Genomic DNA, 123677 nt, shown 5'->3' with positions numbered 1-123677 from the left:
GCCCAGTGTTCCCCACTGTCAGGTAGGGCCATGAACCCCACCCCTTCAGAGTCTGCTGAGCCAGGACGGGGTGTGGAGAGTTCAGTACAAACTGTAAAGTGCTGTGCCCCATTATATGATGACAAAGAGAGCAGACAAACCCAGGCTGGCCAGGGGATGCTGGACATCCAGCCATTTGGATCACGGCCTCTCGCTCCCCTAACATCCCTTCCTCACCTCCCCCTTGCCCCTGTCCCCACTGTCCCCACTGTCCCCAGGGGAGGCAGATCCACCCCTAGATTTACTAGGGCATGTTAAGAACATGGTTTGAAGCCATCTCTGAGGTCACAAGGTCATGGCAGTTTCCCATCGATCTATTTGGCCCTCCCTTGGCTGGAGCCCTTTGCCCTGCCAGCCCCCAGGGCCATATCAAACTTCAGCAGACTCCCCCCACCTCGCTGCTCTCGAGCCGGCCCCAGGGAGCCAAAACACAGGGCAGAGCTTCACAACACTGCCCCTGGGTGATTTACCAGCTGGGCTGCCCAACCCCTGACCTCAGGAGGAGAGGTAATGCATCTCCCTGGTTTAGCTGGATCAACTGTGCGGTGAAAAACAGCCCCTTGTGGGCTAGCTAGGACGGCAGAGAAGGACTCCCTCCCCCGGAACCCTGCTGTGACAACCGCTGAGCTGTGTGAACACATGGGCTCGGGACATCTCTGGGCTTGTCCTCTGTCCACCGACATGTCTCAGGCACAAGCCTGCAGGAGCTGGGATTTCTGAATCCAGCTGCCCAGGTTTCAGATGGGGAAACTGAGGCTTAGGGGGCTCCTCAAGGTCACAGAGCAAGGTCAAGGAGGCCTCCGGTTTCCTCACAGGGCACTCTCTCTGCTCAAGTCTTCCACATTCTGTGGGCAAGGGTGGCAGTCATGGTATTTGGGGTGTTGCTGGCACCTCAAAAGGCCAAGCTCGTCTCTCCCAGTGCCTTGGAGCTGGACCACAGTGGACTCCACATGCCACCAAGGTGGAGCTCCCTGCCTTTGACTCCATGTGCGGCAGAAACCAGACCTTCAGGACAGTCTTCTGGCTCGGCTGAGGCATCCCAGCAAGGGCAGAGGCCGGAGGCACGATCTGTGCTCAGACCCCCTCGCTCCCCGGAAAGCACAGCGGCCTTTCTTCAGGAAGGAAGGTTACCCAGAGCTGGGGGCCCTGAGTCCAGATCTTCCTCAGTCCTCGTGTGACCCGCCTGCCCACCCCCGTCCAGCCAGCACAGCAGGGAGAGCAGGCGGTTCTGCAACCTCCCTACTCAAAGCGGCATCCACGGACCAACAGGGGCACCTGGGAACTTGCTAGAAAGGCAGAATCAGGGCCCATTTCCCCAGAACCACCCACCAGAATCTGCATTTTAACAAGGTCCCCAGCCAGTTCACATTCATGTTAAGGTGTGAGAAGCGTTGGAATACAGGACCTCCTGGAGTTAAATAAGGTGTGTGTGTGTGTGTGTGTGTGTGCACGCACACGCATGTACACTTTAAGATCTGTACCCTAAATAAAGAGCCTAGAGACGAACAAAGAAGGAAGGGAGGGAGGGAGTTAGGGAGGGAAGGATACTCTGCCTGTGTCCAAAAAGTATTTGAAGTAACTTCAGAACAGCACGTGGCAACTCACTTAAAGAAAAAGAAACAAAAGAGATCCCACCTGAAAGAAGCGGAGGGAGGCGGGGGCCGGGACAGGGACGGGAGGTGGGTTGGGCCAGACCCCAGTCACTCAGGATCTTGGGCCACTGCAGGATTTTGGACAGGGAGTGACATGTTCCAATTTATGCTTTGGAAAGATGGTCACTTGAAAAGAGCTGCTGCCTTTGCTCTAAATGCTACCCGAGTCGGTGAGGTTTTATACGAGTGATGACGAAGATCGGGGAAGGAGAGAGGGGATGTCTGACACTTGGAAGGAGGCCGCAGTGGTCCCAGTGCCTGGATAGATAACAGAAGACAGAGGACAGGGGAGGGAGGGAGGCTGGGATGGAAAACTAGGGCTGGTGATCGTCGTGCTCTCCACTGGAATGTTTTAAAATTTAGGTGTAAGTTACATACAGTAAACTGCGCAAATCTTCAGTATATGGCTTGATGAATTTTTACTACTGAGTACGCCCACATAACCACTGCTGCAGTCCAGATGTAGAAAAATCCAGCATCCCAGAAGCTCCCTTATGCCCCCCTCCCAGTCATTCTCCCTCCAGGGGTGTATTAGTTACCTGTTGCTGCCTAACTCACAACCACAAACTTAGCAGCTTGAAACAGCATCCGTTTATGATCTTACAGCTTCAGTGAGCTGGGAGTCTGGACACAGCCGGATGGGTCCTCTGCTCAGGGGCGCCCAAGGCTGCAGTCAAGGCGTCAGCAGGGCTCGTTCCTCTCTGGAGCTCAGGGCTGCCTTCCATGATCTCACGGTTGTTGGCAGAGTTCAGTTCCTTGCAGCTGTAGCTCTGTGGTCCCTGTTTTCTTGCTTGCTGTCAGCTGGGGGCTGGTCCTCCCTTGTGGCCTTCTCACAGGCAGTTCACATCACAGAAGCTTGCTTCTTCAAGCCAGCAGGAGAGTCTCTCTTTTTAAGGTTTTCACCTGATTAAGTCCGGCCTACCCTTTGCATGAACTCAAAATCCAACTGATTTGGGACCTTAATTACATCTGCAGAACTCCTTTACCTTTGCCATATTCTTTCAGCTAAAAGCAAATCACTGGGCCCACCCACAGTCAAGGGAAGGGGATTATACAGGGTGTAAACACCGGGCAGTAGGAATTGTGGGGGGATCACCCTAGGGTCTGTCTGCCTCCAATGGTAATGACTATTCTGACCTCTATCACCGTCTATTAGAACTTCCCATAAATGGAGTCACATAGTATCTCTTTGCGTCAGGCTCCTGTCACTCAACACTGTCAATGAGATTTATTCACGTTGTTGCCTGTATCAGTAATTTGTTACTTTTCACTGCTGTGTGGTATTTCATTACACAAATGCACCACGAATGCAACAGCCTCTGTTGATGGATATTTGGGGCGTTCCCCATTTCTGGCTATTAAAATAGAGCTGCTAGCATGTGGGATTCTGGATTGGATTCTAGGACAGTAAAAGGACACTAACGGAAAACCTGGTGAAATCAGATTAAAGTCTGTAGTTTAATAACATTATACCAATGTTACTTTCTTAGTTTTGACAAACATGACATAGTTACATGTAAGAGGTGAATGGAAAGTGGGTGAAGGGGATAGAGGAGCTCTCTGTACTTTTACGTAGATCTAAAATTATTCCAAAATCAAAATTGTATTTAAGGAGCAAATAAATAAAGTTGCTAGCAGACATCTGCTACTGGCCATGGTGGAGTAATGGGTCCACGACTAGCCCTCCCACGTAAACATCCATAAAACTGGACACAATATACAGGGTAGTACAAGACTACAATCCCTGAGAGAAGAGAAACCCGGGAGGTGAGCCCCATAGTCACTAGCTCTCTTCCTGGGGCCAGTTTCCCAACCACAGATCATAGAGCTGGGGTCCAAGCTGAGCACAGCCATCCCACTGAGCTGGGGAGGCAGAGGTCAGAATTTGGAGCTGCTGACGCAGCTGAAATCTGTGGGGCCAGAGAAGAGGGTGCTGCAACAGGGTGGTTTCTAAGCAAGTCATTGGTCCAGGTCTAGGCTGCACACACTGGTGACAGGACTACTTGGGTCTTTCCAGAGAGCAGCTGCTAAGGGGTAGGGAGTGAAACAGAGATACTGAAAGTCAAGCAGTGCTGGAGGACTTTGGAGTTCTGGTCCAGCCAGAGAGGAGAGACCTCATTACATGGGCATCCAGCTTTGATATTAGAAGAGTCTCACCTTAGGAATAAGGTCCATTCCCACTCCCTAGAGTAGCCTACATACTCTAATAATGCCTAAAACCAAGCCCTGACAAGATCACAGGGGAAGAAAAATTTGGAGTTTAAATCCTGCCAGGTTAGAGGGAGTTGAACCTTGGGCTATCCACAGATCTGCTCTAGCAAGGCACAACACCAAGCATGCATAAGTCCAAGGTGATCAGCCAGTAATTAAATAAGAATTTATTTAAGAAATTCTGCTTAATTCTGCTTAAATCCTGCTCCAATAAGAACCAATAGTCTTCCTAAGAAGATAACAGAATCCAGATTCTCTACTATGTATCATTGCAACGTCCAGTATACAATCGAAAATTACTAGAAACACAGGAGTAAAGCTCCTACACACATTCTCGTACATTACTTTCATAGGCACTCGTCTGTTATTACTTAGAAGTGGAATTGCTGGGTCTCCTTGTCGTTTTGCTAAAATCATTCATTCTGCTGCCTGAGATGTTAAGAGGAATGAGCCCAAAAACCAGCCCGTTCCCCAGTCTTCAGACTATTTTAGTGCAGCTACAAGGGGCAATCGATACCCAGCACCTACTGCAACTTTGGGCTCCCCGGCCTGTGGGTTTTCACCAGGAGAAGGCCAGGTGGGGCCTCCAACAGCCTGCATCCCCCTAACACATCTTGTTGTTCCCTTAGCGTGGGCTGGAGCTGGTGCCCTTCAGTGAAGCCCAATCTTTTTTTTATTATTCTAAATCTCTCCTATGTCACCAGAGTTGGGCCAGGGAGAAGGAAAATAAAATCACATGTCATTCATTTGGACAAGCTACCCTTAGAAAAAGAAAACCTGTGATCACTTACCTGTGTCGGGGGAAGAGGGAGAATCTCCCTCTGCCCTTTTCCTTAAGGTTCTTCTGGCTGGCCAAATAATCAACAAGACAGGTTAACAGGAGAAAATAATACCAAGTTTAATAACATGTATACATGGGAGAAAGCAGGGACACTGCGTTTCTCAACACAATAGCAGAAATTCTCGTCTTAAATACCATGTCCAACCAAAGACAAGGAGGATATTGGGGGTGGGGGAGTCAGTTACAGGAGATTATCACTAAAGCACAGTAAACAAGAGTAAGGTTTATTATGCAGTTTTAAGGCCTCACCTTCCACATTGATAAGTCTCTAGAAATGAGGTCATCCCCCCTCTTCCCAATACAGAGAGGGAGATACCTTTACAAATGGAGACTTCGCTTGTAAATGATTGTCTGGTAACTCCTTGCAGGGCCATCCAGAGCATGTGGCCAGAGAGTCAGAACTTCCGATAAGATGGGCTTGTTGGTGCCTTTTCTATTGTAACCTCTATCCTACATTATCTTTATAGCAGTCATGATAATAACTCCTTCCTGAAACAGATCTTTTGTTTTAAATTCTTTAGGCAGTTAGGGAGGGGAAACTCAAATATTCTTCCTGAGTTCTCTGAGTCCTTATTGTCTTCAGCTCGAAATAATCCGCATACCACAGTGGTGCTTCCTGGGGTAGCTTGCCCTGAGCACCATCACCTGCAAGCTCTGCGTGTATCCTTCCACCACCACCCCCCAACAACCCCCCTCCACCCCCTCCACCCCCCCCACCCCCCGTCTCACCCACACTGGATGGTGGCCATTGGAGCCCATCACAGTCAGGATCATCTCAGCAACCAGGGTGACAGGGACCAATGGGAGAGAGTTTGGCTGGGGCACAGGGCGCTCTCCACACAGTAGGCACTGGTGGGCTGTGTACCAAGTGTTGGGCTAGCCCTGGGGGAAACCAGAAGGGACAGAACGAAATAAGATCTGGCCCCAATTCTAAAGGGGAGAACAGCTGGTGCAGAGCAGGCGTTAATAAATATGCATTGAATGAACGAGGCTGGAGAAGCCGCCTCGTTCCCTGCCCCCGTTGCTGGGATGGAGAAGGAGGGAAAGGAAGGCGGTGGAAGGTCCAGGTTCGGTCTAGCCTCAGCCATTCTGTGAACTTCCACTCCACTAGGCTCCACGGATGCCGTGGTGAACAAACTGAGTTTCTACGCCTGTGGAGCCCATGCTCAGGGGGCAGGGGAGCAGATCATAGACCTGGAAACAAACAGGTACGTGTATACAAAGTCAGACGACGATGAGGGCTAGTAAGAAATATGAAGCAGAGCAAAAAGGTAGATGGTCATGGGGAGGCGCTACTTTTTTACATTTCTTTCGTTGGGTCTTTCTCTCTTATAATCACTCCACGGCAGTGAATGCTGAAATTGTCCTCCCCTCCTGCAGCCACTGCACTACTTAGTAATTGAAAATAGCGTTTAAACCATCTACCTGCTTCCATGTTCGAGTCCTGAAGAATGACAATACCTGCTCACAGGCTGCAGGCCACCTTTTGGTTATCTGCACCTCCTGTGAGTTCTACGCATAGGAGCACCATCTGTTGTATTTGCATACATGATTGAATTTTTAAGTTTTTAATTGTGGTAAATACATATAATGTAAAATTTACCATCTTAGCATTTTAAGCATACAGTTCAGTGACATAAAGTACATTCCCATTGTTGTGCAACCATCACGACTGTCCATCTTTTCGTCTTGCTAAACTGAAACTCTGTGCCCATTAAACACTAACTCCCTCTTCCGCCCTCTCCCCTCAGGCTGGGAAGGGGCTATGTTAAACAGGGCAGTGAGGGAAGCCCTTCTGAAGTGCTGACACTTGGGGAGTGACCTGAGCTAGCCCTGCAGATGGGGAGGGGGAGGGGTATTCAAAGCAGCAGGTGCAAAGGCCCTGAGGCAAGAGTAGGGTCATGGGTTCAAGGAGCAGCAAGGAAGCCAGTGTTGCTGGTGGGGGTTGGGGGTAGAGGAGAGATGAGGAGAGAGAAGAGGGAGGAGGGCAGGTAGAGAAGAGAGGTGGGGGGCAGATCATGTAGAGTCTTGTGGGCAGAGAAGAAGAGTTTGGCTTTTGCTCTGAGATGAAAGGCACCAGAGGCTTTTGGACAGAGGTCTGTCACGGTCCCCCGTCCCCTCAATGGCATGGTCTCCAATGGCTGCTGAGTGAAGAGCCTGAGGAGGGGGCTCAGTCTGGAGGGGGCTCAGTCTGGAGGCTGTTAGGAGACTACTGCCCAGGTCCAGAAGATACATGACGGGGGCTTGGGCCGAGGGCGGTAGGGTGGAGGTGGTGGCCACTGTCGGAGTCGGGGCACATTCTGAAAGTGGAGCCACAGGATTAGCTGACGGACTGGACATGGGGGTGGGAGGAAGGGAGGAGCCAAGAGGGTCCAGGTCCCGGGCCTGTTGAATTCTGTGATTCTCGACTTTCTCTTACAGCAAGTACATGTTACTACTGTGATGAGAAAGAAAGAAGATGTATCTTTTACTCAAGTGGGAAAATGCATTCTCTTTGTTGAAAGCGCTCCTGAGTGGAGGGCGTTCTGGGAGGCGCCATCTTGCCCTCGGGGCCCCTCGCAGAGGGTCTATCCACCCTAAGGAACCTGACGCAGGGCGAGTCGGACCCTGCCTCCTGCACGTGGTCGGTCTCTTATCCTTCTTGCTCATTCTCCCCGTTGCATACGCCCTTCCTGTCCTCCAGCCCCTGACCAGGGCCTAGGAAGAGGGCCCAGAACAGGGGGCCAGGGTGGGAGTGAGGATGAGCGGCAGCAAGAAAGCTTTGGTGAGTTGAATGAAATTCTTGCTTTTGGTGAAAAGAGCATCTTTCTCCTCCATCAGCTGGATTCCCTAACCAGACCAGGTTCCCCTCCACAGCCAGGTCCTCCCGGGCGAGGACTGCCTTCCTGGGCGTCTCCCTTCAGCCCTGTCTCTGTTAGCACCAGTGTTTACCATCATGACGTGGAGAACTGGGCCCTTGCCTGGTCTCATGCCTGTGCACAGCCTCGTGTGGGCTCCCTGGCTCTTGCTGTGTCCCCTCCCACCTCTCTGGGCTGCACCCCTCCTCAGAGCCTTTTCACTACTCTTCTGCTGCCCAGACATCTCCTGTCCTTCCCTCTCTGCCCCCCGAGGCTCTCAGTGTCCCGTAGCTCTCCTCCCTGCCCTGCCCCTCAGCAACCCCACCCACAGGGCCTCCTCCCCCAGGCAGTCTTCCTGACCCTCCACCAAGGGGCCCTGCAGGCTCGGGCAGCTTCTCCACAGAGTGGGGGTCATGACTGTAATTAATGATTACCTCTGGGATTTTTTTTTTTTTTTAAGATTTTATTTATTTATTTTTCCCCCCAAAGCCCCAGTAGATAGTTGTGTGTCACAGCTGCACATCCTTCTAGTTGCTGTATGTGGGACGCGGCCTCAGCATGGCCGGAGAAGCAGTGCGTCGGTGCGAGCCCGGGATCCGAACCCGGGTCGCCAGCAGTGGAGCGCGCTCACTCAACCACCAAGCCACAGGGCCGGCCCCTATCTCTGGGATTTTTAATTACCATCTGTCCCCCTGCGAGCTGTGAGCTTCTTGGTCACCTCAGTACTTTCAGCCCCTAGCGGAATGCCAGGCCCATAATTGGGGCTCAAAAAATACTTAAATTAAATGGTATATAAATCATACAGAGATGAGTACATCTGGAAAAGGGCCACACAGGAGCTAGCTTGCAAAATGGGCTTTGAAAGTGGATAAAATGTCAATAAGCAAAGATGAAAAGATGGAAGTTTCCAAGGAGAGAACTCACCATGAACACAGGAATGGTGGTAGGAAAGTGTACATCAACTTCAGTGACTCAAAGCTGCATGCACAGCAAAATAAAATATCTTTAACCTTTCTCTAAAAAAAATACTTATTAAATGAATGACCGTCCAGCTGGCCAGATGGATAATTGGGTGGGTGTGTGGGTGGATGGATGAATGGATGGATGGATGGGTGGATGGATGGGTGGATGGATGGATGGGTGGATGGATGGGTGGATGGATGGATGGATGGATGGATGGATGGATGGATGGATGGATGAATGGATGGATGGATGTATGGGTGGGTGGATGGATGGATGGATGGATGGATGGATGGATGGATGGATGGATGGGTAGGTGGGTGAGTGGATGGATGGATGGATGGGTAGATGGATGGATGGATGGAGGGGTGGATAGATGGATGGGTGGACAATGGGTTAAATCATATCCCCTCCTTTTAAGGAAGCAGAAACAAAGGCCTGGAGAGAAAGGGGGACTGATAAAGACGGCTGCACTGAATTGAGGCTAAGGAAAGCTGTTTTAACTCCAGACCACATCCACTATCTACCCTTGTGTCACCATTGCCTGTCTGCCATGCTCCTCCCTGCTCCCAGGACCCCTGCCTCCTCCCCAGCATCCCCCCTTCCAGCACTTCCTTGCTAACTACTTTTTACCAAACCTGGAGCAGAAGCCCTGGGCATGAGGGTGGCCAGGAGACAGGCCCTTTGTCCCAGCTCAGCCCAGGTGTGGGCTCCCTCCTCCCCACTCCCTCTGCCATCTCTCTCGGTGACTTTTGTCCTTGGATCGTCTGCGTGACCAGAAGAGGTTTCATTCTCTGGCGACTGGGCGGCCATTAGGAAGAGGCAGACACATTACCCTCTCACGGCACAATGGTTGGCTAATTCAGTGATTCTATTTCACCTGAAGACTTTCTTTGCAGCGGAGCCTCCCCTTCAGAGCAGGGCGGGCCCCATCTGTCGGACAGTTTGCCCCAATGTCTCCGGCCATTATGCCTCCACTCGGAGGAGTGCATGGTGCGTGTGCAAGCGAGCGAGCGCGTGTGTCTGTCTGAACTCTCTGCCTCTTGTCTCTTTATCATTCTTCTAGGGCTGAACAGAACTTGCTTCAAAGAGTGATGTCAGATGTGTGCAAAACAGACCAATAAAACCTAATGCACTCACTCCCCTTTGTCCGCACAACTCTCCTACGGAACATTTCCCACTCAGAAAGCCACTTAAAACACATCAGCAGTAACTCCACAAAACAGCCACTTGTTGGCTAATTGTGCTAAGCAGCTGCCACCAGGGCTGGGGGAGGGGGCGAGGGGCTCTCTGGGAGGAGGCCCTCTGCTCCCAGCCCGAGCCCAGCTCCAGGGGGAGGGTGCCCAGCCGGGCATCGCGTCCCTCCCCTGCCTCTGCACCCGGAGACCCCTGCTAGGAGCACTCACAGCGGGCTGGAGAAGAATGCAGGCCTAGGGCCAGCAGGGCAGGATTCTCTCCCAGCTCCCCACCAACTTGCAATGGGAACCAGGGGGTCACTGCCCAGCTCTAGGCCTCAGTTTCCCCGTACATCCCTTGAGCAGTTTGGACTGTGACCTCTAAGGTCTCTTTCAGCTTCCAAAGGCTGCCTGGTGTGGTGCTCCAGGAGCCGTGGACAGACTTAGGTTCAAATCCTGGCTCTGCTACAGACTGGCTGTGTGACCTGTGGCCTCACACTCTCTGAGCATTACTTTCCTTGTGGGGAAAATGGAGAGTTGCAGTGCCTGCCCTCAGCAGGTGCTGCGAGAATTCACAGAGGGTACCTGTGTGGATCTTGGGGTCGGTGAGCTCAGGCCCTCCCCCACCCTCAGGAGTTCACAGTCTGAAGCATGAGGGCTGCTCGGACCATAACAGCGCCCCCAGACCCAGTCTCAGGAATCAGAGCAGGTTAAACTGAGACCCGAAGGATAAGAACCGAGCCAGCACAGGGTATGGGCAGAAGTGGGTGGGATCCCAGTTAGCAGGAACAGTATATGCAAAGGCCCTGAGGCAGGGCTGAATTGGAGGACCAGAAAAGAGCTCAGAGGAAAGGCTGGAGAAGTGGCAGGAACCTGGCCAGAAGGACACTGCAGGCCACAGTAAGGAGCTTAGCTTTATCCTGAGGGCGATAGGAAGCCAGGGAAGGGATGAGAGCAGCAAGGGGTTCTCACTAGATTTCTCTTTTTCAGAGACCCCTCTTGGTTTCCAGCTGAAGAAGGAGTTGGGGGGCGGGGTCAAGAGCAGAAGCAGGGAGCTCTCCCTCCACTGCTCCCACGGCCCAAGCAGGCACCGGCTGGGTGGCCAAAGTGCAAGATCCTCCCTCGGACGGAAAAAGGGAGGGCTGACGTTCCCTGCTCTGGTTCCTGGGGACCCCTCGCTCGCTGGCCCCACTGGTGTGGCCACTGCCCACCCCGGAGAGGCAGGAGTTAAGCACTGCAGCCTTGCAGAAATCAGAGGATTACAGGTTTGCCAGTGGCCTGTCCCTTCTGTCACCCAGACACCGACGCACCCTGATATCTCTGGGCTCAACTGTCATGCCGTGCACTGTATCAGGACTCCATTAGGAAGGCCCGGGCAGTGGCTCACAGCTGACAGACCTGTGGTCCAAGGACGGTTAGTCCTCACCCCCTGCGCCTGCGCTCGAGGACAGCTCTGTCCGCTGATGATGCTGCAGCCTCCTCCTGCCCCTTCTCCAGAGGCGGGGGGGCCATGGGCACGCTGGCACACGTGGGCTCAGGGGTCTGAGCAGCACAAGTTGAAGCCCAGCTCTGCCCTTCCTGCTGCTGGACCTCGGATGCAATGCTGAAACCCTCCCAGCCTTGATTTTCCCATCTGCTCACTGAAGGCAGCGAGGGCACCCTCCCCAGAGGGGCATGGAGAGGTCTCAGCAAGACACAAGGCTTCAGGAAAGCACTCAACAACCTGGAGCCACTGTCACATTCTCTGCTCCCTGAGCCCTGTCTTTCCACACTGCAAGGTGCGGGTTATTTTTATTACCTCATTGTCCGCCTCTGCCCGTTTTCCTTTTGGCCTCATCTTTGGAAGCTCCAAGTCAAAGTGAACCGTCGGGCAAAATAACTTGCTCTTCCCAGGTTTCTGGTGTAATTACCACCCCTTCAACGTTGCTTCTTATGCCTCCTCTATTTATTCTTTATAAACTTTATTTTAAGTGTCTTTTGTGCGTGTGATTTCAGAGGGAAAAAAATCTTGCAAATGAAAATAACTTAATTGCTTTTTCTGATTTTCAAAGTAACACATGCTCATTATGGAAAACACCCAGACAATACAGAGAGGTAGAGAGAAGAGAAACAATGCGATGGTTTTGAAGCGGCCTCAAGTGGCTTGCAGCAGAGTTGGAATAAGAAGGCCCCCTCTTTATAAAACTGGGGTGCTCCCCTTGCCCCCCAGCCTTCACTCGTCCACGTCCTGCCCACCTTTAAACCCAGCTCAAGCTCTTGCTCCCCACAAAGTCTCCCTAGCCCTCTGCAGCCCAGGGCACTCTCTCCTTCCACTGAGCTCAGTGCTTTTCATTTCAACAAACACTCGTTGCGCATCAGTTTTGGGCCAAGACACGTGATCCAGCTGTATGGACTCACCCACTTCTGCCTGCGGTTAACCAGTGTTACATTATTTTATTGCCCTGCATCTAGACCTCTCCTCCCCAGCCTGAACTGTCAGCTCCTTGGGGGCAGATCCACAGCTTCTGTCTCTTTGTAACTCCGTCTGCAGCATCTATTGCTCCCAAGTGGGACTTTCTGGGCACCTGCAGGAAGGGTGGCTGCGTGGATGGCACGTGCTGGACACCAGGCCAACCCTTTTGCACACATGATCTCATCTGATCCTCACATTGACCGTGGGAGGTGGGTGTCGTTATTACTCCCACTTTGCAGATGAGGAAACTGAGTTCAGACAGGGTCGGAAGCTTATCCAAGGAACCACAGCTGTTGAGCTGAGAGCCAGGATTTGAACCTGAGTCTCTGAGGCTGAGGCCTGAGCTCCAAGCTCCAACATGGAGGACTGCCTCTTTGCACAACTCAGTGATACAGGGCAGGTGATAAATGCTCTCAGCAAGGTATGCCCAGCACAGGAAAGACAGTACCATCATCCATAGGGGCCTAGGAAGGCTCCCTGGAGGAGGTGATGCTTGACTGAGTTTTGAAGGATACATAGGAGTCAGCCAGGTGGGAAACAAGCAGAAAGCATTGGGAGAGGAGGGAACAGTCTCTGGGATGGGCCAAAGGTGTGAGTCAGTGGGGGCAGGAGAACCACAGGCCATTCTGAGTGGCGCGGGGTGCACGGGGGGAAAGGTGGGAGGTGAGGTGAGTGGGTGGTCAGCTGGCCGCACCGTGACAGGCCTTGCGCACTCTGCGCAGGCATTTGGACTTGAGCTTTAGGCCAACGGTTCAAAATGAGCTCCTTGGAATTCTATGGGTTCCTCAGAGACTCCCCGGCAACCTGGAGAAAGAAAAACCAAAGGGAGGTGGCCCCGGCGAGGGCCCTGCTCCCAGCCCCACCCGGGTCTCAGACAGGGGAGCTGCGCTGTCATTGGCTGTACGGTTAGATTTCAGTATAAGATTTCACTTGAAAGGTTCTACAGCAAACATGTCTGAAACCGCTCCTGCAGGTTGGGGGACGTTTTCAGCCAGGAGTGACATGACCAGATTTTTATGATTCGTTTGTTCTTCAAAAACCTTGGCTGAGCCCCACCCTCCACCCTCCCTGCCGCAGGCTCTCGGGAGGGTGTGTTCACCAGTTCCTGTCTCAGGATGCTGTGCCCTGGCCTGGGGCCGGGATCCCTGGGTCCTAGTCCCAGCTCTACCTGTAACCTAAACAAGTGCCCCCTCTCTGGGTCCCAGGATTCTGGCCCTCAACCCTGGACTTGATCTGTGCTTATGGCCACAGACTGGGCGTAAACTTACCCCCAGCCAGTTGTCCTAAGGGCAGATGCCCACTCCCGATGGGGCAGAGGCTGGCTAAGGCAGAGCCTCCCAGATTGGACAGAGAGCCGTGATAAGCACAGGAGCCCCCGCCAGTACCAGTACCAGCCCTTCCTCTGTGACAAGCACCCCACACAGAGAGTCTTGCTGAATCTTCACAACCACCCATTTCACAGGTGGAAGAATTGAGGCTCAGCAGTGAGGTCGGCTGCCAAAGACACGGCAGCTAAACAGTGGAGGCAGGACACAAACCCAGGGCCTGTGGCTCTGGAGCCTGTGCTCCCAACCATCCTCGCAGGGGGCTTTCCAGCAGAAGGCAGGGAAGACAGGCCTGCAGTAGCTGTGGACGCCCGCCTGAGGACCTTGAGGCTGTGGTGCTCCTAAGTGCGCTGGCGTGGGCGCCCATCTCCTCAGGTAGGCCAGGAGGCATTTCTAAGGAAGAGGGAGGATGAAGGTTGTGCTGGAGGAAGGGGAAGGAGTGGGTGTTAGTGCTGGAGTGTGGACAGCTCGGAGCTGGGGTCTGGTCCTGCCTGGTTCCCGCCTTCAGACACTCCTGACTTCACTGTGGGGCCCTGGGACCTGCAGGCTGAGACCCACAGGTCCCCGCCCTGGGTCCATCCTGGCCTCTGCAGGAGAATCTGCTGAGCTCGACATCTGGGGCTCCACAGAGAGGCACCTCTGCTGTCCCTCCTTCCTGATTCTGCGCCCTAGCTCTGAGGTGGCCCGATGGATGTCCTTAACTGTAAGCAGTCACTTGCAGTCCCAGGATGTGGGCACTGGAGGCTGCCCAGGATGTCTGTGCTGGGAGATGGGGAGCTCTTCCCTCCTGGCCTCCTGCTCTGCCTCTGGGGGTCCTCTTTCCCTCACAGCACCTCCAACAAGAGCCCCAGTCCCGTCCTCAGCTCCCACCGTAGAGTCGCTCCCACCAGCATCTACGCGTTTTATGGCCTCTCCTGGAGATGGCTGGGCTAGGGGGTCCCAGAGAGGCCTGTGCTCCCCTACATCTCTGCTCCTCACCCCCACCCCCAGAAGACCTCCACATTCCTCTTCCTCTGCTCTGCGGGGCACCCGCTGACATCTCGGGCCCCTGCCGGGACTCTCGTCCAGCCCCAGCACCAGAAGGCTGCTGTGTGGTATGACCCGGTGGTCCGGTAAGTCTGACCCTGCAGCACACTATCGTGCAGTCCTGGTGGTGGACTAAGCTAAGTGGTCACCCACACGGGGCACCACGATCGAGGAGCCGCTCTGCCTCACAGCTGTGCACTCTCCACGGAGCAGGTGGTTGCTGGCGCTTTTATGGAATATCCCCTCCACACAGGCAGTTCATTGATCTTCCCGGTTCACATTTTTCTTTTTAAAGGGAAAAAAGTTCTTGAAACACTTTTTCTAGTGGAATGCTCATTTTGAGTCATGTTCCCCAGATATGCAAGTTTACATAAAGTCAATACTTCTGTTAATAACTGCCCATTTTCATGTATCATGAAAAATATGCACTGTGTTTATGTGGCTAAGGCTCACTTTTGCAGCGCGGTGAGGAGGCTGGGAGAGTGACTTCTGCAGTTTTTCATTAATTCGTTCATTAGGCAAATATGTGTTGAGTTCCCATTGTGTGCCAGGCCCTGTGCTGTGTCCTCAGGATATAACTTTCAAAAAGGCAGATGAAGGCCTTGGCCTCGGGAACTCACAAGCTGGTGGTGGAATTAGCCTCAGGACAGGGCAAGCCGCATGGGGGGGATACGAAGAGGGGTGTGTACCTTACAGCCTCAGGGAGATGAGGAGGGCATCCCTGAGGAGGTTAGGCCTGGCTGAAACCTGGAGGAGAAGGAATGTTAACCATACCAAGAGGCGGGGAAGGGTGTTGTGGGCGGAGGGAAAAGCATGTGCGAAGACTGGGAGGTAAAAGAACACTAGACCTGTCTGGGAAACTGAAGGATCAGTGTGGCTGGAGGGGGAGGCACTCAGCCAGGGGGACAGGAGAGAGGGGGGACAGGAGAGAGATGAGGGACAGGAGAGAGATGAGGCAGAAGATGAAGGTGAGGATCAGGCCTTGCAGGACCCTTGGGCAGAGTTCAGGAGTGTGGAGGCCACTGAGGAGGATTATGCAAATGAATGGCCCAATCTGATGAGCACTTAGAAAAATCTCTTTTCAGGATCAGAAGGGCCTGAGTTCCAATCCCAGTTCTGCACTCTCTACGAAGTGCAGAAGGTCACCGAGTGACCTCGGGTGAATCGCTCAAGATCTTTGAACCTCAGTTTCCCCAGCTGTAAGACAAGGACAATCATAGTTTCTACCACCGAGAGATGTGGGAAGGAGTCAGCCAGACGCCGTGTGAAGCTGTCAGCCCGGCGCCCCACGAGGCTCGGTGGACGGGAGCCGCCAGGTGGCAGCTTCTTGTCTGATCGTTCGCTGCCGTATCTTCACACCTGGAAAATAACAGACCCTCAGTAAATACGCGTCGAGTGACGGAGAAGTGGACGGTGGATTGGAGGGACAAGCAGGGATCAACCAGGGAGCCCTCTTGACAATGAAGCCAAGAGATAAGAAAAGTCGCTAAATCAGTAATCCAAATGCCGCGTGTGGGCACAAGGAGTTGAGTAATTTACATGCATTACCCACCCCCCCAGGTGAGGGCAACGGGGCTCAGAGGGGGTCAATCAGCTGCCCAAGGTCACGAAGAGAGAGAGCGCTGAGGCCGGGATTTGCATCCAGGCCCTGGACTCTGTGCCTTTGAGGTACACCCACGACGCCAGGATGCCATGTTCTGCAGGGATCGTACTCGCCCTGTTGGCCTCCCACGTGTGGCTAAGTGGCATGCAGGCGTAGGAGAGGACAGGTGGGCACAGAATTCGGTGGTTCCAGAAAGGGCCTGGTCCCGAGGGCCTTCAGTCTGTCAACAGCTATTTATCAAACATCTACTATGTACACCACCCCAAGATGCAACAATGAGCAGGAAGCACACAGTGGTCCTACATGGGGCTTTGGGCTGGTGCAGGTTACAGGCCTCCGACCAAGAATTACTAGTGGTGGAGCCCTGTGGAGGACAGTCACTGGCAGCAACGGTGATTCAACTATTGGAGCACGTATTTCTGTGTCCATTTCCCTCACCTGGGATCCACCACACAGGCCTCACCTGCCCACCAGCTGAAGGGTTAAGGCCTGCCCAGCCCGGGGGCCTGCAGGACCCTGCTGCAGGGCTGCAGCCAGCACCCACTCTGATTGGTTGTACCTGTTCCACATGGCAGTTCGATATTTTGTATATTACCCCCACGCGCAGGCGCTATGAGAGTTTTGAACGGGGTCGGCCTGATGGCGGGCAGGGCAGGGGGGTGAGCTGGGAAGGCTCCTCGAAGAGAGGACATTTCAGTGCTACCTGAGGCTGACTGAGGGTTAGGTGGGTGAAGAGAGAGAGGCAGGGAGCAGCCAGGAGGAAGGAGCCACCGCTGCAGAGGCCCAGAGCAGGAAGAAGCTGCGAGTGGAGGGAGAGAATTCCCGACGAAGCTGGAGGGCAGGGGAGGACTGGATCTGCCGGACCTCATGGGCCAAGGGGACAGATTTGGTTTTTATCCCAAAGCCAATGAGCCAGAAGGGGTTCTATGCAAGGGGGGGCCCTGGCTTGGTGGGAGGGGCCAGAGGGGGCAGTGAGGTGAGTAGGAAGGGAAGCTGTGGCCTTGTTGGGGCAGAGGTGGTGGAGATAGTCAAGACCAAAGTCATGGAAGAGGGATGGAGAGGGATGGAGAGAGAGAGACAGGACAAGTGAGAGGTGACAGGCTCCGCTTCTCCACTTGTCCCCGCCCATCAGGGTCCTGGGGCCTGATGCTCAGACACCATTCCTTGGAGCCCCAGAGTCCCCCAAGGAGAACTTTCTGGAGCCTGCTGCAGCTTCTGAGGCTCTTGCCTGGCAGAGCGGGCAGGTGTGAGCACAGCAGCCTCCAGGCCCGGCTCCCCGGAGCGCCAATTCCGAAAATTCCGGAGAGACCCAACGAGAAGGTTGGAAAATGGGCACCTCTGTGCCTCTCTGTGTCTATTGCAGGGTTTGGAAATAGCTGAGATGAAAGGAGAACTGCAGGGAGGGGTGCCCGCCGGGCAGAGGAGAGGACGAAGGAAGCTGCTGCCACTGCTGCGCTCGGGAGGTGGAAAAGACAAACGTCAAAATGGACACACGCAGAAAGACCAGTGTGGTGTGGCCTCAGAGTGTGGGGTGCGAGTGTGTGTGTGTGTGTGAGTGTGTGTGTGTGTGAGGCAGTCTTCGAGGAGCAATTCGAAAGCGTCCAGCCCCTTGGCCCATCTGAACACCCCCCTTCTCTCTTCACCCCCCGACCACGAAAAAAAAAAAAGAGAGAGGGAGAGCGAGAGAAAGAAGGAAAACAAAATATCTACAGTTGTCGAGACAAGAGCAGAAAAATAGAGGCAAACATCCGTAATTTTCTCTGTGGGGCTTTGCGGTAATTGAGCCATTTGGATAAAAATAAAGGCAGCAGGCCCCTTAGGTAAGAAGAGCTTTTGCAATCTAAGAAGCTTGAATTATGCGTCTTGTGTCACTTGAAATCCCCCGTGCTCCCCCTTCCATGGGCGACCCAAACCACTTTCCCTTTTCTTATTATTTTTTTAAGTACCCTGTCAAATGTCGTCTGTAGAGCAGAGAATTTCAGCTGTCACAACTAATTTCAATTTTTCCATGTGCTTCTCCCGCTTTGGTGTCCTGGGGGAGGGGCCTGGCTGAGCCCCCTCTCCCTCCATCTTGAATCCACTCACTCTTTTGATTTATCATTATTGTTATTATTTCAAAACCAGATTTACATCGTAAATTTGTTTGGGGAGTGTTTAAGGACTGCGGTTTGCGCCTGTGGGAGGCTGGGCCTGGCCCTGTCGGTTTCCAGCTTCCCTCCCCCTACCGCACCCCCCAATGGACACCCCCACCCTTACCACCCGGAGCCCCCATGACTCCCACCACTCTCTTCTTGGTCCCCCACCACCGACTCCAACTATCCACTAGGGAAAATTCAGACCTCGGACACAACATCGATTCTCGAGTTTCTCTCAGAACCACGGGAACCGCATCAGTCCCCCCAGTGAGAGGGGGTTCCTGGTGGAGGGGAGGGCCAGAGGGGGCAAGTATCATTGACTGGGCCCACTCCCCACTCTCCTCCATCTTTCTCATCTTTTCTCTCGCCTTTCTTTCCTTCCCAATTCATGCATTAACTCAATGGGCGTTGATCCAGGGCCCCCTCCTATGTGCGGTCCTGCCAGCATGCTGGGCACACCAGGATGAGGAAGGCACAATCCTTGCCCTTGAGGAGATGATAGCCTGGCAGAGTCGGGGAGACAAAGAGGCAGACAGATTGGTACAAGGGGTTGGATGTGCTGGCCGCTGGTTGTGCAAGGACAGTGGGGCACAGCCGAGGGACGTCACTTTCAGCTCGGCTACTATGAGGCCTTTGCCAGGGAGCGGTGCCTGAGCTGACTTGTTGATGCAAATGGACGCTTGCCTGCTGGACAGCTTGGGGAAAGGAGTTCTAGGCAGAGGGAATAGGAAGGGCAAAGGCTGATGTTATAAGTTGAATTGTGTCCCCCCAGATTTGTATGCTGAAGTCGTAAGCCCCCGTACCTTTAGAATATGACCTTATTTGGAAATAGGACCATTGCAGATGTAATTAGTTAAGATGAGGTCATACTGGAGTAACAGAGGACCCTGATTCAATATAACCAGACAGAGAGACACAGCGGGAGGAGGCAGAGGGAGAAGGCAACTCCACGTGAAGATGAAGGCAGAGATTGGCATGATGCTTCTACAAGCCAAAGAGCACCAACGATCGCCAGCAAACCAACCGAAGCTGGGGAGAAGTCTAGAACAGGTTCTCTCTCACAGCCCTCAGACGGCCAACCCTGCGGATACCTTGATCTCAGACTTCTAGACTCCAGAACGGGGAGACAGTTAATTTCTGTCTTTTAAGCCACCCTCCTGGGGTCCTTTATCGCAGCAGCCCTGGGAAACTAACATGCGTGGAGACGCAAAACAACATATGCTGAGAAATGCTGGCAATTCAGCAAGGTGGGTGCTTGGGCTTGAAAGCGGTGGGGCTGGAGTAGAGCAGGGCCAGATCCTGCAGCATGGGGGACACTATGGAGTAGGTGAGGAGTCGGGGAGGACGTGGGAACATTTTAAGCAGGAAGGAGATGAAAGGGAACCAGCTCTGTTAAATGCACAGCCTGGTTACAGAGAAAGCACTAGAGGGGCGCAGCGTCTTTTTCTTCCCATTCCCTAGCTCTTCCTCCCCCTTCCGCACGCACCCTGGGGGGCAGGCCTGGCTTTGTTCACCAGCGGGTTCTGGGCCCCGGGACAAGCCTGTCCCTGGAGGGCCACAACCAGGGTTTGTTGAGTGAAGAAACAGGCCAGCCAGCTCCTGGTTCCTCAGCTCTTCCCCTACTGATCCCCTTGGTTACAGAACACTGTTTAAATGAGGGAGCTGAGCGACAATATGTCCCCTCTGGGACGCCACGCACTGTCTAGTCTGTGTGTGAAAGCAGAGCTGCAGAAGGAGAAGCGGCCGCCTTGGGGCAGGCATCACCAAATGAGGACCGTCGTGGATGGGGTGGAGGCTCAGCCCTGTGTTTCTCAATCCCTTCTCTTCCTTCTTCGTCCTCCCAGGTTCCCGATGAGAGCTGTTTGATTTTCTCCTGTGTTGCCCTGCCTTCTTCTCCTGCCCCTGCTGTTCCTGGGATAGAGCAAGGAAGAGCCTAGAAAAGGCCAGGACCCTTCTCGTGGAGTGGGAGGACCTGAGGCACAGAGAGGTTACACGACCCACCCAAAGTCACAAGCTGGTAGGAGGCGGAGTCAGGGAATGGAACCTGGGAAGTTTGGGCTGGAGCCCTCGCTCTCAACATACACGGCCCCCACGAGGGCCCTGGTGGGCGCTCAATACCTATTTAATTCAGCACTCGCTTCCAGAAAGGCAGTGTAGCCTGCTGGCTAAGGGCATGCTCCCTGGAGTCAGAGTGCCCACAGCTGAATCCCAGCTCTACCCTCTCCCAGCTGGACAACTGGACCACTCAGAGCTTCGATTTCCTCAGTGCAAAATTGGAATACTCATGGTTCCTACCAGTGGCAAATACTGGCTGCTGTCCACCAAACTGTTGCCCTTTTCCCCCTAGGTGCACAGCTAGACTACATTTCCCAGGCTCCCCTGAAGGCCCCATGTGACTGAGTGCTGGCCAATGGAATGTAGGAGGAAGTGATGTCACCACATCTAGGCCTGGCTCCTAAAACCTCCTGCGCCATTCTTCCTGCTCTCTACCCTGGGCCCACGAATGACTGTGTGAAGCAGAGTCCCCACCCAACACCCCACCTCCCATTGGCCTGTGATATGAGCAGGACATGAGCTCTTATCGTGGGGTTATTTGTTAACATAGTCTGCTCTTACGAACACAGTCCCCATCGGCTCTCATGAGGCTAAAGAGTGAATCTCTCCCGATGTGCTCAGCACGGGGCTTACGCTTAGTAAGCCCCAGTTAACGGTTTATCATCATTGTTCCATAGTTCCCTCCAGCTAGAGTGTGAGCTCCAAGGGCCTGGCACATCCTGGGTCTCCTAAATCCATGCCGGATGTCTTGTGTGCCTGTGTCTGGCGTTTGGGCCAGGGTTCCCATCCCAGGCCTTCAGTCTCTAAGAGCTGGGCCCCCTGTTGTTCTGTCAGGGATACCTCAGGCTGGTGGCTCCTGGCCTGTGTAGGCTTCCTCCTCCCTGTAGCTGTAGACTCAGCCCTGCCTCCACCCACAGCGAGACAGATGTGCCAGCACCCACTGAGGGATCCCCTGGCCTGTGGCCATGCCTCAGACTGCTGGTTCAGAGTTCTTATGTCTGTACAAGGGGCACCAATGTCACACAGCATGGCACCTGCTAGCCAGCTCTGCCGTCCTAACATTTAGGAGCTCCTTAAGGGAGCTGTGTGACTTTGGACATGCACTTTAACCCCTCTGAGCCTCAGTGTCCTGCTCCACCACTCCTAGGCCCAGCCTCCTGGTTATGGTGCACAGAGTAAGTGTTCAACCAATGTTATGGGGTCAAGGTTCTGCCCATCCTTCTCACCCCAGCAGAAACTGGGAGGATGAGTCTTGAGTGCCGAGGAACTGCTTCTGAGATAAGGCAGCACCGGGGCAGACCCAGGGGGAGCCAGCCCCACAAAGCCTTGTGCTCTATGCCAGGGCTGGAAGTCATTCGGCTAGGAAATCGCTTGTCCACAAGCCCGAGCCCACTCATGGGGCTGCGCTACCATGAGGGAAATTGCCCTAAATGTGAATCCACGTCTGGGCCTGGGGAAAGCAATTTTGATGCTCAGGAGCAGATAGCGGTAGCCCTTCTGTACACAATGTTTTCAGGTTGTCTGCCTTCCAATCACTCCTAAATGATATGTTTTATTTGGTGTGACTGCTCACAGGGGCCCTGCTCCACCCGGCGCTGGCAGCCGAAGCACAACATTTAACATCACATCTGTTTTTCATTTGTAATGAACAAAACGGGTTTTAAATTCCCACAGCCGGCTCACCCAGCATGGAGGACCAGCTCTCTCCAGGATCGCTTTGGGCCACTGACAGGCCTGGCACTGAGCAGACACCAGCATGGCTCAGAGGCTTCAGGGAGGGATGGACAAGAGCGCCCGGGTGGCTGGGAAGCAGTGCTTCATGCGGCAGGTCTGGGTTCGAATGCTGACTCTCTCCCTTCCTGGCTATGGGACCCTGGCGCATCGTTTGGCCTCTCTGAACCTCATTTCCTCATCTGTGGAGGAGATGATAAGGTCCTTGGCAACCAGTGGTTACTCTGGTCCTGATTTTCCCCAGCAAGGAACCAGTAGGCAGAGTTCTTGGTTTGCCGCATCCCTGCCCGTGACAATGGCCTCAAAAGTCAGCTTCTATGTTTATACAGACTTGTTCATAGCAGCATTATTCACAACAGCCAAAAGGTGGAAACAACCCAAGTGTCCATGGACAGATGGATGCATAAACAAAATGTGGCCTATCCATAAATGGAATATTATTCAATCTTAAAAAGGAAGGAAATTCTGACACAGTTACAACATGGATGAACCTGGAGGACATTATACTAAGTGAAATAAGCCAGTCACAGAAGGACAAATATTGTAGGATTCCACTTATATGAGGTCCCTAGAGTAGTCAAATTAATACAGACAGAAAGTAGAATGGTGGTCGCCAGAGGCTGGGGAAAAGGAAGAATGGGGAGCTGGTGTTTAATGGAGACAGAGTTTTGGTTTTGCAAAATGAAAAAAATTCTAGAGATGGATGGTGGTGATGGTTGCACAACAATGTGAATGTATTTAATGCCACTGAACTGTACACTTGAAATGGTTAAAATGGTAATTTTTTTTTTTTTGCTGAGGAAGATTCACCCTGAGGTAACATCTGTTGCTAATCTTCCTCTCTTTGCTTGAGGAAGATTCAACCTGAGCTAACATCTGTGCCAATCTTCCTCTATTTTGTATGTGGGTTGCCGCCACAGCATGGCTGACCAGTGGTGTAGGTTTGTGCCCGGGATCTGAACCCACGAACCTGGGCCGCCGAAGCGGACCGCGCTGAACTTAACCACTAGGCCATGGGGCTGGCCCCAAATGGTAAATTTTATGTTATGTATATTTTACCAAAATTTCTTAAAATTTTGAAATTAAAATGAAAAAATTGGCTTCTAAAGAAAACAATCTAAAAAGGAAGAAAAGAGAACAACAAATACATACCATTAGGAGTGGGATACATTGGGCCGGCTCCGTGGCTTAGCGGTTAAGTGCGCGCGCTCTGATGCTGGCGGCCTGGGTTCGGATCCCGGGAGCGCCCCGAGGCACCACTTCTCCGTCCAACGTGAGGCCGAGTCCCACGTACAGCAACTAAAAAAGGATGTGAACCTATGACATACAACTGTCTGCTGGGGCTTTGGGGGGAAAAAAACTGAATAAATAAAATCTTTAAAATAAAAAAAAAAAAAGGAGTGGGATACAACCAAGGAGGAGATTTCAAAAATTAGTAGCAGATTCCATGTATAGATCTAGGCTAATAACATCAAAAACCTAGATAAAATGAATGATTTACAATTTCCAAGAAATTGTAAAATTACTAAAATTTACTTTAAAAGACATAGAAAAACCAAATAATACATTAACTGTGGAAGAGACAGACAATTTTCTCAAAGAATTCTCTCCCAAAGAAAGTCCCCAAGCCCTGATAGTTTTACATCTGGATTATTTCAGACATTCATGAAACAGGTAATCTCGAGATTCAGACTTTTCCACAGCAGAGAAAAGAATGAAAGCCTCCCAACTTATCTTATGAAATTTGCATAACCTTATCGCCGAGCAGTAACACAGATAGCACAGGAAAAAAAACCACAGACTACTTCTCTTAGGAATATAGATATAAAAGTCGTGAATTAAGTTCCAGCAATTTTAATCCACCATATATTATTTTCACAAATAATAAAAATCAGGGTTTGGCACCAGCCATTCCTAACTTTCCTTAATAACTTGCCATGTGTGTAAATCAGGAATTCATCTTCAAAAAATGTTCCAGTACTTTTATGTAGAAAGCAGGGGAGGAATATAAACATGCGAACTTGAAGTTTCTGTGACAGTCTATCTCGTGTAGAAGGAGGCGCTGTGTGGAGGCGCCATACAGTTCAGAGATAAAGGCAAGGCCGCCGAGATAAACCAGAAAACAGACTTGTAGGCTGCCTTTTTTGTAGGCGTTGGATGCTGACTTCCTGAGAAAAGGGGGAGGTTGTGTGGACTGGGCTGTCACAGAGAAGTCTTCGTCTATTTACCTACACATTTATTTATTCACCCGTGAAACATAGTTGGGCACCCACTCTTCTTCCTTCCCTGAAAATAATTACTGAGAATTTACTGTGTCCCAGGCACACGACTACAATGTGAACAGGAGAGGCAGAGCCCCTGCCCTCACAGAGCTCCCAGCCGGGTGCCAGAGGCAGGGTCCTGAGGCTGGGCACCAAGAGGGTCCCCAGGGACCGAAGCCCCCACTCCTAGCCCATCAGGAAGGTCCAGTTTGGTTGGGAGACAAACGTGGGAGTGAACATGGAAAGCACATCTTGGAGTGTGACCTTGGTCTGCTCCCTGCTTTCGTGACCCTGGGCAGGCACTGGAATAGTCGCAGACTGCCAAGGATGGGAAGAGGGAAGTTCCGGGATGTGTCAGGGGACAGGCCGGTCCTTGTCCACTGATGTGTGGCCCCACATGTGCAACACGGAGCTGTCACAGAACTGCTCCAGCCTGTGTCCGAGGCCTCTCATTGTCCCCGGGGGAGTCTAACAGCAGGACTGAGCTCCACAGAGACAGGGAGCGCGGAGTTCAAACCCCGACTCCATCACTGAGCAGCCGCTGTTCGGCGGGCCCCTACTCACACAAGCTTGTCCACGGGCTTCCTTCCTCTCTCTGCTGGGCAGAGCGTGCTCAGCCACGTGAAAGGCAAACCAGAAACCAAAGAGGGGCGGGAGGTAGGGCAGTTCTGAGGTGTGCCCCACACAGTTGGTCAGAGGACCCCCAGAAAAATGGAGCTTCGGTTGCCCCATTCCAGTGACTGTTACTGCAGAACAAACCACCCCAAAACTTAGCAGCACAAAACAACCATTTTCTTATGCCTGCAGGGGCTCAGCTCTGCTGGGGGGTTGACTGAAGCGTCTACACATGGCTTTTCCATGTGGCTTGCGCTTCCTCACTGCATGGCAGCCTTGGGCAGTCAAACTTCCTACGTGGCAGCTCAGGGCTCTAAAAGCAAGCATCCCAGCGGACTAGGCAGGAAGCTGCATTGCCTTTCATGACATCACCTCAGAAGTCACCTAGTGTCACTTCTGCTTTATAGATTGGCTGACGTAGTCACAAGCCCACCTAGATTCAAGGGAAGGGGCATAGACCTCACTTCTTCACGGAAATCTGTGGCCATTTTTAAAATCACCCAACCCAGCTGCTCGGAGATCCTCTACCAGCTCTCCTCCCACCCCGGTCTCAGTGCCCTCTCCCCAAGACTACTTGCACCCAGATCCTTGTCTCAGCATTCATTTCTGGGGGATCTCAGCTACTTACTAACTGTGTCAGTCTCTGGCCTCTCCAAGCCTCAGTTTCCTCATCTATAAATGTGGATGCTAATGGACCCTCTGCCCAGACTCAGTATGAGGATTAAATGAGACAGTAAGCGTAAAGTACATGCAGCAGAGTGTCCGGCATGGAAGAAATCCTCTGTGGAGGTGACAACTATTTTTATGAGCTTGGCCAGAGCCAGCCCTTTTAGCCCCCATCCCCACTCAAAAGAAACTGACGATGCTCCACTTGCAGTCCTGGGTCCCAGATCTCCCCTGCGGCATACTGGCCCCTCCCTTGAGGATGAGAGCATGTGGCCAACTCAGAGGGAGGTTAAGATTATGGTTTGGGAATATGGCAGCCTGTGAGCAATTGCCTTTTCCAAAGATAGCTGCAACAGTCTCCCATCCCAGTGTTTATCACAAGATGACTTTGACGCTCCCCCCATCAAGCAGTGCTGCCTGTGTCCCCACCCCTTGCATCTGAGTGGGTTTTTGTTACAGTAGCAACCAACAGAAGAGGGCAGAGGTGATTTTCCAGGCAAGTTCAAAAAGGCAATGCAGTGTCCGCTTTGTGAGCCACTATGTCAGCAGTCTAACTGCCCTGAGGCCACCACGTTGTGAGGAAGCTCAATTTAGCCATGTGAGGAGACCACATGGAGAGGACCTGAGACTTCATGATGGGAGAGGGATGCTCAGTTATCCCCCAGTGGTCCCAGACCACTGCCCCCAACAGTGGCTTCTGCCCCCGCCCCTGCTGTTCCAGCTCATCATCTTCTGACTTCAGCCCCATGCACAAGACCCTCAAGCCAGAAACATCTAGCTGAGGCGTCCCCAAATCCCTGACCTGCAAATGATGAGCAAAACTAAATAGTTGTTTTAAAGCAGTAATCTTTGGGGCAATTTGTTATTTAGCAAGAGTAACCAGCACACAGAATGAGGGGCCACTCTGTAGCAGGGAAACTGGTTAACAAATCTCCCCCTTAGCTTGCTGCTGTCTCTCACTGAGAGTCAGGCCTGCAGGAAGTGATGGCAGGTCAGCCCTCATATGCCGTGGTTTCCCAGCCTGGCACCTCAATGCTATATGGTCCCTAAAAGCATGGCTTTATGGCATCCAAAGGGTTAATGTGTGCTGGATCATTCGACACCCCTATAATGTCTTAGTAAGAGCCAGACACCAGGGCTTAGCAGCCTGGACCACCTCCACCCAGGCTTTCCAAAGAGAATCCCCTCGGCCCCTCGGTGCTTCCGCGTGATTGGTGGGGAGGCTGCTGCAGAGCCAGGCGTTGGCAGAATCGACCTGTTCCTCTTGAAGGATGGTGCTATCTGTCTGGACCTTTGCCAGGACTGACCGGCCCTCAGGGCACCTCCATCCGCTCTCAGAACCCTCAGGCTGCAGAGACAGGCCTGGCTGGGACAGGAGCACTTCCTGCTGCGTGCTGCATGAACTGTCCTCACCCTGGTCTCTGCCACAGAGTGGAAGGGCTCAGTCCCTGGGGCCTGCCCTGGGCCCCATTGGTGATGCCAGTCCTAATAACAGGCACTTCTGAGCTTCCTCTGACCATTTGCTGGAGTGCTTGGAACAGAGCCCACATGCATCCCGCAGAGCAGCCCTGTACACACCCACTTTCCAGAGGACACTGGGCTCAGTCAGAGACTTAAGGGACTTGCTCAAGGTGACTCAGTTACTAAGTGACGGAGCTGGGATTGGGTCTGGGTCTGACTCCAAAGCCCGTGCTCCGAGCCCCTGGGCAGCACGGCCACAGCCTGGGTGGGGCATCCGGCAGAGGTTCCCAACCCTGCTCAGGACCCTCCGGGTTCCTGAGGTTTCACGCCACAGCGCTCCCAGCACCTCTTTTCTCTGCCCTGTCTTCCTTTCCCCTCCTTCTCCTTCCCTCCCTCCCCCACTCCCACCACCCCCCTCACATCCTGAGAAGGTAAGGGAGTCTGAGTGAGCACAGAAGAATGCTACCAGATGGTATAACATTGTAGTTAAAGGTTGAGGCTGTGGAGTCCGACAGACATGGCCTTGAAATCCAGCTCTGCAACATATTAACCTTGGGCGAGTTCCTTGAGCGATCTGCGCCTCAGCTTCCTCATCGGTAAAATGGGAATAGTTAATAGTACTCAACTCATAAGGTCATAAGGCTTCAATTAGATAACACAGACAAAGGGTTTAACACTAGGCTGCCCCAGCTCGATAAATATTACCTGACGTGATCACCATGATGACTTGTAAGGATGAGGGCAAATGAAAGGCACTCAGCAAATGTTAATTTCTATCCTTCCTTTATCTGACCTATAATACATTTTTCACACTGTTGAATATCTTCACTATGCACTAAACAATAAGACCTTTTTAAAAATTGATTTTTAATTACACAAGCAATGCACAAATACATACTACTTCTTTAAAAAATTACATTATAGGTTAGACTAAAATCTCTTGACTGTCCTGCAGGCTCCCCATCCCTGCGTCCCTTCCCCCACTCTCCAGAGGGAACCTCTGTTATCATGTTGCTGCACCTGCCTCAGATCTGTGCATTTGCACGCACAGGTACTTATCCTCTGAAATAAACCGAGTGGTTTGTGTGTGCAATGCATCCGATTCGTGTTTACATAAAGGGATCAGACTGATCGTATTCTTCCACTTGCTTTTTTAACTCAATAACACTCTTTCGATTTACTAATGTCAGCGAGAAAGGAAGGACAGGGAGATCTCAGGCCTGGAAGCTGCGCAAATGTCGTTATGATCTTATGACCGAAAGCCTGCAACTCATAAACTACTTGTTAGTCCCCTGGGGCACTTGACTTTGGTGCTTTGCCCTTGTTCTCCCTGCGGCTTACCTATTTTATCTTTGCAAACAAACCACAGTTGTTCTGTTTCTGAATCACCTGCAAGCCTCAGGTTCTAAAAGAGGAAAACACCCTTCTCTCCACTGAGCTGGGCCAGACTATCCATCAACTCTGGCCAGTGGGAGGCAGACTCGCTGTGAGTTGCGTTTGCTTCTTTTTTACGAGATTATGAAAAGACACCTCAAAAGACAGCTCGGAAGCTGCGAGGCCCAGGCCTGTTGTCAAGACCTCTTTTCTTGAGCCCCAAGTCTTTGGAAGCTATGATAATCGACAAGAAAAACCAGAAAGGCACGTGTCACCTCGAAGAGTGGAACATGCATCTGACCATTACGAAAGCAGCCTGTGATTCAACCGTGGAATCAGACCCTGGCCCTGCACAGTGGGGTGAGGGAGGATAAGCCACAACTTGGCCTTTAGAGTTTTTTAATCCTTGGGGCAATCCCAACCACTGACTTGGTCTTAGAGGTGAAACGCCCTTACCCAGAAGTGACATTTTCGTGAAAAAGTAGCCAGGTTACTTCCTGCTGCCACAGGGATGGAATTTTCTTTGGAAGCTTCACATTTTTCCCACTTCATAGCAGCCTTGTTCTAGTGAAGTAGTCATTGTTTATCACCCCGGCCTCAGGTCCAGAGCTGAGCCAAGCACAACAGCAGAAAACTGGTGTTCCTAAGATGAACGAGGAACAGACAGACACAGGACACCTATGTGAGTGGGGGACAGGAGCCTGCCTGCCTCTCGTCCATTCCAGATACATCCAGCCTCAGCTCGCTTCACATCACATAGACACACACACACACACACACACACACACACACACACACACACAGTTTTAACTATATTTCTACTTTGGGGGACCAAAAGCCATGAAATTTTAGAATCTCCAGAAATCTCTGGGTAACAAATAGAGCACATTTTCTGACAGTAACTGCTCTACCTACAATCACTGGCACGTCCTTTTCCTTCATAACTAGCAATGCGGCCCCCACGCCCAGACAATTCACTGCTACCACCGCCACCCCAGCCCATTTCTATCTGCCGACTCACGTGTCTTTCCAGTCACAGACATCAATTGTAGGCTTTCTTTATGGTTTGCTTATTATCTTGTGTCGCTTGCAACTCTTCCCTAGATTTCATTTCCAGCCCATATTCTAGCTTTTTCCTGATATCACGCCCTCCTCTTGAGAACGAATTGTTGAAAGCAACGGCCTTTCAGAGACCCTGGCCTCAATAATCCATTCACAGCAAGAGCCTTTGTTGCATGGATGGATGGATGGATGGATGGATGGACGGATGGATGCGTGGATGGGTGGGTGGATGGATGGGTGGATGGCTAGGTGGATGGGTGAAGGGATGGGTGGGTGGGGGAAAGGAAGAAAGTTTAGTGCAACTATCGCTATTAGTAATTTTTTATTCTCTATGCAGAAGGAAAGGAAGCAGTTTCACAGGCAATTAAATGATTTTGTATTGGTCCGACCGGGAAGAAGATAAGTCTGTCCAATGATTAGGTAAGGATGAGGGAATATAGATGAGTCCAACAGGGGAAACATATTCTTGAATGCTGTGTGAACATGATCCATTTGAATTCATCCTCTTTCATCAAATCTGCTTCTTCTCCCACATCCTCGAACTGTTTTTGTGTCACTATTTGTAGTGGACAAGAGTTGTTTATTTCCACTGCATCCATTTTTCTTTTGCCAACAGCTATGTTTTCCTTGGTGAATTGATCCCTTCACTCACACACAAGATCTTTGGCTCCGAGATCTCTGAGATCTCAGAACTCTATGGCTGAGATCTATGGGTCAAGTCCCTCCCCTAAAAGATGGCTCATGTCATCTTTTTTTCCCCAACATATTATTACAAAATTTTCAAACACAGAGCAAAATTGAAAGAATTTAATAGTGAACACCCATTAACCCACCACCTAGATTCTACTATTTACGTTTACTACACTCACTTTATCTCATGTCTATCCATCTATTTGTCCCTCCATCAAGCAATTAATCCATCTTATTTTGGGTGCACTTGGGAGGAAACTGCAGACACCATTACACTTCCTCCTAAATATGTATCATTAACCAGAGTCCAATATTTGTTTACATGTTTTTTCTTAGATTGTAAAATTTATGTACAATAAAATACACAAATCTTGACATTTGCTGAGTTTTATATACACTGTGTAGCCCAAATTCCTATCAATATGTAGAACATTACCATCACCCCAGAAAGTTCCCTCATACCCAATCTCCACCCTCAACTTTCAGAGGCAACTACAATTCTGATTTTTCCACTTGGGTTGTTTCCAGTTTCAGGCCATTATAAAGCTGCTGTGAAAATTATTGTACAACTTTTTTGGTGGACAGATGTTTTCATTTCTCTTGGGTAAATACATAGGAGTGGAATTGCTGGATTACAGAGTGAGTATATTTTTAGTTTATTAAGAATCTTCCACTTCTTTTTTTCTAAGTGGTTGTACCATTGTACCTTCCCAAGAACAATGTGTGAAAGTTCCAGTTGCTCCATAACATTGTCAACACTTGGTGTTGTCAGTCTCTTTAGTTTTAGCCATTCAGGTGAGTGTGTAGTGGTTTTAATTTGCATTCGCATAATGATTAATAATGCTGAGCACATTTTCTTGTTCTTATTGACCATTTATTCCCCTTCCTTTGTGATGTGCCCAAATTTTTTTTTTGCCCATTTCTTTGGATCATTTGTCTTTTTATTATTGAGTTGTAGGAGTTTTTTATATACCATAGATACTAGTCCTTTGTCATATATACATTTTGCAAATATTTTCTCCTAGTCTATGGCTGCTTTTCTAATTTTTTAGAGAGTTTATTTGAGCAAAAATCGATTCCAATTGAGTAGTGCCAAACGGAAAGTGGTTAGGAGCTCTCTCGTCTTTCTATTTTCTTAATGCTGTGTTTTATGAGCACGTAATCAGGGCCTACATAATCACCAAAGCCCATTGCCATGACCACAAGATTATTTCAGGCATGGGTACATGACCCACACAAGCCAACAAGTCATTTTCTAGGAATATTGGGACAAAAACAGACACTCTCTGTGGCTGGACATGAGCCTGAGGGGATGTGACATCTATCACTGTCATCATCCATCCTGCCACATTGTGCAGAGCCCCAATCTGAGGATGGATTCAAGCCAGGGAAGCAGAGTCCAGAGACAGAGAGAGAAACCAGGTCTCTGTGACACTGTGTGAGTCCCCATGTCAGACTCCAGGTCAGTCAAACTGTTGTCCACATAGATCCCACATTTTCTTGCTTTTATACATTTGCTCATGCTGTTCCCTTCATCACGGATGCCCTTCTGCCACATCTCCAAATTCCACGTGGCCCATCTGAGATGCCACCTTCTCCATCAAATTTTCTCTGATCTCTCTCATTTTTTCTGTGCTGGTCCTGAAGTGACTTCCTTCTCTTCTGGGTGCTGAATATTATTGATGTCTCTTAGCATATATTATTTATAACCATGTATTATTATGATGCTGATGCATTATTTTTAACAAAACTTGTGAGCTCCTTTGTGCCTGGATCCACATCTGATCTTGGTATTACTCACATAATATGGCCTCTTAGAATATTTTCTGGTAGAGATCTCTGCAGGCAGGAGCACAGAGAACTTTAATTTTCTATATGAAGCATTCCTATTCATAAAAGCAAGTATTGCTTTTGTATTCAGAAAAAAGTAAAGCCTTAAAAACTCATTGAATCGGGGGATGGCCCCGTGGCGCAGCGGTTAAGTTTGCATGCTCCACTTCGGCAGCCCAGGGTTCAAGGGTTCGGATCCCAGGCACAGACCTATGCACTGCTTGTCAAGCCATGCTGTGGTGGCGTCCCATATAAAGTAGAGGAAGATGGGCACAGATATTAGCCCAGGGCCAATCTTCCTCAGCAAAAAGAGGAGGATTGGCAAGAGATGTTAGCTCAGGGTTAATCTTCCTCAAAAAAAAAAAAAAAAAAAAAGCCCTCATTGAACGAATGAGTGAAAAACTGAGTGTATTTAGTAGCATTAATTCCACTCCCAGATTTCTCCAGAGACACAATCAATGCTATATCCCCCTTCCCACTTGCCCCCTTACTTTTTACTTTGCTTAATTCCCCCTCCTGAAAGCCCAAAGCAACAATCAGAGATGGCTAAGGGATCCAGACTGGTGCATAAGCAGGGTGAGCTTTTATGGGTCTGTTTTTTCTGACCCACCATGATTTCTGACCAAGTCATTCCAATCTTCCCAGGACTTTCCTGGTTTTAGCACCAGAAGTCCCACATTCTGGGAAACCCTTCATGCCCAAGCAAATCTGAATGGTTGATCACCCTCCCCACTCTCCCAAAACCCACCAATCTTATTTTGTTACATGGAACAGAAACCTTCGTTGGTTTCTGTGATAGGCAGAATCCTAAGATGGCAAAGCTTCTGTCCCTGGTGTAGCCACCCTGTATAAATGTAGATGAAACCTATGTATATGGTGGGATATCATTAGGTTACCTGTGATTAGGCTACTAATCAGGTGACTTTGTGTTAATCAAAGGAGAGATTATCCTGGGTGGGCCTGACCTAATCAGGTGAGCCCTTAAAAGAAGATGAATTGTCGGAGAGATGCGCTCCTGCTGGTCATGCACATCCAGCCTCTGTGAGGTCTACAGCCACAAAGAAATGAATTTGAAAACCACTTGAGCTTGGACGCCCAAGCCTCAGATAAGACCTCAGCCCCAGCTTGATTTCAGGCTTTTGAGACCCCAGTGAGACAGCCCAGCTTCACAGTGACATGATTTCTGACCTTCAGAACTGTGAGATAATACATTCACTTTAAGCTGCTAAATTTGTGGCCATTTGTTACGCAACAACAGAAAACTGATACAAGCCCATAAAGGGCACTCTTCCTTATAAGAGAAAGCTAGGTGGCCTCAACCTGTCTGAGCCTTGGTGTGCTTATCTACAGAATGGGGAGGCAGTGCCCATCTCCTAGGAGTGTTGTGAACATTGAGTGAGGCGACGTATATCAAGTGTTCAGAAAGGGAAAGCACTTGGTAAATAGGAGAGGAGGGAGGCGAGAGAGCGTTTCCGCACATATTCCTAGGTAACCCACTCCCTCCACTGTCAAGCAGATCCTGTCTTCCCTGGCTCTCAGCTGAGCACCTGCAAAACTTGAACAGCCAAGGTCGAAGGTCAGTTCTTGGCTGTGCTATGCCTTGACTCCCTTCCTTTGATGAATAAAGCTCTTCCTATCTCAAGTGGCAACTATTTTCCTAGAATTAAAGAAGGACCAAGCCCCAAATAGTCAGTCCTGGCTTGGGGAGTGTGGGCCATAGGACAATTCCTGTTGCTAAAGGGATGTACGACATTTGGTGAGATTCTATCTCAGGATCTCCCTGTAAATAATTACAGAGAAGCCTGCACATCGGACACCATAACCATGCTGGCTGAGGGTGAAATATGACCTTCTCTTTCTATCAATGAGCCAATCATTATTTTCTGAGTCCTCACTACCTACCAAGGGCTGAGGGGCATGGACATATGCCCTCAAGGGACTTATCTTCCTGAAGAGCTAGTATGTGCTCATCCTATGAAAAGAACACAAATTAAAATTCAATTTTATTGAAAGGTCAAAGAGATATTTGCAAACCCATATTCATAGCAACATTATTCACAATAGCCAAAAGATGGAAGCAACCCAAGTGTCCATCAACAGATGAATGCATAAACAAAATGTGGTATATACATACAATGGAATATTATTCAGCCTTAAAAAGCAAGGAAATTCCAACACATGTTACAACATGGATGAACCTTGAGGACACTATGCTAAGTGAAATAAGCCAGTCACAAAAGGACAAATATTGAACAATTCCATTTATATGAGGTACCTAGAGCAGTCAAATTCCCAGAGAGAAAGTAGAATGCTAGTTGCCAGGTCCTGGGAGAGGGGGAAACAGAGAGTTAGTATTAATGGGGACAGAATTTCAGCTTGGAAAGATGATGAAGTTGTGGTGATGGTTGCACAGCAATACGAACGCACTTAATGCCACTAAACTATACACTTAAAAATGGTGACTTTACGTTATGTATATTTTACCACAGTTTAAAAATTAAATTTTAAAGTTTATTTAAAATTTTTTTAACTCATTAGATTTCAAAAAGTAAAAATTCTCATAATACCAACTGTCAGCAAGGATGAGGAGTAACAAGCACTCATCTGGTGGGATGTGTGCCCCACTTTGGAGATGTTGTCCGCCTTGGAGAGCAAATCTAGCAAAGCTAAGGCGGCATGTTCCCTACTCACCCTCAGCCCCCGGCAACTTCAGCCCTCTGTCTGTATCCTAGAGAATCTGGCACACAAGACACCAGGAGACAAGTTCAAGAAGACTTGTTGTAACATCATTTGTAACAAAGAAAAAATGGAAACGATCTAAATGGTTATCCACAGGAGGAAAATACATAATTTCTGGTTTATTCATATAGTGGAATAGTGGAGTGAAAATAAGTGAAATATGGCTACATATGTGACCTTGGATAAACCTCAAATATACATGTGAGGTCAAAAAAAAAAAAAAAGACTCAAATTACAGAAGGATACATAGAGCTTGACACCATTTATATAATGTTTAAAAGCATTCAATATATATACACAGGAGAGCAACCACTAAAAAACCATACAGAAGAATATAGCCAAAAAGCCAACAGATAAATTAAAATGGAATATTAAAAAATTTTTCAAATAATCCAAAATAAGGCAGAAAGGGGAAACAAGTGAACAAAAAACAGAGAGGACAAACAGAAAACAAACAATAAATTGGTAGCCCTGCATCAAACCAAATCAATAATTACATTAAATCAATTGGTCCAAACACACCAATTAAAAGACAGAGATTGTCAGGTTGGATTTTTTTAAATTCACAGTTTAAAATCTTTAAGCAACAACAACAAAACACAAACAAAGCCCTCCAGGCTCAGATGACTTCACTAGCAAATTCTACAAAACATTTAAGGAAGTAATAAGACCAATTCTGCAGAAGCTCTTCCAGAAAATGGAAGAGAAAGTAATACCTCCCAACTCATTTTATGAGGTCAGCATTACCCTGATACCAAACCGGACAAATACATTACAAGGAAAAAAAACTACAGACCAATACCCCTCATAAATGCAAAAGCACTCAACAAAATATTAGCAAATTGAATCCAGCAAAAAGGATAAAAATTCACCAAAAGGGATAATCGTCATGACCAAGTGAGGTTTATCATTGGAAAGAAAGGCTGATTCAACTTTTGAAGATCAATCAATGTTATTCACCATATGAACAGACTAAAGAATAAAAATCTTATCATCATCTCAATAGATATGGAAAAAGCATTTGTCAAAATTCAACACTCATTCATGATAACAATTCTCAGTAATTAAGAATAGAAGGGAAATTCCTTAACTTGATAAAGGGTGTCTACAAGAAATACATAGTTAACATCATACATAAGGGTAAAAGACTAAATGCCTTCCTCCCAAGATCAGAAACATTTCAATGATGTCTATTCTCACCACTCCTATTTGATATTGTACTGGAGGTCCAGTTACTGCAATAGACAAGAAAAAGTAGTAAAAGGCATACATATTGGAAAGGAAAAAATAAAACTGTCTCTGTTTGCAGATGACATGATTGTCTATATAGAAAATCTCAAGAAATCTACCCCCCCAAAATTACTAGAACTAATAAGTGAGTTTAAGAAGGTTTAGAGATAAAAGTTCAATATCAAAAATCAATTAATTTCTATATACCAGTAACAAACAATTGAAAATCAAAATTTTGAAAGAGTACCATTTACAATAGCGCACACACAAAAAATGAAATATTTAGGTGTACACCTAACAAAATATGTTCGGGATCTTTATCCTGAAAACTACAGAACACTGATGAAAGAAATCAAAGACGACCAAAATAAATACAGAAATACACACTGTTAATGGATTGGAAGACTTGCTATTGTTAAGATATCAATTTTCCCCTAACTAATCTATAGATTCAACACAATCTCAATCAAATTCTCAACAGGATTTTTTTTGTAGATATCAGCAAGCTAATTTTAAAATTTATACGCTAAGACAAGGGAACTTAAAAAGCCAAAACAATTTTGATAAAGAACAAAGTTGGAGGACTTACACTACCTAATTTTAAGATTTACTGTAAAGCTACAGTAATCAAGACAGCAAGGTGTTGGTGAAAAGACAGGCATATATGTCAATGGGACAGTATAGAGAACGCAGAAATAGATCTGTACCTACGTGATTAATTAATATTTTGGCATAAGTACAAAGGCAATTCCATGGAGAAAGGATTGTCCCTTTTACAATTAGTGCTGAAACAAGTAGACGTTCTCAGGAAAACAAAATTAATTCCACCATACTGCACATCTTATGCAAAAATTAACTCAAAATGGATCATACACTTAAATATAAAACTTAAAACAATAAAACTTCTAGAAGAAAACATAGGAGAAAATCTTTGTGACTTGGGACTAGGCATTTCTTTCATTAGATAAAACACCAAAAGTATAATCCACAAAAGAATAAATTGGGCTTCATCAAAATTAAGAACTTCTGCTCTTCAAAATGAAAAGACGAGCCACAGACTGAAAGAAAAAATTAGCAAATCACATATCTTATTAAAAACTTGTATACAGAGCGTACAAAGAACTCTCAACACTTTCTATAGGCTAAATGCTGGTGTCCCCCAAAATTCATATGTTGAAATCCTAATGCGCAATGTGATTGTATTAGGAGGCGGGGCCTTTGAGAGGTGACTGGAGCATGACAGCAGAGCCCTCATGAATGGGATTAGTGCCCTTATAAAACAGACCTTAAAGAGATCCCTCAACCTTTCCAGCACGTGAGGCCACAGCAAAAGATGCCAGTTACGAACCAGGAAGAGGGCCCTCACCAGAACGTGACCGTGTTGGCATCTTGATCTTGGACCACCCAGCCTCCAGAATTGTAAGAGATAAATATTTGTTGTTTATAAGCCACCCAGTTTGCGATAATTTGTTATAGCAGGCCGAACAGACTAAGACAACACTCGATAATAAGAAAATGACCTAATTTTTTAAATGGGCAAAAGTTTTGAACAGACAGTTCACCAAAGAAGATATATGAATGGCAAATAAGCAAATGAGAAGGTATTCAACATCATTAACTATTAAAAAAATACAAATTATAACCACATGGTATGCTACATACCTATTAGAATGGCTAAAATTAAAAAGGCTGACCATATCAAACATGTACGGAAGAAAGTGGAACTTGATGTGAAGAAACTGGAACTTTCACAACTGCTGATATGAGTGCAAAATGGTACAAGCACTTTGGAAAACAGGCTTGCAGTTTCTTAAAAAGTTAAATGTACATTTACCATATGATCCAGTCATTCTACTAGGTATTCACCCAGGAGAAATAATAGCATATGTCCATATTAAGACTTATATTCATAGCAACTTTATTTATAATAGCCCCAAATTGGAAAACTGTCCATATGTCCAGCAAAAGGTAAATAGATAAACAAATTGTGGTATACCCATTCGATGTAATACTATTTGGCAATAAAAAGGAATGAACTATTGATACACAGTACAACATGGATGAATCTCAAAATAATTATGCTGTGTAGAAGAACTCAGACAAAAAAAGTACATATTGCATGTTTTCACTTACATAAAATTCTAGAAAACCCAAACTAATCTATAGTGTCAGAAAGCAGATCTGGTTGTCAGTGGATTGGTAGGGAGGAGAAGAGGGAAGGCTGGGGAACTACGGAGCGGCAGCATGGAGGAATCACAAGGGGGTATGAGGAAATTTTTTGAGGGGGTTGTATACATTCATGATCTTGATGGTAGTGATGGCTTCAGGAATGTGTTATGTATGTATTATGTATAACAATATATAAAACAGTGTCAAAGTATACACCTTAAATACGTGCAGTTTGTTGTACATCAAGTTTGCATTAATAAATCTGTTTAAAAGAATACTGGATGCTAGAAGACAATGAGTGATGCCTTCAATGCTCTAAAGGAGAATTATTTACAATCCAGAGTTCTATAACTAGCTAAACTGCTAATGGTGAGGGCAGAATAAAGATTGTTTTGGCCAAGCACTGTCCTAGAAAGTTTACCTGCATGTACTCTCATAGGAACTTACTTGAGGATGTAGTACTACTCCAGGAAGAGTGGTGTGGCATGAGGCCAGGGATAAGATGCGTCTGATGGTAGGACGCGTAGTGCCTTCTAATGACCAGACCACTTAACACTGCTCCAGGAGTGTCTTTATTCCTTGGTCAGTGCTGGAGATTCTTAATAACTCTCCTTTATTTTTAGATTTCACGCTGAAACCCTCTAGTCTGCACTTGAAACTCCAGTGGACGCTTGACATTGGAAAAGGTCTGGTCTGGGGACTTGGGAAAATCTGAAGATGGAGAACACCCCACTCACAAAGAGTTACTGCTATGAATTATTGTTGCCTCAGAGATAAAAACAGTGCAGATCCTGGGATGGGAATACGAGGCTTTCCCAAATTACAAATGACCAGATGCCAAGGATCTTTAGGGCAGTTAATGAGTACTGGAAACCACCCATGCTATAGCCTTTAGGGCAAAAGTCTACTGTACAACATTCCCCATACATATTTTTTTTTCTCTTGATTTCTTCGAAAAATCATATCACCGTTCCAAAATATTTGCTGTTTCTCCCTGGTGGTGGATTATATTTCTCTGCCACTTGTTCAATGCTCAACCACTTGGCTTCCTTTGGCCAGTTAAATGTGAGGAAAAGTAATGCATGTCACTCGAGGCAGAAGCTTCAAAAGATAGTTCATGCTCTGCCACACTCTCTTTTCTCTTTGTCTCCATAATGCTTAATGTGGGGGACAGAGGCTGTTCTATCAGCTTTAGCTGAAAAGTGAAGACACGAAGCAGACGCACAGCCCACCAGCAACATTCACGCAGCATGAATGCTCATGATCATGTGAGAAATGACCTTTATTGTTGTAAGCACTGAGATTTTGAAGATTGTTACCGAAGCCATTTCTGATTGGCTTACTGATTCCATTTCACTTGAGAGTGGCTTCTAGTTTGTAATATCTAAAGAGGAGGCATTTCGATGTGACGAGTAATGTACCTTCGAATCCCAGGCTGGGATGGCTTATTTGGTTGACAGTCTCATATGCAAAGCTAGTCACAACCAGAATAGGCGGATTTTTCTTTTCCCTCTGAGAATCTTTTCCTATCCAATTTGGGCAAAATCATTCTCATTCACTCATTTCACAAACATTGAGAGCCAACAAAATTCGAGGCATTGTGCTAGGTGTTGGGGAGAGCAATGAACCAGGTAAAGGCAGTGCCTGTGTCAGTAGACATTTTACTTGAGTGGGAAAGACAGACAATAAACAAATAATTACACTGATTTAAAAGCAATTTTGATAAATGCTCAGATGATGAAGTCCAGGGCAAGTGTAGAACACATAACAGTGCACTTGACTGGGTCTGGGTCATCTTCCTCTTCTGTGCCCCCAGAAATAAGTGAGTTGCCAAAAGTTATTCAACCAGTAAAAGAGGGAGAACCAGACCCTGTCTTTCTACTTTGGCATTCTGTGGTCTTTGGACCAAACCTTGGAATGTGCCTTATATGTGAGCCTATAATCCTTTTTTCACTACTTATACTCAGAGGAAGAGCCTGCTGGAATTTGGATGAATCGACATACCCATCTCAGATTTAAAAAAAATATTCAAAACAAGTATCACTGACATTGGGTCAGTAGAACCACCCTGTTCCTGAAGGTTCCTGATGCTATGTCCTTGATTTTTACAAGCATAGCTAAGTTAAAACACTCAATGCACCCAGGCTGGGCCACAAATAGATGTGTGGGCGTATGTTGGTCCTGCTTCACCATAGCACTTCAACAGTAATAGCAACACAGCCAACTGGGTGCTTTCCTACAAGGGTTGAAACATTTTGTCTGAATGTGATAATCTTCAATATTGCCAAATTCTTTTATTTTACCATAGTCCAGGAATTATTCCAATTTGGCATCATTCAATTCAAAGTAAGTTCCTTTACATCTACTATGTGCCAAAGCTCCCTTCACATCTACTATGTGCCAAATTCTAGGGACACAGGGAAAAATAAGACTCAGTCTCTGCTCTAAAGGAACTCACAGTCTAGTAGTGAAGTCATTAACAAATGAAGAACTGCTCTTTGATTATTGGCCAGTGACTCTTCATACTTCTTCCCCAAACCCAAAGCTCTCCTAGGACGCTCACCCAAGGATCATCAAGAGAAGTCACACTGGATTTTACTTCTTCATTTCCCTTTCTTAGCCCTCATCCTCCTTCACGACTTCGAGATGGGCTTGACAACACGACTCTCCATTAAAATCCAACTCCTTGGCACCACAGGTCTTGGGAAATATTAATCATGGGGGCAATCTTGTTAATCCAAAGATGGGCACCCCGATTTGGACCTGCCTCTAACAAAATTTGTGTCGAAGCCCCTAAGCCTTGTTTCTTTCCCGGGGGGTTTTGTTTCCTCATTTGTAAGATCCACTTCAAAGGCTCAAGTGTGTTCCAGCGCTAAGATTCCTTTTCTTGCTTTGATACATCTATACCTAGTCATTACCATTCAAAAAAAGTTACTTCGGCATTCCAAAAAGCCCTCTTGCAATACGGTTTTGACCCAGCAGGCACGGAAGCAATGATGCTCCTGCAGTATTTCCTGTTTCCCCGGAGTCCCAGAGTTCGTGAAGGAATGTGTAAGAGGACACCATGCTGGCTTTCCAGGGGGAGCGTCCTTCCTGAGCGGTGTCGCCAGGCAACCCCAGGTGTGGCGTTAGCCCATCCTCGTGCAAACTGATTACCGGGCAAGAACTCGGGCCCGGACTCCCTGCAAAGCTGGGGCACTGACATTTTGTGGTGCTGTCCCTTGCCCTCCAGCCTCCCTCTGGGTCCTCATGGTGCCATGTCAAGGCGCTCAGTCCCAATATTCCAAACCAATGGCCATTTCTAGAAGGGCCGCCAGGGTCAGGCTGTTAGTAACCCAGGACTGCCCGTGTGCTGTCTTGGCAAAGCCACGTCGCTCTTCTCTGGGTTTCCAGAAGGCCGACAGCCGGACACCTCGGGCCACACCCGAGGCTCCAGGGCCTCTCACAACATCATCGACGCCCCCGGACCACGTCGCGTCTGGGAATGCCGGGTCGCGACCTGCCCCTCCGGACCGGACACCGGCCTCCCGCGCCGGTCCCGCCTCCGGCCGAGGCCCCGCCCACCACTTCCGGCCGGACCGCAGTCACGTGCCCGGACCCCGCCCCGCAGACGCGGCTCCCCCGGCGTCCAGCGTCCCGCTTCCCTTCCGCCGGAAGTGGGGCGGCTTTCCCTTTCCGGCTACGGGTCCCCGAGCGGAGCGGGAGGCCGGGCGGGGGAGCCGAGCGGCGGCGGCGGCGGCGGCGGCGGCGGGGGCGGTAATGGCGGAGCTGGTGCAGGGCCAGAGCGCTCCGGTGGGGATGAAGGCCGAGGGCTTCGTGGACGCCCTGCACCGGGTCCGGCAGGTACGGGCGCGGCCGGCTGGCGGGAGCAGGGGAGCCCGAGGCGGGGCCGGGCCGGGCCCGAGGGGGAGGAGGGGTCGGGCCTGGGGGCGGGAGGCGGGCTGGCTGACGCCTCAGCCGGGCTCCGCCGTCCCTTGGGGCTCCTGCAGCGGGAGGAGCCGCGGGATGAGGCGCCGGCGCGAGGCCCAGGCCCAGCCCGTCGGGCGGGTCGCCCAGGTGCCGGCAGCGGCTGGGAAAGGGTTTGCCCAGGACGCCTGGCCGCGTCGCGCCTCCGCGCCCGGCTGGACCCGCGGGGCAGCCAGCGTGGGGTTGAGAGGTTGGAGCGGGGAGGGGGCTGGAGAGCTCACGGTGAGGACCCGAGTGTAGACAGGAGGCAGCAGTCTGAGGCCCAGTAGCTTCTGAAAACTGGGAAAACATCCTCTTTGGACTTCCTATATTTCGAGGGTGCTCTTTGGAGAGGGGAGAGAGGGAGATGTTAAATAGGTGGGGGTGGTCCACAAGACGTAGAAATTCCTTATGGGCAATAGCTTTTCCTCTCTCCGGGAGAATGTGATATGCACTCGTTCCAGCGGTGACACTTTGCCATCTGACAATGTCGTGCATTTTGTCAGAGTTAGATAAACTGAATTTTAAGAGGTTGCAAGCTTCCCTGGAGAATGAATATAGGACCTGCCAGAAATACTCTTTGGTTTCTGGCGTGGTGCTTAGAACAGAACGTGTCCTTGAATTATGTGTAAAACTTACTGACATGTTAGCTCTGACACTTGAGTTTCTTCTACTAAGTGTCTTATACTCCTCATCTCTTCCCGTTTAATTGTAGGCGTACTAACTGAAACTTTAAAGGTTGGGCTATAACGAATTACTGCTTGATTCCTAACAGAAAGCCGCAGGACTGATTGTATTAGAAGAAGGTCACCACTCGATCGCTTGAAGATATGGTCTTTACATCTCTTTCCAGTATTCCAGGGGAGGGAACCCTACCTGTTTTCCAGATACTGACTTTTCATTTTAATACTGACGCGACTATAGATGTTATATTGGATCCCAGAACTTTCTAAACCTGTGGTTCCTCCTAAAATTTTATGTGATGACTTGTTACTTACTGCCTAGGCGCCAACCAAAACAGTAGTGAGTATCCATCTTACTTAGTCTTCAGAGCCAACCAGTGGCTGTAATGGATGAACATGCCGTCCAGCTCCCCTTCCACCACTCTGCCTGCCAGCGTGTTACACTGCTCTCCTCTACAGTACAGGGTCCTGAACCGTGTTTCTCAGTGGCTACTAATATGTAATGGCTTTCGCCCTGTGCTGATGTGTGACAATCACCTTGTTGGCCTTCTGTATCCAGGAAGAATTATAGTCACTACCCTAAAGAGCTCAGATCCTCAGTTTGCAGAAGGCCTGTAGTTGAACGTAAAATGAATTTTGAACCATTGAGAAGACTTTTCTGCTTCTCTTGAGCCTGTGGTTGAACTGGTATTCTTGGACAACCTGCTCAAGAGGGAGAGAGACTCTCTGTTAAATGCTCACCTAATGTGGATTGTTGCAGCAGTGGTGGTTACTACTAGCAGAGAACTTCATTGGAAATGTTCCCAGCTCTGAAATGCACCATTGACTGGAGCAGTAATAAGCCCAATGGAGACAGTGCTGTAAGTGTACTACTTCTGAATATTATCCTCTAGAGGTTGACGCTATCTCCAAGGATTTGATGACCTTTAAAAACTAAAGAAAAAAACAGGTTTGTGGGTAATTTTAGGTTTATTTATAGATTTGCACTGGGCAAGAATGGAAATAGTTAGAAATCTGAAGTATTGTATACTCATAGTAAAGCTTACTTCAAAGGATCTCATATTATTTGGGAATCTGGGTGATGATGGTTCTACTTCTCCACTGTATACAGAGCATGTTGCAGAGATGTGATTTTCCTCCCAGTAACTGGAAATAAAAGACGGTGTATTTCTTTATTTGAATGATTGCAAAGCTTTCCCCCTCTTATGTGTCCTCATAAACAGTCTGTAAGGCCCTCATAAGTTTGTCAGGGAGCAGTAAACTGTCTGGTGCTCAGTTTATCTAGAAGATCACGAAAGAGTCTGTGTTGACTCTGCTGGGATTTGAACCTGCAGATTCTATTAAGTCTGGTATGTGGAGTCTAGCACCGAATCCACCGAACTTCCCTTGTGGCATCTGGAGGCCTCCTTGTATATTCTTGGGACTCTTTCCAACGAAGTGAGCTCGTTGTTGCTGTTAGTTCACTCTGAGAATGGTATTCTTAGGTTGAAAGGAAGTCTTTGAAGATATATAAAATTTAAAGTTTTTCCCAGCAGTGTGAAGTCCAGTGAGTTGACAGTGTTTGGTACAAGCGGATAATACAGCCATTCTGTAGGGAAGTACACAAGTAGAAATGTGATCTGATTCAGTCCCATTGATGATGATCTAAAACTGCTGGGTGTTGAAAAAACATCACATCCAGTTCTCCCAGGTCATTGGCTGGTTGGCAAAAATAAAGTATTTCTTCAGCTAGTTGTATAGAGAGGGGAGGATCCTAATAAGGATGGGATGTGGACTCAAAGCCAGAATATGTTATCCTGTTCCACGGCCACACTGCACCTCTACCCTGACTGTCTGTCTAGCTTACAAGGGGACCTCGTGGAGATGATGGATGAGTAGATACAAATCTGTTTTGCTTTTCTAAAAATATAAAAATGTTCCCAGAAACCCCACTGCTGATAGTGTTAGTAGCGTCTGTCATTAAGTGGACGCATTTGTGTGTTAACAGGACAGTGTGGCACCACCGCCTGTTAGAGATTCCCAGCAGTGTTCCACAAGCTGGACAAACTCGACCAGTCATCACCTAAATAGAAGTTCTCTTGTCAAACTGCTCATGCTTTTTAGGACTTTAAGCTCCTATTTTGATCTAGACCCAGTGGGTGCCTCTGCATTGTGTAACGACAGAGTATTCTATTCACATAAATGCAGTGTAATTGGTGCCGCGTGGAGCTGGGCATCATGGTGATTCTGCACCCAAATAATTGTGATAAGCTGCTGTAGAATCAGTAGAAAGTCACCTTTTAACAGATTTTTAGGTCTAGAACCTATTCTTTACCAGCACTTTTTTTGGGAAATTTTGGTGAATGTGGGGCCTCAAAAATTCCACAGTCCCCCAGAAAATGCTTCCCAGTGCTGCTGGTACACACTTTGAGCCTGAGCAGTAAGTGATTTGGCACGTGTGCTGTAGACAAGCACTGAATTTCCTTTAAGAGCATGTACATCTACCATTGACAGCGCAAGCCTGTGTTCATTGGCAATTGGGTACTCCTTGAGAGACACTGCCTTTGCTCACTTAGTAGATGATAATTCTGACACATGGCAAAATCAAGTGTGCTGAATGCTCAATCAATTTAAGGTGTACTCCACTGAGACTGTCAGACATGCCCAGTGGTTGAGTAGCTCACGTCATCATTTCACAAGGGACTAACTCCTGCGTGTACATTCATTTAGCTTTCTCAAACATGAAGAAAACCAGCGTCTGCAGGAAACCTATGGGCTGCTCCTGTATCTTTGTTATTTTTTAGTGAGGAAGATTCGCACTGAGCTAACATCTGTTGCCAATCTTCCTCTTCCCCCCGCCCCAAAGCCCCAGTAGATAGTTGCATGTCATAGATGCACATCCTTCTAGTTGCTGTACGTGGGACGCGGCCTCAGCATGGCTGGAGAAGTGGTGCATCAGTGCGCGCCTGGGATCCGAACCCGGGCCACCAGCAGCGGAGCGCGCACACTCAACCGCTAAGCCACGGGGCCGGCCCCCCCCCCTTTTTTTTTTTTTAAATGTGAGCTGCCACCACAGCATGGCCACTGACAGACAAGTAGTGTAGATCTGTGCCTGGGAACCAAACCCTGGGCCACGGAAGCAGAGCACACTGAACTTAACCACTAGGCCATCAGGGCTGGCCCTGTATCTTTGTTTTGGTGGGACCTAGTAGAGTACCCTGCAAAGAGTGAGTCCTTGTTAAGGGGTTTTGGTGATGTGACTGAGCCCATCTGGGTCACTGCACATTGATGGAAACGCTGAACTTCATGTTTGGTACTGAAAAGTAGATAGTAAATGAACAGTATGTTCCATTGTGTGCCTCTAAGGCTTTTCTCATTTTCAGTTGAGACGTCTTTATCTTTCTTTTAAAATCTGATAGCCCGTGTGTCTCATGTGTCTACAAAAGACACAAATTTGCCTAGACCAGAGTTCTCAAATCGGTGGCCCGTAGGCTGGAGAAGGCTCACAGTGGGCCTGCAGGCATCCTTTGTTTGACCCATAGTGCCAAACACTTAAAAACAGAATGATTTCATAAAACTAAGATTTCTAGCTTCTCTGGAAGTGCTCCGGCCACCCTGCTCCCGCATGCTGTGTGGCAGTGTTTGGCAGGGGCCGGGGAGGAGCTGCCCCTGTGCACAGGGCATTGACTCGCTGCGTTGCCTTCGTTCCCACCACTTGGCTGTTTTGCACTGCTCATTGCACTGCCCCCAAAAATTCGACAGCTTTTTTTCCTGATCCTTTTCCAAATTGTGAGCCTATCATCTTCAGTTTTTATTTGGAATTTCTAGTGGAAAGAGCTCTGATTGGAGGGTTAGGAGACCTGAGTCTCCTGCAAGTAGCTGCGTGACCTGGGGCCAGGTGGGCCTTTCCAGCATTTGATCCACAGGCTGTTAATAGAGCTTCCTTGGAAAAGGGCTCAGGGGCAAATCAGTTTGGGGACTACAGGGTTAAGTAAAGGTGAATTGGCTTCTTTACTGCAGGACTTCTCAGAGCCTTTAATATGTTTCTGTGCGTTAGCTCCTTCAAGGGTTTGGCACATGCATTATAAATATCCTAAAGTTATGTTACTTCATACCTTCTTTTCATAAAACCAGATCACGTTCTGTGGATCAGACTTCAGGAAATGTTGAGCTAGATCATCTCAGTGGTCACTTCAAGCACGCAGTCAGAGCTTCCGTCTAGCTGGATCTGAAAAAAAAAAACTGGACGAGTTTTTGTTCTTTTGCTTTCTAATATGTTATATTGGGTGTGTATTCAAACTCCCCTCTCCCCAGCTTTTCTGTGCAATCCTTTTACTCTGTTAAGAATCACCCCTCTTGAAAATGTTTTGCATTTGGAGTTTTTTGTAAAGACCCTTGGGAGAGAGTAGCCACTACTTCTTTTGGAGGCGTGAACTGCACTTATATCCTAACTCCAGATGATAACGAATCACTTGCAAGACTGAGACTGGAAGTAGTGATGTGGTTCGGATAACCTGCTGTTATTTGAGGATCTGCCGAGCTCAAGGCCTCTTGCTGGATGCTGGGCCAGGGCAAAGATAAGTAAGTTTGCAGCTGGTGTTATCTTTTTGTGGAATTAGAGCCTCACAACAGCCAGGTGAATTAGTCAGGACAAGGATTATAATTCTCATCTTATACTTGAAAATAATGAGCCAAAGGGAGATAAAGCAATTTTCTCAGAGGCACACAAATAGTTAATATATGCAGTAGTTCTTGGACCCATGTGTTCTGCGTTCTAAGGACTTAGTTCCTTCACAGAGGTAGTTGGGTGGTTTTCCATCTCAGTGAGACGTCTGCAGCAGAGTCTTTGAACAAAGCATTGAAGGGGTGCTGGTGGAATTTGATGGAAAGTAGGGGAGAAAACCAATGGACACATCATATTTAGGGCCTTCCCTAAAGGGGAGGACCCCAGCTGGGACAGTATCTCAGCTCAGAGTCTCAGCTGGTTGTCTTGGCGTTTCGCCTGCAGGAGGAGCTGCTTTATATCCACTTGAAATTTAGCAAGCGTTTAATGAGCACCTTGTGTGTGTCGAGCACTGTGCTGTGCATTGGGGCGGTTGTTCTTTAACTTTTTTGGAACATGGACCTTTTTAAGACTCTTGAAAACTTTGAACCTCTCCTCAGAAATATTTAAATAGTTTTGTATGTAGTTTCAGAAGGTTCATGAATTCTCTAAACCTAAATCCTGGAGCTCCCAGTTAAGGAACCTTTGTCCCAGGGATACCAAGATGGTTGAGACAGGTCTGCAGGTCCACTCTTCAAAGAGCTCCCTCTGGTAGGGAGACAGTATAACCAGTAACCTCCTCAGTGAGGGTACAGTATTCAGAGGTAGTTTATAAAGTGCTTTGCAAACACAGATATGGGAGTATGTAATTCTCCCTAACTGTGGGTGGCATGAAGTTGTCAGGAAAAAGCTACTAAGAAGAGCCGATATCTTGTTTGATTGGCATATAGAATTCCTTGTTTTGGTTAATGCCAGTAACTAGGGCAGGATCAGCTGGGGCCCCATCTCTGATAACAACAATAGCTACCATTCATTGAGCCCGTGTTTTGCTGGATGCCAGGCAAGGTCTCTCGTATATGTTCTCTCTTTTGGTGGTCACAAAATCCCCAGAGGGTGGTGTGGTGAAGTGCTTATTAAGACTTTGGATTCTGACTAAATGAGTTCACGTTCTGATTCTGCCACTTACTGGCTTAGTGACTTTGGACAAGTTATCTGACTTTAAGCCTCAGTTTCCTTATCTGTAAATTGGAGATCATCGATGGTAGTAATAGTTTTGTTGTTTTTTTTTTAATAGCTAATATTAGAAATTAGGTTACCCTTGGGAGGTGGGGGTGGGAGGTGGGTAGTGCCTGAAGGGAGCATGAGGCAGTCTTCTGAGGTGCTGGTAATGTTCTGTTTCTTGATCTGGATGCTAGTTACACAGGGATTTTAGTGTGTGTAAATTCCGCAAGCTGTAAACCTATCCATGTACTTTTCTGTATCATTATTATTACTATTATTATTCAATAAAAGGTTAAAATAGTCAGGATTTCTTGTTCCTTACCGTGTGCCTGGCATTGTTCTGGGTGCTTTACATTGTTATCTCGTTATCCCCTTGGGTTCAATTTCAGGCAGACTGGCTCCATATCCCACAGTGATGAGACTAGTAGCTGCTCCTTTCTAAGGTCACTGTGAAGATTGCGTGAGGGCACCCTCAGGCCCTTAGCAAGGGCGCAGTAAGTTTGATGTCCTCCTGTCTTCATTGCAGCCAGGTAGGTAGTGGGATGGAGAGCTGGGACTCGCCACTGTGCATCATGACTCCAGACCCTGCCCTCTGGGACTTGGACTGAGCCGCTAGGCTCGACTGCTCCGGCCACATACTCTTTCTTCCTGCTGTGGGGAGTAGAGACTGTCAGTCCAGCGGGGCATTCTCCAGAGCCCAGGCAGGGCCCCTCTGGGTGACTGAAGGGCAGAGGTTCTGGGGAAGCAAGTTGGGTTCCTGCTCCCTCGGTGGTGGCGTGAGCTTTCACCTCTGCTTGCTGGATCCGTGAGGATTGACAGTAGCTGTATTTCATAGCGTGGACACTGTGTGGGTGACTTGCTGGCATTCAGATGGCTTTGCTTTTTAATATTTAGTGTAAAGTTCTAATTAGTGTAAAGTTGTGGGGATTTTCAGAGCTTACTATTTGGATTTATAAGGTGAACTACTTTGTTTATTAAACCTATCCTCAGAATTTTAGTCCTAAAAATGTGCACTGGGAATAATTAATTGCCGCGTTTCCTGACATTAGTGATTTGTGATGACCTTTATGATTTTTGCCATGTCAGTGAACCCTTAATATTCTATTTGCTTAATGTTTTTAAATCATTCTGCAATTTAGGTTTATTTAGAATATATTTAAAAAGGAAACTAAATCACTATCATAAGTGAAAAACTTTGCCATGCATAGGAGGTAACTGTAGGAAATATATATATATGTCTGTGTATGTTTTAAAATATTCACCCATGCATCTCCTGAAATCATCTTGTATACTCCTGTTTGGAAAACACTGGCTTAGTCCGTGCCTGCATTTTACAGATGAGTACACCAAGGAACAAGGCCACTGAGGTCTTGCCAAAGGTCACACACTGGAAGAGCTGGCTGGAAAACCAGGACTCTTGTCTGACTCCTGGTCCAGTGCTCCCTTCCTCCGAGTTTCCACTAACTACTGGCAGTGGAGGTTCAGTGTCTATGACGTTCATTTATATTTCATCTCTTACTGTGCTTAAAATAGCACAGGTAGTGAGATAGCCCACTCTCCTCCCCACCTCCCCCCAAAAAGGGGGGAAAAGTGACTCAAGTGGTAGAAAATCAGTAGCAGAGTCTCAAGGTCATGCTTTCAGATAAGGACTGGAGTGGCCTTGGTTTTGTTGGAATATCCTGGCCTCAGTGACTCTGTTTTTCTGACCTACACCATTATTAACTGAGAATGTACCGCACTTCCCTTAAGCAGCTACTGTTCAGAATGATCAGTTACAATATGAGGAATTGCTTGAGCTCTCTGTACTGGAAATCATTAGGTTTTAAGTCCTCGAGAAGTGACAAATTTAAGAAAGTATCCGGAGGAGGAGTGGGAGGTGGCTTAGTGCTGTGGTGAATAGCATAGACTCAAGTCAGGCAGACGTGGGCTTAAATACTGTTTCTACTGCTTATAAGTTGTGTGACTTTGGGCAGCTCACTTAGCTTCTCTGAGCCTCACTTTTCCTTGTCTTAAAGTGGAAATAATAATACCAAACTCCTAGAGAATCATCATGAGGAACAAATGAGATAGCATCTTTAAAATGCTCTTAGTAGAGTGCCTAGCACATAGTAAACACTCATTAAATTTTAACTCATTTTTTTAGTAGACATTTAAAATTATTTCTTGGAACAAGGTTACATTTGTATGAATAAAGAAATATATTGTTTCTTTACAGTATATTGTAGCCTATAATGTAATATCCACGTAAATTATGACATAATTGTATATCACAATGTTAAAATCATATCTAACGTTTGTTTAGCCAGGGTTCAAATGCAGCCTGTTAACTTCAGAGCTACGCCTCATAACCATTATTCTATACTGCTTCTCTCTTAGTGGACGTTTTCCAAATTATAGATAACTGAAGCAAACATGACTTAAGAACAAGTCTGAAAGCCTCAGTCACATTTTAGAAGGATGCTCATTGATTCAGTCAAAATTAGGAACAGGAAACTATTATAACACTTTTAGCATACTGGCTTTGGGAAAAAATGACATGCCAGCAACTTATAAAGCATAGTTTATAAATTATAAGGAAGGCCAAGTCTCAGGAATAACATTTTAGCTACTTTGGAAGGAAAGAAAAAGATCTGGAAGCTGAGAGGCATCGTCAGAAGGGAGCAGGGCGAGTGCCTCTTGTGGAGAGCTTAGGTGTAGGGGCCTGGCTTTGAGGGTGACTTTACATGCACACTGTCGAGGGAGTCTACTGAAATCATAAGCCTGTGTACCCCATTCTTTTGTGTTTTGGGGTCATCTTCACTGTCTACTGGGAACATTTTGGTCAGTCTTTAAAAAACTAGGTCAGTGGTCTTGAAAACCCTGCGTCAGCCATGTCCTGCTCAGTGTCTTGTGGCAGGTGAGAGGATCTCCGTGGGGCGCAAGGCACTGCAGTGTCCTCACCTTTCAGCGCACCTGCTTGAGCAGCTGGTTCCTTAAAGGCGGCTTGTGCATCGTAAGTGAGTAGCCAGCCTCCACAAGCTTATCCACAACAAGTGTGGAGAGCAGGATTGCAAGTCAGTGGTAGAATGCTCTTAGGCAAGATTTGTACAGTGTCTTGTTTTAGAGCAGATGGCCGCTTGCCCTGAGACTTAGATGTAGGAGGTGAGTTTCCATCAGCAGTCTGTCTTTGTATTTTAATTATTTACTTAAAATAATGTTTTTAAACAAGCAGCTGTCCAGGCTGCCATCATCTCTAGCCTAGGCAGGGGTCGGCAAACTTTCTCTTTAAAGGTCCAGATAGGAAATGATCTGTATACGCTTTGCACACCCTGAGGTCTCTGCAACTCCTCAACCAAGACAAATGCATGTGGGTGTTCTAATAAAACTTTATTTACCAAAGCAGGTGGTTCACCAGCCATAGTTTGCTGACCCTTGGCCTAGCATATCTGCTAAATGGTCTTCCTATTCTTGTCCCCTTAGAATCTATTTTCTTTGTCAGGGGGGATCTTTTAAAAACAAAAATCAGCATGTTACTCTCCTTACTACAACTTTTAGTAGCTTCCCATCACCCTTCCTGTAAAATCTAATCCCTTACCCTGACACGTAAGACCCTGTGTGAACTGGCTCTTGCCAACCTCTTGGAACACATCTAGTTCCTTCTACTCTGGGGACATTAACTTCTGTCTTCCAGGCTCATACCTACCAAGCTTGCTCCTGCCTCAGGGCCTTTGTACAGGCTGTTCCCTCTGCCTGGAACGCTCTTCCTCAGATTTTTGTATAGCCAGCTTCTCCTCATCATTGAGGTCTCAGATCACATGTTGCCTCACAGTGGCCTTCCTGGATCCCCCGTTTAAAGTGGCTCTCCTAAGCACTGTGTGTCATTATCTGCTCTTATTAGCATCGAGCGTATCACCAGCTGAAAAGATCAGTTGACTGACTGACTGACTTGTTTACCTCTGACTCCCCACCAGCTGCTGAGTCTCAGAGAGCAGGGGCCTGGTGGTTCTTGGTCATCACAGGAACCCCAGTGCCTAGAACAGAGCCCAACACGTAGTAGGTGCTCAGCATTTGTGGGTGAATTGCCTTGTTTAAAGCCCTGCTACCTGTGAAGGGCTTTCTAGTTCACAGAGCCCCTCTGTGTTCAGAGTCTGTTATCTTTTCAAAAACTGAGAAGCGTGTGGTATTATACCCAGAGGATCTTATGCAGAGAGGAAAGCGACTTGCCCAACGTCACAAAACTAGTAAGTGGAAGGGACTGAGACCTGACCCCAGGATACCCGACATTTAAATCCTGCCTTGGGTTGTCGGTATCATGATTGTCTTTGGTTGTTTAAGGTAATTTATCTTTATGTTGGTCCCAGAAGGTCTCAGACTGCTGGGCACATTTGGACAAGCTCAGAGAACTACCATGATAGACTTTGCTCTATGGGACGGCTGTGCTAGCGGCTGCTTCATCCAGCCACTCGTTCAACTTCACTCAGGGGCTAGCATCACGAGCAGTTGCTGTAAATATGCCTTTGATTAAATGAAAGAGTTGATTTATTATGAAGAGCACATTTAATTTCCTAATGAGAACAAAGTAAATAAGTTCCAGATAGCATTTGTTTCTGGGGAAAAAAATTGCAATAGTTATATTCTGTTCTTTAACTGCTAATAAATATTACGAGTTGAAAAAGCTCTCAGAAATTACTTCGCTTTCGCCGGTGCAGGAATCCTGCCGAAATAGTCCAGACGGACGGTCATCCCCCCTGCTGTGTAGACTTCCAGTGAAGAGCATCTTATTGTTTTATATCTCTGTGGGTCACAGCTCACTTTATAGATGTTGAAGTTGATAGGGTGGCTGTATTCCTCAAGAGTTGTAACATTTGAGCAAACACGGCCTTTTCAATGTTGTTGGGGAATGTATTTCTTAAGGGAATCCTGTGATAAAACCTTTTGAACAAAGTTCTTCATATCGTTGGCCTGCTTTTTTCTTTAAAATGCAGTATTCTTGTATATTAAGTGATAACTTAAAAATACTAATTTGCTTGTAGAAGACAAATTTTTGGAAGTATTATTTCTAAAGACCCATTATTATTAAGACCAAAGGAAAACTCAGTTTCCGGTCAAAAGTGCTGGTGCTGTCACGACATTGCCTTGTGTTAATGTAGGTCAGGGGGAGAAATAGGATGACGGCCCTTTAAAGAGGACTTTTGTCTTTCTCCCTCACATAGAGCCATGAGTTGTTACTGAGTGTTTAAATCTGATTCTCTCTGTAGATTGCTGCTAAAATTGATTCAATTCCTCACTTGAATAATTCTACACCTCTAGTGGACCCCTCAGTGTATGGATATGGAGTACAAAAACGGCCCTTGGATGATGGAGGTAAGTTGCTGTAAATATCTTTGCCTTTCAGCTGGTGGTGAACCTGCCAGTTAAGTTGGAGTCTGTGTCGGCCATTGTCTTACAGGCGCTCTCTGGTGTCACTCTTGCAAGAGGAGTGGTTGAGGGGAAGTATTTAGGATGATTTTCCTCAGCAGTTCTCCAGCATTTGAGTCCATATTTGCCTTAATAATACAGGAATCTTTTCAGCTGGGCTATAAGGTAAAGACTTGGCCGTTGAGCATCAGCTTGGAAATAATTGGACCAATTTGAGAGTTTTGTTTGATTTAACCCTCTGTTATTCCAGTGCACAGGTGGGAATCGAAGTTCCCATTTTTTTCCAAAGTAAAGCTAAGATTTGCTGCGTGGCTCTGAGGAAGCTGTGGCTACATCTTGACCTTAAAGACAGGGAAGGGGGGTGGTGACCTTTCTGCAGTCTGTCTGCTGGGTTTTTCACCATACCCATTTATGACAGGCACTTTCTAGAAGCATCCATTTTTCTTTCATTCATTAATTTGTTTGCTATTTTTTTGGCTTGTTTATATATCCTATTCCATCCCTCCCCAAATTTGAGACCACTTAGAGGTGCCTATCATCAGCACCTTGGCGAACAGTATCTATCAGATGTGTTTCTGCAGAGAACTTGGACTTCCTTTATCATATTTTGTCTCCTGCAAAGTATGACTATAAAAGGGATTCTGAAATATACTCGATTGTATATGAATATGCATGTAGTGGGCAGGCCAGTGTCTGTCTTTCTGTCCTTCTGTCAGTCTGCATATGCACCCAACCATGTATGTATGTACATATTTCTGTAATATATTATTAAGTGGAAAAAATCAAGGTGTACAACAGTATATATTGTGCAATCTCCTTTTCCAAAAAAGTGCGTGTTTTTATGTATATAGGAAAAATGTAATTCAGCATGACTGATTTCTCTGGTCTCTTTGGGCATTCTAAAAGAGATCACCATTGTTTTTAGATGCAGAACCTTTTTGGCATAATTGTATAGATTCACACTGAAGATTTTAAAGGAACAGCACTCGTTTGGGTGTAAAACTTCTTGTCTCTTCAAAAAAACTGTTTATGTTTATGATCACACACATGGAAAATCTACCCCAGGGCCATTAGAAGTAATGTGACCATTTAAACTGCTGCTCCAAAATGGTACCCTGTGATCTTTTTATATTTCACTGGTGTTAGTGATTTCTTAGACCAAATATGACTGATTGTGTTATCTGCATTTTCGTCTTAGTGAAAGGCTGTGATGTGAAGGAACCTTTTTACCTTTTCAAGGCACTCATGCCACGGTTCCTCTTATGGGACATCCATATAAAAATAGCAGTAAACTGTCTGGCTCTGAGCACGTATCTCGTTAATGGACAGTCTGGCCCACTGTTTCCAGAAATGAAGATCAATACGTTTCACAACTACCAGCCTTGTTTTCACCCACGGCATGGAGTTGAAGTGTAAAACTTGTGCATGCAGGGACTAGGTGTTCACTGTGTCCTTTGCGTAAGGAACTCCTAAATATCTGCAAATGGGGCCTCGGGCGTTTTACAGACTTTTTCTCCCATTAATCCTTTGCACACCCATTTGAAAGAAGTTAGTAAAAGGCTCTGAACTTATTGATAAAGAGACCTAGGGAGCCGGCAGATGTAGCTAGTAAGTCACCAGTAGGTTCAGAATCTCACTTGAAACTCCAGTTCATTGTTATATTGTGTATTTTCATCTCTTTTTTGAGAGCTGTAATTTTTTGCATGTCTGCCTTCTGGGGACTCAGTCCTTGTAATCAGAAAATGAACATGGTTTCTCGTTTTCCTCCCCCTAAATATTAAGCCTGCTTGTAGTGGAAAAGAACTGAGAAAGAACCTTTCTGTGTCCTGCCAGGTCCCCCATGTTTCGTAACAACAACAGACTGTATTTGAAGAACAAGAAATTTCCGTCAAGCTTTTTATATTCTGTATTACTGTTTGATGAAGTTAATCCTCTCTTCTGTTGAGCACCGTTTAAATAACAGAATTACGCAAATTGTTTGTTTTTCTCCAAACTGGTCTCCACATGTAGACTCTGAGATTTGCTGTTGAGCTTAGCGAGAACCCTGGGCATTTGGGGCCTCGTTTGTCAGTTGTCTTCTGATGGGGATCAGGTCGCTGAGCCTGCTCTGTTCTCTTGAATAAGTATGTGAATAAACAGATCCCGTCAAGAGAAGTGATGTTCTGTATACCCGACAGCTTTCTAAGTGTCACAGTCTTGCTGTTTGTGAGATGAAAATTTAGAAAAGTAGACGAGCAACAAGCAGGAATTCTGAGATTTTTTTCTTAGCAATAAAGATTTCCAAAGGCTTTGCAGTTTTTTGTTTGTTTGCTTTGGCTTAGGTTTTTTTGACAGAAGTTCACCAGATCACTTCTTTAGCAATATGAACTTTCTAACTTCTCTGTGAAGTCAGGTTCTTTAACCTTTGGGAGGTTAAAGTTCAGTCCCCTGGAAGTTTTTGGAAGTGTTATTTGGGTCTATTTAAAAGTACTTCAACTCTTAAGTCAACCAGAAAGAACCTTAACGTCAAGTTTATTCAGGTCATTGAGATTTGCAAAAAAGTGTATAAATGGGAGGATTAAAAATGCTAGGCAGTAAAACAAGGGAACAGATTTGTTCCTGATGTAGCAGGGGCTTTGAGTATTTTGTGTTCCAAGGCAGTTTTGAGCCGTCAGTCAGACTGCCGGTTCGTGAGCCCGCCTGGAACCTAGCAAGAGGTGTTTTGGGCTCAGCTTTCAGAGGCTGCCTTGGTTCCCCGAGCTGGGAAGAGCAGTCTGTCCACTCGCTGCCCTCCGGCTCGGGGTCAGGTTGTGTTAACCATCAGCATCTTCAGTCTTGGCACCTACGCCTTCTAACAGTCTTTGAGGTGCACCCTACCAACTGGGGCAGCCCCGTGCCGGGCTCCGGTGTGACGGCTTTTCCGTCCAGGACTTCATGCTGCAGCCGGAGCCTCTTGTGGAGCCAGTCTGACCGGATCCACTCCTCTGCTCTGAGACCTGTAGCAGCTTCCAGTAACCAGGACGGTCCAGCCGTTCTTCACCTGGCGTTGCCCACCTCTTCCTGCTCTCACTTCCCCCTTCTGCACTCTGCCACAGTCTAGTCATCTGTTTCTTCTCTTTGCTCTTCCAGAAACACGTCCCCCATCCCACCTCTCTACCTGGCTAACTCCTGCAGGTCTGAGGTCTCAGAATTGATGGATACGACTTCCTTCTAGAAACTTGTCCTCATCTTCATCTTTTGATTTTCTTCAGTGCCTGCTCGGGTGCCACCTAGCCTCTTTATTGTCTGTGGTCCCCTTTTCTCCTTCCTCCCTCCCCCTTCCTCCCTTTTTCACACACCCACCTCACCAGGCAATAATAAATCCCATTCTGCTCTGAACTTCTGAAGCGGTTCCTTTGTCCCCTTCTTCGGGCACATATCTCTCCTGCTTTATTCAGCAGATACCAGGGTACATGGTGTCCCTCTCCTGCTCGAGTCTGTGTGCTGTGATCATAGGGATGGTTCCTTATTTCTCTACCTACCCTGTGTAGTGAGTGAATAAATGCTGGGTGCTAAAGTTCTCCCTCTTCGTATCCTATGATTAACGTTTAGAAAATCTCGCAAAAAGTCAGCTCCAAATTTAAGAGAATAGTAGTAGCTAAATGGTTTAGAACAAATTTAAAATTAATCTAAATCAGGTGTTGGCAAGCTTTTTCTTAAAGGACCACATCGTAAATATTTTAGGCTTTCAGGCCGTGTGGTCTCTGTCTAACCTACTCAGCTCTGCCATTGGAGTTTGACGGCAGCATCAACAACGTGTAAACAAGTGAGTATGGCTGTGTTCCAATAACTTGTCGTTTACAGAAACAGGCAGCTGGCCCTCAGGTGTAGTTTGCCAGCCTCTGGTCTAAAATCAGCCTTGTCAAATGATTAACACTTTTCTTAATCTTCAGTCAGGGCGGTGCACAGAGGCCCCCCCCCCCCCGCCCCCAGCCCCGTTCCTTAAACAGATCTCCCTGTCTCAGGTTCCACTATCTGACTGCCTGAGAAAGCAAACGGTTTCTAATGTTTAACCCAGAGCTGGTTGGCAGTTGGGAAGGTCGCTCTTCTTATCGTCGCTCTGTATTTTGAGGGGCAAGGAGAGCATCCTCTCCAGTTTGCTGCCCCAGGAGAATCTTAGGTAATCATGCCCCCTTGAACTTTTTTAGCTGACTCAAACAGGCCTCACTGTCCCTGCCCTCTCTAAAGGGTGGCATCCAAAACCAGAACTTTGGGTGAAGAAAGCACTGTTCTGCCATTACTGGGTGCAGAGGGCACACAAGTGACTTTGAAAATATGCCTGCCTTTTCTAGCAGAACCTTTGATGTGTATGTAGTACTTTTTAATATAGTAGCACACTTGCTAATGTTATCTTGATGATGTTCTTGTAGGGTGAGGAAAAAGAGTTCTTGGGTGTACTATGCAGTGAATTATTTACAGGAAGATTGGAAGAGAATATTTTTATGGTCCTTTCCCAGTTTTGTTTCAGCACTTGTGGCGTAGAGCAAAGAGCAAAGGGGAAAAAGGAGTGAGGGGGAAGAGTCTTTAAAAGTCCAGACTCTCAGAGAGGGAAGAGGGAGGACAGGGGCCCGTGCTAGGTAGTGGTGAGGGCCAGGGTTCTTGCTGCTGAATGGCCTGGGCATCTGGACCACTGCCCGTGGCTCGCAGCGCCTCAGGCAGGAGGCTGCAATTACCAGAGTCTCTACTTTGGAAAGAGAGAAAATGAATCTCAGAGATGCTGATACTTTCCCTGAATGGAGGGTAACAATGGGTGCTACGGGGATTGAAAAGCCAAGACTAAAACTCAATTTAGAAGGGAGAGATTGGCCTTTTACGAAGAAGGTAAAGTACGTGAGGGATGTTCTTGAGCAGTAGTCTTCAGGCTGGGGTGAGTGAAGACTTCCCAGGGGTTGGGTGGGCATGGACAGGTTTAAAGAAATCCCCTTCCACTGCTTCCAATTCTGTGCACCTTCTTCCCTACGATGGAGCTCTGAGAGGCGTGTCTGGGCTGAAGGCCTATGCTCTTTCCCATGTCCCTTTTCACATTCCCCTTCTTTGGTTTATGCTGGTATATCACCTGGGGTGGTAGAGTCCTCAGACGCCTTAAAAAGGTGAGTCCAGAATTCTGGGTGGGGAATCTCATGGCAGCAAAGCATGAGAGTCTTGGTGAGAAATGTTGAGGGGACGGGATCTGGTTTCGATTTTATCCAGGTGACAACCCATGGCAAAGGCCCATGCAGTCCCCTCTTCCTCTCCATCCGTCCATCTGTTTTAGGAGTACAAGTCAGAAGTGAGTGGTAGTCACGTGCGTGCATATTAACACATGCGTGTGAGCTGGAAAAAGGAAGTACAGTTTTTTTTCCTGGCAAAGTATGATATGACTGATTGGGTTGACAATTGGCTTAGCCAGCTCAGTAAAATAGACATTCTCCACAAAAATGAAGGAGCTAGATCTGCAGCAGCAATGTTACAACGAGATCTAACTGGAGCTCATATACAGTACCTGTTGTCTCCTTCGCAGCTGTTAACCTAGGGGGAAAATTCAGATGTCAAATTAAAAGGGGATTCATAGTTTTTTCAAAATTCTTTTAGGAAACGTGACCCAAAGTGGCTTACTACCCTGGCTGGTTGTGAGAACCAGCCAAGGAGCTTTTAAAAACACACCTAATGGTACAGCCTTTCTAGGAAACTTAGAAAACTAAACATGCACTTCCCGTTCAGCCCACAGTTACACTCCTGGGCATTTAACCCTGAGAAAGAAAACTTATGTTCACACAAAAACCTGTGCACAAATCTTCTTAGCAGCTTTATTTGTAATAGCCCCAAACTGAAAACAGCCCAGATGTCCTTCAGCAGGTGAATGGTTAACAAACTGGGACATCCACACCGTAGACTAGTACTCAGTGATAAAAAAGGAACATACTATTGATACAACAACCTGGTTGGATCTCCAGGGAATTATACCTAGTGAAAAAAGCCAGTCCCGAAAGGTTACATATTGTATCATCCCATTTATATATTTTTCGAATGGAGAATAGATCAGTGATTGCTGGGGTTTAGAGATGGAGGGGGGGTGAAGGGGCCTGTACAGAATAAGGAAAGATCACTGCTGAAAGGAATCCTGGAGCCTGTCCTTATCACACACATGTCTGGAGAGTGGTAGAAGGAAGACTTGAACCTGGATCTCTGTCTCAGCTGCTGTAATAGTATGTGCTTGAAAATACGGACTCCACAGTCTGGCGGATTAGGGTTTGAATCCCAGCTCTGCCAGTTGTTAGCTGTGTGACTTTGGGCAGGTTGCCTAACCTTTCTGAGCTTCTGTTTCCTCACCTTTAAAATGGAGATAATGCCTACCTCATGAGATTACCATAAGGATTATAACAAGTTATTTTCAACTTTTAAAATACCTAACTCACAATATGGAACTCATATTTCCATCAGAACTAGGTAGTACACACGTACTGTTAGAACATGTGTAATTGAAATAAAAGCTTTATGAAATACATACCCTTACTATATATGATACACTGTTTTCTATTTCATGTATTAATAAATCTGATCATGACCCCTAAATTGATTTCATGACCACTGGATTAAATGAAAGTGAGGCTAAATGCTGTAAATAAGTATCGTAGGCTGACTTTTCCTCTTAATTTTACTGCAGTGCTCCTCGGGTCAGGCCTCCGGCAGGCACCTGAACTGGGGAGGGGTGCAGGTGGGGTTCCTAACATCTCTGCACCTTGGAGACTAAGTCAGGTTGCTGGTCATCACGGAGCTTTCTGCTTTCCTGCTAGACTTCACGCTTCCTGAGGGCAAAGATGACCTTGCTCACCATTTCATCCCTGGGACCTGGCACAGTGCCCACACTTGAAAGGCGCCAATCTGTGGGATGAAGAATGACCAAAAGGGTTAGCATCACAGAATTAACAGTGATAGTGTTGAAACTCCCAAGATAAAGGGCAGGGAACCACAATGGGTGTGGATTCCACGTGGGCACAGGCACTTGCCGGTGCAGTTTTCTGAGAGCCCGGGTGTGGTGCACCTTCCTCGCTGTCACATGGGACTGGTGATAGCAGCCTCTGCCTCCCGGGGCTCGGGGAGGACTCAGTGGGTTTGTGCAGGGGAGGTGTCTAGAAAAACACCTAGTGAAGCTGGTGGTGGTGGTGGTCTTTTCCAAGTACAAAAGAATCGTAGACTGCAAGTCAGAGTGACATTATTGAGATAAATGTGAATTTACTCTCACTTCAAAAAAATAATAATTTGCAAAATTAGTAACAGATTACTTGTCTAGGGACTTGCAGCTGAACTCAGCATGTCAGTGTTCTGTGGCTCTGGGGCGAGGGTGGCTGCCTCAGAACACAGGAAGCCTTTGTATTGTCCTTGGGAGAAAAGCTTTTTAAGATGCTGTGAAGACTGCAGAAACCACTGCGGCTGACTGTCCTACTGACCGTGACTGGGGCCTGGAGGGCGTCGGTCAGCCAGAGGAGACCAGCACCCAAGGAAGGGCGCAAGAGGACTGTTTTCACAGTCTGAAGAGGAAGGTTTGGTTTGTTTACTTGTTTTTCCAGTCACATAAAACTGCTGGCATTTTCTCCCAACCGCCTTCCTCGCCTGCCCCTGGTCTGCTGCCCTGCCAGGCTGTGGTGTCTGTGCCGTTACGAGGAGTAATGGGACTTTTGTTCCTTGGGCTTTTTTGAGGGAGAGATGAGGGTTAACTATTAAAATTGTTCCATATTATAAAGTTGGGTATGTTCCCCAGTGATATTTTGTTAGCATTTCTTTTGGAGGAAGAAAAATGAAGACTTTTTTCTCCTCACTAATGGGAAAAAATGTGTCCGGCCGCCTTATTTTTTTCAAAGATCATTATTGAAATTGGCAGAGTATTACTCTTCAGAAAGAATTTCTTATATTGTAGCATGAATATTTTTCTATAGGACGCTTGGTTTTCCATAGCCCAGGCGGCTTCCCATTATATGGTGTGCAAGATAACTGAGAACTGCACCCGTGCGTCTGTTTACGCGTGTGTGCCAGAAGAGAGCTGCGGTGAACTTCTGAGGCAAGATGAAGCGTTGTCGACCAACGTACACCATTAGCGGAAAATGGGACTGATTTTATTCAGCATTTTTCCCTTTTTACAGTAAAATGACTGTAGTTACCATTAAATTGAACTTGATAGGTGTTCCTGTAGGCCTCCCTCATCTGACCCCTCTTCATCACGAAGACTGAGGAGCGGCCCCCGTTCGTGGAGTCGGACATTATCAGTTTGCTGTATGAGTGCTCAGTGCCCGTCATCTGACTGCTGGTGTTCATTTTTAGGCACCAAATGGGCATATTTCCGCAAGGAATGGGACTTGTAGTCACCCGTGTCAGCCTGGGCTGCAGCAGTTACATGGAGGAGGGAGATGATTTGTTCCTCTTACGAGTCCACCGACTCAGAGAGTTGACCTGGATTTGAATTTGATTTCATTCTTCAGTGGTGTGGTCTCAGCAGTCCATCTGTTTGTGGGATGGTGGTGTGCACTCTTATTTTCGATCTTTGTAAGCACCTCCACTTGTCAGCAGAGCAGTTGGCTGTCAGCAGTGATACTGTGTTCATGGCACCTGTGACGTGTACTTAGCTAAGAAAAAGGGTTTTCCTTCTCTTGCGATGAGCACAAAATTTCAGATGGCTTTTGACCAGAAGCCCTCTAAATGTTCTCATGAAGTTCTTTATGGCAGTGTTGCCCTTTACTCTGTTTCTGTGGCTTTTCTGGCTGAAGTATGCAAAGATCATCATCAGCCTTTTGACATCTTTTACCAAACAGCACAAGCAGGCCAGGAGCCACGGTCTGGCCATGTTGCCCTGTTTGGGGAAAAGGCACCTCTCCTCTGTGTTCTCGTCATTTCAAGACATTTTAGTTCCTCTGTCTTCAGTGGATTCTTTATCCCAAGAGAGGAGTTCTGACGGTAAGCAAGGACGCTGAGCTTGACTCTCAAATAGGAGCAGCTCACCAAACCCAACGGCACTCGGTCGTGGACGTCCTCCTTTGGCGTATTCTTTCATACCCACGGCCTTAGGTGGTGGGTGTTCCTCTCTCACGACGTCTAGGGGCTGTGTGTGACGAGGATTCCTTTACTAAGCTGGTAGTTGTCCAGTTTTCACATGGAGTGGGAATCGTGAACACTGCCTGTCCCAAGCGTCGTATTCAGACTAGAAACACAAAAAGAAAATTTTTAAAGTCAATAAAAAACAATTCTCTTATCCCTGAGATAAGCAGATTAATAGTATATGATGTCAATATTTTGGCTGCAGACCATTATCTTGCTATTTTTTTTTTTTTTTTTTTTTTTATTCATTTTTTTCCCCCCAAAGCCCCAGTAGATAGTTGTATGTCATAGGTTCACATCCTTCTAGTTGCTGTACGTGGGACTCGGCCTCGCGTTGGACGGAGAAGTGGTGCCTCGGGGCGCGCCCGGGATCCGAACCCGGGCCGCCAGCATCAGAGCGTGCGCACTTAACCGCTAAGCCACGGAGCCGGCCCATATCTTGCTATTGATCCAGAAGAAATATGGTATTGACTCAGGTGCTTCGTTTACCTTTTGCTAGTGTTGTTTCTCTGTGCTTTTTCTTCTCCTTTTAAAATATCATGATCTGGTTTCTTTTCTCTGTTTTGTTTTTTTTTTTTACCAGTTCCTGTCCCGTCAGAGAATGACAGGGTTAAGTTCAAGCAGAAAGGAGCAGTTGGAGTCCTGTATTTCAGATGTTAAATCATTTCACTCTTTGTTCTGAAGTTGATGTAATTGATCCTTCCCCACTTATCTCATACCTGTCCTTCTTATAACTTTCCCCAGAGATATATTTTTGAATGCTCTTGTTAGCATATTGTAAGATTCATTCAGTTCTTGGTAATATGTTGAGGATTTATACTTTTTCATTGTCTGCTAACTGTGTTTCCTGGGCTGCATTTTCCAAAAGAGAAACACCACAGCATCATTTTTGCTGATGGCTGGTGAAGGAGACACTCATCAATGGCTGAAAGAGGAGAAACTGGAACAAAAAGCGTAGCTAAAGTGGTTTTGTGGGAATGTGATTACAGAGTTGGTTTTCATAATAAGAGGCTGTTTGGCACTGTTGTCTCTGTGAAATGGGCCTGAAAGGCTGTTGCTCGTTCTTAGCGTCCACTGCATGTAGACTGCTACCCTGGGTCAGTGAAGAGCTCAAGGAGGGAGGAGGCTAGATCCTCTCCTTGAGATGTTGATGCTCTTGGGAGGGAAGGGAGGATGGGGGGATGCCCCGTGGCTGGCAGAACATATGTGCGTGTTCTTAGTGACTGCAGCTGCCGGGGAGCAGTCCTTAACAATGCTTCCAGCTTGGAGGTTAAATCTTCTCATTTGTTTTAAAAAGAGAAAGAAGGAACCCTGGCTATCTTTACATTGAGTTTGGATTCAGAGCAGGAGGGAGAGGGAAAGTGAGAGGGATTTAGGCAGGCAGGATTTTCTCCCAGGCCTCTCAGCATGTGGACACGCAGATCAATTTCTTATCCTGCGTTCAGCTGGACACTGGGTTAGAGACTGTGTTGAACAAGACGTCCCCTCCTGTTTCATATCATATAACGCATTCATTTCAGCCACTGAGCCTAAATTACTGTTTGCTTTCTTTCTGCCTTTCTTTTTTTTCCCCCTGAAATGGTAAGAACTCGTGTAAGGGTCAAGTTAGTTTATCCGTGCTAATGCTTTGATTTGTCTTTTCTCTTTCTCTTTGCCACAGTAGGTAACCAGTTAGGGGCCTTGGTACATCAAAGGTAAGCAGTGGGTTATGTTTTATTATTTATTGATCATTTCTAATTGTTTATTGATCTGCCATCTGTACTAGAGTGTTAGAAAGTCAGAGGTTGAGAGTATGAAAAACCATGGGCTAGATTTCTTTGACTCAAGTTTTTTGTAGCCCTTTCCAAGACAGTGTAAGCTCAAAGGGTAAACTAATATGAGGTATTAAAAATCAGCCATTATTGTATGTAAACCTAGAAGACTTCTAGCATGTTAGAACTGCTCTTTCTGCCCACGTACATTTAATTTAAAAGGAGAGGACGTGAAATTTTCCCTCCTGGTTTGATGGTTTTCCCAGGATTTGTACTTTTTTTAATGAATCCTTCGCCTCTTCCTTTGAAAAGGTGTCTGAAGAAGTGTGAGTTGTCGGGCTTTCACAAGATCGAGCTTTTGGTACTCAAGAGACTCAGGCCTGGGAGGCCAGAAGCCTGAGGTCCACCCCTGCTGTAGTGATGGGGACTTGCTAGTGGACCTTGGATAGCTGCCCAGTTGATTTCCTGCCTGAGTTTCCCCTCACAGCCTTCCCTTAAACATTGAGGATTTAGAGAGATACAAAGACCTGGGCTTTAAAAAGACTAGTCTGTAAGATAGGATATTTATGGTCACAATGTTATCCTTCAAAAAGGATAAAATATACAGGGAACTATGCCACAGCTTCTCTTCTGTAATGGATGACATTTTGTGCTGTGCATCCGTTACTGTAACATCCTTAACCTTTGCCGGCAGTGATACAATTATATCCTCTTGTATTCTACATAAATGTTTGGGAGTTTCTAGAAATCACCAGGCATCAGTTAACCAAAAGATTCCTCCTGGTTTGTTACCTCTTTGTTTTTTAGTGACTTCATTTAAATAAGGTGGTTGTTAGTATCAAGTGTAACTTTCCTATAAAGCCATAATTAGTCAGGATTTGACTTTCCAAAATGCTTATACTTTGTGCATTAGATGCATGTCGGCCTTGCATTTACAACAGAGCTTCGTCTCCCAGGAGCTCCAAAGCAGTTCATCTTACTACGTTTCTTCCTCCAAGAAGGTCTTCCGGAATTGTTCCTGAGGGCTGAGGAACTGCCTGAGTTTTCGTGACATTTTGTATTGTGATAGTGTTGAACCCCTTCTAGTAGATTTCCCAGTAATATTTTCTGAGAGTAGACAGCCTGTGCTACGTATGTGAGCAGCAGCCTCGTGGCTACACATCCAGAAACACCTCCCAACAGGGCCCCCGTCTGTCTGAGCGTGTATTAAGCCATCCGAGGCTTGGCATCACCCTCCACAGTGTTACTGACGAAGAACCCCAGAAGTGCCTGAATTCAGGGAGAACTCGAATATCCCCAGAGGTAGAGAGAATCCCTGCGCACGTATAAACCTGGGGATGTAAACTCCAGGAGAACTCTGCTTGTTCCCGTCAGAATCATCCAGTGGCGAGTGCTGTTTATGCTGTTGCATTACTTCTGAGTGCTGCAGTTTCCCTAAAAACATGCACTTTATTCAGTCCTTTCCCTGATGGGTAAAAAATCCAGCTGTGTGAGAGATGTTTAAAAATGCTTACCTTTTTTTTTTTTTTAAACTACTTGCATTTAGCTTCCTCCTAAGGTACATGTTAGATTTAATTGCTTTCTGGGGTGTTGGGCAAGTGGATATTGTCCACACTATACTATATGGCCAATGTGAAGGTTGGTGTGAAAGAGCTAGTGCAGTAGTTGTTTTAAAAAAAAAGGCAGATAATGGATGGGCTAGCGTTTAACAGAAGGACCTTGCAGAGGAAGTGAGGTAACTGCTCCGTCCTGGTCACCACTCCTGAGGCCTCCGTCAGATACTGGTTCTGTTTAGGGCTATGTCTCACCTAAAAGACATAGATAAATTAGAGGGCGGCCAGAAAACCGTAAAAAGATTGGGAAAGAAGGAATGTTGAGGAAAAGTTGAACATCTCTTCATCTAGAGAAGAGACCAAAATAAAAATCTAAGCATTCTCCAAGCCCCCAAGGATCTTTACATGGTCAGCAGTACTGAGACTAGCTGTATGAAGAAAAGGCGGTGTTAGTGGAGTTGATGGTTTCATGAAGAACTAGAGGTTTTTCCTCGGACACAAGGCGAGGGGAGGCTTGGGTGTTTTCAAGGAATTAATGCCCCAGGGGTTCATAGATGATGCTCTTTGTACATGGTTGTAGACTTGTTGGCCAAATTGGCGTGATTATTATTTTAAGCCTTTATCTTCCAACATTGCCAATATGGGAAATGTGGGGAACCTAAAATGGCTGCAAAATTCTTTATTCTGTATGTCTTTCCAAAATGTTCTTTGTTTTTAGGGCAGTAATAACAGAAGAATTCAAAGTGCCTGATAAAATGGTTGGATTTAGTGAGTATCTGCATTATCCACTTACCCCTGCTTCCCGTCTGTTCTTTTCCTTTTGCTCTCTCGCTGTGAGCGTCTCTTGTAGTAGACTGCTTTGCACACCGTGTCTTCTAGAGCCCCAAAGCTCTGCAGGTTTCTCTCCAGGCCACGCTCCCCCCACTCCTCCTTTCCTCACTTCAGCTGGAGTACCCTGTATCTGTCTGCTGCGTTTCACATACGATTTCTGTGGGCTCATTGAGGCCAAGCTGACTGGTGGTGCTCTGAGTCCAGTGTAAATGTTTGTTGAATTAATTAAGTCATTCGTGCATGGTTAAACATGGAATGGGGGTGCATACTCTGACACTGTTCAATTTGTTTCAGTTATCGGCAGGGGAGGTGAGCAGATATCACGGATTCAAGCAGAATCTGGTTGCAAAATTCAGATTGCTTCAGGTAAGGGCTTTTTTTTTCATAGATCTCAGTTTGGTAGAAATCAGTATTTTGCAAAGTTTTCCAGATTTGATACCTTTGCTTGTTGCTTAGAAATTTGGGGGCTTGGGTGAGTATATGTGATTGTTGTTTTCCTTGCACTTCTGGAGCTGGACTCCCAGAGGAAAACCAGAAAGACCAGGGCAGAAGCGGGCCCAGAAGTGAGGCCACCCACTGGCCTCTCGGGGAGACCCTCCGCAGTTCTGTGGCCCAGCACGGCCCCTCCCAAACACCTGCCGCTCTAGGACCTCTGTTTTCTGCACCAGAATGTTATTCCAGACATAGTGGGGCCTGGAGGAGTCCTTGGGCTTTGGGCTCGCTCCTGGGGATTGCTCACTGGCTGTCCTGGATTAGACCAGCCCTGCCCTGTGAGGGGAAGAGGCCAGCTGGGGGTTCCGGCTAAAGTAGCACATGTTAAACACAGTTCAGGGCCTTTCCTAGCTTGGTCCATTTTGACCATGCAATATGGACAGAGACAGATTGAGGAAGAAGAATTTTTATTTTATTTACAGTTTTATCATCTAATTTGAGTTTGACCTCTTTTCACAGTGGAGAGGAGGAGGTTTAGAGGACATTCAACTATAGAAATGTTCGTCATTTAAAAAGATACTTATTACAGTGTCTTGAAGGCAGTAACTGCTGTTAGGTATTTCTCTCTCATTTTTTTTTTTGAGTAAGAATTTTAAGAGGTGGCTTTTTAGGAACAAAGTAAAGCGTCACATGTGGTGTTAAAAAGAAAGATTTTCCTCTCTTGTCAAATGGCCTGGAACCAGTTCCCCCTAGATGGCACTGATTTCTCGGGATATTCGTGTGGTAATTGGTGATAATCCTAATGTACATATAAATAAGTTCCTTGCTACTGTACCTCAGAGCTATTTGCAAACAAATGACCATTAAACCAGTCTCCAAATGGAGAAACTGAGGAATAGTAGGTTGAGTGACTCCAACACTTACTTGCCCACAAGTGGGTCAGAAATGAAGCTGAGACTGGTAATTAGGACCAGCTCAGAAACCCCTGCCGCGTCCTCCCACCTTCCCCTGCAGGACTCACTTCTACTTTGAGAATCTAGGGTGGAGCTACCAGCTTCATGTTCTCTCCCTAAGTGGAAGCAAACTGTCTTTTTCTGGGAGCCTGGGCTTCTGCAGGGCTGGCGCAGGAACCAGCCTGGAGAGACAGCCTGTACACAGAGGCAGAGGTACACGGTTGCCCGATGCCCACCAACACACCTCATCTTCTTGATTCTTCTTATAGAGAGTTCTGGGATTCCAGAGAGGCCCTGTGTACTTACCGGAACCCCAGAAAGTATTGAGTAAGTTTATTTTATTTACTTTTTCCTTTCACTCTTCTTCCTCCTTCCCCAAATGGGGAGAAATGGAAGGGCAAAACTGTTACTGAACGCTGTCGATCTATGCTGCAGTCTGGGCACCGAGCAGATGCTTCTGTAGAGAAGGATCTGGGAGGTTGCCACGCCAGGGGAGTTTTTCTGTTACCTTAAGCACAGAAGGTATCACCTTTTTTTCAAACCCTACAGAATTTCTCACAACTGTCATAACATCTCCTTCATAAACCAGGTTCCCACCCTGCCTGAATGCTCTAATCAACTTACTTCTTCCTTGTTAATGTCTCCTTCACCTGAGCAGGTCTGGATTAGTAAGCCTGTCACTTTGTGAACCATTGAGAATCCTGGTACCAGGTCTTTGCCTGGGGCTGATCCCATTGCTCTTCTGATGTTTGTGAACCAAATGCACTGATTCTTTGTGGCCATGGCTCCACTCAGAGAGCCGTGTGGATCGGCCAGAGCTTGTCTTGACTTTTGAGGCCCTTGCAACAGCCTTAAGACTAGCGTTGCTTTCCTACCCTGGTATACGCACACTCAGAGCCTTGTACCACCTGCAGGCAGGCCTCAGACATCCAAGAACCTCCTGGAGAAAGGGGATGTACTAACTTAGAGTCTGCTCACTTTGCTCTCTCAATCTACTGAAGAGCGTTGCATTTGGGGACAGGGGTGCTGAGATTATGTCTGGCTCAATAGTTAGGGCTGTTTTATTGTTTCCATTTCTCAGGGAGTCTAGATGAGTTTAAATTTTCTTGTTCTGCCGTAACGTTGCAAGCAGTGAACCAGAATAAATAGCACTGGCAGGTGTGCATTATAGGGCAAGCGGGATGGTTTTGCTGCAGTCAAGGCATTTTTCTTCCAACACAGGTTAATCTAGTACATAAGCAAAATATTAAAAAGCCAGCGTAACTGAGAAGATACACGAGGCTGATTCTATACACAAAGGCTCAAGACTGCAAAAGGCAGCCTCTGTTTCCTGCCTTTCTCTTCTTTCTTCCTACTCTTCTAACCTTTCCTGCTTCCTGTTCTACCCAAGCAGTCGAGGCAATGGGGTTATAACTTTAGGAGGAAACAGTTTCATCTGCTTCAGTGCGCAGTACAGCCAGTCTGTTTAGTAGCTGAATTCTTCCCTATTAGAGGAAACAAAAAATAGATGGTACGTGGTGATTTACAGAGTAAATACCTCAGATAACGGCCAGGGGAGATTCTGGTGCAGAAAAGGAAATCGGCCGACAGATGAGCACAGTAGGCTGGGTGCACTGTTGCAGCACTGCAGCTCCTCTCCCCGCCTTAGAGACCCAGCACCAAACAGCGTCACAGGTGAGATACAGGGTCCTGAACCTCGGACGTGAAAAGTGCAAAGCAGGGGTATGTGACTGTACAGCTGGGGCAGAGCTCTGCTGCCTCCTTCTCCCACCCACTGAAACCAAACGGGCCATTCGTAGCCTGAGCTAAAAGTCAGACTAGTCTGGTTGGTTATGGAAAAGAAATTTGGAGTTTGGGAATTCAAATGATGACTACTAACCCCTGCTTTCTTTCTTCCCCTCTTTCTCGTTGCTCTCTCCTGCCCTTATTTAACAAATGTCTGTGGAGGGTATACTCTGTGAGAAGGGTTATGCTGAATTGGGGAACAGAGATATGCAAAGGGATCAAAGGTGGTCTTTGCCACCAGAGCAGCTGACATTCTAAGAGGAGATGAGACGTATTTGTGGAGTGAATACGAGGCACAAGTACAGGCAGAGGGCATTCTTGGAGGGGGCTGTGTTGGAACGTTGGGATTACAGTGTGTGTTGCTTTTAAATTCCAGCCCAGTAGCGTGACGGATGGCAGAGGCCTCCCGGGTTGTGGGGGCAGGAGCTGGAGCTGGATGGAGGGCTGTCTTGACTCCTTCATGCTTTTCCCCCGGTGCTATTTCCTTTTCCTGGGTACCTAGATCATTCATTTAATGCTGCTTCTCTTCCCTCCCAAAGACAAGCCAAACGGCTCTTGGGGCAGATTGTAGACCGCTGTCGGAATGGACCTGGCTTTCATAACGACATAGACGGCAACAGCACCATCCAGGAGATTCTCATCCCTGCTTCTAAAGTTGGTCTGGTCATTGGCAAAGGAGGGGAGACAATAAAGCAGTTGCAGGTAGGTGAGCCCCTAGCAGAGCAGCCCTTAAGCAGGCCTTCATCTTCCTCCGTCTGCCCGGTTTGGGAGATCTTGTCATAACTGACGTCCCCCGGCTGGGCTGGCTGTGCATCCCGCAGTGCAAAGCTCCCCTCAGGACCTCTGCCCAGGTGGTTCCACGGTTCCTCCATTGGACAGAGATGTTCTGAACATTTGCTTTGGCCGGGCCTGGTGCCAGGTATGTTGCCAGGTCCTGGGGCCCCATGAACTGGCAACAGCCATTGTGGCAGTGAAGCTCTGTTAGGATCGCCTTGACCATCACACAACATCTCAGATAGCAATACTGTGTGCAGAGCGGGGGCTCTGAGCCACCAGCACTGCCCCTCGTTGGTTGTATGATCTTAACGTGTTCACGTAGTTTTTGAAGCCTGGGAGTCCTCGTCTGTACAGGCGGGGAAGTGCCGGCCTCACCGTTGTAGTGAAGGTGAAATCATAGCCGTTATTGTGTGTTTATGTGAGACCCTTAGCACAGAGCCGGTTACTGAGTAAATGATACGTGAGCATGAGCTGCTGCTGGCTCCAGAGTCCTTCGTCTGAAACGTGGGCCAAACATGTTCCCGGATTTAACACTCCCAGCAGGTTCCGGGGCTGCACCCTGTTAATCAAACGCGTGTTTCTATGGCTAAACGTGATGCTCACAGTGAGAGAAGGATGAGAAATACGCTCGCATGAGTCCAGGTTAGTTGTGCTGTGAAATTAGTCACAAACCCAGTTTTTATTTCAGAGCTTTTGGGCTTTTGAAGTTGCAGTCAGGGGTTGTGATGTGCCTGTGTGCCCTCTCCTGGCCCGGTCCACTGACTGTGAAAGGCACTCTAGTGTGGACTCTAAGAGTTCAGGGTTTGGAATCCCAGAATCCAGATTTTGGTCCCTTACTCATCAGCCCTGGAACCGTGGACAGCTTATCTCAGAGACTCTTCCTCCGTGAACTAGGGAAATGGTAGCCCTTCCCTCTCCTGGCTGTGCCTAAGCTCCAACCAGATGATGCTACATAGAGTACCTAGCTCCATGCCTAGCATTTCGTAGAGGTAGCTTATTTAATAGTTAGATATTCTAGGGACCAGAAAAGGAGGAGAGTTTTGGGAAATGATTTTCTGTATCACACTTGGACACTCTCTGGCGTGGCCTGTGTGTCAGCATTCTCAGCCCAGCTGCGTGGGCCGGGTGAGAGGGCAGTGCTGTGTGGTAGGTGGGACTTGCCTTACTGTGGACACCTTCTGGCCTCGTGCAGCTTCTTGTGCCACCCTGTGTTCTTGTTCATGACAGTGCTGTGCTGCTGTGTGCCCCCACAGGAGCGGACAGGTGTGAAAATGCTCATGATCCAAGATGGCCCATTGCCTACGGGAGCAGACAAGCCTCTTCGCATCACTGGAGACCCCTTTAAAGTACAGGTAGGAGAAAAACCGTGGGTCAGGCAGGTCCTGGGTGTGGGGTGCCACTTGGTAGTAACTTGTAGAGCTTTAATGTCATTGAAGAAGTTACAAAACTGGATGTTCCTTTTTGAAGGTAAGCTGTTTTCCCAAGCCAAGTTTGATGATGAAAAGAATCTCGGGTTGTGCTGCCTGATACCAGAGCCGCTAGCCACATGTGGCATTTAAATCAATTCAAATTAAATAGAAATTGAGTTCCTCATTTACACTGGCCGTATTTTGAGTGCTCAAGAGCCGTATGAGGACAGTGCATATACAGAACATCTTCATAAGTGAAGAAGGTTTTGCTGGACAGCGTAGTACTGATCAGATGCAGTTTTCGATTTGTTGACCTGTGATGCAGGCTCTGTTTGGCTTTTATTTGCCTGTTCTGTCTCCCGGCCCATTTTTGTAAGACCTCAAGCTGAGGTGGGAAGTGAGCAAAGGGGCCAGCACCACACGGGGCACATGTGTGCCCTCATAGCAAGTGTCCTGTGTCCTGGGCTCCCAGCCACAGAGGACAGCCCCGGTTGCTGAAAGCAGTCAGGGGCTTAGTTGTAAATCACCTGGGATGGTTCTACCCTCCAGCTCCTCCTGTGAGCAGGAGTGTGAGTGGGCGGTGGCTCTAGGTTTGTGTCTGTCCCCGGGAAATATGCATGCTCTCTCTGTCACCTGCTGCAGCCTGCCTCACCTCCGCTGCATTTAGAGTAGCCCAGGGTGGCGCACCTGGTCCCTCAGCAACAGCTGCTCCACCGGGGGAGCTTTGGGGCTTTGATCTAGTGGAGGTTACCAGTCTCCGGCAGAATACTTCACCCAATTCTTGACGCTGTCATTCGGCTGACCTCAAACTGATATCATTGGTAGTTTTTTTTTGTCAGATACATATGTAAAATAATGGTCTTAAAACAGGATTGAGAGCCTGGGATTAAAATGGTTTCTTTCCTTAGGCTCCAGTCATGATGCAGCCCCTCACCCCCTGCAGGCCAGGGCCCCCGAGTGCCTCCTCCCCAGAGTTGCTAAACCCTCTGGAGGTGAACAGGTGGGCTTTTTAAAAGTCACATTGCGTGATCTTTCCTCACTTTGCTCGTACAGTCCAGCCTCTGGACTCCACGCTGTGACGGTGTAGAACTCTTCGGGAAGGAGCTGGAGAGCCAGTGTGCTGGAGCGCTGTGCTGGACTGCAGAGTGCCTGCCTCCCGGCGGCCCTCCCACTACCTTCTCTACTGGGGCCTTTGGTTTTATCTTTTGTAGAAAAAAATAACTGACCAAAGAGCTTATTTCATTGATGTTTCATGAATTTGTAGGAAATAACTATAACAAAAGGTTTTCCGTATTTTTTTATTACAAAACTTTCGTGTGTTGGGGCCGACCTGGTGGCATAGTGGCTAAGATCGTGCGCTCCACTTCAGTGGCCCGGGGTTTGCAGGTTCGGATCCCAGGCACGGACCTACACACTGCTTGTCAAGCCATGCTGTGGCGGCGTCCCACATAAAATAGAGGAAGATGGGCACAGATGTTAGCCCAGGGCCAGTCTTCCTCAGCAAAAAGAGGAGGATTGGCCACAGATGTTAGCTCAGGGCTAATCTTGCTTGCCAAAAAAAAAAAACCTACGTGTATTCCACATTTTTTATTTGGTAAAAGCTGTTTGCTGTGTTTAGGGTAAATTGTTGTTTGCTTTCTCTCCCTACCTTTTTATTATGAAAACCTTCAAACATACAGAAAAGTTGAAAAGATAGTACAGTGAACATTGTATTCCCTCATCCTTCCTATCATTTTGCCATTTGTGTGTGTTTCATTCTTTATCTTTTTGCTTTACCATGTGTAAGTGGCAGATATGACTCTCCACCCCTAAATCCTGCAGCATATGTCTCCTAAGAATCAGAACTTTGTTCTACAAAACCACGCCTAAGAAAATTAACAGTAATCACACAACATCATTAATAGCCAGTCCGTGTTCAGATTTCTTCACATGTCCTGAGACTCTAACTGCTGTTTTGGTTTGGTGTGATTTGATTTTTCCAGAACCAGGACTCACTCTAGGTTCCCACATTCCCTTGAGTTGTCATGTACGGTTGATCATTAGTGCAGATTCACCTGGGGCAGTGCTGGGTGTGGGCAGGCACACGTGTGGGGTGCGCTGACGTAAGGGCTTTCTTTGGGGAGAGGACGCTGACTGTGCCTTGGAGACCGTCAGCTTCCGGGGGTGGGTAGTCTTGCCGGTCGGTGATTGAGACATTGGAGCTCTGAGTGCTGGAAGGTATTTTCAGGCTCCCAGCTTCTCTTTCCCGCTCACCTCCCTGGAGCTCCTCTGCGGAGGGACAGCTTGGTCGTATCTTCTTTTTCATGGAACCTGCCCACTGTCAGAGCTCTCAGAAAACCCGCCCCTCGCTAGAAAGAAACACCACACCAGAAATGCCTCGGGGTGATCGTAACCAGGTTCTGACCGAGCACGAATGTGTTGACCCAGCTGTGGCTTAAAAGAGGGGGTACCCTTATCTGTGTGGACATTCTGGGCGATGTGAAGAACATGTCATTTAAGATTTGATGATGTACAACCCTCACCAGCAGCCTGCCTCTCTCCCATAATATAATATCCAGGGTGAGTTCTCCCACAGCTGAGCGCCTTCTGAGTCTTTAAGCCCAACTCAAGAGGGTTAGATTTTGAAATTTTACTTGGTGTCATGTCTTTTTTAAGGATTTTGTTTTCCATAATGCCTTTTATTTCTGTTTACGCAGCAAGCAAGAGAAATGGTATTAGAGATCATCCGAGAAAAAGACCAAGCCGACTTCCGAGGTATACGCGGTGACTTCAGCTCCCGAATGGGAGGAGGCAGTATAGAGGTAGGCTCGACCGGCGGGTCAGTAGGCAGATGAGGTTAGGTTTGTGATTGGAGGTCACACCTCTCTAACCTTGAGCAAGTTATTTAATTTTCTTCTCATCTGTGAGACTCTCCAAATACAGTCACTTCCCTGGGTGGCATGAGGAAGGCCTGGGATAGTCAGCTGTACTGAGGGAGCCAGCTGCATCCCCCTGGTTTTGAGGCTGTGTTTCAGAGCTTCTGCCACCGCCCAGTGAAGACCAAAATTCAGGTTTTCTTGGTGATCCATGTTGTGATTATGTCAAACTAGGAAGCCTGTTTTATTGATGAGGTGGAATGGGATTAAAATCAATGCATTAGAATGAAAGTTCGATCTATGCTGCAACATGAATGGACCTTGCAAACATTATGCTTAGTAAAATAAGCCAGATACAGAAGGACAAATCTTGTATGATTCCACTTAGATGAGATCTCTGGAATAGGAGAATTCACAGAGATAGCAAGTAGAATGGGGTGACCGGGGGCTGGGGAAGGAGAAGTTACTGCCTCAGGGATGCAGTTTTTATTGGGGATGATGTAAAGGTTTGGGGTACAGATATCGGCAATGTTTTCACGACGTGAATGTAATTAATGCCGCTGAATTGTATGCTTAAGAATGGTTAAAATGATAAATATTGTGTATATTTTACACAATAAAAAAATGAAGAAAAAAACATTTTAAAGAACCATTAGCATAATCTGTGTGTGTGGTATATTTGTTTATTTCATAGAATTTGGGAGATAAATTTGCCATTTTTAATCTTTTTATCTATCTGTAAGGTTTATTCCTGCTTCATTTTTATAACTATTTTGATCAAATCTCAGACTTATGGACAGGAATGCAATCATCAACCATAATATTTTTCCTAATAGCAAAAAAGACACTTATTGTGTCCTTTGCAGGGATGCACTGCAATACAAATCAACTTCTTTGTCAAAAAATGATGTATCCTTTAAGAAAAGACAGGTGTGCAAAAAGCTCTGACGAGGTTTTGTGTATCTGTGCTTAGGTGTCTGTGCCCAGGTTTGCTGTTGGGATTGTAATAGGAAGAAATGGGGAAATGATCAAAAAGATCCAGAATGATGCCGGTGTGAGGATTCAGTTCAAACCAGGTTGGTCTTGATGATTCTCAAAAATCCTTAGCATTATAAAGAATTGTAAAATACCTACAAAAATAGGGACTTTGTAGTTAGCCCATGTATTCTATTACCAAGTTACCAATCTAAGTTTCTCCTCTGGGCCCTTGTTTCTGTCCTTGAACAGGCTGGCTTGTCACCCTTCTCATGCCAGAACACTGGCCCAGGGGGGTCCAGGCCTTTTTTTTTTCCTTAGATGAGTAAAATTGGGGGAAATCAACATAGCATTTCCAGCTTTTAATTTTACCACCTAAGGACTTAAAAAAAAACCCTCCTATTTTGATTTCATAAAAGTAAAGATAACTTAAAACCATAAAAAAAGGACAGACATCTTAGAATAAAAGATAATTTTTTAAATTTTACAAATTTACCTTTATGAGCAAAATTGTCTACGTTGTCTTTATTTTCCTCATGTCTCTGAAGACGGGAAGACATTATGATGGGCTAAGTTTTGGAAACTATTGCCATAGCTCAACTCTATCTTCCTTGGTTTTTTTTTCTTTTAAGTTTAGTTTATTTAATGATACCTTTTTTAAATGGCTATAATTGCAAAAGAAATGAATATTGACATGAACCATGCAAAAAAAAATGTAGCCGTATATGTTTCCCCATCCAAAAGATTCTCCGAATCTGGTGATGTTCTTATTAACCTATTGCCCCTCTGGCACTGGTAGGAATAGTGATTGCAAATCAGATTGACCTTGGTTTCTTTCTAGAGCTGGGCTTTTTCTCATCCCATCTCTCACCCTGTTCCGCAGATGACGGTATCAGTCCAGAGAGAGCTGCGCAGGTCATGGGCCCCCCAGATCGGTGTCAGCACGCAGCGCATGTCATCAACGAGCTTATTCTTACAGCCCAGGTGGGTCTGGCTCTCGAGTTCAGATATCTCACCCGCAAAAGCAGAGAGCGCCACACGGGGCTCTTGGGGCAGCACCAAGGAGCAGTCATCCCTCTCGAGTCACGTTATTGGAAAGCAGCGCTCTTGTCAGCTGTCTCCCTCTAGATTTATAGCCAGTCGCTTCTCTACGTCTACCTCTTCCCTGCCTTCATTTTTTTTTTTCTGCGAATTTATTACTCTCCTGCCTCTATTATCCCAGAATCTAGATTTTCATTACACAGAAAGTTCCTGACTATTTAAACTGGGGAAGCAGAATGCAGATTGCCAAGTTTCAAACAATCGAGTATACTTAGTATAAAATTGTATTAAGTAAAATCTAATCTTAGCTTTCGAAAGCACTTTGGGGTCCTCCAAAGTCTTAAAGGTGTCTTCACGCACTTGGTTCATGTACGTCTTTGTCTGGAATGTGAGGAAGCTTGTGTAACATTGTTAGCACCTCCATCTGCCCCACTGTGAGTTGCTCTGGGGAACCGCCATAGCTGATGGTAGGTTGGCGTGTCCCCTGGTTGTGTAGGACTGAGGAAAAGTTTGAGAACAGTTGTAGCTAAAGGAAGAAGCAAGACAGTGGGAATTGTAGATCCAGCTCTGCCATCAGCCACGTGACCTTGGACAAGCCTTTGAACCTCCCTAGGCCTAGTTTTCTCAGCAGCAAACCTACGGGTTTGCACCAGGTGGTGCTCCCCCCATGACCCCCTGAGTCCTTTGGGGGTACATGCTGAAGTCACCCCAGATCTACTGAACCAGAATATCCAAGAGGGGGGCTTGGGTTTCACCCGGAGTCCCAGGCAGTTCTTAGGATTTGACAGATTCAGGAAAGAGTCAGAATGATCTCTGACATCCTCCCAAGTGGTAAGAATTTATGAACCAGAACTGCAAAGGCTGCAAGATGTTTAGGAGAGAGCCTTGTCTTCCAGAGTCTGCGGCATACCCAGCAAGTTGGCACTGTGTGTGTGTATGTTAACGTAAGTCCCTAAAATTACCTTGTTTACTTGTCATTTGCCTCTCATAAAAGCCGAGTGCGGGAGAAAAGCACTCCAATTATCTCAGTTTTCTGCTGGTTTAGAGTCTGGGTAAACGTTCAGTTTACTCTTAATCGACACGAGCAGGCTTGGCAAACATTTCTTCACCATGTTGAATGCCTGTTCGGAACAGCTTCTCCCTTCCTGAAGGTACTCGTGGCTTGAGCAAGTCTGCCCTCAACATTTAAAAGACCTTAAATACTGCTGCCCCAGTGACTCAGAGGACAAATGCTGGAGATTTGTTGTCCTTGAATGAAAAGGATCTTCCTTCTGTTAGGTGTTGGACGTGGGCTTTGCTCTCTGCTCGGGGAGCAGTTTGAGAATGAGTCAGAGACTTCTTCAGCCCCAGACCGTGGGCCAGAGCACCGGGCTTGTTCCCTCCCTCTTTGAGGGAGTGGGACAACCAGTTTTTCTTTAAAATTCCTTTTATCGTTTTTGCTGGTTGGATTGCAGTGTGTTTTGACTCATACAGCACTGTCTGGATTACTCTGTATCAGCCTGGTCAGAGGAGGGTCAGAAGGCATACATTGCCACTCGTGTGTCACTTTCAAATGCCTGTAACTCTTTAGCATCTAATGTCCGGCTTCTGGTAGACCCAGCACGCATTAGCCACAGGAAAGGGCAGGCTCAACGTTGAGAAGAAAACCAACTCCCGATGCCTGTAGATTAGGGCCCAGTAATTAAAACACAAGGGAAAAGGGCATTGGGCTTCAGACTTGGGAGTTGATATCTGACTGCCTGTTTTAGTCAGGTCTCTTTGTGCTGTTCTGTAACCACATGCCTTTATCTGCACACGTCCTCTTTGAATGCGCCTGTGATTTGTGCTAATTCTGGTTTTAAAGAGCACTTCAGAATCTGAAATGTGGAAGGGTGCTCAGGTTCTCCTGTGTGGCGTTGATTACATCCTGTCACTTAGCCTCCTCCCGAGACATGAAAAGCGGTGCTGGTGGCAGTGGCAGAAATCGTCACTTGAGCTTTGCTTCCTTCCCAGGAAAGAGATGGCTTTGGAGGCCTCGCACTGGCCAGAGGAAGGGGCCGTGGCCGTGGTGATTGGAGCGTGGGAACCCCTGGTGGTGTCCAGGAGATAACGTACACAGTGCCAGCCGATAAGTGTGGCCTTGTCATAGGCAAAGGTAAGAGGCAGCTGCTGGGGTTTTACCTCCCCCCTCAGGCTGTTTTACCTGGGAGCAGACAGGCCACATGTAATACTTTAGAGCATGAGACTAAGCCTGTTTGCTGCACTTGACGGTGGCATCAGCTGCCTTCTGCAGGAACCCTGGTTTGCATGGGTCTCCTCATGAATGGGGGCAGAGCGAGTTTTTCGTTATCGAGTATGGACAGACGGTAAGTAAGACCTGCCTGTCGGAGCAGCTTAGGATGTTGAGAAGGTGCCCTGCACAAGATGAGGGCCCCTGAATGTTTGTCCGTCGACCGATTAGTCATTAACTTGCCTCCAAGGAACTTAGAGGGGCGGTTAAGATAATTTCCTCAGGTGAAGGTTGTTTTCTGACAAGCGTGGCACTTTTTTCTCTTACTGGATTTGGATATTTGGTCTTTATTGACACAACATGTGAAAATGGTTTATATAAAATAAATAAAAATTGATTTGTTCGTTTCTGGGCATTTTAGAAAATTCTACGTTAGGTAGAAATTCCTGTTAATGGCTAATGTGGCTCCTTCCTGTCCTTCAGTGAGGAGCAAGGGAGAGAGCAGGCAGATTTCTAAGCCATCGTTGCTGGTTCCCTTGGGCTGGCCTTGGGACCAAGAAAGGCTGCTGAGAGCAGGACTGTGGCCCTTCCTGGCTGCGGGCTCAGCCTCTCTGTGTGCTGGCCGCAGCCTCGTGCCGGCTTTTGTATTTGACAACATGGAGGATATAAATACAGTTTTCTCCCCAGAGTTTCTCTAGTTTCTTTGATCAGCAGTCACTTCTTAGCTGGCGGAGGGTGCTGGGATTCCACAGGACATGATGTGGGAAGGTCCCCAGGGACAGAAAGCTGAGGCTGCCGTGGCACATCCTCATGAGCTGGGCAGGGTGGGAGCTCCCCCGACCCTCTCGTTCCCCTCCCAGAGCCTGCACTCGGCCCTCCAGTGGACAGTGTGTGTCTCATACTCTTTCGGATTATTACCCTCTCAGAAGTGCTAGGAACCGTGTGGGTTTGTTTTAATTTTCTGGCACGGTGTACAGGCCGATGAGTCTTTCATGGATGTTGTTAGCTGCCCGAGTGCTGTGACAGGTCAGACTACCACTCAGACCGTCAGCTCGACTGCCGTGAGACTAACTGCGGTGGGTTGAGAGTGAGATCTAGGTTTCTCTGCCTTTTGAGCACCATTTTGTCAACAAGGTTTTCATTTGGTTGTGTGTCTCCTCTGGACGCTGGCAGAGCCTCGCTGTCTTCACTGCGACAGTTCTTCATAGTTGGTGAAATCTTGCTGCTCACAGGACAGCCCCTCCTAGCTGCCCTCTACAAAGTCATCCTGAGCGATTCCCCGAGGAAGTGACAGCAGAACGAAGCAGTAACTGATACCATGTCCTGGTGGTCCAGTAGCAGCCTCAAACATCCCAGGAGAAGTTTTGTTGGGGTGGGAAGGTCTTTCTATACTCCGCCCGCAAGGGCTGGGTAGGAGGAACTCCTCCTCCTTGGGAAAGGCGCGTGGGTGAGGGAGAGGGGAGAGGGAGCCACACACAGTCAGGCCCATTCCCCCAGCTCCAGCCCCTGGACAGACGCTGCACCTCCCCGGGCCCCTGCTGGATTTCCATGATAAATACAGCAATGGTGACACATAGTGCGGCCAGCCCTGCTCTTGTCAGCCAGGCCTTTTAGCAGGTTTGATTAATTGCTTTACAATTTCACGTCCAGCCGGGGGGCCACTGGTGGGTCGCTTCTGCCCCCCATCAGGTGGAAGAATGGAGCAGGCTGCTGAATGAGTCTATAGACAGCCACCATGTGCCAAGCTGGTGACCTCATTTTGAAGGAAGATGAACTTAAATTAACTCCTTCCGGCCCCGTGCAGTTTTGTGCTGCCTCCTCACCTCATTAGCATGCTCCCAAGGCCGCGGGGAAGAGGGTGTGTGGGGCTGCCTGTCCCAGTGCCCAGTGGTGGGGGTTGTCTGGGCCTGCGGGCTTCTCTGGCTCAGGCGCACGCGCCCTTTTGTGCTCTTGCTCCAGAACCAAGTGGTGTCCAGGCAGAGGCTGGGAGGATTCCTTCGAGGGCTGGGAGCGCGGTGGAGAGGCCTCCGTTTATTCTTCGCTCTTCCCCAAAAACACTGTTGCCTAGGAGTGGAGCTGCTCACTTTTCATGATGCGAAGAAGATAAAATGCACCATCTATGAGGAAAGGGCAGTAGTTACAGACCGGGGCTTGCTGCACTGGCCGGTGCTGTCCCAGAGACAAGCGTGGTTGCTCAAAGGAGAACGTGTGGGGACGCTTTCCTTAAGCTGTAGCAGAACTTGAAGAAGATCGTGAGCACAAGACCTAGGTCTGCTTGGTTTTCTTAATTTGCTTTTAAATTTAAAACCACCCTAAGCTAAACTGACATATGCCCCAAGCTGATGTTGATCGAAGCTTCCTCCGAGTGCCGTCCATCTCCTGCTTTCCTTCCCACAGTGAACGGGCCGCGCGCTGCCTTCGGGAAGGACAGCTGGCCGCGGGCTCGTCTCCGCTTCTTGACCCGGCGAGTTGTCCTTCAGGATGCGATCGGAGCAGCCTCTGCCTGCTTAGTGTCCCCTTATCTCCTCCGCGATGGGTTGTGCAGACGTGGGGGTTCCAGCAGCGGGGGTGGAGGCAAGGTGGGAGTGGAAAGATTGTGGGCGTGATACAGTGAAATGACAAATGTGTTGTGACTCTGGGCAGGGAGGGGTGACAGAAGCTGGCCTTTCGTCTTTCGTTTTGATCGTTGGGGCTCCCTGGCACCCTGCAACAGATTTTTCCACAGATTGTCCTTTTCCAGTTTTGCAGAACTCTGTGCTCCAAGGTTTCGTTGTATTCTGGCTCCCCCCAGTTGAGCAGAGCTGTTCTGTAAGTTCTGAGAAATCTCAAAAGAAGAATCAAACCATTGTTGCAGTGGTGGAGCTTTTGTTACGCAAATTTCATTAAGAGACTGGGACTCTCACAGGTTTTTCAAAGAGTGCAACTAAATTTTCATTAGCCCCGCACTCCATACAGGCCTCTGTGACCCCCATTCTCGGGCTGCCTGTCTAGACCTGTCCTGCCCACGGAGGAGGCAGGGACTTGAGAAGTGACAGGATGGGATATCAAAGGCCTGAGTGGGTTCTGGGCATTGTTGGGGCCTGCGGCCGTCCGTTTCACCTGTGGAGGGGGGGAGACCAGTGTGGTGGCCCACGCGGGGGATGTAGGCCCCCATTGTGCCCTGGAGGGGCCATCAGGTTGCCATTCTTGTGCTGAGAAGGATGGAGTGCCTTCCCTGAGCTAAGGCCTCTGGCTGGGGTGGCTGTACGTTGAGCTGGCCCCCAAAGGCCAAGCTCCCTTGCATGCTACTGGGCCACTCCAGGCCTCCTCAGAGGATGTTGAGATGGGGACCAGCAGGTACCACCTGGTGTCTCTGGCCTCAGCCTGGCTCAGAGAGCAAGACCAGCTTCACTTCACACAGCTGGTTTTGCAAATGCGAGAGCCCTGGTTTCTGTTTGACCAATATAAAATAAATAGGACTTCTCTGCTCTAGGCAAGTGCTGTGTGCAGACAGTACCCTTCCCGCCTCCTCTCGAGCAGAGGACTGCAGGACCTTTGGGCTTGTCACAGTCACCACTCATTCTTGTCTGGTGCCTTCCTGCCTACAGGGGGCGAGAACATCAAAAGCATCAACCAGCAGTCGGGAGCCCACGTGGAGCTTCAGCGGAACCCGCCTCCCAACACCGACCCCAACCTTCGCATATTCACCATCAGGGGGATCCCTCAGCAGATCGAGGTGGCCAGACATCTCATAGATGAGAAAGTTGGCGTACGTACAAGGTCCTTTCCCCACCTGGCTTAATACTAGCTGGAGTTTCTATTGGATGTCCAAGGTACCTGTTTCTCCCCAGAACCTTGTACTTCCTGTGCCTTTCAGTCCTCACACCGTGTGAGGACGACCCCTCCCACTTTGCCGAGGGGCAGGTCGGGGCCCAGGGATCCCAGGGCTGGGCCCAGATGCGATGAAGGAAGCCTGGCAGAACACCCCAGGGCCACTGCAGCTCAGGCCCCAGAGCCGGGTCCCCAAAGGCTTAGATGAGCAGCTGGGGCAGCAGCCGTCCCCCAGCGCTGTGCTGGACTCCGCTGGCAGTGCCCTGGCAGCCAGCCCGCAGGCAGCATTCATTGACTCTGGCTTTAGTTTCAGGCGCCTCAAAGCAGATAAAGAAAGGGAGTGTTGATGGAGGACAGATTGGCCACTGCTCACCTCAGAGGGGACGTAGAAGGGCAGAAAGAGCCGTGGGCCAGCCTAAATTGACGGGAGAGTCAAGCAGGTTGGTCCCTACGCCCAGGGTGACGTGCTAGGGCAGGTGTGGTGGTGCCAGTGTCGGCTGTGTGGTGGTATTGGTCACTTGGGGCAGAAGCCCTTTCTGCACGTCAGTCCACTGTGGGGCAGGAAGGCTAGTGTGAGTGCCGTAGGTATCTTGACTTCACTGGACTCTGTCTCCCGAAAGCTGTGGTTTGCCTTGGGGGGGACCTGGGCAGGGGGAGGGTGCAGCCAGCAGGAAGTGAGAGTTCCTTCTGCCCGCGACAGGGTACCGGTCTTGGAGCACCTGGAGCCTTCGGACAGAGCCCCTTCAGCCAGCCGCCTGCCGCGCCTCATCAAAAGTGAGTCTTCTGCGTCGGTCTTAACTGGAAGAGTTCCCTCCCTCCCAGGAGGTCCTGCTTTCCAGCTACTTCTAGAGCGTGCCAGACAAAAAGCCTGCCGTTCTGGGTGTGGGCAGGACTCATGTCTTCACCTCTCACCAGTGATCCCTCCGCCTATCTGTAGCTCACTGACCAGTGCTGGGGGTGAGGGCCTTCCCAGAGGGCAGAGGGTCTCTGGTCCCTGCCAGCATCCCCGAGGGGAGCTCACCACCCTGGGCTGGGGCTGGGACAGGGGGCCGGGGAGCGGGGGGTTGCAATAGGCTTTCTGTTGTTGGGTCCTCAGCCCAGTGTCTTCATTTGTCTTCACTTTTTTCAGCACCTTTCCTCCAAGGAGCTCAGGGTGCTTCCCCAACCTCGCTGCTAAAGTGAACGGGAACCCGCACAGCACGCCGGTGAGGTAGGTGACCTGCTCTGACTGCGCCCAGCTCTCATCAGGGGCCGCAGGACCACGGTCGGCACCTGGCCACGGCCAGCAGGACCAGTGTGCTTGCCTGAGGGGGTGGGGGTGAGCAGTGAAGAGAGATGTGGGAGGGATGAGGAGGGGGCCGCAGGTGAGGAGGGGTGTGACCTGCCCCGGAACCAGTGACTCTCCTGTCCTCCACAGCGGTCCTCCAGCCTTTCTGACCCAGGGCTGGGGAAGCACCTACCAGGCATGGCAGCAGCCCACACAGCAGGTCCCAAGTAAGTGACTCCGGAGGAGGTGGGACTATACACGCCCCCCACGGAAAGGCCCAGGGCTGGTGGGCCTGAAACACCCTCGTTCCAGCTCTTGGCCAACAGGCCGGGGACCCCGGGGATGTCGGGCAGCCTCCTTGGGTGTTGGGAGCCACTGGTAGGCCCTGCCCTGGGTGCATGTACGCAGAGGGGGCTTCTGTGGAGATGGCGTGGCCTCCAGCTAGGTGGGACGGAGAGGACTGGCTCTCCGCGCCCACCTTTCTTTCCCATCTGCTCTGTCCTTCTCAGAGCTGTGGGCTTCTGTCACTTCTGTTCCTCACGACTGGGGGCCCACCAAGGGTGTGGTTTGGCCTCAGCCCCTCCTGCCCGACTCTGCCCCCTCTGGCCCTGCCCACAGCCCTGCCCCTCACCTTCTGCCTTCCCAAGCATCCCCATCCTTGCTGGGTGCCCTTCCCGCTCACCTCCTCTGGCCTCAAGGTGACCATCTCTCTCTCTTCTCTCCAGCGCTGGCTTAGAAAGGGACTCTTTCTGTCTCCTGAACTTTTCAGAAAGCACAGTTAGAGAGTTAGCTTTGCCGAGTGATGCTTCTCCAAGAAAACTGATGGTAAAAGAGAAAGTCCTTGTTGGAATCAAACCCACTCTCCGCTCTCCGGCCCCCACATTGGCTTCAGGAGTCATTCTTGAGTTTTATTGCTGGTAGAGCCCGTCTTGCACAGCCTTCAAAACAAAACAAAACCTTACCTTCGGTTACCTTGGCCCTCTGAAGTGCCAGCCTGCGTGTGTTTGGAAAGTTCTTCAGTGTTTCTGCAGATTGTCCTCACAGCATGCCAGGCTGCAGACCAAGCATTGCAGCTTTGCTCCCAGGGGACTGAGCCGGGGCTGGGGTTCTTCCCTGTCCCCTGGAGCAGAGTGCTGGCTGTGAAACTCTGCCCTGGGACTCCTGGTCACCTTCACAGCTGGAGCAGCACCCGGCCAAGGCTGGAGGCCAAGTGCTGTATGGCCTTAGGCCGTGCCCCCTGCTCTGGGGCCTGTTTTGTCGTCTGTGGAATGAAGGGTTTGGATTTGACTCTAGAGTACTTGCGAGCTCTGAAATTGCAGGTGGTATATTTTCCTTTTCTTCCCCAGTGTTTTCTTATGAAACATCTTAAACGTGCAGTATATTTTAAAGAACTTCACGTGAACCGCTGCACACCACCTAGATTCTCCCGTTCCCATTGCACTGCACCCACTTTGTTCCAGAGCCTGGCTGTGTTGTGTTTCCTCCTGTTCTGATCGGAGGGCGCCTCAGGATATGAGGTGACGCAGGTGTTCACATCTGCCCGTTATCCAGGACAGAGGACCTGTGAGAAGCCCTAGCCTGTGGGGAGTACATGACTTTACGCTGAGGGCCTGAGGGACACGTCCCTCTCCCTGGGGGCTTAGTTCTGCAGGGGCTGGATGCTGCTGCCTGCCACAGGCCCCGAGGCCAGGAGGGGTTGGCGGAGGCGTGCGGGGTGAGCCAGAGAGAACCCAGCAGTAGATGCCTGGTTTCCGGCCACTGTCTGCAGCTTCATCTTGCCGTGTCGAGCGTTGTCCGTTTATCCAGGGGGTTGGGAATTGAGAATTGGTTTTGGTCAGTGACGTCTTGTTTGGAAGAAAAATCCTGCTTGCCCACGCCCCCTGCAGCTGAGGGAAGAGTTCTTGCTGCCACATTCCTCTCTCCTGGCCCTCCCCAAAACCAGGTCATCCTGTTTTTAGCCTCCTGGTCTGAGTCCCTTCCTGCCCCAGTGGGAGGAGGAGGGGGTCTTCTCCCCCTTTCTGCCCCACTCCCGCTCGTTTCTTTCCCCAGCCCTACACACAGACTGTCCTCATCCCCACGCCCCTCCTCAGTCTTTAGTAAAGTCACTAGTGGGGACGACATTTTGCTGTGAAATGTGTTTACTAGCACGTTTTTCCTGCCTGCTGCAGACTGATTCCAGCAGAAGGAAAGACAGAGAAGGGGCTTAGCAGGCGGACACGCACGCAGCCCTGACCTCAGCAGAAGGACAGGTCCCGCCTTGTCGCTGTGCTGTCTTCTAACCCTCTTTATGCCCCGGGGCAGGATGCCGCTCTGCTGCCCCCACCCCCAGTCTTCACTGCTGATGCCAGGAGAGAACACCCCGGGTTATGCACGGAAGAGGGGGCGGGAACTACCCCACACACATCCTCCCCCCTCTGCTCCTACCCCAGAAAGGCATGAGGCTTGATTGGGATCAGGGGCGTGCTATGGCTGTCACCCCTGTATTGCGTGCAGCTCGTCTTTGTCATCCTCTTGAGCACAGTCTCTGGGCAGTTTTCTGTGTCTTTCCTACAGTTCTGCTTGTCCAGAGGGAAAGCCAGCAGTCTTTGAACAGGAGGGCCAGCTGAAGAGTGTGGTCAGCGCCATTTGGGTTCTTTGTCCCGTTTGAAGGCCAATCTAGGGAGCGTCAGACAGCAGTCACTCCAGCCCTCGGGGCTCTGCTCACCCACAGTGCGAGTCCCCGTCTGAAGGGGGTCAGGCTATTCCCGAGAGTTGCTCTTGAGAGGCGACAGTATGCCCAGCCCAGCCGCACAGGATCGTAGGTGCGCTCCTGCCCTCGGCCTGGGCGGACGTCCTCTCAAATGTTGATATGTCTCCTCTCCCGGCCAGCCTGCTGCCACCTTCTTCCTGGCCCCAGGGCCTGGAGCGGGCTGTGGAGCAGTGTGCGCCCAGGGGCAAGTGAGTGAGTGCAGAGAGCAGGGCCTGGAGTCGCGGGCTGGGGGCCTGAAGGCCTCACTGCTTTTGTGTTCTTCGCACAGGCCAGCAGAGCCAGCCGCAGAGCAGCCAGCCTGACTACAGCAAGGCCTGGGAAGACTATTACAAAAAACAGAGTGAGTGCGATGCAGGGCCCCAATCACAGAGCCCCCAGGCCTATAGACATAATTGTCCATGTTCCGTGTCACCTTTGTTTTCTTTCACATTTTCCCTGTGTGCCTTGATCTCGACGCCTGTCTTTGTCTTCCTCTGTCGCCTATGTGTGTCAGAGGACACGGGGTGTAGTCCTTTGCCATCCCCACCCCCACTCACTTTTCTCCCCCTTCTGGACTCCAGAGGACCTGGAGGGAGGTATGGCACGTAGACACGGGGACGGCTGTCCGGCCCTGGCCAGGACTCAGAGCAGCCGGGCGTCCCGTTCCCCGACTGTCTTGCTGCTGCCCGGCTCTTCTGGCCATTTCAGGGCAGGGGAAGAGGAAGGAGATGGTGCAGCTCAGGCAGGGAGCCCAGAGTTGGAATGGGTGCTGAGGTGTTTTTCTCCTGAATTAAGCTCTTTTTCTTAAGTGTGCCAGAAACTAAAACAGCCTTTTTAAAAAGAAGGAAAAAGCCTAATGATGACAACCAGAAACCCCCAAGTGAATCATTTAAAGTTAGTACTGAGTCCTCTGTGTATATTCCAAATCTCCTGACCCGGAGACTTGGGTGCTGGTGGGGGAGACGGCTCACGCGGCTTGAGCTGGAAGGGTGTGACTTGCTGGTTGAAGAGCTCAGGTCAAAAGCTTGGTGTTGGGTCTCATCACCGGGTCGCTAGCCATTCTGGGGGCTGGGGTGGGGGTCAGGGAAGTCATTGTCACCTGGACTACCTGGTCCGAGTCCTGATGCCGTCTTTTCCAGACCCAGGCTCACGCATCCAGGCCGGGCACCCTGCTCCCTCTCCCTGTCTGCCTCTGTTGGGCACTGGAAGCCGACCGGGCAGGCAGGCAGATGCGGAGAACAGGACTCTGACGGAGAAGATGCACGTGAAGGTCCTGTGGGGGTGGAGCAGGGGCCGGGCCACAGGGTTAACACCACTTCTTACAGCGCACCCGCCTCCCCCACGTCCAGAGGGAGAGCCCTGGGCACTTGTGCAGATGCCCCTGAGTCCTGGGACGCGATCCCTTCCAGCCGACAGTGTCCTTCGCCTCCCCTAAGTGTGTCGCTGCTCCCACTGACCCCAGCTTTTCCTTTGTCCATCAGGTCATGCCGCCAGTGCCGCTCCTCAGACCAGCTCCCCGCCGGACTACACGATGGCCTGGGCGGAGTATTACAGACAACAGGTCGCTTTCTACGGGCAGACACTAGGGCAGGCGCAGGCCCACAGCCAGGTCTGTAGCCAGTCACCCGCACTGCTGAGACTTCCAGGACCAGCCCTGACCCTCCCTTCCCTGCCCCCGTGTGTGCCTGATCCCGGGCAAGAGCGCTGGCCCTGGAGGAGTAGTCGGGCCCCTGCGTTGCTCAGCATGGCCTGTCTGCTGAAGCCCCGCTGCAGCCAGCCCAGCCCCTCCTCGCCCCAGAGAGGACAGGTTGGGGCCAAGTGGGTGAGGAATTGGTTGGGCAGCCCCGACGAGGAAGTGCCTGGTCTTCCCTCGTCCAGGCCCCAGATGGCAGTGCTGAGTGGCACTCAGCTTCTCCCCCTGGGCCTCCGTTTCCCCAGCTGTAAATGAGAGTGCCAAGCTTAGATGACTCTGGGCAAGCTTGGCACTGCCAGTAGGGACTGTGGCAGTCACGCCCCTCCACTCCTGAAGAGGGTAGTGGGCCAGGCTGTCACCCTTGGCCTCAGTCAGCAGTGAGGGGCAGCAGGAGGAGTGAGAGTCCTTGCCTTCTGAAGGCTGGGCAGGGCAGAGCAGAAACCTGGGGGACTCTGTCCAGACAGAGGCCAAAAACGGCTTTCTTGTTAACACAGAGAAGAGGGCCAGAGCTCCTGCAGGGCGTCTTTCAGGTGCATTTTCCAAGTGACCTGATGCCAGTCAGGTTCCCGTGATGGTGTGTCGGTCACCACAGGCCCTGGACCAGAGCTGGTTGGTCATCTCACAGCCACACTCTCTGGCTCTCTGGGCCTGGGCCCAGTGGAAACAGGTGTCAGGGCTGGTGGGTGACCAAGGAGACGTGTCGCTAGCTCGCTCCCCTCTCCCCGCCCATTGTACCCTGGAGAAAGAGACGCGCCAGGACCTCCTGTTCAAGGGAGGTTTTGTCTGGGCCAGATCCCGTGATGTGAGGCAGGGAAGGTGCTGAGACACTGGCCTGTTTGTGTGTGTCTTCGCCCGTAGTGGAGCCAGAGGGGAGTCACCTCCTCGCGACAGCGCCCAGACACAAGACACAACTGAGAACTTGCTGCCACAGGCTAACCTCTCTCCCCCTTCCTCCACAGGAGCAGTAGGACGGTGACCTGCGGCTCTTCTTTTCCCCGAAATCCTTGTGAGCAAAAATCTGTTTGTAACAGAGGTTTTTAGATTTGCAAACCTTTTCATGAAAAACCTTTGTTTTGTTCTGTGAAACACTATATTTAGATTAACAGAATTTTTCTAAAAATCGGGAAAATTAGTTACTAAAAATTGCTGATAATTTTTGTTTCATTATTTTTGTTTGTTATTTCAAATGTGTAAGCTCTGGGATTCTTTTTGGAGCAATACCTGCAAATTCAGGCACCAGAATGTGCCTCAGAGCAGTGACATTTCAACATGGTGTGTTTGTTTTGTTTTGGTTTTTTGCGTGTCTTTTTATTTACAGTTTTTTCTGTTGCAACGGAAAGTGGCTTGGAAGTCTTAGGTGGTTATGTAACAAATTCTTTTAAAAAATTTTTAAACAGTATTTAAATATTCTTAAATGTGTAAATTCATAAAATGTTATACTTCTAATTTCTTGTATCTTGGCTGTCTGGTTTTATTGCATTTTTTTAAAAAACTGAACTATTATGTATTGTAATTAATTATGTGAATTCTGAATTGAGACAGGTAATTGTATTGCTGTCCAGCAGGGGTTGGGAGGGGGCGTTTTATAGGGTTTGTATAATTTCTAGAGTTCTGGAGGGGTAATATAAAAATGTCTTCATGTGTTTCGCATATGTTTGTTCATGTCTCCATTACCAGTTGCAAGTGTGTATCTAAGACCTCCAAGCTTGTTTTAAAAACAAAACAAAAAACCTTTCTCTATTCTCTCAGAAATATAAATACTGTTATTTTTAATATTAAAAAGAAATTCGATATAACTTTTAACAAATACTGTGGAACATTAAACCGCATAAAAATGTAACTATTTTTTAATTCCAAGGTGTTTTTTGCTTTTTTCTTTTAAATGTTTTCTTAATATTTGTCGAATTAACTAGATGAATAAATAAATCTAGTATTAACCACAATATGAATTAAATAATTTTGATTTAATAAAAGGGATAATATGATTTCCAATGTTTACTGTAGTGTATCTTGTACAGATAACATGTATTTTTAAAGGAAAGAAAAACGGAATTGAAGCTATTTTTTCTTGCATCTTTAATTGACCTGAGGGACATTCCGTTTGAAACGTACTGAAGTTACAGTCTCGGTTTTTTCTCCGTATTTTCGTTATAATGCTTGAAATGTCTAACTATTAAAAAAGGCAATTGGAAAATGTTATGCATGTTGTTTTAAAAAAAAAAAGTGTTCTTTTTATTTGACTGACAATTCCTTTTACACTCTATATAATAAAATTCCCACAAGACACGTTGTGGGCGAAGTATTTTTAGTCTGTTTGCTTTCCGTTCTCTTGTTACTCCCCCTGCCCCCTGCCCGCTGCCCCCTGCCCCCTGAAATACAAAAAGCCAGGATTTTTGCACTTCTAGCCTATCGTCTCGCACTGCCTCTACCCGGCTTAGTCGGTGCACAACCTAGATTTCTAGCTACTTCATTAAGCTAATTTTATTTTAATGGCTTTGTATAATTTGACAGTTTGACATGAGAGCCTTGGTTACCACCAGCCCCTCTTACCTGTCACATCTAAGCGTCTCTTGACATGGGTGTGACACCGAAGAAGTCACTAACAAGTTTCCTCGATCAGAGGCGCTGCCCTCGGAAGTGGAGCTGGGAGATTCATTTCAGGGAGTCACGGTAAAGAGGCCGTGGTCAGCTCTGCAGCCCGGTCGGCATGCTTTCCTGTAACTGAGTCAGCACGCCCCCCCCCCCCCCCCGCCCGCCTCCACACATCCCACACGCCCTGCCTGGCACACGCTCGCCCCAGAAATTAGCACCTAATGTGGGTCTGCTCTTGGCCTGATGGATTTGGCTGCCACTTCCTTCCACCGTTGCCTGGTACGTGTTCCTGGCTGCGGCTGCCTGTGGCCCACTCCCTCCCTGTCCCTGCACTCAGCCTGTGGCTGTGCAGTGGGTGGCGTTTATTCTGTCTCAGCCCCATGCCCGCTGTGGGACACTGGGTTGCTGGGAGAGCTGGAAAGTGCCAGCAAATGTGCTCATTTTGTTTTCTTGTTTTCATTAAGGAAACAAAAAGGGGGTGTCCTTACCCAGAGGTTTAAATCACGGAGGGCCCTGCGGTGTCAGGATGTGCTGTGGCAGAGTGGGCCCTGGACTAGAGGGACATGAGGGGTGAGGAAGATCAGCCTTGGTCTCCTTGTTTTTCCTCCTCCCTTTGCCGCTGATGGAAGCAACTGGCTCTGAGCACAGCTCTGCGCTTTAGTGTTTGCACGTGCCCTGCCTCTGCTGCTAGCTGTGTATGGAGTCATCTCTTAATTTAGATGCACAGTGCTGTTAGGAGCCTGTTCAGAACCCTCCTTATGGCCCATGCTCGTGTGTGCCTTTCCAATTCTGGTCCCTTTTCTTTTCTCTGCCCCAAGCTTTAAGAGGAGGGGAAAACAAGCATCTGCGGCTCCTTTAGGAGGAAAAGGGGTGAGGAGACAGCCCATCTGCAGCCGTTCTGAGGCCTGCTGAGAGCCGGAAGACAAAAAGGAGATGTGGCATCTTTACACCTCTAGAGAATCGAGTTTGACGTTGAGAAATTGAATAGTAAAAGCCACTTGGAAGGAAGGAGGGGGTCGAGCAAGAGGAGGGCATAAACGCTGATGATGGTAATGGGAGTTAGGGAGAGGGCATTACAGAGAAGACTTCCTTCTAATTCATCTTCCAAGCTCTGTGCCAAAACAGCATTTGGCATGGTTCACAGGGAGCGATTGTGTGATAATGAACCCTAAGGTGTCCCTTAATTGAAGACTGAGCATTGTGGTTTGTGCCAAGAGTCATAAATGGTGCAGGCTTGCGGGAGGATGCATTTTCTTAAATGTATCGGTAAGTACAGATTAGCGCTTGTCCCCAGTGAAATGCCCATACTATAAATTATGGAAATCTCTCTCTCTTTCTCTCTCTGATGCAACCTTTTATTGAGGGGGAGGCGGGGTGCAGTACAGCAGGAGGCGGGGGGAAAGTTTGCAAGCATATGAAATTTGGCCTCTCATTAACATGGCGCCCAAGGAAGATGGTTTTCATCAGCAGTCTGCTGTCCTGGAAGGCTAAAGTGCTTGAAATGTACCAAGTTCAGCGATTGTATTCCATTAAGAAGCTGCATGGTCATCACTGGAAGGACAGTGTGTATTCGGGGGGGTGGGGGGCAGGGCAGGTGCCCAGTCCTGTCTTCAGAACCCTCGCCCTACCTCCCACCCTCCACCACACGCGCACGTTTAGTCTCTGCCAGCTGCCCAAGTTCAATATTCAAGGACCCGGCTGGGCTGTTCCCAACCCACCAAAGAGTCTGGTCTTGGGGTGGGGAGTCCTCTAGGCAGCGTGCCTCCATCCTTGCCCGGCCTCTCAATAGGGAGGAGACACTGTCTTTCCAGCGTCCCTCTCAAGTGGTAGCCATCCATGATGTCCTACGGCTCCCCTAGCAGGGTTGGCTGGGGCACAGATGGCACGTTGCAGGCCCAAGAGGGCGTTTGGACACCATGGAACCTCAGCATCGAGCTGGTGACAGTGGCGCTGTTCCCTGAGCCCCACTTCTGGTCCACTGGGGCCCAGCTGGGGTTTTTTAAGATGGGCTAATGCAAATGGTCCTGATAGACTCTTAGCGATTAATGGCCAGAAAGCGGCTTGACACTCAATTCTGCAGGGGGTGCTGGCCCTGGGCCCGCGTCTTGTGCGGGGTGGAAGGGGAAGTGAAGACAGGCCTCGTCAATGAACCCGTGAAACAATGGAACTCCGCTGGCCTTTGTCCTGAGGGCCTTTCAGTAGCTTCCAGCAAGGGACTTCCAGCCCTTTCCAGGCATCTCCTTTGATGGGGGTCTCCACATCTTGGGAGGTGGACAGCACTGTCCCTCCCGTTTTACAGGTGGGAGCTCAGAGGCAGGAGATCAGTGACCTGCCCTTATTCCCACAAGTGTGCAGGGGCCGGTTCTCTGCCCGGTTCTATGCTGTGCTCCATCTAGGGCTTCAATCGAGAGTGTCACGGCTGCCCACGGGGAGCTCGCAGTCCAGGAGGGGAGACACCACAGTCGCCACCAAGTGAGGTCATTGATACTGTGGGGAAGTGGCCCCAAACGTCATCACTGAGCGCCGACCGAGGGCCAGGCCCCGTAAGTGGGTTACAGTCAATCATTATCTTTGATTCTGTGTTTGCAAATTCACCTACTTACTAAAATTTCTGTATAACCTGAAAATCAATGCTCACCGCACTTTTGCGATCGTTTGCAGCAAAAAAAACTCGAGCTGCCTGATGCGCCTGTTCCCAGCTGAGGCAAATGAGGCAGCCCCCCACCTCCTTGTTCAGCTCTCCTCCCGTGAGCAAGTCTCCTTCTCACACGCTATTTAGTGCCATGGTTTTTGCATTTTTGTGCCTTCCGGTGGTGATTTTGCTATTTAAATGGCCCCCGAGTGTCGTGCTGTCTAGCGTTCCTAAGCACAAGAGGGCTGTGATGTGCCTTACAGAGGAGATAGAAAAGTAGGTGTTAGATAAGCCTTGTTCAGACATGAGTCACGGTGCTGTTGGCTGAGAGCTCAATGTTGATGAGTCGACAATATATATTAAATATGGTGTTTTTCAACAGAAACACACATAAAACAAGGTTATGTATTGATTGGTTGATGAAAATGCTGTGACCACTGGCTCAAAAGAGCCCAGCCCCATGTGTCCCCTGGGAGCAATGGTTCGAGATTCTCTGATTCAGGTTCGAGGTGACTTTATAGAACAGAACTGCCACAAATAATGAGAATCCACTCCTGCTACTCTTGGGGCCCACTTCAGAGACAAGGAAACAGGTTTGAATAGGTTCTTGCCAGTCACCCCAAGCGATGCAGGCAGCAGAGCCGGGCTCAGCCCTCAGTCTGACTGCACAGCCTGCCCACTTGGCTGGCCTTTGTCCTGTGGACACTCCTGTGGACAGAAACGGGCGTGTGTGCAAGGGACACCTAACTGGGTTCTAGAGGGACCTAGTAGGTCGGCCCACCAGAGGCAGCAGAGTGTAAGATGTAAACGTGTGGACACTCGAGCTTGGCTTTGAGACCTGACTCCAACACTCAACCGCTACGTGACTAAGGCTCTGTGCCTCAGTTTCCTCATCTGCAGTACAGGGATAAGAACTACCTACCTAATCACGGGGCTCAGGTAGGAGTCAATGACACGTATATAAAGCACTTGACACCTGGCTTATAATGAGCACTCAAGAAACGGCAGCTCATGGTCATGAGTCCAGGGATTCTGACTGCTTTGGTGGCTTTTTCTGCTCCACCATGAGCACCAGAAACAGACTGTGTGATCTGAAAAAAATGTCGGCCTCAGCACTGACCCTCTATCTTCTCCTGATCTCTCCAGGAAACCATGACCCCACGTCCAGCTCGTGGTCCCCTGGAGTCATGGCACCTAGGTCATTAGGAAAGAGTAGCCCCCAAGGGGCAGGTGAGGCAACTCTGGGAGAAGCCAGGACCCCGCCCACACACAGATGTGTAGGGGATGACTTTGGCTAGCAAGGGGGTGGATTGAGGCTGCTCGATTCTGGCCCACAAGATGACACTGAAGGAAATCTTACTTCAAGGGCATTGAACAGGAGTCTGTGATCCTCTAGGTCTCTCCCTCTTGCGTCAGGTTCTTTGATCTTGACTTCTCTGGGAAGCAGGTGCCTTGGTCCTGGCACCCACAGGGACCTGGTGACCCCCAACTGTCCCAGCTGTCACTCACTGCAGCCACTCTGCCAAGTGCACACCAGACATCCACACACCTTCCATTCATGTGGTGCGGTCAGGTGCTCTCAGCTGCAGCTCTGCATTTAAGGGAAGGATGACAATCAAGATTGGGTGGTGACAGGACGGGGACAATGGTTCTGTTCCCAGGACTGATGTCATGCCCCTAGCTCACCTGTCTGAGTGTATATGTGGAAATGTTCTTCCCCAACACTGCCTTTTCTTCAGTGCAGGGGAGAGAACAGTCACCTGGGGCATCAGAGGCCTGGCTTTTGTTCCCTAGGTGGACCGTGACTTCCTCTGTGACTTGAACAGGTCACATCTCTTCATCTCAGGTTCCCTTCCTCAGGAATTAGTTTCCAAATTGTGTTAGGCTGTGGTCAAGTGTTCCACAGTTGTTTGATTCAAATTTCAATAAAATATATTAAATGTGTTTACACATTTTTTATATAATTTTATTTATTTATTTATTTTCCCCCCAAAGCCCCAGTAGATAGTTGTATGTCATAGCTGCACGTCCTTCTAGTTGCTGTATGTGGGACGCGGCCTCAGCATGGCTAGAGAAGCGGCCCGTGGATGCACGCCCGGAATCCGAACCCGGGCCGCCAGCATCGGAGCACATGCACTTAACCGCTAGGCCACAGGGCCGGCCCTGTTTACACATTTTTAATTATAATTTTTTTAAAAAACACTATGCACTCAAGTATGTTATATACTGCATTTCCACTTTTCAATCTACTTGTCTATCTTTGTGCCAATACAACACTGTCATAATTACTGTACCTTTATAGTAAGTCCTTCAGCTTTGTGGTTCTTCAAGATTGCCCTGGCTATTCTCAGCCCTTTGCGTTTCCATCTAAATGTTAGAGTCAGTTTATCAATTCCCTACTCCCCACAAAAATGTTTTTAAATCTGCTGGGATTTTGATTGGGATTGCATTGAATCTATCGATCAATTTGGGAAGAATCAACAACCTGACAATATTGAGTCTTCCAATCCATGAACATGGTATATCCCTTCTTTGGTTTAGTTCTTTGATTTCTCTCTATGATTTTAGTAGTTTTCGGTATAGAGGTCTTGCACATCTTTCTTTCCATTTATTCCTGTGTTTTTGATGTTTTGGTGTTATTGAAAAACAGTATTTTTTAAATTTCGTTCTTCATTTCTCTGTTGCTGGTTGTAGAAATATAATTTATTTTTATATATTGTCCTTGATTCCAATGGCCTTACTTAAATTCCTTATTAGTTCTAATAGCCTGTAGATTCACTTGGATTTTCTACATTCAGAATCATGTCATTTAAGAACAATGATGGTGTCATCTTTTCCTTTCCAACCCTCACAGCATTTCTTTCTTTTTATTGCTTTACTGCTCTGGCCAAGGACGGCTGGTACATTGTTGACTGAAACTAGTGAGAGTAAGCATCCTGTCTGGTCTTGTTTGTGGTCTCAGAGGGAACACTTTCAAGAATTCACCATTAATTATGTTTGTTGTACATTTGTCGTACACACATTTTATCCAATAAGGAAGTTCCCTTCTGTTTCTAATTTGCCAAAAGTTTTGTCATGAATGGGTGTTGAAGTTTTCAAATGCTTTTTCTGCATCTATAGAGATCATCACATGATTTATCTCCTTTTAAACTTTAATATAGTGAATTACATTGATTGATTTTCAAATGTTAAACCAGCCTTGCATTCCTGGAATAAACTTCACTTGGTTGTAATGATTTATCTACCCTTCTCAAATATCATCAGATTGATTTGCTAATATTTTCGTTTAGGATTTTTGCATATATATTCATGAGAACAATTGGTCTATAATTTGTACCACAATTTATCCCACTGAAGACCTGCAACATGTCAACTTGTGCTACTTGCTTAACTCATTTCCATCAGGGTATGCCATTGCTGTTCACAATCCTGATGAGGAATGTTCTAACTCTGGATTGGTCTTTGAAGCCTGGTCTGCAGGCATCTTCTCCAGCAAAACTGTACCCAAAAGTTTACTACTCAGTTCCTTCCTGAGTTCCATGCTCAATTAGAGGCCAGGCAAGTCTCCAGCAAGCAAATCAGCTCACCGTGGCCAGTGGTCATTGTGCAGTTAACACCCACAACTAATACTGCTGAGCACCAGCTGTATTCAAGGCACTGTGCTCAGTCCAGGAGGATAAGGCAAAGCCACTTGTTCCCTCACAGAGCTTGCCATCCAGGAGAGGGGCTTGTTTATGCATGGCACTGGTTACTTAACAATTCAACTCTGAAACAAAAACTTCCCTCCTACACCTTCTCTTTGAATCAGTTTTATTAAAGAGTATCTAAGATAACACGCAGTTCAAAAACTATTGTTATTAACAACAGCTTATTTTTCTGAATCAGGATCACACCCATATTGTGCAACCGATTCAGAAATAACTCGGATGCTGAGGCTCCTGTGAAGCCATCATCTGCAAACTCCTTGTTTTGAATCTATCATCACCTCACTACTGCCATCGACTGTCAGACTATCTAGCAAGGAAATACTGTAAATGTGAACTTACAAATCTTTTGCTATTTCAATTCCACTTGTATCTGTTCTTTTTGGCTTTCTGCAGTCTGACTATGTTATACCTAGTGTGGTGTGGTATTTTTTGTGTGTTGGTTTTTTGTTGTTATTTGTTTTGTTTCTTTTTGTTTGTTTTGTTTGGGAGATTTTAAGAATTATTATTATTTTGTATCCTGCTTGGTGTTCTCGAGCTTCCTGGACTTGTGGTTTGCTGCCTGTCATTAATCTTTGAAAGTTCTCGGCCGTTATTACTTCAATTTCTTCTGCTCCCTCTGTCTTTCTTCTCCTTCTGGTATCCCAATTACGTGTATGTTGCACTTTTTGAAATTGTCCCACAGTTCTTGGCTATTCTGTTGTTTCCTTCATTCTTTCTTCTCTTTGCACTTCAGTTTGGGAAGTTTCTATGGACATGTATTCAAGCTCACTGACTCTTTCCTCAGCCATGTCCAGTTGACTGATGAGCCATCAAAGGCATTGTTCATTTCTGTTACACTGTTTTTGATCTCTAGCATTTCCTTCTGGTGCTTTCTTAGAGCTTCCATCTCTCTGCTTATACTACCCATCTGTTGCCTTTTCTGTTGCATGTTGCCTTTTCTAGTAGAGCCTTTTACATTATTAATTACAGTTATTTTAAATCCCCTGTCAGATAATTCCAGCATTGGTGTCATATCTGATCTGGTTCTGATCTTGCTTTGTCTCATCAGATTGTGTTTTCCTTGCCTTTTGGCATGCCTTATAATTTTTTGTTGAAAGCCAAACACGTTGTATCAGATCATAGGAGCTGAGGAGATTGGCTTTTAGTGTGAGGGTGTGTGTTAACCTGTCCAGGAATTAGGCTGTGCGATGTGTGCTGCAGCTGTAGCTGCAGGAGGCTTCAAATTCTCTTAGTGCCTCTTTTTGCCTCCTCTCTCGACTGTGGCTTCCCTACATGCTCCTCCTCAGATAGAGCTGGAGTCTTGCAGCTCTTTCAGCTGTAATCCACCGTTAGCCTACTGGAGCCCCACTGGTGTGCTGGTGAGGTGTGGGAGAGGGGGAGCGTTCTAGAATCTTCCAATTAAATGTCAGTCTTTGAGTGGGCCCGTGTCTCAGGCTGTTTCTCCACCGTAGAGCTTTTCCCCCTGCTACCTACTCTCTTCTCTGGTTGCAGCAACTCCCAGTGAATTTCTGGAAGCCCTGGCCCCTGTTGACTGTATTGGCTTGTTTTTCCCCCTTGGGTGAGACAGGAAGGCTGGAGAGGAGAGGAGTTCCCTTCCCCAGCTGTGATCAGGCTCTGGATGTGTTTCGTCAGAGTTACTCTCTCCCCACCCCAGCCAGGGACACTAGAGGGTCCTCTCAGATCTTCCCCTAGGGCACCTGGTGGGGCTCCTAGAGGGAAAATCCATGAAAGCATGAGCCCGCCAAGACCAGGGAGCCCAGGACTTTCTCACTCTGATGCCAGTCCACACTGAGCCTCCAGCAACTCGTCAAAACCACCATTTACATGTTCCTCCCAGTTTGCGGCCCCAGCGATTCTGCTCCAGGTGAACAGCTTCAGCTGTGGTTCCCCAGACTCCCCGTCTCTCCAGACTACAGGGTGGTAGTTTGCTCTGCAATCTCAGTTCTCTGATGGGCCCAAGAAAACTTGATTTTCAGTTTGTCCAGCTTTTCTTGATGTAACGACGGGAGTGATGACTTCCAAGTCCTTTCCGTGTTGGAGCTGAAAGCGGAAGTCTTATACCTTCTTTCTAAATTAGATTCCTTTGTAAGATTTCATCTGAAGAAAGCATTTCACTGCTCATCACACACTTGAAGCCTCCCATCTGGGCATGTGAAAGAGCAGCTCCTCACTTCATGGGGGTTGTGGGTCTGGTCACAGAACTGGGCGCCACGGGCCAGTGGTTCTAAGCAGCCCCTTCAGGAGAGCTGTGGGGAACAAGAGGACATTCCGACCAGCTGGAAAACAAGGATGCAAGGCTTTTCTCCTTGAAATTTCATGACGAATTCCAAGACTCTGGCTAACATCCTGCAGCATAGTCTGGGCACTGTGGCTGTGCCTGGCTTGCTCAGAAAACATCAGCATCTTGAGGACAGAAACCAGATGGGTCCTCTTGGGCCTCTCAGTGCTCAGACAGGGCTGGCACAGTGCGAGAGCTCAATAGATGCTGGTTGAACTAATCCACCTGTCGCTAAAGTCTCCAGGGACTGCAAGCTGCCAGGGCTGGGCTGATGTTGAAGGGCACGACTCGCCCTTGCTTGCTGGATGTCCCTAAGCTCCAGATTCAGCCTGGCACATTGTGGGTGTGCATTAAATATTTGTATAATTAAAATAACCATATGGTGATCTGAGAGTCTGGAGTGTCCAGAAGCCTCCAGAATAAATACAACTTGTGACTTACTGGACATCCGGAGCAGCAGATTTCCCCTGCGCTGTAGCTATGACTTATGTAACTGGTCTTCAGATGAGTTTGTCTTCGCTCATTGCCCAAAATCTGCCTCCAGACAGAGAGGAGGGGAGAGGTGGGAGTAAGTAAAGATTGGAGTAGGTAAATGAGTCTAAAATTAAAAATCTCCATTCAGCCCAGTTTACACCCTTTCTCTGACACCTCTACAGTCCGGAGCATGGGGCTTGCATGGGGGCACATTGATATGAAGATGCAACCCCTGGGATTTTATTCTCTGGCTATAGGGAGCCAGAGGATAGAGAGAGAGGAGAAGGGCACAGGATTAGAGGTCACTCGTTACTCTTGCTGAGCCTCAGTTTCCTCCGCTGTGAAATGGGGTGAATGTCGGGACATCTCTTGCAGACTTGCTATGAGTGGTCAATAGTCACACAAGCGTGTGCTTGACCCAGCACTCGGCATGGGAGCAAAAAGACGCTCTCAGAGAGCAGGAACCGTTGCCTCTTTGTCCTCCGTGCTGTTGACGATTTTGGAACTAGGACAGCAACGATGACAGAGATGCTACAGGAGACGCATCCCGCCGTGTGGACGGGATACAGGCTGGAGACGGAAAGGCCTAGGGAGTCTGAGGCCCTGGCTGGGGCCAGTAGGAGGGAAAGAAGGGCCTTGAGTGGGCCCAGCACCCTGCAGAGGGTCCCGCTGGCTCTGGCTCTCACGTCTGAGGACACGTCATCCTGCTTGCTCATGGCTACTTAGGTCAGAGCATTTGTGGCTGGGCCTCAGCATCTCTTCCCACGTCCTGGCTGGGTCACAGGGTTCAGAGGATCTGGGCTGCCCTGGCCTGTTGGCTGTGCCAGCTCGGTAGGGGCTGGAGGTCCCCAAATGCCTTGCTGGGACACAGAGGCTTCCTCGTGCCACCCAGAGAAGGTAGGCAAGTCCAGAGGCCTCTCTGTCTTTCTGGAGCCTGCTCATGCCATCACGTCTCCATCCACGCCATCATTCATTCACTGGCTGAGCACCCACTGTGTACCAGGCCCCAGAGCTGGCCCCGGAGACCAAAGAAGATTCAAGCATGCTCCCTGCCCTCAAGGAGCTCCCAGTCCAATCACCAGGCTGCTGGACAGGTCAGAAGGGACTGTGGAGTTCATCTCCGCATGCCTCACGCCTAGTTCCTCCGAAGCCTGAAAGCTGCTTCCCTGCCCACTGGAACAGCCTCTTGGGATTGGCAGACAACACACAGGTTCCTGAGTCACAGTGCCTCTGGCCTCAGCAGCCCAGCCAGGAGGTTGTACGAGACAGTAATTAAGGCCCAGCCCTGGAGTCAAGTTGCCTGGGTTTGAGTCTCAGCTCTGCTCTTTGCTCACTGTGTGTGACCACGGGCACGTCAACGAAACTGCCCCTTTTGCCTTCCTTCCTCAAATGGGATGGCAGGGCTGCAACAGCCATTTTGTGACCGTGAGAACAGAGGGAACCTCAGGCCTCTCATCTTTGAGCTGCTGAGCCAAGGCCCACAGATACCCACCTATCTCTGCAGTCTGATATGTGAAAAAATAAACCCCTTGTTTTATTGAGCAGCCATCAAGGTCAGGTCCACTGTTGCTTGGGGCCAGAAGTGTTCCTGACTGAGACACTTAACTTCTCTGTGGCTCAGTTTCCCCTTCTGGGAGATGGGGATAATTATAGCAGCTACTCCAGTGTGTTGGGGTGAAGATGGATTGAGAAAATCCATGTGAAGTACTTAAAAGCACTGGTACTTAGTGAGTGCCTGGCAAATGTTAATTATATTATTATTATTCATTTTTTTCCCCATTCCAATCGCTATTGTAAAACGTGGACCACAGACTCCTTAGCATACGGGTCAACTTCCTTAGCATATTGGTTTGCTTTTCAGTGTCCCTTTGTAGGCCATATTTGGTACCCACCTTCATACTTTCCTATCTCCCGAATTTCCAAGCACAACCGTGCATTACTTTTTAAATGTAATGAATTGTCAGTGTTGTCCGTATATCGAGTACTTTCTCCACCCTATGAGCTTTTCAGGCATGATGTCTTTTATTCCTCATGACAGCCCTCCCAGTGGAGGTTCTATTGTTATCCCCATTTTGCAGATGAAGAAACTGAGGCTCAGAGAGGGGAACTAGGTGCCTTGGCTCCCAGCCAGTAGCTGCTGGAGCCAAGACCGGACTCACATCCTCAGGTCTCTGGGGCCTGGGGCATCTCCTGATGCGCCCAGGAGACCTGTACATGTGGGGCTGAGTGGTCTTTGGAGAGGGGGCAACAATAGGAATGACAGCCACAGACATCTCTTCGGCATGAGATAGGAATGACAGCCACAGACATCTCTTCGGCATGAGCTCACTCATGGGGCACATCGGGCTGTACAAGACAGGCGGGTGATTCTTCCCACCTTACAGATGAGCTTGAAGCCACTTGGACAGAGGTGTCAGAGCCAGCGAGGCACCAGAGACACCAGACTGGCCTAGGAGAGGCTGCCACCACCTCTGGCCCCACCAAGGTGCACCCCCACCCCCCTGAAAGCTGGTCTGAGAGGGCCAAGACTGGGTCTGCCCTGGGCACCCTGGGGCCCCCAGGGCTTTGTACAGGGCCTGGGACACAGTAGGCAGGAAATGTTTGTTGAACAAGGAGTGACCAGAGCGTCCAGGATTCTTCCTGAGGCAGGAGATGGTGTGGATGGCAGCAGGTGGGAGTGGGGAGCAGCAGCATTAGGGCACAGCTCACTGTCACAACCTCCTCTGCTCTGGGGCCATCCACCTGGAGGATGAGCAAGTGCAAGGGCCCTGAGGCAGGAAGTCCCAGAGATGGTGAAGAAGGGCCAGGCAGGTCAAGTGTGGAGCGGGAAGAGCCTCTGGAGAAAAAAGGGGGTGTGAACGAGTTGGGAAGGCTTCCTTCTGGCTGCTCCTAGACTCACCAGAGATGCAGGAAACCGGTGAGGGTGAGGGGCCGAGGCCAGAGGCCTGGAGAAAGAGGGGCAGGGAAGGGCGCTGCCCATCTCCCACCCACCCCACCCAGCCTCCCTTTCTCTCCATCCCTCCTGCCTGCTTTCCCCCGGACCCTTTTCCCCTCGCACCCCAAGCTCTGTGTTTTGAGCACCCCAATCCCTTCCTCTTCCTGCCTCTCAGCCATCTCTCTCACTCTCAAAAGTCTCCCCAGGCCTCGAGCTCTTTTGGAATCCCTGCCTCTGCTTCCTTCAGCTCTCCGTGTCCTTGTGTCTCCACTTTTCACTTTGGTTTTCATCTAGATCCTTCCATCCCGGCCTCTCTCCGCCTCAGTCTCCCTCCCTCTCGGCCCCTTCTGCCTCCAGAAGCCTGCGCCAGCCTCCCGCATTGCCGCGCCTCTCCCGGGGTCGGAGCTTCCCTGAGCGTCTCTGCCCTCCGTCCCACCGCATTGATCTGCCCGGACTTCGGCGCTGGCATCGGAGGGCTGGGGAGGGTTCCGGGAGGCGCAGGGGAGGGGGCACCCCGCCCTCGGCGCCCAGAGAGACTCGCGTGCCGGTCACCTGCCGGCCGGGGCGCCGGCTCTGCGACGAGGCCTCGACGTGGGCGCCCCGGGGCGCGCCTTTGTCTCTTGCGGGCCGCGGAGGCTAATTAGACCGAGGGAGGGGCGCTGTCCCTATTCACCGCGCCGCGGCCGCCGCTCCGCCCGGCAGCCCCGCGCAGGCCCGGCTGAGTCACGTCTATTGAGACCGTTGCTGCGGCCCGTGCCCCCCGCCCCACCGCGGCAGCCCGTCGCGCCTTTGTACGCGCCGGCGGGGATGCCCTGGAGCCCTGAGCGGTCCTGCGGGAACCGGGGAGGAGCCACACGGGTCCCACGCGAGGAAGGACTTTCCCTGGGCCACGGCGGGAATGGGGACTGGAAAGACTGAGACTCAGATATCAGGAGAGAGAAATGGGAGGAGGAAGCCGAGAGGGGGCGGGAGGGCAGGCGAGAGAGGAGAGAGCGCGGGGAAGGAGGGAGAGACGGAGAGGGGAAAAGAGAGACGCAGGGATGGGGAGAGCGACGGCGGCGATGGAGCGGAGGAGGGAAGCGGAGGGAGCAGACGGGACCGCGTGCGGGCGAGGAGAGGCGGGGGCGCCCTGCGCGGGGTCGGGGGTGCGGCGAGGACGCGCGGGAGGCAGCCGGACGCACCGACCGCGGGATGCGCGGACGGCGCAGGGGCCCCACTCCCGCCGCGGGGCTGGGGCGCAGGGGGCTGGGGGACTCAGGTAGGGGGCCGGGGCGCGGCGCGTCCGAATTCTTTGCCTTTTCTTCCTCGGGCTCATTCCGGCCGATCGATACCTGCGCAGGACCTGCCCCCGCCGCTAATATCTTTTTAATGAGTTCGCGGGGCTTAGAGCGAGCGCGATCTGCCCTCCAGGGTGGATTTTCCCCCGGCAGATGTTTCGGGAGGAGGAGGCGCGCGGGGCCCCCGGGAGGGGGGACAAATCTCTCCCTCCGAGGGGCGAGGGCAGAAGACTTTCTTCCAGAGTTCAAAAGAAAGACGGTCTTTCACTCGGCCCCCCAAAATGTATTTCTCAACGGACAATGGGCTCCTTTCTGCGCCTCCGAGGGCCAGCAGGGCTGGAGGGGCGGGGTCCCGTGCGCCTTGTCCCCGCCTGACCGACTCGCGCCCCCCTCCACCGGGGCCAGGGCAGCCGAGCGAGGGCGCGGGAGCCGGGAACCTGGCCTCCTCTCCGAACGCCCCAGTATTCGGACTCGGGCGCACCGGCGAGAACGAAAGTGCCCTGCAGGCCGGGCCGCGGGGCCTGGGGACCCCTGGGCCGCCCCCCACCCCCTGCCCTGGCTCTCGAGGTTGCGGCTGCCAGGCCCGAAGGGGTGCGCGCCGGTGTCTCTAGGGGAGGCAGGACAAGTCTCCGGGCTTGGGCCGTGACTCCCATTCTCTCCGCGCTCTGCTCTGCTCGGGGCAACAAGTAGCAATCAGCCGGCCCCGGGCGGCCGCGGACCCCGAGTCCCTCTTCACCTGCCCCGACCCGGCCACCCCTCCCGGTACCCCCCAGCCCTCACTCCCCAAGTGTCCCTCAGTCCGTGTGTCCGTCGGCTTGCCGCTGACTCCCTCTCTCCACTCCCGTGGGCTCGGGGAGAAGGGGGAGCCTGGGCCACGAGGATGACCTCCGAAGAGCCGCGGCCGATTGATTCGTTCCGCCCGGAGCCCGGGCCGCGTGAATGGGGGCCCGGGCGGCGGCGGCGGCGGCGGCGGGGATAAAGATGTTCTCCCCGAAAGGGGAGGGGGCGCGGAGCGGGAAGCGGGGCCATTCACTCCTGGCCCGGCCCCTCGGGAAGCTGCGCCGAAGAAAGGGGGCCGGGGCCTATTCAAGCCGTACAGCCGCCCACAATGGACCGATATACTGGGGGCCTCTCTATTAACGCCCATGAATATTAAAGAGATCTCGGAACCGCGGCCTGCGGGCGCGAGGGGGGGCGGCGCCTGCGAGCTCTGGCCCCGCCGGGCCTAGGGGAGGGGGCTTCGGCGCGGGCACACTCTGCGCCTGGGCCCCGCGGGAAACGACACGCTTCATCCGCGGAGAAACCCCGGAACCTGCAATGTTTTCCCTCGCAGTCTCAGCGAGGAGAGATGCACGCGCGGGGGCCTTGCTCCGCAATTCCAATGGGCCCTGAGATTGGACGCTCTCTACAGGTCCCCCTTTCCCAGGGGTTTACGGATAGACCAGAAGCACAAAATTTGAGCGCGCGGTGGAGACGCACGGGGCCAGCGGGCGCGCGAGCTGCCAGGCTGTTCTGGGCTCCGCTTCTGCCCCGTCCCCAGCTGCGCTCCCTGGGTTTGCGGGTCCTGGGGAAAGGAATACGGCTCCCTGGCCGAGGTCTGAGCCCTCGGTCCTTTCACCTTCTGACTCTGAGGCGGGGGGCCAGGACCCAAATGCAGTGCCCCAGGTCGGAGGGACCCACAGACTTGAGGGCTTTTCTCAGTGAAGGGTGGCCTGGGGTTGGCAAAATCATGGGGGCTTTCAGAGGAAAGTGACCTGACCCAAAGAGACAAGGCGGGAAGAAAAACTCAATTCACAAAATCCGACCCAAATCGTTGCACAGACAAGGACATTGAGGCTCAGAGAGGAGAAGGACGGTCCCAAGTGCGCCGGAGGCGCTGAGGTTAGCTGCGGGGCTCGGGAACTGAGCTCGCGGCTCCTGGCGGCGCTCCCCGACGTAGTCTCCGCCGCCCCGGGAGCATTTTCCCCTCCACCAGGTCTCCTTAGAAACCAAGGCCCAGGCGCCGGGGAGGCTCCCGTGCCAGGACTCTGTCTGCCCCCTCGGACGCGAACCCCCGGCTCAGGCCGGAGCCGGTGAGACTCCCCGGCGGCCTCGGGAAGGGAATGGAGGTTCCGGGAGCCTAACCCGCGGCCGCGCTCGCTCCTCCGCAGGGCTGCCCTCTGCTGGCGCCGGCCCGACGGTCGCGCCTTCCGCCCGGTGCAGCCTCTCCCAGGCATCAGCCTCGAGGCGGACCTCTGGGTCTGAAGGCTGGCAGTTGCCTCCTTCCTTACTCTAGCCCCGATGCAGACCCCGCTATGTCGGAGACTACTGGCCGGAACCGGGCGCTCAGGGGCCGGAGTCCGTGGCTGCCAGGTGTGAGGCTGGCTCAGCAAAGGCCGGACCCCGCGGTGAAGGGAGCTCTTTGCCAAGGGGCATGAGGAGAGTGACTCCTTGTGGGGTGGCAGGGGCCCCCGCCCCTCCGCCCAAGTCCCAGCGCCGCAGAGAAGGCCTGGGGAGTCCCCTGCCTCCAGCTAACCCGCGAGCCCGACCCACGCCCTGAGGGTCCAGAAAACCGGGCTCCCTTAACCGAATCTGAAATTGCGGGGGGGGGGGGCAGGTGTCCTCATCCCCCCACCTCCCGTGTCTGGGGCTGGAGTTGGGGGCTTGAGGCTAACCCCAGGAGGCAGCAGGGCCTGTAGGAAGCTGTGGCCTTCCCGCACTGGCTCCAGGCTCAGCAGCTCCCTGTCTCTGGAGAGAGACGAGAGAAACGGGGCTGGTGCTCCGAGTGCCTTGGATCCTCTCGGCGGAAAGTCTACTGGTGGGGTGGGGGTGGGGGAGCAGAGTAGGGAGGAAGAGAGAGAAGAAAGCCAGAAGAGAAAGAAAGAGAGGAGGCGAGAAGGAAGGAGTGCGAGCACGCAGCGGGCTTCCCTAAGTCGCAGCCGAGCGGAGGAGCCGGGAGGCTGGAGCCTCAAGCAGAGCGCATACCGCGGCCTGGCCCGGGGCTGCCTGGGGATTCGGAGGGCGTTGGCTCTGGGGCACGGCTGCTCCCACACAGGACGGTCCGGGGACTCTTTCGATCCCCCTTGTATCCGGCAGGAAAGCCCTTTCCGAGCGACCTGCGGCTAGTACGGATTTCGGTCCGCTCTTCCCGACCCCGACCTAGCCCCTCTAGGGTCGAGAAACTGGTTGCTCATGAAGCCGTCTCAGGCCGGGCTCAGCCCCGACGGCGACCGCAGCCCCGCCCCGGCAGCCCTCTCCCCCCCGGGGATGAGCTTCCCACCCGGCTGCGGGCAGCAAGCGGGGAAGGTGGAACGGCCCGTGTGAAGCGAAGCGCCGGCCTCGGCAGCGCCGTCTGCGCAGGGTATCAGCGCGGCCCGGGCGGGGCCTGCCGGATCTCGGGCGACGCCCGCAGTCTGGGGCCCGGAGCCCCGGAGAGCCCGGAGCGGGGCCGAGGAGGGCAGCGCAGGACCGGGCCGGGCCGAGAGGGCCAGGGAGCGGAGGGGAAGTGAATGCCGGCCTGGCTGGGTCGGGATGGTGAACGCAGATCCGGCCTGGGATGGTGGGTGAGCGCGGGGCCCGCGGGGCCAGAGGCCAGGCGTCCCCTCCAGCCAAGTCTGGTCCCTGAAGCCCGAGCGAGCTCCCCTGCCCTCCACCGTCCCCTCCTCTTCTCCCCGCGGGCTGAGCCCCCCTCCCTGCCCGTCGCTTCCCACGGGGAGAGGAGGAGGAAGAGGAGGGGGGAGGAAGGGCCAGGGAGGGGCAGGAGGAGCCCGGGGGGACAGTTCCGAGCGGCCCTCGCGCCCCCGCCCCTGAGCTCTCGCGGCGAAGGCTCCTCGAGCCCGGCTGGGTACAGCTAGTCTGTCCTCCGACGTCAGGGGGTCATTAATAACCAATTAGGAGGGTCACCGCGGCTCCTATAAAGGCGGTGCGATTTTTGCCAAGGGGAAGACCGTCCGGGCCGGGTGTGCGAGAGGCGAGCGCGCGTCCGAGAGCCCCTCGCCACCGTTTCTCTGCAGCCACCCGCCTCCCACCCACCCCGCACCCCCCGCACCGCCTCCGCCTCCGCCCCGTCTCTCCAGCCTCCGTGCCGCCTCTGCGTCTCTGCAGATTTCTCCGTCTCTCTTCCTCTCTGCCTCGCTCCCCCTCGTCCACTTTCCTCCCAGCCACCCCCTCGCCTCCCGCTCCCTCCTGCGTCCTCGTCCTCCCCCTGCTCCTCTTCCTTCTCCTCCTCCCTCACAGCCGTCTTCTCTCGCTCCTCTGCACCCCTCTCGCCCGCCACATCCCCGCGTCGGCCCGGCCGTCCGTTTCCGGCGCCGGCGAGCCCTGGGCCGCCCATGATGGGCTCCGTGCTCCCGGCTGAGGCCCTAGTGCTCAAGACAGGGCTAAAGGCGCCGGGGTTGGCCCTGGCCGAGGTCATCACCTCCGACATCCTGCACAGCTTCCTGTACGGCCGCTGGCGCAACGTGTTGGGCGAGCAGCTCTTCGAGGACAAGAGCCACCACGCCAGCCCCAAGACAGCCTTCACCGCCGAGGTCCTGGCGCAGTCCTTCTCGGGCGGTGAGTCGCGCCGTCGAGGCCGGTCGGGTCCCCTCCTCCCGGCGCCCCCTGATTCCCTGCCCGGCGACGCGCGGGACGCGGCGGGGCCACCGGGCGTCGCAGCTGCTCGTGCCAACCTGGGCGTTCCAGACTCTCCATGTGCCTCAGTTTCCCGGAGGCCGAACCAGGGCGCAAGCAACCAAGTCGGGGTGGGGCGCGCGGTGGGGGTGGGGGAGCTCTGCACCAGGCGCGGCTGGGAGAAGGGATGGCGGTGTCCAGGGTGCCGGGCCCCGCTGCCCCTCGCGTTCCCTGCCCGCCCCTCACCCCTTTGAGCCAGCGGGTTCCAGGCATTTAAAGCCTTACTAGGCGTGTAATAGCAGTTGACTCAAAAAGAAGGGGTTTTAAATTCATTTAGTTAACTTGGGCTTGACCCGCGAAAGTTCCCACTTAAACCAAGAACTTTAAAAGGCAGCGGGGGCTGGGGAGGGGGCGGAGGGCGGGCAGGCCGGAGAGAAAGCGGCAGAGAGAGCCAGGGAGAGAAAGAGGGAGCGAGAAAAGTTTCTTTTCTTTAAGATGTCTCAAGTTCTCATTCCTCATTCATCAACCCGCAAACAATATCTTTCCCCGGCTCTGGCATCTCTGGCGTCGCCCTCTCGTCCCCGTTAGGATTTCTGTTCCTCTCTTAATTTACCGTGCAGACTAATTCCACTTCCATTCACGCTATGTCAACCATCTAATCCCCCCTTTTTGTAAGGGGAATTCCTCGGCCCCTTTTAAACAAGTCCCCTCCGCATTGAGCTACAATTTACTGCTACAGCATTCTTCCAGGGCTAATGAATTTAGAATTAGCAATTTCTTTCGAATAGAGCCGAATGAATGCTATCACTTTAACAGCGTGACAAATTGCCGTCCGAGCTGCAATGGACACCGTTTAACCCTCCCCTTTCAGCCTGCCCGCTCGCCGGGTATTTTCCCAGGTAGCTTAGAGGGGAACCTTGTAAGACACGGAGGCCGCCTCTGGGCGCCTCGCCGCTCCCACCCCGGCTGCCAGGCCCGGCAGGGGGACCCCCGGGAGTTGCGGGCTCTTCTCCGCCCAGAGATGCGACTTCAGGGCTCCTGAGTCCGGGCGCCGCCCCTTTTGGCACATCGGATCCTGGCGGCAGCGAGGGACCCAGGCGCACTCAGGGTCACACAAAGAGCGTAGAATACTGCCCGCCGCCGCCCGCGTTTCTTTTGAGCCTCCGCTGCCTCGCAGCCCGAGGTCTGTTCCCAGCGCGGCCAGCTCGCCCAGGGCGCGGGGCATCCCCGCACCCTGAAAAGGAGTCAGAGTCCATGACAACGTCTGGGGCCCTCCGACAGTGCCCTGTGCTCGGTGCCTGGACGCGAAGTGAACGCCGAATGACCAGCTGAAGGACCCAGATCGGGACTTGGCTTGGCTGTCACCTCCTCGTGGGAGCTGGCCTCAGTTTACCCAGTTGTAAAACCACGCACTGCGGTCAGCTCAGTAGTTCTTAAACTTTTCCCGGGTGGAGAGCAGGGGAGGTTGTGAATGCTTTGAGAATTCGTGGAGAGATTAAAAAACCCTCCTAGAAATGAGCCCGAAAGCACCTCTTGTTTTCGAGGGCACAGAAGGTCCCCGGGTTGCAAACAGAAGAGACTCAGGTCCCTGAGCGCCCCCGGCCCCGCCCCGCCCGGTCCCCCGACTCCGCGGCGCACACACACCGAGTGCTTTTCCGAAGTTACTGCGGGGCGGGCTTGGGGTTGGTGGGCCGGGCAGGACGGGGTTCCGGTCCCTGGAGGAGAAGAACCGGGTCTCCCCTGCCTCGGGCTCTGACCCAGTCCCCCTGCCCGGCCCGCAGAGGTGCAGAAGCTGTCTAGCCTGGTGCTGCCGGCGGAGGTGATCATCGCGCAGAGTTCCATCCCCGGCGAGGGCCTCGGCATCTTCTCCAAGACTTGGATCAAGGCGGGCACCGAGATGGGCCCTTTCACGGGCCGCGTCATCGCCCCGGAGCATGTGGACATCTGCAAGAACAACAACCTCATGTGGGAGGTACGCGCTGGCAGGGGAGAGGGGCGCGGGCTGCGGGTGGGACCCTGGCGGCCAGGCGCCGCTTGCTTGCGCCTCTGCTGGGAACTGCGGATGCTGGGCCCTGACGCTCCCTCAGGCGGGACCCTACGCTGCCTGATGCCTGGAAGTTCCTCCCCAAAGCGCAGCACAAAGGCGGTTCTGGGGAAACATCTGATCCTCTTTCCTCGGCCAACCCTAGGGAGCAGGACTGCTGTTGGCTCCACTTCACAGAGTGGCACTGAGACCCAGAGGGCCATGTCACTGGCCCAGGGAGAGTTTCGAAGTCATCCCTGGGAGCATCTCCCAGCCACCTGCGTTCTTTCCCCTACCCCAGAAGCAGCAAGGAAAGCCCCTCCAAGCCACCCCTGGCCTGGCAGTGAGGGTGGCTGGAACATAGAATGAAGGGGGCCTGAGCTTCTTGGGAATTGGCTTCTCAACCGAGGCAGAATAATGATACTGGAAATGATCATCCATGAATTGGCACTGAGTCAACTTTCTGAGTCCCAGGCCTGCATTCCAGCAGATTATCTCAGCAGCCCTAGGAGTTATTAACCCCATTTTACAGAAGGAAACTGAAGCTCAGAGAAGCTTCCATCTCCGGCCTTCTGACCCTCCTCCCCCAAAACAGTGCCAGATGCCAGATGCCAGGGAGGGCCACCCTTAGGACAAAGCCATTCCCAGAGCACTTCCTCCTCTCGGGGCTCTCACCTTGCAGAGGCCAGGCTAGTACACCCTCTCCCTACTCCTCACTCCCACCCGCCCACCACCACAGCTCTCCACCACAGCTGCCCCCGGCAGACCCTGGAGGAGCCCAGTGTGACAAATCCTGCCCCTGGTCACAGGAGTGGGAGGAAGGGAACAGGAGGATGGCCCAGAGGCTGCTCCTAACCTCACCTCCTCCCTCCCCTGGAGGCCCGGGCCAGAGGTTACCTTCCCCACTGGTTCCTGGGTTAGGAGGCTGGGGTCCAGTTTGATCTCTGAGTACCTTTGGTGGCTCCCATTAAGGGGCTTAGGCCAGGCCCCGGTGCCACAGTGAGCCAGCCTTCCCTCTCCAGGCTCCTGTGTCCCCTCCGAGGTTCCGGCCAGTGCTCTCCAGTGCTCCGGGGAGCACGTCTGTATCCCTGGAGAGCTAACTGGATGCCACTTTGTCCAGTCAGTGATCACTGGAAACCCTTTTCTTCGGGGGATGGAAGGACATGGTAGCAGGAGCCTGTGGGGCCCTGGGACTGACTCCCTGTTGGCCACTTCTAGCTGGCTGGCCTCAGGCAAGTCACTGTACTGCCCTGAGCTTCCCTTTCCTCAGCTGGAAAACTGAGATGATAATAGCCATGTCCACTTCCCAGGCTGTTGTGAGGATGGAAAGAGATTGTGTGTGGATGTGCCTGGGATGGGGCCTGGCCCTGGCCACAGGTGGCACGCGTGACATAGCCCTGCCTCACTTGGTCTCTGATTCACCCACGCCCAGGTGTTCAATGAGGATGGCACAGTGCGCTACTTCATCGATGCCAGCCAGGAGGACCACCGGAGCTGGATGACCTACATCAAGTGTGCACGTAATGAGCAGGAGCAGAACCTGGAGGTCGTCCAGATTGGCACCAGCATCTTCTACAAGGCCATCGAGGTGAGTGTGTCTATTGTCATGTAGGGGCTAGCAGGGGGAGCCCGGGGTGCGGGGGGGGGCAGGGCAGCAGTGTCTGGGGACTGTGGTGGAAGGAGGGGCATTGACGCTGGCCCTGCTGGCCCTGCCCAGGCTGTAGGGCTGAGGCCCACGCATCGTGGTCTTCAGGAGCTTGACCTCTGTGGCAAGCTTTCTGCTGTACATCAGAAAGGACAGAACTTTCGACTTTATGCCATTGGGAATGTCACAAGCACAACAGTGAGGTCCCTGGATATCTACGCAGGGTGTTCTGGGGTTCAGAAGCCGTAGAGGTACAGAGAGCAAGACACGGGAAGGCAGCCCCGGGGCAGCTTCTGGGTGGGAGAGAGGGTGAGTCTGCACCGTTTTAGCTGTGTGTTGTCCCTCCACATGCGTGGGACGCTGAGCACATGTGGATCACAACTCTAATCTCAGCTATCACGTACTGATCGCTCGCAGTGCCTGCCTTCTCCTAGACGCTGTATCTGCATTATCGTACTTAATCCTCACGTAGTTAATCCTCGAGGGAGGATTCTGTGATTATCTACAATTTACGGACGAGGAAACTGGGCCTCACTTGGCGGCAGGCAGACTCAGGAGCTCTTGCGGGGTGTCGGGGGGAATATTAACACTAATGCCTGCGCTGGGCGAAGCTTCTCGGAAGAGAGAGAAAGGGAGAGACAGCAGAACGATAAATATCACTTCCCGCGGTCAGGGGTTGGGGGGAGCTAAGCCAGGCCCAGGCATGAGGAGGTTCAGGAGGATGGGAGAAGGAGACGTTCCTGGTAGGGAAATGCTTGTGCAGAGGCAGACGAGCTCGTGGTGTTTGGGGAGGGGCTGATGGGGCTGAGCAAGCCAAGTGGTGGTAGCCGAGGTGGCCACACTGTCAGGACCCTCCCTGGACAGTGTCCTTTGGCAGGAAACTTGCTGTGTCTGGCCCAGAAGGGGCCAGCTGCCCTGTCTCCCTGCAGCAGGTTGGTGGCGAGTGCTGTGCGGGGTGGTGGAGCTGTTCCCCCCACACTTGTCTGGACCTCATGCTTCTGCTCCCCGGTGGGGAGAGGCACAGGGCCCCGTGGGGTGGGGTTGGGCTTGGTTGAGTTTTGAGGGTGTTCTGAAGGAGGCCCCCCCCGGGGCCAGAGACTGACTTCCCTTTAGTCTATTTTCTCCCTGGGACTCAGTCCCAGGTTTTTCTAAAGCCCTGAGGGGCACTGGGGCCCAGCAGCTTCTGGAACAGGTCCTGTTGTCCCTCAGTAACCAGGTTCCATGGAATCTCCCAGGGATGACAGCAGAGTGGCCTTTGCCTGGGCGCTGGTGTGGCCAGGGAGTGGGTTCCAGCTGAGGGGTAGACCCAGAGACGACCAGGAAGTGGAGGGTAAAGAAAAGGTGAGCAGCTCCTGGACTGGGGTTCAAGTGAGGTGGGACAGCATGGGGCAGTGAGAGGGTGGCACTGAAGGTGGCCCCGGCCCAGGACAGAGGCAGTTCCTCTGACCATCTGGCTGGGCTGCCACCCTGCGGGAGCAAGGGCTCGCACCAGACATCCTAGAATCGGCCTCTTGTGTGGCTGAACCCCACTTCTAGCAGAGAGCACACTCCCAGATCCGCACCCCCCCGCACCCCGTCAGCCTCACACACATCTTCACATTCGGACACGGCTTCCCGGCTGATACAGATGAGAAGGGGGCGCACACTCACACAACCCTCTCCTGCTCAGACACATGCACGCACACGGGAGACAGAGCAGGAATGCTTACGTGATTTTGAGAGAAGGATTCCAGGCCGGGGCAGACACGGGGCCTGAGTCTCATCTCGCTGTGTGGGTCCCACTGGCTGAAGGCTGAACAGAGTCAGGAAACATTAATAGACGATACAGAAATTCAGAGTCAGAGGGCAAGGTGGCATCTGGGTTTGTAAGATTGAAAAAAAAGGTCATCTACATTTGATCAGGAACTTAAGTTGATAAAAGAAGATCAGGAGAAAAATATCATATCATATATGATATTGACAGCTAGATATCACCGATTTGGCTGTTAATGCATTTACAGAGTTATCCAGCCTATGAAGAAGGGACTGTTTGTGTGAGGGACAAGAAAACACAACATATTGCCCATTTTATTTTTAATAAGTGAAGTTGGGCACATTTTTTTATGGTGGCAATTTTCTCAAACCACTCATCAGACAAACTGTGTCCGAGCGTGTGTGGCCACCGTGTAGCAGGGCGGAGGCCAGAGCCTACGTGGCCCTCCTAGCTTCCACCAGAAGAAATTTCTGCTCCCCTGGGTCACTCCCCGGATGCCTCTGGAATACATCGGCTGTTTTTTCTGTGCCTGTATGCAAGTTAGCCAAGGAGAGGGGCCTTTGCCGTGATCTGTTTTCTTAATCTTTCTGTCACTCAGAACTGCTATTTGTATTTCATAACAGTAACCCATTCCTTGCCAAAAAATTGTGAGGAACATCTTTATTCAACAAGCAGAATATACTATTGCTGGTCTAAACTTTCCACAAATACAAAATAACAGCCCCTCAAACAGAGACGAGGGCGATGGGGTTTCAAGGCCAGCCAGTAGGGGAGAATACCCAGGCAGGTTTTGCAGCTGGCGTGGTACCCCTAGAGCATCCTCCTTGCTCACTCCTTGCTCCACGGTGGAATTTTCTAGAACCTCAGGTGCCTAAAATGACACTTCTAGAAAGTGCCTAGCCCATAGCAAGTGGGCGCTAAGTGTTGAATGAATTAGTCTTTCTGCAGGTGTTGGGGCTGTGTCAGAACACGTGGAGCCAGGTCTTCCAAGAAAACAAAACCAGCTGCCCCAGGAAGCAAGACCTTTGACTGCAAAACTGAGCACAAGAAAAGGATTTAGGAATAAATTATGAAAGCTTTGGATTTGAGAACTGGGAGGAAAATTCTCAGTCTTTCCTCTCCCTATTTTTTGGCAAATTACTGTGCCCTGAAGTGTGGGCTTCTTTTTCTTCCCGTTGCTTTTCTTTCAGGCCATTGAGCTATTTTTTTTTTTTTCCTAGAGCCCCGTAGCCCCATCTCCCGTTTTCTTGGCCCTCTGAGGACAAGCACCATCTTCCTTTTGATCTTGCTCTTCGATGGGTGCAGTGAAGGTGCTCTGATGATTAATAATAGGCATCATTAATAATGCACTCACGGTGTGCCGACACCGTGCTAAAGGTCTTAGCAACTTTTAAAAATCAAATCCTCTCAGCCCTGTGAGGTGCTCTCTATCACTATCCCCATTTTAATGAAGATGAAACTAAGGTTCAGGAGATCTCGGGAGGTTGTTGAGCTGTGATTTGAATCCAGGCCTGTCTGACCCCAGAGCGGAACCTTTGGCCACCACACCGTGGAGCCTCCCTGGCCGATATCTATTTGCTGGAACTCTATTAATTGGTATGTTGGGACATCTGTGGTACAAAGGAAATTGATATTCGTCCAGATGACACTAAGATCCTTCTAGACTAGAGCTTCTGCACTGCCGGGGAAAGGGGAGGGCATCAGAGCCTCTTGGGAACGTGTTCAATAGTGTGACATGAATTTATATTAGGCAAACAAACCAAAAACGTTTTCAATTTATAAGAAAAATTCAGAAATGGGGCAGGACAAAATTTCTGGGCTGATAGGGAAGGTTAAGAAGCACCAGCTAAGCGATTATGTAATCTGTCAATGAAAGACTCCTGCGCTGATATTCCCCCAGAGTCTTGGTGATGTGGATTTTATGGTACGGGTCTCCTTTCTCTGGGAATTGCTTTGATTATTGCGTATCCTGAGCCAGTCTCTGCTCCCCAGAAAAGTGAATGAACAGCTGATTCTTGTTCTCCAAGCCTCAGTGCAGAGCCTCGCCTGGGCCAGGCCGGCGTTGCCCGTAAAGAAACAGTGCTAGTGAGGGGACTGGGGGCCTGCAGGGGACTGTGGCCGTGCTTTGCTCTTAGGCGGTCAGCTGGCGGGACCCTGGGAACCTCTGGACAATAGTTCTCAGGGAAGAGGCTGCAGGTTCCAGGGGTCTCCTGGTCTTGATCTCTGAGATTGTTGTATGAGGGGTGCCCGGGGAACAGGCAGAGACCAGAGGTCCTGGCCAGGGGATGCTGCTGGCTTCCCAGTGCTCTGAAGGGCTCGGAGAGACCTCACTTCCAGCCTCCATGCAGGTGAGGCTGCCTTCCCTGGTGCTGCCTCCAGAGCTGGTGGCTTCTTGCCATCTGGGGATGTGTCATTTTCTTTCTTTTTTTTTTTTTTTAATTTTATTTATTTATTTATTTTTCCCCCAAAGCCCCAGTAGATAGTTGTATGTCATAGCTGCACTTCCTTCTAGTTGCTGTTGGGATGTGTCATTTTCAATTCCAGTAGGTTCTTCTTAATAAATTTTCTTTACAAAATATTTTTTTGTTGTATGAAAGTAACATGTGCTCATTATCTTTTTTAAAATCAGATGCATCATGTAGAAAATGCAAGTCACTCTGCCCTGTCATGCTGCTCCCCACAATTAAATCAGCATTGGTTAATAGTCTCAAAATGACAAACCCCTCTGAGGAAGGACACTTGGAAAACCAGCCACGATGGCTGGGTGTCCAGAGTGGGAGAGAGAGTTATTTTTCATTAAGTATCTTTTTATGTGTTTTTGTCTATTTTTGTCCATGTGTCTGCATCGCTGTTTTAATTTTTTTTTAAATTAACTAGTAGAATTAATTTTAGTACATTTGAAAAATATGTTGGTAAACAAATGAATCATTCTTATACTGAAACAGTCAATATTGAAGCTCTTATTTAAAAAATAATATTCCAAACCACTTGGAATAACAATATTCAGAATTTGTGCAACCCCTGACATTCTCGTCTCATTATCATCACCATTATTGTTGTTGTTGTATTTATTTTATATTTAATAATAATTGCTATTGTCAATTAAAACTAAAAAGCTGGTGTTGATGTAGATATTTGATTCCCAGACCATGAGTCTGGGGGTGAGGATGTAGCTCAGGGCCACATCAGCGGGGTGGGGCTTGCTGAACCTCCCAGCCCACATCTGTGCTCTCCTGGGGGAGATGGAGCCGGAAGCAGTGGCACCGGCGTGGGGCTGGTGTCCTTGGGGCATGTGGCCCAGCTTGTGCTCTCGTAGGTCACCCGGGCTTTAACCATGCCAGCGACCCCATGCCATACTGCAGGCTCTGTGGGGACGACTGTGGAGGCTCGATGCACCAGAGATGGCTGCCAGCCTCTCTGAGAGGTCAACCAGCTCAGAGAAAATACCAACAAGCGCTCCTGTGTATGGAGCTGCAGAGAGCTTTACGTGCATGGCCGCGCTGAACCCAGACAAGCTCCCAGCTAGGCCGGAGCAATGACGCTCTCTCTGTTTTACGGTTGAGGAAACTGAGGCCCAGTGACAGAGGGCAACTTGTCCAAGGTCGCACACTCAGCAGGCGGGGAGCTTGGGTGGACCCCGACATGTGTCACCCCGGAGCCTGAGCTGGACCCCTCTGCAGTCGTGTCTCCTGAGGGAAGGGGCTTGTTCAGACAGTCTGAGGGGGGCTGGTTGCTTTGGAAGAACCGTGATGTATAAATGTCTGGTTTCACCAGAGAAGTGAAGCCAGGGGTCAGGACAATGTTGGAGGTGACTTACAATCAGAGTCTTAGAGTTGGGGGGACCTCAGGGATCGTGCTCCCCAGGTCCCTCACTTGAGGAGACAAGCTTAGACAGGCAAAGTGCTTGCCTAAGCTCACCTGGTGACTGATGGCCCGTCGCACCGTCTCCGGCGGGGCAGCTTCCTTCACAATGAATTTATCTTAGATGTTTTAGTGCCATCATCCTCTTTTCTAAGGGGTTCGCAAAACTTCTCTCCTCCCCGCCCCTTTTCCAGCAGGGCCTCCAGCTCCGCCCCGCTGGCCTCCTGGACAGCGGCCATGACTGTAAATGACCAGAAAGGCCTCAAGGAGTCTTGCTGTGGTGCCAGATTCTAATCAGGCTGCTTTCCTTGAGACACCGCCTAATTTTCCTTGGGTCCAGGGACTGCACTAGGCTTTTCCATGTTGAAGCCCCATCAGTGTGAGCTGGCGTGGCATCTCTGCCTGGCTTCTCGTCACTCACTGATCCTGAGGCTTGACATGATCCCCATGGGCCATGGGTCTGTTGGGAAGGTGACCCCAGGCTGAGTCTTAGGAGGATGGCAGTCGCCGGGCCCCCTCGCACTTTCCTTCTCTATCCCTCTGCTCTCTGTTTCCCTTTCCTTTCAGGGTTGAGCAGGGCTTGCTGTGATGGTCTGAGGGTCTTCCTAGCTCTGACCAGAGGAAGGAAAGTGTGGTGGACAGAAGGGTTCTGAGTATGGCAGAGGTCTGCAGGCCAGAACCAAATGGAAGGTGTGGGGCCTTCCCTGTGACCATGGAAGCCAAGGAAGAGGGTCCAATTCTGGCGTGATTTCAGACACCCCTAGATGGAATCCTATGTGATCTTTTGCACTTCAACTGAAAGAGAATCCACCAGGAAAACAATCCAGCTGTTACCTGGGGATGTCCAGCTGTCTCTGGGCAGATCAGGAAGTGACCCCCAGAAATAGGTGCGAAAACCAGCTCTTCTGGGATCCAGGCCTAGAAAGGGTGATGGGCTGTCCCCTCTGTCATTTGCTCTAGCTGGCGGGAGCCTGAGGGTTCCTCACTTGGGAAGGGTAACTGGCTTTCACCAAAGCCCAATGAGCTCCTCGGGTTGCCCCAGAGTGTGGGGTTTACGGTCAGTGCCGCCTCAGGAGCAGCCTTCCACAGACTCCCCGGATCATCACCACAAACCCCCCCTTCCAACCGCTTTCGCCATTTCCCTGGGGCGGGTCCTCCCCTGGGTGCAGCAGAGCCCTGGCACCATTTGTGGGGTTCTCTGCCGTAGACCCAGGACACAGTGAAATGGATTTTGTTTAAGGCTATGTGCCCCAGTTCATCAATCGAATACTTCTTCTTAGCATCTGCCACGTGCATGGAGTCACACAGAGCCCTGTGATGGGGATGTATGTGTGATGTGGTGCTGCCTTGTGGGTGCCTTGGATGAGAGGTGTTTCCAGAACATCATCAGGCAGGCTGTAACTAAGTGCCATAGCCCCGCAGCCCACACTCCTAGGGAACATCTGGCTCAGCCCTGTGAGCCTGAGGGCTGGCTGACTCTGGTTCCCCTCGGGGAGAAAGGAAAAGTTTTCTAGCTTCCTGTCTTCTGTTACTTCTGCTTGCTGCCAGGCTTCCGTTCTGTTGCTGTGAGCTTGGGAGCTCCTGCAGCAGAGCTAGGACGGGGATGGCAAGAAGGCCTGGGCAGGCAGAGGGGAGCAGAGAGGCAGAGCATCCCAGGGTCTTCCGTGTTCATGCAGCTTGCTGGGGACGGCTTGGTGGAAATGGACCCACGCGTGGCTTTCTCAGGGCTGAGACTGGATCCACATCTCTGTGGCAGGTGCCAGGACAGCTGCCTCCTGGCTGTGAGGGGATGTGCAGAGAGCCCTGATTCACCCCAGGAGCCGCTGCCTCCCTAACCTCCTTTTGCCTCCTTCCTGGCAGATGATCCCTCCTGACCAGGAGCTGCTGGTGTGGTATGGGAACTCGCACAACACCTTCCTGGGGATCCCCGGGGTGCCCGGGCTAGAGGAGGAGCAGAAAAAGAACAAGCATGGTAGGTAGTCTCCATGAGGCCAGGATGACAAAGGACCCAAGGAATCCAGAGAGGGTGTGAGAGCGTGTGGTGGGGGGTGGGTAGGGGCAGGGAGTTTGCTGGCCTCTGGGGACCCCGGTTCAACCTCCAGCAGCATCGAGCACATGGGACTACTGGTTCAAGGTGGTCGATGCCCCTGGAGCCACCACCATGGCCTGGGTGTGAGTGGAAGGCGGTTCTCCTGTTTTCTGGCTAGAATAGACAGGGGCAGGTGGTGGTGGTAGGGACACCAAAGAGGCAGCGGGGTGTGGCAGGAGCAAGGGGCCGGGCAGTGGGAGCCTGGATTGAGTTCCAGCTCTGCTGTGCAATCTTGGGAATGGCTCTGTGCCTTAGTTTCCCCATCTGTAAAGGAAAGATGTTGGGCAAAATGATCTCTAAGCTAATCGGTACATTTCCCTGCCCTGCCCCTGGTGCCGGGCCGGCACAGACTAGGTGATCAGTATAAACCTGTGGAATGAAGGTGGGGCCAACTGTCCCTGCATGTGTTGGGGTGGGATGCTGATCATCAGGATGGGGACCATTTGCTCAAGACTTGTTTCGTGCCAAGTATTGGGCTAAACCTTTCACAGATATCATCCCACTTGGGTCCTCATAAAACCCTTGTGAAATTTGATTTTCCATATTTTTAGAGGATGAACCTGAGGCTCATGGACTACCGTTTACTGAACCCTTGCTCTGCAGCTAATGTTTACAAAGTAATTTCTCTGATCCTTACAGCAGGCTTATGGGGGTGCTGCTGTTAATGCCTCCACTTCCCAGATAAGGAAAGTGAGGCGCAGTTCCCTGGTACATGTGGGCACTCAGTAAATAGTCATGGGATGAATAAATGAAAGGAGGATTTTTGAGAGCGGAGGGGTTATAATAGTTACTACCACTTATCGAAGGCTACTCTGAGGCAGGCATTTCCCACACGGGCTGAGACAGGCAAAGTGCTCAGCACAGAGTAACCTTCAACAGTCCTCAGCTTTTTGTGCAGTCGTGCATAGCCCCCTGAGGTCGTAGGATGTTCCCATTTTACAGACGAGAAAGTTGAGATTTAATGAAGCTAAGTCACCAAGTCCCCGAGGTGTCACAGCATGGAGTCCAACTCCTATTTGACCTCAAACCAGGGTCTTTGCTGCCCCTCTCATCCCTCTGCCAGCGCCTCCAATCAGTTTGCCCAGGAACCACCTGTCGATCGGTGGCGGGCTGGGCCCTGGGCGGGGCGCGCGGGTGCTGAGCCGCGGGATCTAACTAGGCTGCTCTCTCCCCCCCGGGCCCCGCCCGCGCGGCCAGAGGACTTCCACCCCGCGGACTCGGCGGCAGGCACCGCGGGCCGCATGCGCTGCGTCATCTGCCACCGCGGCTTCAACTCGCGCAGCAACCTGCGCTCGCACATGCGCATCCACACGCTGGACAAGCCCTTCGTGTGTCGCTTCTGCAACCGCCGCTTCAGCCAGTCGTCCACGCTGCGCAACCACGTGCGCCTGCACACGGGCGAGCGCCCCTACAAGTGCCAGGTGTGCCAGAGCGCCTACTCGCAGCTGGCCGGCCTGCGCGCCCACCAGAAGAGCGCGCGCCACCGGCCGCCCAGCGCCGCGCTGCAGGCGCACTCGCCCGCGCTGCCCGCGCCGCACGCGCACGCGCCCGCGCTCGCCGCCGCCGCCGCCGCGGCGCACCACCTGCCGGCCATGGTGCTGTGAGCGCGCGCCCGCGCGCCCGCGCCCCCGCCTCCTCGCCCGCAGGGCCGCGGGGTCGGGCTGCTCTCTCCTCTGCCTTGACCTCCGGGCCGCCCCCGCGCTGTAGTGCGCCCCATGGGTGACCCCCAGGCATATGCTCTTCGCCTCGTTTCGCAGATGAGGACACTGAGGGACGACGTCCCTTTCCCAGACCACCCAGCTAGTGCCGCTGCCTCTTCGGGGGGTCCCCATGCCCGGCCTCACTCGTGAGTCTCCGTCCTCCTGTCGAGCCGGCCGTCCAGGCTGGCACCCCCCTCGTGGCTGGCAGGAGAGGGGACTGAAAGTCTCCGAGGGCCCTCAGCGGGGGAAGGGGGCTCCCACCTGCCCCCTCAGAGAGCTGCGTGTTAGGAATGGAGGGAGAGCGACCTCTCTGTCCCAGTGTGGGCAGGGGGCACGGGCGGTGCGCGCATCTGTCTCCGCCTCCTGCCTCTTGGCACTGGTGTCCTGCAGTGTCGGGAAACACGGACACGATCTTGAGAGCTGGGGGCCTACGGGGCTCGGGCAGCCGGAAGAGGCCGGAGAGACCTGCACTTCTTGTCCGGCGGGCCCTTCTCTCCTTCACGCCGCCTTCCCCCCACACCCGGCTCCCTGAGGATGGATGAGGCACGAACACTTTGCAGTGTGCCAGGCAGGTTGAGAATGAAGGCAAAACGGAAATCCACTGTGGGACCCCGGGCAAGGCCCTGCTCCTCGTTGGGCCTCAGTTTCCCTTTTCCCCATCTGTAAAATGAGAGAGTTGGACCAACGCCCCCTCCCCTTCAGCTCTGACGCCATGCTTGGGAAGGGGAAGATTCCCTGCCCCAACTCGCCACGCTCCAGCAAGAGGAGGGCGAGACTGGCTTCTCTGCCCGGAGAGCACTTCCGAGCTGTGCAGGATCGGGGGGGTGGTCCGGAGGGGGGTCCGGGGTGTCCGCCCTGCTCGCCCACACTCTCCCTTGCCCCCTCCCAAGTTTCCCCAAAGTCCGGCCCTGGGCGCCCTCTGGTGTCACCTATCCCACCTTGCAGTCATTTACCAGAATTCTCGTATGGGCGTTTTGTAAAATACAGAAACTATAATAATATTAATGAAAAGTATAAAATGTATAGAGTTTTCAAGAAACTGTGTTCTACTTCCAGAAAAT

General features: G+C 50.1%; 2 protein-coding genes across 5 annotated transcripts; both read left to right on the top strand.

Annotated features, from left to right (window-relative positions):
- The first annotated feature begins 41858 nt into the window (after positions 1-41858).
- FUBP3 (far upstream element binding protein 3) lies at positions 41859-91362 on the top strand. 4 transcript variants are annotated; one of them, XM_004423582.2, is made up of 19 exons: positions 41859-41982; positions 53748-53853; positions 64652-64685; positions 67014-67063; positions 67421-67492; positions 68781-68838; positions 70836-70998; positions 72327-72425; positions 75179-75283; positions 76311-76413; positions 77196-77296; positions 79346-79487; positions 83150-83310; positions 84073-84146; positions 84502-84582; positions 84790-84866; positions 87657-87728; positions 88849-88976; positions 90020-91362. In XM_004423582.2, exons 1-19 carry the CDS (start codon positions 41899-41901, stop codon positions 90026-90028), a joined length of 1719 nt encoding a protein of 572 aa, XP_004423639.1. In that variant the 5' UTR covers positions 41859-41898; the 3' UTR covers positions 90029-91362. The 4 variants fall into 4 exon arrangements, with proteins under 4 accessions (XP_004423639.1, XP_014637748.1, XP_087275042.1 ...); XM_087418915.1 differs by lacking the exon at positions 41859-41982 and adding an exon at positions 42995-43627; XM_014782262.2 differs by lacking the exon at positions 87657-87728.
- A 17903-nt stretch (positions 91363-109265) lies between these two features.
- PRDM12 (PR/SET domain 12) lies at positions 109266-122520 on the top strand. Its single transcript, XM_004423772.3, has 5 exons — positions 109266-109488; positions 111327-111517; positions 113001-113156; positions 120688-120799; positions 122114-122520. The coding sequence occupies exons 1-5, from the start codon at positions 109266-109268 to the stop codon at positions 122518-122520; spliced, it is 1089 nt and encodes a 362-aa protein (XP_004423829.2).
- The last annotated feature ends 1157 nt before the right edge of the window (positions 122521-123677 follow it).

This window comes from Ceratotherium simum, chromosome 29 (assembly GCF_057802395.1).
Source record: "Ceratotherium simum simum isolate JZ-2026a chromosome 29, ASM5780239v1, whole genome shotgun sequence".
NCBI classification, from domain to species: domain Eukaryota; kingdom Metazoa; phylum Chordata; class Mammalia; order Perissodactyla; family Rhinocerotidae; genus Ceratotherium; species Ceratotherium simum.
This window is presented reverse-complemented; position numbering and strand designations above follow the sequence as displayed.

Bases quoted from the DNA above. Each gene is read 5' to 3' on its own strand.
- FUBP3 (XM_004423582.2), top strand. From the start codon at position 41,899: ATGGCGGAGCTGGTGCAGGGCCAGAGCGCTCCGGTGGGGATGAAGGCC. The intron at 83,311-84,072 runs GTACGTACAAGG...TGCCCGCGACAG, and splicing joins TCATAGATGAGAAAGTTGGC to GGTACCGGTCTTGGAGCACC. The intron at 84,147-84,501 runs GTGAGTCTTCTG...CACTTTTTTCAG, and splicing joins CCTGCCGCGCCTCATCAAAA to CACCTTTCCTCCAAGGAGCT.
- PRDM12 (XM_004423772.3), top strand. From the start codon at position 109,266: ATGATGGGCTCCGTGCTCCCGGCTGAGGCCCTAGTGCTCAAGACAGGG. The intron at 109,489-111,326 runs GTGAGTCGCGCC...CCCGGCCCGCAG, and splicing joins GGCGCAGTCCTTCTCGGGCG to AGGTGCAGAAGCTGTCTAGC. The intron at 113,157-120,687 runs GTGAGTGTGTCT...CCTTCCTGGCAG, and splicing joins TCTTCTACAAGGCCATCGAG to ATGATCCCTCCTGACCAGGA.